General features: G+C 33.0%; 1 pseudogene; it reads right to left on the reverse strand.

Annotated features, from left to right (window-relative positions):
* Positions 1 to 24,124: 24,124 nt before the first annotated feature.
* On the reverse strand, positions 24,125 to 110,483 carry LOC149562575 (floricaula/leafy-like protein; annotated as a pseudogene).
* Positions 110,484 to 144,179: the final 33,696 nt, after the last annotated feature.

Consider the following 144,179-nt stretch of genomic DNA (forward strand, 5'->3'; position numbering starts at 1 on the left):
GATGTGCAAAGATTCTCATGATATTAACAAGATTACAATCAAGTATAGATTTCTATTACAAAGGATGGATGATATTATGGACTGTTTGAGTGGAGCTATGTATTTTACAAAGATAGATCTAAAGAGTGGATACCATTAGATCCACAATAGAGAAGGTGATGAGTGGAAGACTACTTTCAATACAAGGGAAGGATTGTATGAGTGGGTAGTCATGCCTTTTGGGCTAACCAATGCATCGAGATCTTTCATGAGGCTCATGAATGAGGTACTAAAGGAGTTTTTGGGTAAGTTTATCAATGTTTACCTCTATTATATTTTCATCTTTAATAGGACATTAAAGAAGCATTTGATGCATATCTCGAAGGTGTTTGCTAAGTTTAGGGAAGAGAAGTTGCTAATAAAGTTGAAGAATTGCAATTTTTTGAATGAGTTGGTGTACCTAGGATTTGTAGTCTCAGTAGAAGGTTTGAAAATAGACCTGGAGAAAGTGAAGGCTATCCTTGAATGGCCTACTCCAAAGAGTGCTAAAAAAGTAAAATCTTTTCAAAAATTGGCTAGTTTTTACACAAATTTTATAAGAGGTTTTAGCAATATTTGTGGGCCCTTGATTGAAACAATGAGAGTGGATAGGAAAGAATTTAAGTGGACTATAGGAGCATATAAGAGTTTTAATCTATTGAAATAGAAAGTTATAGAGCAGTCTATTTTAGCACTTCCATATTTTAACAAAATGTTTCAAGAAGATTGTGATGCTAGTGGTACTGCAATAGGAGCTTTTTTGAGCCAAGAAGGTAGACCCATTGCTTATTCTAATGAGAAATTAAATGATGCTAAGAGAAAAAGAAATTATGATTAGAAATTTTATGTTATAGTTTAGGCATTCAAGAAGTGGAGACACTATCTTCTTCCTAAGGATTTTGTATTGTATACTAATCATCAAGATTTGAAATATTTTAATAAGCAAGGAAAATTAAACCAAAGGCATTTGAAGTGGGTTGAGTTTTTTTAGAGTTATATATTTATTTTGAAGCACAGGAGTGGGAAGTGTAACAAAGTTTTAGATGCTCTTAGTAAAAGAAATTTTTTGCTAACAAAAATATAGATTGAGGTGGTTGGGTTCAAGGAACTCAATAATTTACATCCAAAGGATCTTAATTTTAGTGAAGCATGGAAAGCTTACATAACTTGTTACTCTTGACAAGAATAAAGTGGGTGGATTTCATAATCCAAGATGGAATGTTGTTCAAAGGAAGTCAAGTGTGCATTCCAAGAATTTCAATGAGAGAGAATCTCATCAAGGAGAAGCTTAGTGGAGGATTGGCTGGACATTTTGGTAGGGATGAAATGATTTCTTTGGTTGCTAAGAGCTATTATTGGCCATAGTTGCAACAAGATGTCGAGAAATGTTTGCAAAGTTGTAGAGTATGTCAAATGGCAAAAGGGGTGAAGCAAAATATGAGGTTATATCAGCCATTACTTGTACTAGAGAAGTTGTGAGAGGATGTCATCATAGATTTTGTTCTTAGATTACCAAGGACTCAATGAGAGATAGAAGTTGTGAATCACACTTTGGGAAACTTGCTAAGATGTTTGGTTGGAGATAAACCAAAATGATGGGATATGATTTTACCACAGACATAATTTTCATATAATAATTTTTTCAGCATAACTACTAGTAAATCAACATTCTAGATTGTATATGGGAGAAATCCCAGAAATGCTTTTGAATTGAGGCAGTTAGATAAAGGAGAAATAAGTAGTGCTAAAGTAAACTAATTTGTTGAACATTTGAAGAACATCAATGAGGAGATGAGGAAGCACGTTAAAAAGATGAATACATAGTATAAAGCTAATGTAGACATGAAAAAGTAGGTAAAAGGAATTTCAAATTGGAGATGAAGTCATGGTTCATTTGAGAAAGGAGAGTTTTCCAGTGGGTACATATAATAAGTTGAAGACAAAGAAGTTTGGACCATGCAAGATAGTGAAAAGGCATGATTCTGGAAATTCCTATGAAGTGGAGTTGCTTGATGAATTGAATATTTCACCAGTATTTAACATTTTAGATTTGACAAAATATTATGAAGGAAGTGATGGAGATGAAGTTATAGAAGCACAGTGGAGTATTCCAGCAATTAGTTTGGCTATAAAGGATATTTAGGAGATACTGGACAATCATGTTGGCAAAAGTACAAGGAACAAAACTTATGAAGAATACCTGGTCAAATGGAAAGGGAGGCTAGTAGATGGTCCCCTTATATTTTTTAAATCATTATCCACATAATAGATAGAGGATACTCTCACCATATGTCTAGTGACATGAGCATGTTGTACATGGTTGAGACCTATGATAGAGGAATGGTGAAGTTCAAAAATAACTCGCCCTATACGGTGATAAGTAAGGGTATTGTATACCTAAATAAATCCATTACTTATGAAGATGTGTATCTAGTGGAAGGATTAAAGTATAACATATTGAGTGTGGCTCAACTAATAGAAAAAGGTTATAAGTTCAAGTTTAACAAAGGGTTTTGAGGAATATTTGTCAAGATAGACAAGTTGCTAACTACAAGAGATAAAATTAGAGGTAACCTCTTTTACCTTAATATTTATGGTAATACTTGTATGGTATCTATAAATAATAATAGCTATTATTGTCATAAGAGGTTGTGTTATGTAAATTTTGAGAGAATTATCAAATTAGGAAGGAAGAAATTTGTTAAGGGTATGCCCCCTATTACTAGACTTGATAATTATGTGTAAAGATGGTCAATTAAGAAAGTTGAAAATTTCAAGTTTCTCTAGCAAGTCATTTATGTTAGAATGTGTATTAGATCTAGTTCATATTGCCTTTCTTTATACCATGAGGACAAAGAGTTTATCAAGGAAAAAATATTTTATGTTGTTTATTGATAATTTTTTCTAGAATTATGTGGACTATTTACTTGAAAAAAAAGTTAGAAGCCTTCCACATGTTCAAATTATATGAAGAAAGGTGGAAAGGGAGACCAGTAGAGAATTGAAGTGCTTTAGATCAAACTGAGAAGGTGAGATCACCTAACAAGAATTTGAAAGTTATTGTGAGAAGAGTGGAATTAGAAATAAAATATCAACTCCTAGGACACCTCAATAGAATAGTGTCATTGAAAGAAGGAATATAACTATCATAGATTTTTCTATAACAATTATGATCCAAAATAATGTTGCATATATCTACTAGAGAGAGGTTGTAACCATGGAAATGAACACATTGAATAGGGTACAAGTGAAGAAGGGGAAAAAGATGTTAGCCCCAATTGATGATGTAACTAAGAATGCTATGAATGTATATAAAATAGTCATATCAATCGTTATATTGTCATTGATTTCAAAGTCTTATTTGGCTAACCATTATGGTAACTTAGTAGAGTATTATATTATTTAATTGATGCAGATAATTTGATTGAGGAAGTGGATTTAAAGAAATTAAGTTGACGATAGAGTTGATATGTATGGTATTAGTGGGAAGTTGAATGAGTTGGAAAAGGATAATGTAATGTTGGTTTAATTATTTTACAATCATGTAATATTTTAATGTTCTACACAAGTTACACTGAGTGATAAGGTGAAAGAAGCAAGATAGTGTTCATCAAAGTGTTGGCAAAGAAAAGTTGAAATTTCAGTTTTACTCAAAAAAATTTAGTATCAATTGAATGATGCATTACCAAAGTAAAATTTTATGGTCACTTAGTAACAACAAGAACAAAAAGTTTCAAAAGATGGAATTTAAGGCTGAATTTTGGTAGAAATATAGAATTCTCAAGAAGTTAAAAGGCACGAGTCAAAATTTGTTACAAGATCTACGAATGAGAAAATGCAATTAAGATGCAATGTTTAAGATTAAAGAAGGATAAGGATGAGCACAAAGTTCTATGAAAGTTCTATTTTGTAAGTGACTAAATGCAATGCATCTGAGATCAATGATTGTAATCAAGTAGAAATAATTGGAATAATCTAGTAGCACAAAGACTACTATTTAAGGAGGAGTTGAATCCAAAAAAAAATTGGTGATGTTGTTGGTTGTATGTTGATTGAATGTTAAAGAAGGAGATCAAAGTTCAAAGTTGTCGAAGAAGAAAGAAGATTCAGGTAAAGTGAGAAGAGAGAAGTGAGAAGTTTAAAGAAGAGTCAAGTGAAAAGTGAAAGAGAGAAGGAGTGAATCAGTTAGTGAAGGATAACGATTAGAAAGAGATCAAACATAAAGGATGTCTAAACAAGAAAGGTAGTCCTGAACCTAATAGATCAACTTATATTGTTACTTTCTAATCATTATAGTAGAAAAATCTCATAAATAAATTGGACCTAACAAGTTTGTGAAATCATATATGGTAACATCAATTAGCAATTTTTATAAGTCCTTTGGAGGAGGGAACTCTTTAGAAAGGATCAAAGAGTGATAAGGTCTAGATGATATTTTTGTTGGAATAGTTTAGAATAACAGAAGGTCTCTGTGTGTGTGTGTGTGTGTGTGTGGGGGTGGGGGTGTGGGTGATGAATTAGTTATCCAAGGTCCAAAACTCCCAATTAAACTTTTTAGTGCTTAACAAAACTCATACACATATCTCCTTATCATGTATCTTGCATGCCTCCATTATATCATTAAAAAATTAAACTTATAGGTTATTTCCCTAGGTAAAAATCACTTCATAGAAATGTAAACATAAAACATAATAGAATCATTCACACATATGACACAAGGATTTTACATGGAAACCCAATTTGGGAAAAACCACCAATAACATGTCACTAATTCTCACTCTTTTGAGGTGATGCCTTGTGAAAGCCCAACCCCATTAAAGGTTACATTTTTAAATTACTAAATGTAACCTAGTTAAAGGATTTTAACACCATGTTAGGAGTGACCCTTGTTAGAGGACTTTAGACAATTCCATTAAAATTTCACAGATTTAAAGGATTTACAAATGACTATTAGGTCAACCTTAATCCAAAGGATTTACACTAAATTGATAAAATGATTAAAAAGTAACAATAAGGATTTGATCTAATAAAAAATCACAACTCACTTGTAGATTACATATCTTTATTTTATCCTCCATTCTGCTTGGCTTCATTCACTTTAGCTTTGATAGCATTTTCACCCTTCAAGCATTCATCAACTTAATCCTTCTTTCTTTTCATGCCAATTGTGGACTCTATAATTTGACCACCATATGAAGCAAAACCCTAGACTCCTTGTCTTCCTTTGGTTCTCTCATGTGCCAACTCTTGCTTCAAGCCTTGTATCCCCTTATAAAGAGAATTTAGATATTTTCTAATTATTAAATATTTCATTCTAGGGTTAGGTTAGATTCATTAAATCTTCCCTCTTTTCCATTTTTCTCCCTCTAGAAACTTCTTTCTCAATCCTCCTTGAATTTGCCTCAAAATGCTCTACCTTGAATTTTGTGCCTCCAACTCATCAAGCTTATCTTCCACATGCTTCACACAATCCAAGAAATAAACTTTGTCAGCATAAATTAGTAAATTCTTGGTCTAACTCATAATGTTGTCACTTGACATTAACTACCCTCTGATGCTCGGCACGCACTATGTTGCTTGACATCCACTACAAGTTCACTCGACACATACTCAAATTTACTAATGCTTGACACCAACTAAAATTTACTCGAGAACACTAAGTTCTCTCGACATACACTAGATCATCACTTTTCTTGGCACTAACTAATTCTTTGTTCGACTTGTACTAACATTACTTGACACCAACTGTTCACTCAGTCAAGCTTAGCAAACACAATTTCCTTTCTATGTTCTTCCAAAATTAGCTAGTGTATCCATTGACTGCATCTTTAAGTAGATAAATAATACATCATATTATCCATGTCTCACTTGGTCTTAGTACTCCTTTTCTATATTAAATAACTCAACCTTTCCTCTAGTTGCTCTTGTTATTACATTTGATCAAATCATCTTCATCAATCAAACAAGTGATAACATTCAGACCAAACAAGCATTTATCTCACTAGCAAGTAGTAGGTTTGACATCATTAACAATAGAATGATTGCTTCCAAATTCCATACAAACAATCTTGTTTTCAAAAATATCCCTCTTTGTCATTGATGGAAAACCAAAACCAACATTGATACCAAAAGGAATTGTATACATGATATTTGTCTATATATATGTTTACTTCCTCTGTGCAAGGTAATATATCTTTATCAATCTCCTTATTTCATATCTCCCTCATAATGTTTCACTGATCTCTTTCTTACTGTCTCCCTCTAACTTTTTGACTTTCTATGATTACTCCCTCTAAAGTAATTCTTCATCTTTCTATTATTTAGGTATCTATCCTTCTTTTTGCTTATATCTCCCTCAAGAGTATATCTCCCTCTTTCTCACTTTGTTCGGTATTCTTCAAAATATCTCCCTCTTTGACAACAATGCCAAAGACTTTTCATCTAACCATGTAGATGTAATCAATTCAGGTTCTCCCTCTGTCACCTTACTTGTGACTAATCTTCTATTCCAACTCTTTGATTATTTTAGGAAGCTTCTAAAGTAATATCCACTATCATCAATGTGTAACATATGTCATTCAACTTAGTTGATGTAGGGTACTTCTCATGCTTCTTAAACAACTTTGGGTAGGGGTATCACCCCTAGTTTGCCTCTTCGATACTCATGAACATCCTTAGGTAAAACTTTTGTGAATATATCAGCTATGTGTTCTTTGGTATTCACATATTCCATCTTCACTTCATTGTCTTAAACCAACTCTCTCAAGTAATGATACTTGATAGCTATATGTTTAGTCTTTTTGTGCATCAAAGGGTTTCTAGATATGTTTATTGCACTTGTGTTATCATTGTAGAGTATAAGAAGTTTAGTAATTTCCTCCTTCATTTTGTTGAGTAGTTGTTTGATCCATACAATATTGGTACAATTTACTACAATAGTAACATATTCAAGTTCAATAGTAGGTTGAGAAATGCAATTTTATTTCTTACTAGTCCATCTAACTAGTCTCTTTCCCAAGAAAAATTCTCCACCACTTGTACTTTTTTTATCATCAATATTTCCAGCCCAATGAACATTTTTATAGACTCTCAATTCAAACTTTTCATTTTTATTATAGTATAGACCAAAGTCCTCTGTTCCTTTCATATATCTCATAATTCTCTTAACAACCATCAAATGATTCTCCTTAGGATTTGCAAAAAATCTTGCAACAATCCCCATAGCTAATGCAATCTCAAGTTTTCTATGAACAACATATTGAAATTTTCCAATCATAGACTTGTACAAAGTTTGGTTCACTTCAGCTAAATCATCATTCTTTGATAGTTTATGTCCTATGATTATAGGTGTGCATAAGGCTTTGTATCCTCCATACCAAAAAATTTCAATATTTCGTTCAATACTTAGATTGACTGATGTAAATACCATATAGCATTTGATACACTTGTAGGCCAACAAATAATTTAATTTCTCCAAACATGGACATCTCAAATTCTTGCATCATTACATTAGCAAATGTATTGCACAATATATTTTGTCCTCCAAATATGATATCATCAACAAAAATTTCAGCTAGTAAAATACCTTTACCACCTTCAATCTTCAAATACATATTATTGGTGTCATCAATTCTCTCAAAACCAATCTTCACAAGATAATTATGAAGTATCTCATACCATGATTTAGGTGGTTTCTTTAAACTATATAAAGATATATGTATTCTTCATACCATGTTCTTCTTGTTAGCATCAACAAATCCTTCAAGTTGTTCAATGTAAACCTCTTCTTCTAATATACCATTCAGAAATGGAGATTTCACATCCATTTGGTAAACTTTAAAACCTTTGTATTTAGAATAAGCAAGCAAAGTTCTTACTCCTTCCAATCTTGCAATAGGGAAAAAATTTTCTCCATAGTGTGTTCCTTCTTCTTGAGCATACCCCTTGCAAACTAATCTTTCTTTATTTCTTATGACTTCACCATTCTCATCCAACTTGTTTCCATACACCCACTTGGTTCCAATAATATTCTTGTTCTCCAATTTGGGTAAAAGTGACCAAGTTTTTTTCTTCTCAAATTTCTCAATCTCTTCTATCATGGCTTCACTCCAGTCATCACTTTCCAATGCATCCTATTGAGCTATCATTTTGCATGATGCTTAACGACAAGAATCCTTTCAAACTCCTCACTTTAAAAGCTAAGTGGAATCAACTCCAATGTTATAGGTGATCATGCGACCTAGTAGATTTTGCTTAGTAGAAGATAAATGCGAGTAATCTTGAGGAGGCCTTTTCTAGTTCTAACCAATTTTAGATAAGATTTTGAATCTTCTTTCTATCTCAAAAGAATAACAACACAAAAAGAAATATATTTTTGTATTTTTTATGAATAAAATCAAAAAATGGAACTATATAAATTCCTAATTTAACCAAGGGTTAGCAAAACAAATAATGAAAATAGGGTAACAAGAACTTGAAAAGTAAATTCGCAATAGACATAAGTCATAAAAAATAACACATCTGCAAATTAATCTTTGGAAAAGATTGGTAGGTAACCAATGAAAATAGGAGTAGTGCTTCCTTAATTCCACTGATGCAATCATCGATGGGAATTCAATAACCATTAAATGTTTCACTTTTCATTAGATCACAAGGCCATGGAAAGTACACTCATGTGAGAAAAAAAGCTATGCAAGAACAATAGGGTGATCTCTTCTCGAACTAAGTACGTTAGCAAAATTTGTAAAACTGTAGCAAACACCAAAATTAAAAGATCCCTCAATCAAAATAATGTAATAAAACTATTGGCTCTATTATACTCCATGGACATACATTCACAAAATATAACACACTTAGGCAAGAATAATTACACTCTAAATGAGAGCACCAAAAGCATATATTATTGCATCAAAATAACGGCCTTGAATACATATTACATTCCTAAATTTATAAGAAATCTTCTCTTGAATTTGCATTGAGAGTGAGAGATATTTTTATGCAAACATATCCTTCTAAACTAATAAAAAAAATCCATTTATGTACAAACTAAGTCTCTAACTGGTGCTATGTAGGACTCCATCCTTATTTATATCATTAAATGGATGCATGAGTCTTTACCTATCTTTAAAACAAAGAAAGCATGTGAAAATAAAAAGAAGAAAGCCATTAGATGATGTGGGAGTCTTTGGAGGTGCCAAAAATAGGAGCTCAATGTTCACTTGATGTTTGTAGGAGTTAAACTATTGTTAGAATGCATTTCTGGTGCATGGAAAGCTCTAAATTTAGAACTAGTAGTTAACTGTGGGTGCACCGATGACTTCTTAAAAAAAATTTAGCACACCTTCAGAGAAACACACCTTGGAAGTAGTGCATCTATGCACCTCAAAAGCTATCACACCTCGAAACTAGGTCTAAAAAATTCAAAATTTTACCATGTGTCAAAACTAAAATTCTAGCTTCTGGGTTTTTTTCCCTTGTATAGTAGAGCTATGTCTAGGTATTTTCTCTTGAATTTCTCAATAATTTCCATGACTTGGGTTGCATCAAAAAAATATAAACCTTCATATTTTTCCTTCACTTTTTTCCTAAAGTTGCCCACCTCAATGCGAGTCTCTTCAAAATCTCCCAATTCCACATCCAAATCTAGCAATGCTTATTTGGTCTTAAATTCCTATCTAATATCATCATTAGTGGAAGATTATTCAAAAGTCTTCTAAAAAAGTTCAACAACTACTTCTATAGTCATTAATTTCTCCCTTGAATCATCTTCAAAATTTTCTAAGCAAGCATCACTGTAATGCCTCTCTACCTCCAAAATTTGCTCTTGGGTTTGGTCCTTGAGCTTATGAATATCTGCATGTAATATTTCCATTACTTTATTGCCATCTACAATATTTTCTATCCAATCATCTATTTTATCTAACTCATCCACTATATATACATCCATCAACGTCCAATACCTTTGACCCTTTATGGATTGGAATGCTTGCAGGTCTTTACCCTAGGTATGCACTTTGTCCATTAACCCAAAATCTTGATTCAAAATTCTACACATGGTGTAGTAGTTTAAGATTTACTTGTATAATCTACATACCTTTTTCTTTAAAAAATTCTCATCATTATTGACAAGCTTTCAAAAATGAATCTAGTTGTGTAGTCTCCTTATCCCTCTTCTCAAGTGCCATATTTAGAATCTCCTCGGGATTTTTAGGATCTAATGGACCAAATACTTAGGTCAAATATCCCCTTGGGATATCATTGTGCTTCCAAAGGGTTATCAATTTAGTTTCATCCTATTCTAAGTGCCTAAACACTTCTTTGATTCTTGGTGTAACCATTAATTTGGCAATATCTATAGTGGGCTTTCCAAGTAGAACGTCCCTAATTTGATAATCTTTTGGAGTCCAGTCCTCAATGTCTACATGTGGAGTAGGGATAGCAACATGGAAAGCAAGTCTATATTCTGATCACTCATTACATAGGCTAGTGTTCATGCATCTCCTATAGGTGATTTAGGCTTTTTGAGAGATTCAATTAATTCTCTCATACCTTCTTCCTCAGTAGAATATTGTTACCTTTTGTTTCTAACCATCTCTTCTTTCCTCAACCATCTCAAAGTATTTACCATCAGATATTTTCCTTTAGAAGGAGTTTGTTCTACTATGTTCTTTCCCTTATTACTTCTCTCTAGAGTCTTCTCCTCTTGTGAGAGATCCACATTGAGCATCTTTGTGTCTATCAAATCCACAGTCCTCACCTCTATATCATGGGAAGTCTGTTGAGGCTCCTCACATATTTTCCCTTCCTTTGACACTTCATCGGTGGATATTTTTTGTGGCTCTATTTTTTTTATAGGTTTCACCTATTCTTTGTTACCTAGATGGAGAGGAGCAATTGAACCTTTATCTACACAAAATGAATCTAGATTTGGTGCTGGTGGAGCTATTTCAAGTCCTTGTGACTGAGGTGGCAATTGACTCCAATCCTCTTGTGGAGGTTGATTTTTTGGAGTATCTCTTATTTTGTCTTCCACCAACTCAATGCTTATTGGCATGAAATCAAAATCTGACATTTGAAAGATGTCAACCCCTTCATCCTCCTACTCATTAATCCATTGTTGTAGCTCATCCTCAAAAGTTGTAGATTGAGTAGGCTATGTTGGAATGGATGGTAGCATAATAGTGGAGCTTCTTATCCATTATAACTCTATATCCCTAGAAAAATGAGTCCTTTGAGTCAAGGGAAGGTTATCTTCTTCATCTTCATCATCCTTTTCTAGAATAACTTCTAGAACTGATGGAAAAGGAATAACCTGTCTTATTACCTTTTGTCTCCTTTTAATTAGAGTTTTCATCTTTCTTATTTTGGGAGCTAATGGGGAGGTTTGTACCTCTTGTTGAGGAGGAGATACTTCTTGTATTTCTACTTCAGCTCTTCCTTTCCCTTATTCTAGCAGTGACACTTGAGGATTATCTTGAGTCTATGCGACTTCTACATTCTCTACTACTTGTACATTCTCTACCCCATATTGTTTTGTTGCTTGAGTTGTTCCTTCTTCTATCTTAGCTTATTGGGGTGAATTTCTTTTCCTCTTGCCTTTACCCCTCTAAGCCCTATAGTATCTAATTTCTCTATCAAGTTGGTGTATTTTTTCTAGCATCACTAGGGACTAAGCCGTGAATGTGGGCACTATCACTTTTGCTCCTCTACCTTTGACTGGGAAGGCTATAGTTTGAGTAATTAGATCTAGCTTGAATGGTCTTTTCATCCAATCCTTGTTCAATTGGATGACATGCCTCACCCTATGATTAATATCTAAATTTTCCTATTTATTGATCAATGCATTCATGATAGGTCGATCAAAAATATTTTCTCTATTATACAATGGATCAAGGACCTCTTCAATATCTTGTTGCATTGCATGCCAAATATACTCATCCTATAATAATCCCTTATTTGGATTTTGTAGTCATCTATTGTATTCATCCAATGGTCCTCGATGGAATCTTTATGTTGGAATTGTTTTCCTAATAAGTCCTACACTCTTCCAATGTTATCAAAGAAAGGATGAGGAGATTTATATTCATCCAATGGATATTGATCCCACTTAGACTCAAAAGTTGGAATATCCTATTTTTGGACCACACTAAATAGTCCTATAATAATGGGTCATACCCAGGTTTTCTTGTGTTGCTTTCTTACTCTCTCATATATAGACAAGAGTTGTTGTGCAATCTCCAACAATATGAGCCTATCACATGGATACCTGGGGAGCTTCTTTGGATTGAAATTCATACCTACTACTCTCTAATAAGTGAATGTCTTATATTGGATGTAATAGGCACCAATTTCTATAATCTTTGTTGCTGCCTCATCTGACATCCTTTTAGCATAATCTCCTACAATGAATTGAATGATTTCAAAAATGAAGGCATTCATTCACTATTACATATTCTTTGTTGTGCTTTGAAAGCTTTTTCTTCACCAACTATATGTATACTATATAACGCCATGCGTTTACATCTTGAATTCAATGCCCCTTTTGAACAATCTCAGATAGTCTATTTCTCTTGTAGCTAACAAGTACACCAAATAGGATGTCATATACAAATTTTGATTGTTCTTGACTACCACCAGTTGCTCATCCAAATTCTCACTAAGAATCAAAGCCCAATTAATTGGCATCTTTGTTGTTCTAATGGTCTTAATGGAAATTACCATCCATATAGTCAGGATTCCTAATGTCGGTAACCTCATGACTCTACTCAAAAGTATTATAGAATATTTGATATCATCTTTCATGTAGCCTCTTATCATGTCTACCTTTCCTACTTTTCATCCAAGAGGAGCCTTCTCAATGAGATATGAGGATTGAATGATTTCAGATACTTACTCTCCATGCTCTCTATACCATATTTTTGTCTGATGATATGTCAATCTAATATATTGATCTTCTCTCAAAATATGGAATACTTTCTCTATGTTCTTAGGTCTCAAATCTAGCATGATCTCTCTAGTTATAATTTTCATGACCCTTTCTTCTAAGACATAGTTCTCCACCAATGCCATGATCAATTTTGAAGACTATACTGATACCAAGTGAGACACTATGTTCACTAGCCCTGATTTGATAAGAGTAGATATCATTGGACACCTCTAGGTTGGTTTGTTGCAAAGCACTAAGAAGGTGTTCCAATTGATATGGTTGAGCTCAGTTTCCTAGATCTTTGAATATTCATCATCGAAGCATGATTTTTCCAGAAGACCTTGATATTTAAAAACTACTAGTTTTGGGGCCATCTTTGTAGTGAGGTAAGATGAGGAGGAAGCCATTTGATCTACCAAAAATAAATGTGTATTAGTCTAGAAGATTAATAACTTAATTAAGATAAACCCTAATTATGACAAAAACACAACCTAGAAACCCTAACTCCCAAAACTATTAGAAACATCAAAAAACCCATTAAACACCTTAGGAAGACAAATTTTTGAACACCTTGTGCACCTCAAAGGTACACTAGGTGCACCATTTCCCTTTATCAACTCTTCAATACTAAGGCTAAACACCTAGTGCACCTTGTGGGGTGCGTTAGGTGTGCACCCTTACAACACAAAGGGAAGTCAATATAAAATAAAAGGGTGTGCATTTAGTTCACCTTACGTGGTGTGCTAAGTGTGCACCCTTTACTTCACTTAGGGATACTTGAGCTTTGTAAAGGTGTGCAAGTGTGCACCTTAGATAGGTGCACTCCTACACACATTTATCTTGGGTAAAGCTTTGCATTAGTATAAGTTTTTATCTTTTTAATTTTAATTTTTTTTTAAAGTTTAGTTTAATGGAAAAGGTTCACACCTTGCACATGTTGGGAGGTGCACAAGGTGTGCACCTTTACCTTAGGTGTTTTTTAAATGTGTGTTTTTTATGTGCAGGTGAGGGAGAGTGGGTGCAGTGGTGCACCTTGGGGGCTGCGGAGGTGCAGGAGTGGTAACTAGAAGAGAGAAGTGAAGTTGTTGAGGAAAGGGGTAGGAGGTCCTAGGATTTATAGGCTTGGGATCTAGTGCACCCCTTGGAGGTACATAGTTATGCACTTCCAAGTGGAATGTTCCTTTCTCAAAATGGTATCACACTAGCGCACCTAGTGAGGTGTGCTAGGTGTATTAGTGCACCTCTAAATTTGAAAAAATTGACTTTATCCCTCAGCAACATGGTTTCCAGAATCTGGGTTTTTAAGCAAAGACCTAGATTAGCTAAAAACACTAGGTGAAACCCCAAACAAGACTAAGACCCAGGACTAGGGATCTATAAAGCTAAAAAATAAATTAGGTTGTCCCCATTTCTCAACAAAATGGGGTGTGAATTGTGAAACCACAACACATCCCTAATTGATTTAGTTTCGTTCATGCTTAGTAGACATATATTACTTCTCAACTTCTTTCTTATCGTAGGTTTGGCCTCTTTATCTTAAATAATTTGTGTAGCAAGATTATGTCTCTTGACATACTTTGACACTCTTGGTTCTACTCTATTTTCTTCCATAGGTCTTTCAACTTCAAAATCAATGTGTGCTTCTCTATTAGGTAATTCAAGATTTCTATCATTTGCACTAATCTCATTATCAAAATGTACCTCAACTTCTTTTTGCAACTTGATACCTAAATGTAGCTCGATTCCTAAATATAGCTCGACATTCATTGTATGTGACTTAGAAGTCACTGAAACTTGTTTTTGTTGATTTTCAACTTGGTTCACAGCATCATCATTGGTCATATCATCATAGAAATAGGCAAAAGATTTTTAATCTTCAGGTTCCTTTGCAGGTTCAACTTTATGTACCTCTATATATTCATCAAACTTCACATTTGCACTTTCCAAAACTTTTTTAGTGTTAGTATTTAAACACTTATAAGGTTTACTTCTTGTGCAATAGCCTATGAATATACCTTCTTCACTTTTAGCATCAGATTTTCCATTCCTATTATCCATAAGAATATAGAACTTGCTTCCAAATACCTTAAAATATTTTACAATGGGTGAGTATCCATACCATAATTCAAAAGGTGTTAAATGAGTACCTTTCTTGACTTGTACACGATTTAGGGTATAGATAGATGTACTTACAACTTCTCTCTAGTATTTCAAAGCAACATTCTTTTCCATCATCAATTTTTTGGCATAGTCCATTAGAAATCTATTTCTCATTTCAACAAATCCCATTTTGTGGTGGGGTTCTAGGTGAAGAAGTCTATCTTATGATTCCTCTATCATTACAAAACATCTTAAACTCATTTGATGTAAATTCTCCACCTCTATCAAATCTTAGACATTTCAAGATTTTGCTAGTTTCCTTTTCCACTCTAGCCAAGTACCACTTAAACATTTCAAATAAATCAAATTTTTGCTTCAAAAAAATAACTATCATCATCCTAGAATAATCATCAACAAATAGGATAATGTACTTATCACCTTTGTAGCTTTTTACATTGATTGGTCCACATAAATTAGTATGAACTAATTCAAGAATTTCTTTTAAAGAGTGAGTCTTACTTTTAAAACTTGATTTAGCCATCTTGCCTAACTGACATTTTTTACATATTACATTATCTAGTTTCTTTAGTTTTGGAAAACCTCCAACTCTCTTCATCTTACTAATAATGACCAAATTATCAAAATTAACATGACGTAGTCTTCTGTGCCACAACCACACATCATCAAATTGTACAACTAGACAAGTAGCATCATTCATGTCAAGGTAGAATAGATTACCTCTAGTTTGATCACCATTTCCAATTAGATCTCGATTGGCATCACAAATCTTGGCTTTTCTATTTACAAATTTAACCTTACATCCAACACTATTCAATTGTGACACACTTAGAAAATTATAATTCAATCCTTCTACATAATAAGCATTATCACATATGATCTTATTTATCAATTTAATTTGATCATTTTCTTTTGATAATACATGGTGCATCATTTGCAAGTATAACACTATTACCATCATAATGCACAAGGGAATTGAACTTACTTGTATCTCAAATCATGTGATTGGAATAGTCACTATCAATAATCAATTTGTCACTCTTATTCACATTAGATACTAGTGCAGTTGTCTCATCTTCATTAGAATCATCCTTCATTGCAACATAGACAACTTCATCCTCATGATCATAAAATTCTTCATTAGATTCCTCTTCAACAATGCAACATAATTTCTTTCCTTTATCTTTGAAATATTTTTTGTTCTCATCTCTTTTTCTTATGAATGTTTTTCCACTTCTATTTTTCTTCTTCTTAGGACATCTAGTAGAAATATGACCAACCTCATTACAATTGAAACATATAATAGGCATCTTACCTTTTTAATTTCCTTTGCCTCTAAAATCTCCTTGCCAACAATGCTTCAATCTATTCTACATCCTCCTCATCTATATCACTATCACTAGAAACATGTTTTCTCTTTTTCTTTTTCTTTTCATTAGGTTCTTTCAGTCAAAAATTAGCTTTGAAAGTTGATTCAATATTCTCAAATTTGAAGTTATCAAAGTTAGAGAGTTCAAAGGAAGTAATCCTACCTACTAATCCTTCAAGGATAAGATTAGTGCTAAGTATACATCTTAGTTCTTGTATGTCAGAAACTCTAATAGCATAGATGAGCAAAAGTGTCCTCAATACTTTTCTCAGTATAGTATCATCATCAATCTTACTAGTTGCTCCTCTTATAACATTTACAACTTCTTTTATTCTGAAGAAGTATTGAACAATGTTCTCACCTTCTTGCATTCTTGTTTCATCAAACTTACCTCTTAGGCTTTCAGATTTGGCTCTAAAAAATTTTGAATCTCCTCCATAGATGGCGTGAAAAGAATACCACATTTTCCTTGCAGTATCAAAATCCTTGATGTCATCAAAATTAGAGTAACTTAGGGCAGATGCAATCTATAACATTTCTTGATTGTGCTCTCTCTTCTTTTTTAGATCCTCAGAAGTGAGGGCTCTAGTAGGGTCAACATGTTCAATAGTAATGGTCGTTTGTGCATGATCACCATGTCCTCCTAAATGTAGCTTCATCAAACCTTTCCATGCAAGAAATTTCTCCTTGCTAAGCTTTGTTACCCCTCTCTTACACATTTTGATCTTTGACTTATAGTACCTTTAGATTATCTCTCACAAGAAACCAATTATTTAATACCAATTGTTGGAATAGTTTACAATAACTAAGAGGAGGGGGGGAGGGGGGATCATTTATCTAAGGTCCAAAGCTCCCAATTAAACATTCTGGTGCTTAACAAAATTCATACATATATCTCCTTATCATGTATCTTACATGAATCCATTATGTCATTCAAAACTTAAACTTGTAGGTTATTGTCCTAGGTCAAAATCACTTTACAAAAATGTAAATATAAAACATAATAGAATCATTCACACATAAGAAACAAGGATTTTACAAGGAAACCCAATTTGGGAAAAACACTAGTGACATGATACTAATTCTCGATCTTCTAAAGTAATGCCCTATGAAAGGCCAACCCTATTAAAGGTTACAATATGCACTGTTAAATGTGACCTGGTTAAAGGATTTTATCACCCTATTAGGAGTGATCCTTATTAGAGGACTTTAGACCATTCCATTAGAATCTCACCAAGTTAGAGGATTTACAAATGACTGTTAGGTCAACCTTAATCTAAAGGATTTACCCTAAACTAATACAGTGATTAGAAAGTAACAATAAGGATTTGATCTAATAATTAATCACAACTCATTTGTAGATTACACATCTCTATTTAGTCCTTCATTCTACTTAGGTTAATTCACTTTAGCTTTAATAGCTTGTTCACCCTTTGAGAATTAATCCAATTAAGCCTTTTTTCTTTGCATGCCAATTATAGACTCTATAATTTGGCCACCATATGAAACAACACCCTAGACTCCTTGTCTTCCTTGGTTTCTCACAAATGAAAACTCTTGCTTCAAGCCTTGTATCACCTTATAAAGAAAATTTAGGTCTTTTGCCACTCAATAACAATCATCCATTTTATGGTTAGGTCAGATTCATTGAGTCTTCCCTTTTTTCTATTTTTCTCCCTCCAGAAACTTCCTTCTCAATCTTCCTTGAATTCACCTCAAAATGGTTTAACTTGAATTATATGCCTCTAGCTCATCAAGCTTACCTTCCACACACTTCACATAATCCAAGAAATCAACTTTGTTGGCTCATATTAATAAATTCTTGATCTAACTCATAATGTTGTCACTTAGCATTAACTAACCTTTGATGCTCAACACAGTATTTCTTGGCATCCACTAATAGTTCACTCAACAAATACTAAAGTTTAATAATGTTCAAAACCAACTAAAATTTACTTGGCATACACTAATTTCACTTGGTATATAATAGATCTTCACTTTTCTCGGCACTAACTAATTTTCTTCTCGCCTTGCACTAACATTGTTCAACACCAACTATTCACTCAGTCAAGCTTAGTAGACACAATTTGCTTTCTATGTTCTTCTAGACTTAGCTAGTGTATCCATCGACTTCATCTTTAAGTAGATAAATAATACAACATATTATCCATGTCCCACTTTGTCTTAGTACTCCTTTTCTATATTAAATAACTCAACCTTTCCTCTAGCACTAGTAAATTTTGACCCATCTTTCAACGAAAATTTGTTGAAATTTCAACCCATGTTGGTTGAATTTGTGACCAAGTTGCACATAGCTATTTTTGTCATTGAAATTTTGAGAAACCCTCCAATTAGTCAAAATTTTCACCAAGTGTTAGGTCAAAATAGGCTACATTATATTACTGGTGGCCATTGGTCAAAATTTCAACCAATCTTCATTGAAAGTTCCACCAGACAATGGTCAAGCTATTGGCCTATTTTTTGACCAATCTTGGTCCAAAAGGCCTTCAGAAAATGGTCCAAATATTGGTCAAAATTTTGGTCAATATTAGTTGAAATGGCCACCAAAGTATGGTCAAAAGTTTGACCAATTCTAGTCTATCATCAACTAGGATGCCAAACCCACAACCAATGGATTGGTCAAAATTTTGACCAACTCTGGTCTTTGATCAACCTCCATGCCATACTCATGACTAAATCATTGGTCAAAATTTTGACCAATATTTGGTGCAAATATCGACCAAGATTGGTCAAAGTTTTGACCAATCTGATTTCTTTAAAAAAAATTAGTGTGAGATAAATATCTATAGTAATCACCAGCCTGGTTAGTGATTAGTTTGGATATTTATCTTTAGGTCTTTGGTGGGTCTACCACCACCTTGAGATGAGATTTAATAGACCTATATTGATGGCACTACAAGTGGCTATAGATGGATGAGGTTCCAATATTGTCTGCATATACAAGTCCAAATGTGATTATACCTTGATCACTATCTGCTTATGGAGTTGGGGGCAGAGTTCTTAATCAAAGATGTGTGAGATTAGGAGTTTGCAATGAGGGTAGTCTCTAATAAGACAATCTTCCTTCTAAAAATATAAACAAGCATTAGAATTGTTGACATAAATTATCTATTGAATTGACCCAAAACTAGGGCTTAAAATCTTGATGGAGTCAAGAAGCAGTTCGATTAAACCCATTTCAATATATACTATGGGGTAAAATTTCATGAGGCATGACATATGAAAATTGTATTTAATCATTTCCTACTTTCATGAAGCACAACATTTTAGTCTTTTCTGATAAGATTTGTGGTTTTTGGCAATGAATGTTCTCATTTCATCCTAGTGTCTACAAGATGTTTGTATTTACAAAGATTCTTTTATAAAGGAACCTCCAGAGCAGTTTCTTAGAAGCTCCCTCTTTATTGCTTTTCCCCAAAATTGGTTTCTCCTACTGGTAATAAAATTCAATCAACACTTTAAAAATATCATTTATAATATAAACATTAACTTTTAATTACAAAGACTTAGTAACCAATCAATCGACTAATTACACCCATATTCTAAACTTAAAAAAAAAAGGATCTCAAATTAGACAATAAGTTTTGTAACACTTTTCATTTTACATTGTTTATGTGTGGGGCCTTCTCTCCATGTATCTTAATTGTAATCTAATTCTAACTCTAATTTAGTAGAACCTACCTACTCTCAAAATTTTCCTTCTTTAAAATTGTTTATATTTATATTTTTAATATTCAAAGTTAGTATAACACCATTGTACCTGATTTCTATGTAGTGACTACTAAGATCCATCATTTATAGTAATTTTCAAATAGATCTAATTTTTGACAAAATTCTTTAACTGATCTAGCAAGGAAGCCTTGATAAAAGTTTACTAATGACCAATGTGAAATTTTGATACCCTTAATTATCATCTGCAACACCAAATAGTAAGCCAAATATGAAATGAGTTACGTATAATAGAGCTCACTTATATGGGAAAAACCACAAATCAATACTAGAATCTAAACTAGAAAATACTTTTGTATCAAAAACACATTAAGAATATTGTAAATCAATGCATAATTTATAACTATAAAAGTGTAATCTTCCTCAACTTTAATGATATCAAAGTTAGATTCCCAAATTAGATTTTTCAAACTCAATTATAGATTTTCAAAATAGGTTGTCTTCACCTCTATTAGTTTTCTGCAATAATTATAAAGATTTATCACCCTCTATGATTGAACGTGCAAAACATGAAGACCTAAAAAATTATTTTCTAGGGTAAATATGTAAATACTCACAGAAAGTCAAAGTACATGTTGTGATATTTTCACTCTATTGCCCCATTGCAGATGGACAACCATGGAAAACCTTTTTCTTGGAAGTTTTGTGGTTTGCCTAGGTAGGTTTTGGCTTACCAATATTTTTTTCAAGTCTTAGGTAAGAAAACTCAAGAAACATAGAGGTTGGAGGGGGTAAGAAGTGAAGCATTTGAGCAATAAAAGAATGAAATTATAATGATGCTCTCAATCAACAAGTCAAACTCCTAGAACCTATGGAATATCAATCACCTTGTCTCCATCATTCTCACAACATGCAAACTTCAGACCTTCATCTTTAAAAATATACATGCAAGCTCATGTTCACAACCAATTCTTAGATGATAACTCTAAGAAACCATAGGTGGTTTAACATTAGATGGTGAGTGTGAATCTCAGTTACACATGGAAAGAATAAAGTGCTATACTGAGAAAGGGAATGAGGATTGGAATAAATGTGAAGAAGTGAATCACTCTCATGAAGTACAAAGATTAGAGAAGAAAAGTATTATTTTGAAAGAGTACCCCAAAAAAATCAATGAAACATGTGTTGTAGCCCTTTGGTATTTGATTTTAATCTAGAAAAAAATGTAGTAAGCTATTAAACCTATGGCATTGGAGAATATGAACTCATGTTAGAGGATGAAATAAAAGACATGGAGGAGTTCACAACTAAATTATATCATTGTGAGGGTGCGATAGAGAGAAGATCAAGGTATGATGATATGAAATTAGTTTAAGATAAGCTTCAAAAGGAATAATTCAATCCAATGAACAAGAAGACTGCCAATAGCTAGTTAAGTCTAAAAAAATTTAAGCATCTACCTAAAATAGAAGAACCATTTGAGCCTAAGAGAACAAATAGTCAAATGACCTATTGACTAAAGTATTTAATATCATGAGCATTTTCATATTAATCTATTACTAATAAACCTAATCATATAGAAGCCATAAAGTACCTAGAGCATACTACTGACAATGAAAGTCATAAAGCATGACAATTCCAAACTTAATTAGTATCTATGTGTGCAATAGTCATAGTGGATAAGTGAAGAATAAAGAGATAATCCTATGGTTGCTAGCAACTTTTTGAGGTGATGCATAAAAATGGTAGTAGAAGATCAAAAGGATATTGTTACATGAAATTAGTCTAAGGGAAGCTTCAAAAGAAAGAACTCAGTCCAATGAACAAGAAAACAATGTAAAAAGCTATTCAAAGCCTAATAGTTTAAGCATCTAACTAGAATGAATCACTGTTACAAATATATTAAGACCAAAATGGCATTAAGCATGATAGACTTAATTTACTATGATAGTTTACACATCTAGCTAAATGAGGGACTTGTTATAGATGACACGTTAAGAGCATAGACAGTGAATGGAGTTTTGCATGAAATATTTAATACTATGACCATTTTCTGATTAATCTATTCATACTATTGGATCTAAAAAGTTCTTAAAGAAATTAGAGCATGTCAGCAAGAGCAGTCATTAAGCATGATAGAATTAATTTTAATGTGTGTGCTATAAAAGTCATAGTTGATAAATAAAGAGATAGTCCTATGATTGTCAACAAATTTATTAAGTTATGCATAATAGTGGTAGTCAAAGATCAAAAGGGAGGGCAACTTGAAAAGGAATAGTTTAATCCAATGTAGAAGAAGACTACCAGAAGACAATCAAACTCATCATTTAAAAATCTCCCTATAATAAAAGCACTACTATAGATATATTAAGACCAAAATTGTAAATGACCTTTAACCTAAAACATGTAATACCATGACATTTTTCTTCTTAATACATTCAAAATCTAATAACCTACTTAACCTTATGCAACTACTACAAGAATTATTCAATCGTAGTGAATAAGTAAAGAGTAAAGTAATAGTCCTATGGATGTTGATAACTTTTTCAAGTGATGCATAACAACAGTGTTAGAAGATAAAAAAGTTATGATTATATGAAATTAGTTTAAGGGAATCTTCCAAAAGAAGAATTCAATCCAATGAACAAGAAGACTGCCAAAAGCTAGTTATGTCTAACAAAATTTAAGAATATACCTAAAACAAAAGAACCATTTGAGAGTAAGAGCAAAAATAGTGAAATGATCTCTATGAAAACTCATTTTCTCTAACAAATTATATTGTGTTTGATTCATTTATTGTGAGAGTCATCTTTTTTAACATCTATATATGACTTGCATTGATGTAGCTATTCAAGTTAAGTAATTTGTGAGGACGTATTGTAATGATCCAAATGGAATCATTTTAGTAATAGCTTTCCTTTATCATAGTTTGAAGTTCATGATATGTTAAGAAGAGTTTAAGAATTTCCCTTCATTTTATTAAAGTAATTGAGCTTAATTATTAGGTTTTGTAAGCAAATTGTAATAGGTCTTCCATGTAATACTTGAGAAGGTCTCTCAACTCTTGGATATATGCATGTATTGGTAGATAATATTTTGATTTCTCATGAAATATCTAACAATATTTTTCTATCATGTTTAAATGTTGTCCAAAATAGGTCCACATACCACTTGGAATGGTAAGTGTATGGAAGTAAGCTAGTTTTCAAACAATCTATCACAAACAATTAGCTAAAATAAATCACAAATATTTTTTTTGGCATAGTTATAAACAAAGCATGTGGTTTAAATTTTTTGTAGTAATAAATACCTTGTATGGTGCTTTTCTTGTGCTCACTACATCATTTTCATTGAAAATTAAAACTACACACAGCTCTACCAAAGAACCTATAGTTTTGCTCAATTGTTTTTTGAATTCTAAATTCATTATCAGTTACAAGAAGTTTGGATGATGCAACATCTAGCTGCATGATAGCAAGACATACTTTAATTTGTGTAATGTATTGAAATAAATTATAGAAATATTACAATCATAAATAAGATTAAAGCTATTGTAAACTAGCTAAATAGACTATCATATAGAGCCATGAGACCACTTTTCCCAACAATAGCACATGGTTTTCCATCAAGTTACACCTATGGTTTTTGGAGATCTACATAACTATTCAATATTATAGACATCAATGTCAATATGATATAGTATTGTCAAGTCATGGATAATAGGGATGCCAAAACAACCACATTAAATATAAATATGAGTATTATACATGAAAGTAAAGCATGTTGAACAAGGTCAACCATGCATTTCAACACACATTCAAATATTTTTCTGAACATGTAAGAAGAGTTATTGCACTATTGATTGAAACACTGCTTCAACCTAGTAAATACACTTTGATCCATGTCACAAACAATATCACTCTTTCTTGATAAGTTATCTAATCTTATTTGATAAAAGAAACAAGATTTGGTTTTAAATTATATGCACTATCTTTTTGAGGTGATTATAGAGCATTATAAACAAATAACTTTTTAGGACATTTCTCCTCTCTTTCCATAGTGATGTGCTAAACATCCAACATAAACTTACTACCTTGCTTGTTGAGATCAAAAATCTAGTCAAGCACATTCTTTTTTCCTCTTGCAAGTTCTCTTGGTTTAGTTACAATATAAGGGTGTTCTCTTTTCCTATCTTTGCCATCTTCTCTAGACTCTTTTGAGTGCCTTCTCCTTTGCTTTTTTCTAGCTTTGAGCTATTGATCACTGTAATAGTTATTATTCACTGCAGTGCTTAAATGACCACTATTTTGGAGTAGCAACACATGATCATTATCTATATTTAGGTTCAATGGATAGCTATGTTGTGAAAGAATCATGTTGTTATCTCCATTAGGCTCTTCCATTGATTGACCTATATCACCAATCCAACTAAGTTATCATCATATGATCTAATAGACCCTTATAATCCATATAATCCATATATATTCCTTCTCTTCACCAAATATTAGAAAGAACTAATAAATCAAAGAATATATTTCATATAGAAATGATGAATCTGAGAAGCTATTGAATCTCACCCCCTTCACCACTAATCATTGTTCATGTCACATATGTATCAGATTTAATTACGAAAGTGTATCAAATTTACACAATCTATACTAGATAATTATTTTCTCTTCTTGAATAGACTTTGAGATAGTTTTTAGTATCAATGGTAATCATAGTACATGATTCACAATAAGAATTCCTTTGCTGATGATATATACGACATCTTGAAGTATGATCCAAAAAATCAATGCTAAAAACTATTAGAAAACTAATCCCAAAAGAGAAAATTACCATAATTGACACTATCAAAGAAGACAAGTTTTAAAACCCATTAAAGAGTTGGATCATAACAAATAATTGCATCTTTACAAATGATGTTGTTGGAAATCTAATTGAAAAGATCATTGTAAGAAGAAGATTGATTGCAAAGAAGAACATTGTTGATAGAGAATGTTTTCAATCATCATTTTGTCACTAATGTCAACCTTGTTATTTGATGGAATGACAATTTCTTATAAGATCCAAGTACTATCACTTAGTTGATTGATGATGAGGATTTAATCAATAAGATGTAACAAAAGTACCTAAGGGAAAGGTTGAGTTATGGTTTTTTAATGAAGTGCAAGGATCAGTTAAGAAATTGATAACATAATGTATTGATAATATACTTGAAGATAAAGAGTTTGGCCACACTTAGAAACTTTAGAAGTATAAATTGTAACAAGGTTGATTGCAAAGCTTAACTAAGTTCATTTGTGAGTGTTGAGCAAGCTAGCTGGAGCTGAGAAAATTTGTAGTTGGAGCCGAGCAAATGGAGAATCTAGTGTGTGTCGGGTAAAATAGAAGGAGCTGAGTAAAGATCAAATTCTGAGTAAGATGTAGATCCAAAGAAAGCAACAAGTGCTGAGTACTAGTAAAACATAGTGAATGCCAAGTAAATTCACAGTGGATGCCGAGTAACATAGTATGTGCCGAGTGCCAATTTTTCAATAGCACCGAGCTGTTGCATTATTGGAAAAGTTGAAGATTTGTGGAATCTAAGTCGAACATGCTATTACCTAGAATTTTGTGAACCAGATGCAGGATAACGATGATGAGCTAGTGGTACAAACTTTTATGTAAACTATTTTTGAGCAAATTCAAGTCGATTCTTCAAGATGTTTCTAGAAGGAAAAAAATATGGGTTAGATTCAATGAATCCTACCTAATCCATCCAAACTAAAATTGAATGAGGGAAGAATCAAGTGGGAAAGAGGACTCTAGATTAATATTTAAGGAATCACAACCCAAGAAGCTAGAGTTGCTAGAGTGCTAAATTGCAAAGTGGTTGAAGGGTTTCAAGGAGAAGGAAGAATAGAGTACAGAGACTAAGCTTCAATAAGTGGTTAAAGAGAGATGATTGCACTGGTATATTGATCATGATGACTCAAGGAGACAAAGCTTGAAGAGGAAGACAAGATATCAGAACTACAGAGACCAAAGCTAGGAAAATTGTGATGAGTTGAAAAGTGATCCAAAATCTACAAGATATGTTATGAATTGTAATTAGGTCAAAGCCCCTTATTATTACTCTCTAGAAATTGTATCAGTTAGGGTTAAATCCTATGGACTTAGGTTGGTTTAATATCCATTTTTAAATTCCTTTTAATAGGGTGACACTCCAAGTGAATGTTCTAAAGTCCTTTGACTAGGCCTACTTCTAATAAGGTGGTTAAATCCTTTAACTAGGTCACATTTAACAGTGTGTTGTAGGCTTTAACAAGGAAGGCCTTTCATAGGGCATCACTTCAGAAGAGTGAGAATTGAGTAGCATGTTACTAGTGGTTTTTCTCAAATTGGGTTTCCATGTAAATCACTATGTTATGTGTTGATTATTCATGTGTTATGATTGCATGTTGATTTATAGTAACTTGCTAAATAGGAAAAGTTTAAGCATGGATGAATGAATAGTTTGATGGGCACACTTTACTTGAAAAAAAAATTTGATTGGACATTTAGACCTTGAATAACTAATTCAAATTCCCTCTCAATTATTTGAAAGCATTTCCAACAATTGGTATTAGAGCCATCTGTTGATTTAGTTTGAAGGTACTAGAAGCAGGAAGATCAAGATGTCCAATAGAGAAGTTCCCAAGCTCAAAAAAGATAACTTCATTGCATAGCAAAGCCTAATGAAGCTACAACTTGGATCAATAGGAGATTATGGAAAAACCTTAACTGAAGAGGAACATGTAGATCTAGCTGTACCCCTTTCTGCAAATGACTTGAGCAAAAGGAAGGAGCACAATCAGGCAATGTTGGAGATTGCCTCTACATTTAACTATGCTGAATTTGATGACATCAAGGGATGTGACAGTACATTCAAGATGTGGAGAGCCCTATCAGATATCTATGGAACAGATTAGAATTTCCAAAGAGAAAAAAAATAAAGCCTTAGAGGAAAGTTTGATGACATGAAATTGGAGGAAGGTGAGAATGTTGCTAAATATGCTACTAGAATGAAAGAAGTGGTAAGTGCTATAAGCAGTTTGGGTAGTCAATTGGAGGATGAAACTATTAATAGAAAATACTTAAGAACCCTACTCCCTATCTATGCTATTAGAGTTTCATCCATCCTAGAGTTGAGATGTGTACTAAGAAATGCACTAACTTTTGAAGGGATAGTAGGAAGACTCACTGCATTTGAATTGTCCAACTTTGACAACTACAGACCTAAGAATATTGAATCTACTTTCAAAGCCAAGTTAACATTGAAAGACACTAAGGAAGCAAAATCAAAGAAGAAGAATAAAGGAAAATATGCATCCAATGACAACAACATAGATGAGGAAGATGTGGAAGAATTGGAAGCATTATTGGCTAGAAAATTTCATAGAGGTAAAGGTAAATTCAAAGGTAAGCTACCTATCATTTATTTTAACTGTAATGAAGTAGATCATATTGTTGCAAGATGTACATAGAAGAAGAACTACAAAGAAGGAAACAAGTACAAGAACAAAAGAGAATATGATAGTAGAGATTACAAGGACAAAGGAAAAAGATGTTATATTATTGAAGAGGATTCTAATGAGAATGATGATGAAGTAGTCTATGTAGCCATGAAGGATGAATAAGATGAAGATGAGGCAATAACACTAGTAACCTATGTGAATAGAAATGAAAAGTGGATCATAGATAGTGGATGCTCACATCACATGATAGGAGATAGAAATTTATTATCTTTACTCAGTACAATGGAAACAATGTTAGATTTGGTAATGATGCTACATGTCAAATAAAAGTAAAAGGTTCTATCAAACTTACAAAGAAAATCTCATGTGATAATGCATACTATGTTGAAGGATTGAGCTACAATTTACTCAGTGTATCAGAGTTAGGTAATGTAGGTTGCAAAGTAGAATTTGGAAACAAAACTGCCAAAATATATGACACTGATAGAAATCTAATAGGAAAAGGTGAACAAACTAGGAGTGATTTGTTTTACCTAGATATGGAAGATGCAACCTAGCTTATTGTTAAATTTGATGATGTGTGGTTATGGCATAAAAGGTTGTGTCATGTCAAGTTTGATAATCTGATTAGTATTAGCAAAATGAAGAAAGTCAAGGATTTTTCAAAATTGAAGAAGCCTAAAAACACAATGTGCAAACAATGTCAACTAGGAAAGATGACCAAGTCAAGTTTCAAAAGCAAAACCTATAATTCTAAATAAGTATTAGAGCTAGTCCATACAGACTTATGTGGCCCAATAGAAGTTCAAAGCTACCAAGGAGACATATATATAATGTTGTTTGTAGATGACTATTCTAGGATGATGACTACTATGTTCTTGAAAAAAAAATTGATGCATTACAAATGTTTAAGTGGTATTTGGCCAGATTGGAGAAAGAAACAAGAAAGAATCTAAAGTGCCTAAGATCAGACAGAGGAGGAGAGTTTACATCAAAAGAATTTGAGACATTTGGCAATGAAAAAGGTATTAAAAGAGAAACATTAGCACCAAGAACTCCACCACAGAATGGCATTACAAAGAGAAGAAATATATCAGTAATAAACTATGCAAGAACTTTAATGATGGAAGAAAATATTGCTCTGAAGTACTAGAGAGAAGTTGTAAGTAGTATTGTTTACACCTTGAATCGATTCCAAGTCAAGAAAGGTACAAATGCAACACCTTTTGAATTGTAGTATGGTCACTCACCTAATGTAAAACATTTCAAAGTATTTGGTTGTAAATAATATATTCTTAAAGATACTAGAAATGGAAAGTTTGATGCAAAGAGTGGTGAAGGCATATTCCTTGGATACTCCACTAGAAGCAAAGCATATAAGTGTTTGAATGCTAACACTAATAAGATTGTGGAGAGTGCAAATGTAAATTTGTATGAGCACATAGAAGTCCAAGTTGATGAATCTAAAGAACCAGAAGAGTATAGATCCTTTGTATACTTCTATGAAGGAATACATATTGAAGATGAAGTTGCCAATCAAATTGGAAATCAGCAACAAGTTTCAATATCAGCTGAGTCACAAGCAGTGAATGCCAAGTTGCATTCAGAAGTCAAGTTATAGAATGAAAACAATACTCATTCTAACTCTAAAAATAGCACACATGGAAGAGATGGTCAAATACTTGAGAATGATGTGCATAGTGATTTTAAAGTTGAAGGACCAAACATGGAAAGAAGGACATAACCAAGACTATCCAAATATGTGAAAAGACATCACCCTATAGAACAAATAATTTTTGATAAGGATGTCAAACCAATGACAAGGAATAGATTAAGAAATGAATCATGCATGATGAGCAAGATTGAACCTAAGATAGTGAACGATGCACTACAAGATGATGACTGGTATAAAGCCATGAAAGAGGAGATAGAATAGATTGAGAAGAACCAAACCTAGACTCTAGTTCTTGGACTAGCTAGTGAGAATGTAATTGGTTCAAAGTGGGTATTTAGGAAAAAACTTGATGATAATGGAAAGATCACAAGAAATAAGGCTAGATTAGTCTACAAAGGTTATGTACAACAAGAAGTACTAGATTATGGGGAAACATTTGCCCTAGTTGCAAGAATGGAAGGAGTAAGAACATTACTTGCATATGCTACCTACAAAAGTTTCAAAGTCTATCAGATGGATGTAAAGTCTGCTTTTCTAAATGGTATACTAGAAGAGGAAGTCTACATTGAACAACTAGAGGGATTTGTTGATGACAACAAGGAAATGGTTTGCAAATTGCATAAAGCTCTCTATGGTTTGAAGCAAGCACCTAGAGCATGGTATGAGAGACTTCATAAATATCTTGTGAAGATAGGATTTGTGAAAATAGATGACAACAACAACCTGTATATCAAGGAAGAAAAAGGTAAAGATATTTTGATATTTGCAATCTTTGTTGATGATATAATATTTGGAGGAAAAGAGATTCTATGCAAAGATTTTGCTGACTAGATGAAACATGAGTTTGAGATGTCAATGTTTGGAGAAATCAAATTCTTTGTTGGATTGCAAGTACATCAACTAAAGCATGGCATATTTGTGACCCAATAAAAATATATCAAGGAGATACTCAAGACATTTGGTTTAGAAGATTCAAAACTAGTCAACACACAATGGTAACAGGACATAAGCTATCGAAGAATGATGAATTTGCTGAAGTGAATTAGACACTGTATAGATTAATGATTGTAAAGCTGCAATATGTTGTGTATATTAGACCAAAAAATGCATTATTTGCTGGGATAGTGGCAAGATTTTCTTCAAATCCAAGATAAAATCATCTAATGGAAATAAAAAGGATATTGAGATACTTAAAAGGAATTGATGACTTTGGCTTATATTACAAAAGAAGTGAAAAGTTTTAGTTGAGAACCTACACTAATGCCGACTGGGGAGGCAATATTGATGATAGAAAAAGCACCAATGGAGGAGCACTTTTCTTAGGGAAAAGATTGATTACATGGACTAGGAAAAAGCAAAGTTGCACCTCACAGTCCACAACAGAAGCTGAGTATGTTGTAGCTGCTATCAATTGCACCAATATTCTATGAATCAAACATTTGTTGCAAGGTATGAACAAAAAGGTAATTGAACCTATAATACTCTATTGTGATAACACATATGCTATCAACATATCAAGGAACCCTATGATGCATGCCAAAACAAAGCATATTGCAATTAAGTATCACTATGTAAGAGAATTAGTTGAAGATAAGCAAGTGAAAATGGAATATGTTAGTTCAAAGGAAAAAATTGCTAACATTTTCACAAAATAACTACCTAAAGATGCATTTGAATATCTTAGAAGTAAGTTAGGGTTGATACCCCTAGCTACAACTACTTAAGTAATAGCAAGGATTTCCCTATATCAAATGAGTTGATTGTTAAACTATTACATTGATGTAGAGGATACTTACTTTAGGATTTTTTCTTGAAGTAATCAAAGTGTTGAAGTTCCAAATAAATCGCAAAGCAAGGTGACAGAGGGAGAAATTGAAGTACTTGTAAATGATATATTTGCATGTTAAGATGCTGAGATAATATGTCTTTGGCATTGTTGTCAATGAGGGAGAAGTGAAACTAAACAAGAGGGAGAAAGAGCTAGAAATTGATTAACAACATTTGAGGATAAAGAGAGAGAGCCAAAATAGAGTGAGAAAGAATGAAAAAGGGTACAATAGCTAAGAGGGAGAAATAGAAGTAAAGAAATTAGGATTGCAGATTAGAGAGGGAGAAGTGAAAATTGAGGATAGCATATTTCTTTTTGGTATTTGACTTACTATTCTAACCTAGTTAGCATTCTATTAACATGGTTAAATAGTTTGGTCTGATGGTTAATCAATTTGGTTTTCCATCAATGTCAAAGAGGGAGATTGTTGGAAATCTGATTGAAAGGATCATTGTAAGAAAAACATTGATTGCAAAGAAGGATAATTTTGATAGAGAATGTTTTCAATCATTGTTTTGTCACTGATGTCAAACTTGTTATTTGTTGGAATGTCAATTTTTTATATGATCCAAGTACTACCACTAAATTTATTGATGAAGAGGATTTAATCAATAAGATGTAACAAAAGTACCTAAGGGAAAGGTTGAGTTATGGTTTTGTAGTGAAGTGCAAGGATCAGTTAAGACATTGATAAAATGATGTATTGATAATATACTTGAAGATACAAAGGTTGGCCACACTTAGAAACTTTAGAAGTATAATTTGTAACAAGGTTGACTGCAAAGCTTAACTAAGTTCATTAGTGAGTACCGAGCAAGCTAGTCGCAACTTAGTAAATTTTTAGTTGGAGCGGAGAAAATGGAGAGTCTAGTGTGTGCCGAGTAAAATAGAAGGATCCAAGTAAAGATTAGATGTTGAGTAAGATGTAGATGCCAAGCAAGAAACAACTGCCGAGTGCCAGTAAAACTTAGTGAATGCCGAGTGACTTCATAGTGGATGCTAAGTAACATAGTATGTGCCCAGCATCAGTTTTTCAATAGTTTTGAGCTGCTACATTATTGGAAAAGTCAAAGATTCACCAAATCTAATCTGACAAGGTTGTTACCTACAATTTTGTGAACTAGATGGAGGATAAGAATGATGAGCTAGTGGCATAGACTTCTATGTAAACCATTTTTGAGTGAATTCAAGTGGATTCTTCAAGATGTTTCTAGAAGGAACAAAATATGGGTTAGATTCAATGAATCCTACCTAATCCATCCAAAGTGAAATTGAAGGAGGGAAGAATTGAGCAAGATAGAAGACTCCAAATTTTTATTTAAGAAGTCATAGGCCTAGAAGCTAGAGTTTCTAGAGTGCAAAATTGTGAAGTGGTTGAAGGGTTTCAAGGAGAAGGAAGAACAGAGTATAGAGACTCTACTTTAATAAGTGGTTAGAGAGAGATGATTGCACTGGTATATTGAGCATGATGACTTAAGGAGACAAAGCTTAAAGAGGAGGAAAATTTGTCAGAACTATAGAGACTGAGGCCAAGCAAACTGTGATGAGTTGAAAAGTTATCTGAAATCTACAAGATAAGTTGTTAATTGTAATTAGGTCAAAGCCCATTATTGTTACTCTCTAGAAATTTTTAGTTAGGGTTAAATCCTATGGACTTAGGTTGGTTTAATAGCCATTTATAAATCCTTTAATAGGGTGACATTCCAAGTGAATTTTCTAAAGTCCTTTGACCAAGACCACTTCTAAGGGGGTGGTTAAATCCTTTAACCAGGTCATATTTAATAGTGTTTTGTAGCCTTTAATAGGGCAAGCCTTTCACAGGGCATCACTTCAAAAGAGTGAGAATTGAGTAGCATGTTATTGGTGTTTTTTTCCCAAAATTGGGTTTCCACATAAATCACTATGTTATGTGTTGATTCTTTATGTGTTATGATTGCATGTTGATTTATAGTAACTTGCTAAGTAGAAAAATTTTAAGCATGGATGAATGAATAGTTTGATGGGCTCACTTTTCTTGAAGAAAAAGTTTGATTCGACATTTAGACCTTGAATAAATGATTCACCCCCTCCCCCCCCCCCCCCAACCCCCCCAACTAAGTTATTCTAAAGAATTTCTAATAGATGCAACACTATTACTTAGAATAATATGAATATTGAAAAAATTCTCAGTTCTCATTTTAGTGGAAGAGTGATTACAAGAAACTATTTCTACACAAAGGTATATATAATACTACAAGTATTTACTATTTTTATAGCTTTAGAGACTACCTACTAATATGATCTAAATTATGTGACTTTGTGAGGATAATATCTAGAAACAAACATGAGGAAAATGTGGACACCGGAGTATGAAATAGTGTTCTTAGAAGAACAAACTACAACTATCATGTACAACTGTATAATTGATTAATTTTGCAAGAATATATATGTCCCCCAAAGGAAAACAAGCATAAAATAGAGTAAGAAGGCATCTATATGTGCATGCAAAAACCAAGTATAATGATAGCTCTTCCATTCAAACATATGTAGCAATGGATAGGCACAAATTATCTTCCTGAGACAATGTGTCTAAAGCATTCTCATCACTCTTGTGTTGTTTTCCATCCATGAGAGAAAAGAGTTCCATATGCTTCTTCCTCTTTGCTTTGTCAAGCCTTCTCCTTTTTTCCCTAATTATAAATTTAATTCCATATTTCTCTCCAAAAATAAGATCAAGGTTGTATATTTTAGCCATGATCCTAACAACATCATCCATCTCTTGTTCAATCAAATTGACCAATGTGTTGGTAGTGAAATATATCTCAACCATCTTGCTTAGCATTATGCATCTCAATCAATCAACTTTCCCCAAGGACTCAATGATAACTTGTTGTTAATCAATTGTTGAGATAATGGGTGTTGCACACATTGCATAATATTGTTATTTTATTATTTTATTTTATTATGTAATGTTGTGCCTAGATGGACGTGCAACATGTAAAGATTCCCATGGAATATTCTTGATGAGTTGTATTGTAACATTGTGAAAATATTTTATGTAATTATTTAATATTGGGGAAAAGAATTAAATGCCCAATATTAAATGTGGGGTCAGTGGGTTAGGTAGCACATGGTTTTAGCACATGGTTTATGTAATACCACTTAGTGGTTTTGTGGGACTTGCTACTATATAAGCAGCCACAAGGGTAGTTGTTGTAGAGTAAGAGAAAGAGTGACAAGGAGAAGACAAAAGGCAAGAGTCGAGCAGGACAAGGCTTGACAGGTTAGCCAAGGGAGCATTTGTGAAGGTTGAAAGCATGGCATGGGATGTGTGGATTCATGCTTGTTCACATAGTTTTCTCGGTTGTGGCTATGGCCATGAAGGCTTCCATGGTTGTATGGCAATGGTTATTTTGCTGAATAATACATGGTGATGGATGCTTTTGGAGGCTGGGTTTTTCCCTCAATGAGGGTTTCCCAGGGTATATCTTGTGTCACATTTTGTGGGTATGTTGTCTTTTCTCTTGCATGTGGATTTTAATTCCGTGTTTATTTCAGATCTATGATGGGTTATGTGGAAACGGTTATATTCTTTATTGCCAAGTTTCCTTACAAGTGGTATCAGAGCTATGGTTTTATTATTGTAACCCTAGATTGAATCCATGGGAATGCATGAGAGGATAAAAGAAAAGGGCAAGATATATGAATGATTTATTGCAGATCTGAGGGTTTTGGATTTGCTGTTATGATGAGATGTTAAAAGATTTGGGCATGTGAAATTGTTAGACAAAAGAATTTTTTCAGATGTTTCATTTAAATGAGAGTTTTAAGGGGTAGCATGTAGAAATGACCTCTTGGGTAAAAACAGACTTCACCATTGGATCCGGGTCGACATTTTCATAAATTTTGATATATAATATGCCCTAGTTTGGCCATGTTTAGAGGAAATGAAAGAGTTTTTTAGTTTCAGCCCATGATGGCCGTCAAATTTAATCCTGTCGGAATTTTCGTCACTGAAAAAAAATAAAAAATGAAAAATCGTACTAAAAATGGTAAAAAGACTGTCTTAGTAAAACGGCCATAACTTTCTCTCAGAATATCGGATTTTAGAGTTCTTATAGGCGTTGGAAAGCTAATTCAGAGCACTACAAGATGGTGTAGGTTTGGTTTTGTGATTTTAAAATTTTGTCGAGTTTTAAGAGCCCTAAAGTTAGATGTTTTTTATTTTGAGCACGGATTAGGGCATAACTTGGGCATACGGAGTCGGATTTTGGACTTTGAGTAGTCAACGAAAAGCTCTTGGAGAGCTCTACACATTGGTTCAGATTTGGTGCAGGTTTGGCATGATTTATTTGTTGATATATTTATCTGAACAGTTTATAGGTATATTTTGACTATGGTAACATTGTGAGTTTATGGCATTGGAGATTTAAGATTTGATGTCATTGTATACTCAGTTCATATTTCAGATTGGTCTCATGATGATATGGTTATCAGTGTTTGGTTTGGATATGCATGATGACTTGTTAGATCTACAAGTTGTGCATTGTTGTAAGCGGTCTATACTTACAGGTTGCATTTATAGCTTGGTTATGGGTTGTCTTTGCCCATTGATCTTTCATTATTGATGTGTATTCAAATTGGTGGCTTGGATTTGGGTTGTCTATGCCTTAAGTCACATGATTTGCTGATTTTATCTTCATGTAGAAGGGATGAGATGTTGTTATCAGGTACAGTCATGGTGGAGAATTGTGCTTGACTATGCTGACAGGTTGGACACTTTGAGAGCCAGATGCTCGGTTCATGGATGTGATCATGGTGTCATGGATTTTGGCATGACATGATTGGTTATACAGTTACATCCTTGATGTTCATTAGCTTGGATTTTCTGATTTGGTTATGGTGGTATATCTTCTTGGTTGAGGATCATGGTTATTTGGTTTCTTTTAAGGAGCTCATGATGTGCATTTTGAGTTCTTTGACAATTTGATGCCTTGGTTGATTCTCATGGTTAGAGGATGGTTTTTTCATCATGATGTCATGGATAGCTTGGATACACGGTTTAGTGGGAGCTTGCGACAGTGATGGGGTGACAGTGCAGGATTAGTTCCTGGTTTGGTTTGGATCTTCATATAGAAGATGGATTTTATGATGCCAGAGGTGACTTGGTACCATGGTTGACTGGGAGTTTTGTTGGCATTGATATATTTATTGAGTGTTTACAGATGTTGGAGGTTTGTCTTAGATCTTGTTACTGCAGAAGCGTCTTTGACATTTGCATGGTGCACTTGTTATCTTCATGGTGTGTGAAGATGGATAGATCTTGAGGACTCATGGAGTTCTTGGTTATCTTCATGGTATGTGGAGATGGTTTTCTTCATGGTGTGTGGAGATGGTTGCATCTTGAGGACTCACAGGGTTCTTGGCAAAGGTGTGGTTTATGCTTTTATTTGACATGTTATCCTTGGTATGAGGATGGTTTCATTATTATGTCATGGTATACTCTTGATACGCGTTTATAGTTGTGACATGTTATGGTGTGTTCATATGGAGCATGTTATCTCTTTAGTTGAGATGGTAAGATCATGTTGTCATGTTTATGTTCCTGAGGCCATGGTTGGAACTTGGACATTGATCTTGGTTTAGTTTCTTGGTATTGAGTACACTGATCATAAGCTAGATACTTCATGATATTGCTATGTTGCATTTGGAGTTGGCATGGATTGATTGGTTATAGGTGCTCATGGATACTTAGAGACGGTGGTGATGCTGATTTCTCTTAGATTAGAGAAGTATTTGTTGGGACGGTTGATGGTTTCAGCAGGAAGTCCGAGGGGCAGTCACCTAATATGGACTTGAGAGGAGATTGTTCTTAGATGAGTCTTGGTTGGAGACTTGGGTATCTTGATGAGAATTCTCATTCCCCACTCTTAGTCTACTCGGCGGTTTGCTACTTGAGAGGTATAGCCCATTGTTTTCTCTCAGTTGCATTATATTTATGCTTGTCTTTCATGGATATGGATCTTGAGCTATGGTACATGAGTTAGTTCTGGAGGGTTCATTTGAGAGATGGTTTAGCATTGGTTATCTCCATGTGCATATGTTGTTATGCTGGTTGAATTTGGGAGATGGTTTTATATTTGGGCATATTCCTTGGATTAGGAATATGAGTTTGATCTTCTTGTGAGAGGCTTACATCCATGATATGCTATATGGTATGGTTTGGGTGTTGTTGAGACTTCTTGTTGGGGTTTTATGGAGGAGATCATACTTGCACAGTTTACATCTAGAGGTGTGTGTAGAAGGACATGATACAGGTTATGATTTGCATGGTTTCTCTTGGTCTTGGTTATCTTCCTGGATGTTCAGTTTTGCTTACATTGGATTTGAGATTGGTTGGAGATTGTGATCACTGGTTTGTGCTCATGTATGTCATGTGAGAGATGACATGGTTATTACTTTATCTCTTTCCTCTATTGGTTGTGGTAAACTTGGGAGTGCATTGGAGACTTGTTATGAGAGTTGTTCTTGCAGGATATCAGTTTATGTATTGTGGATGTCCTTGATGGATTCACTTCTTTGAGATGTGTTGAGTGGATTGGTTATAGATTTGACATTATCTTTTGCAGTGGGAGCTTCTTGGTATATATGTGGCAGGTATTGCTCTTGAAGCTTGTGATTGCAGGTTATAGATTGGATATGTCAGTGATATGAGATTCACTTGTTATACCTTTGAGGTATGGATAGTTGGATGGGTTTGGCACTTTGCTGTGGGTGCTATTTCAGCTATGGATATTTTGACAACTACAGATACATGTGATTACCTTTGGATCAGGTTATTGGTGCTCAAAAATTTTAGTCGGTACAGGATTTTATGATCTTCTAATGTGACAGATTTGGTGGTTTTCTCTTTGGATGGCTTCTATGTATGTCTAGTGGGAGTGGCATAATAGGAGGTGAGATCATTCATGTTCAAGATGCTGGATACTTTGATTTTGTTGCGGGTACCAGGATGGAGCACTTGGTGTATTTTGATCCATGATGGTGGATGTGCTAGGAGGGATTGTTCCCTTGTTCATTTATGTGGCTACAGATTGACCCTATGCAATGTATACAACAAGTGGGAGATTGTTGAGATAATGGGTGTTGCACACATTGCATAATATTGTTATTTTATTATTTTATTTTATTATGTAATGTTGTGCCTAGATGGACGTGCAACATGTAAAGATTCCCATGGAATATTCTTGATGAGTTGTATTGTAACATTGTGAAAATATTTTATGTAATTATTTAATATTGGGGAAAAGAATTAAATGCCCAATATTAAATGTGGGGTCAGTGGGTTAGGTAGCACATGGTTTTAGCACATGGTTTATGTAATACCACTTAGTGGTTTTGTGGGACTTGCTACTATATAAGCAGCCACAAGGGTAGTTGTTGTAGAGTAAGAGAAAGAGTGACAAGGAGAAGACAAAAGGCAAGAGTCGAGCGGGACAAGGCTTGACAGGTTAGCCAAGGGAGCATTTGTGAAGGTTGAAAGCATGGCATGGGATGTGTGGATTCATGCTTGTTCACATAGTTTTCTCGGTTGTGGCTATGGCCATGAAGGCTTCCATGGTTGTATGGCAATGGTTATTTTGCTGAATAATACATGGTGATGGATGCTTTTGGAGGCTGGGTTTTTCCCTCAATGATGGTTTCCCAGGGTATATCTTGTGTCACATTTTGTGGGTATGTTGTCTTTTCTCTTGCATGTGGATTTTAATTCCGTGTTTATTTCAGATCTATGATGGGTTATGTGGAAACGGTTATATTCTTTATTGCCAAGTTTCCTTACATCAATCTCTACTAGAGTTGAGAGATGATCAAAAACTATAAATGTAATTTCTATTGATAATAGAGGGGTCGAAAAATTTTGGTGTGAAATGTTCTTTCATTATAGAGACAAGAATAGAAGCATTTGAAGTCATTTATTTACAATTCCATGCATATGTTAATCAATGTATTTCTTATGGGTTAGATTAGAAATTTGAAGACAAATGGAGCTTTGTTTAACTTTTTGATTTAATGAATTGACAAAGTAATTAGAGAATTACTAAAGTTAGAAGAAATATCTCTATTGTGACTTCATATTATTTCATCCTACATTTTATTCATACTAAAAGTTATCATAACTACATAGTCAATTACATGTATTCATAAGATGTGTGGATTTTTGGAGTTGATCTGATTTCAAGAGCAACCCATTGCTTGAGTTATTCCTATCTAGGTCTAACTTGGTTTACCTCTTCTATTTATTGGTCAAGAACACACCATACAAGGATTAGAAGCAAAAAAATTCATTGAAAATCACCTACAATGGAGCTATACCTATAATTCAGATAGAAATTAGTTATCAAATAACATTTTCCAACTATTGTATTCAATTGTTCTTCAAACATTTGGGCATTTTAAGAGTTATTAAAGAAAGAACAATCTATTTACCAACATAATGGTAATATGTTTGGTAGGTTTCGAAGTAGCCTAGTTATAGAGTTTGGTAATAATAATGTATTAACACCTCCTTGCATCAAATGTCAAGGCAGGTTAAAAAGTGGTTACCAAAATAAAGTTTCTTTTATAAAAAAAAAAACTGTCTCTTTAAGATTTTATAACTTTACTTTCCAACTCTCAAGTCTACAAAATTTTGGGGTCACAATCTCCAAGAGTGTAATACAAGACATTGTCACTAAGTTCCTTAATACAATTGATTGAAAGAAAGAATTGTATTTGCAATGCTTATTAGTTAGTTTCCCAGCTCTCACAAACATTAGAATATTCAACTTATGTGCTTCGAAAAAAAGGGATTTCTCAATAGAAATAAAAATCTTACTAGATTTTTCTTGTATGTATGAATCTGGTATAGAAGCTAATACATGTTAGAGAAATAATATATTGCATTATTAATTAAATCAATTTAATTTAATTATTAAGTCACTTATTATCTCCAATTTACTTAAGCTAAACTTTAGACGTATAATAATTAATTATGTTATTAATTATTATCGTGCAACCTAGGTTAGACTTTTTTAGTGTTTTGATCTCCTTTTATATGGACTGATCTCTTTGTATTTTTATTCATTCACTTTTGATTATAGGAATCTCTCTTTTTTCTCATCAAGAATGTCTCATATATAGATTTGGGAATTCCAACTTCCATATTTTCTCTTTTCTCTTTTTACCATAGGTGTTTTCATATAGGTGATTTTTGGGATCTGTAGAGTTGATCTTTCATCAACTTCAACATGGTATGAGAGCTCCAGATCTTCATGCCCCTTTCTTTTTCTAAGAGATCTAGCTTGGATTTTAGATTTGTACCTTTTCTTTTAGAGGATTTCATTTCTCATAATAATTTTGTATTAAATCTAGGGGTCACTTATTTTTGGTGAACTTTGAGCCCAAACGAACATCACCATTGAGCTCAAAGTGACCCAAATCCCCTATTTTCATATAAAATTTGTCAAATTTGGAATTTGAGGCTAAAAATTTTCTCCTAGATTAGGAATGTTTCTCAAGGAAGCAATTTTCTAATTTTTTTCACATTTCTCGAGATAATTATGTTCAAAAAAATGGCACACAAATCAAGATTTTCCAAAAATTGCGATTGTCACATTTCCTAAGGCGATGATTTTTGATTTGTGCTACAAAAATTGGGATTTTTGGGCAGACAAATTAAGACAATTTTGGTATAAAACTGACACACTTCTTGAGAAAATTTTGGGTACTAATGGGCACACTTTTTTATGCATTTTTACATGAATCTGCTTTTCTAGCACTTTTTGGACTTGCATGTGGTTTTTTGGCCATAACTTGCTCATCCAAACTTTATTTATTGATCCAAAGGAGCACCAGAAAGCTTATTCTAGGCCCATCATGATGGTGTAGTTTATTTGGATTTTTTATGCTATTTGGTGGCCTATTTTAGCTATGAAATTCAAAAGTTCTATTTTGCACTCTAAGAGACATATTTTTGAGACTTTCTATTTTCCAAATTTTGCTCTAGGTACATCCCATTCAGTTTTTTTCTTTTCTACATTTTGATGGATATCTTGGTTGTTCCAGGTATGGGGATTGATTTTATTGTTTCAAAGGATTTTTCATGGGTTGTACTATCTCTTGTATGATCCTTATGTCTCTTTTCATCTTTTTTGACATCCTTTTGTAGGTTTTTTATAAATGCACTAAGATAAAGTACCACTCTATTGCATTTCAAGATCTTGCACATCTTTGTGTTTTATTGTACGTGTACTACATTATAAATTTCCTTGAGGGGTTTCATGTTGACCATATTCACCATCTTCCTTTTTCAAGTGAGTGTTCTTTCCAAGATATTAGCCTCCTGACGTATCGATGACACATGCCTTTATAGGTATTTATACTTCTTTTGCAGACTCAATATTCCTAGTTCTTCTTTTTGCAAGAGATATTGCATTATGCTTTAGTGTTCATGTCTTACCTCTCAGCATTATGAGGGGGGGGTTATGTTGGTTCTATTTCTTTCTTGGTTCAATGTATTGAGCTATGTATTCAGTATTTGATCCTATGTACTAGGCGATTGCAGTGGCTAGATACCTATGCATTTCAGTGAGATGGATCATTTACCATATATATATTCTTTCATTACTATTTTTGGAGACCATGAAGATACCTTCCATCTTTGATTGATCAACTCTTTAGACTTAGTCTTCTCTACTTGGTCATGTTTTATATAGTCAAGGTTCTTTAGATCAGTAGTTTTTTAGTGTTTGTAGCTTCATGCTTTAGTGGTGTTCTTCATGATCATGTTTTGTTCCTATCTTCTAGAACATTATTTTCATCTCTTTTTGGAGTAGGATTTTTTGCATGTGGTTTTCTCTATTTCTCCTCTTTACAGAGATGTAGTTGTGCTTGGGTACCTCATCAAGCCTTATTGTTGAGACCCAATTTGCTTTCAGCAATAGCTTCTATATTTTTAGCAACTCCCTAAGTTTATCTTAAGGGGGGGGGGGGGGGAGGAGGAGGAGGGGGGTGACATTAGAGTAATAAGATATTGCCTTATTAATTAAATCAATTTGATTTAATTATTAAGTCACTTATTATCTCTTGTTTACTTAAGCTAAAATTTAGGCATATAATAATTAATTATTTTATTAATTATTATCATACAACCTAAGGTAGACCTTTTTAGGGTTTTGGTCTCCTTTTATATGGATTGATCTCTTTGTATTTTTATTCATTCACTTTTTATCATAGCAATCTCTCTTTTTGCTCATCAAGAATGTCTCATTTACGGATCTAAGAATTCCAGCCGCCATAGTTTTTTCTTCTCTCTTTCTGTGATAGGTGTTTGCATGTAGGTGATTCTTGGGATTTGTGGGGTTGATATGTCATCAACTTCAACAATACATTGTATAGAAATCCTCAATCCACCAGCACAAAATGCTTGCCTAGTTCCCTATAGGAAGGCTGGTGTAAGCATATGTTGCACATGATTTTATTTTATTTTTTAAATATTGTGAGTTTTAAACTTAATGCTATAATTAATTCATATTTGTGGAGAATCACCAAAGAATCTCAATAACAATTGATTTCAATATACTATCTCATCCCATATCCTCCCTTATTCTAGTTCAAAACACTTTTTAGCTTAGTTGAATATCATTGAGGAGTCACTCCCAAAATAATGTCATTTCAGGTTTGAAAAAATGTGGGTGAGGGATGAAAACCTGATGAATACTATAGAACAATAGTTGAAGGAAGCAAAGGTATAGGGATCAAAATTATATTGCTTGGTAACTATGCTAAAGATGATCAAGAATAAATTGCTACTTTGGTAATATTTTTGAAGTAGAAGAAAGAATAGAGTAGGAAATTGAGGAGCCTAAAAGCATAGTGATTGACATAGGAATGGACATAGAACTCTATCTCAAAGAAAAGAAGCTATTAGCTGGTTAGGAAGATACCATTGGTATGTTAGTTTGAGCTTCATTTGGTTTCGAGAATACTTTAATATTCTCTACTTAACAAGGCCAACCATGTTAAGGTGGAAGCTCATCTAGCCCCACCCACCCTCCCCCTAACATCAATCTAAATTTCCTATTATTATCTAATTACATACTTTATTCATTCATTCATCCATTTATGAACTATACCATGCAATCAATACAATCACATAAAATTCATTAATATGATATAAAATTCATTAATACGCAATACTAATCAAGACTTCATTAACACATAACAAGATTCATTAACATGAAATAAAAATCAATATTAATATGCAACATTCATAGATAATTACTTAAAACAATGTTCTTTCATTATCCAATGAATTTTATCAAAGAGTGTTTTTTAAAAATCATTTCTTCTATTTGTTTTTCTTAGTTCTCTTAAGAAAAAGGTTAAAAAGAGCATCAATATCTTCCTCATTTTCCTCCTCTTGTGGAAAATGTAATGTCAAATTATGATGCCTCCTCCTATTTTGAGGAGTAGGAGGCTACTGCACTAAAGGGGGCTCTATTGCAAAAACAAGTTAATGGGGTAAATTGGCATACTCTTTTTCTTTTTATAACTATTACAAGTATTTAATTAACTAGTACAACATAACATACATTTTTCTTACCTAACAATGCCACATCATGTACACTAACATTTTGATCCATCACCATGTCAACATGTTGAACACTTAGAACATGCTCCACTCCTTCACCATGGTGTTCAACATGCTCTAAAATATTCAAAAAAGGTTACACATCAAATTGTAATTGAAGATGTTAAATTATATTCATAATTTCATGATTAATTTCCAATAGCAAATTAATACCTCCACCACTATGATGAACATCATGGCCTTCATCATGCCCAGGTTCTATGATAGGCTAGGAAGGTTGCAGTGAAATGTTATGCACATTGTTATATAGTCAATTTATGTTTGAAACTAACACCAAAAAAGAAATTTCTCAACTATTCAATTTGATTTACTTTTCATTTGACCAATTTACTTGTGTCTCATTTGGGGCACCAGATTCTTGGGTATGGATTTCAAATTATTGGTGTAGGTGTATAGCCATGACTTTATAGCCTTCCTTCAAAGCAATATTTTTATCCTCATTAGTGTGCTCTACATTGAATTTTGTGTCCTATATTTTTTTCTTAATATTGTCAATTTTTCATGTGTTATTTGATAAAACAATTTTTTTTGTAACATTATATTAAAAAATTATATGAAATTCTATTGCCACTACTTACAAATCAAGATTGAAGATTCATATAGCCACCAGAGCCAAGTTTGTCTTGGCCAACCTTTTCTACTCTCACTTTTGTAGCCACTGATGTGTTCTACAGTTTATGAATAGTTTGAAACATTTTAGATTATATATTTATAAAGATCACTAATTAGTGCATGCTTACATTCTACTTAATAATATCATGACATACCTTCTTTTTCCCTCTTCTAGTTCATTTTCTTTATCATGCAACCTTTTCTCTTTTGCATATTCTATTATTTCATTCCACTCCATCGGTGGAATCACAGGATAGTCATAATTTTTGGAGTTGATGAAAGCCAACTCTAAAGATGTCCAAGATCACCTGCATGCGAGAACCTATCAAAGAGAAGCCAAGGAGAGGAAGAGCATGGAGCAAGGGAAAAATCCTAAATGGACATGAGAGACCACAAGATATTGAAACACAAGAAAATATGTATTTACAATATGCAAGAAGTAGTATGTGATGTAAAAATACAAAGAGGAAGCCTTCTTATAAAGAGCTCTAGGAATCTTCTAGAACAAGCTAGAAGGTGCTAGGAGATAAGTGTGACAACTAAGCATACATCTACTTAAGGTGGAAAGTCCTTGAACAATGTGAGAGAATAAGTATGACTTAGGAGAGAACAAACTCCCGTATTGTCAACAACTTATAACTAACTCCTAGACTACAACTAATTAATAAATGCATTTACCTAAGTAAGCTTAAGTAAATAGAATAAATAATTAATAATTAATTATTTACTCTAACACCCCCCCTTAAGTGCAACTTAGGAAAATGCCTTAAGCTCACAAAACTAAGATGAAATGTAGAATGGGTCCGAGCAATGAGGCCATGTTAGGTACCCATGAACAATGCAACAAAATGGAAACTTTGAAAATGGGGAAAGAAAGAAAACCACGTGGGAAAAACCCTCCCCCAAAAAGAGGTAACCTAGTGAAGAACTAAAGAAGCCTCTAACTAGGGAAATGTCCCCTAAAACAGGAACAAGAAGTGATCATGACGAAGCATCACTGAAGCATGAAGAAGCTGCAAATTTGTCAAACTGTTGATCTAAAGAACCTCCATGGAAGAAGAAGGTACGAACTGAGCATGTCTATATGGTAGATGATCCATCTCACTGAAATGCATAGGTAGCCATCCACTGCAATCGCCTTGTACATAGGATCAACCACTAAATACATAGTTCACACTATCAAACCATCAAACCAAAAATGCATTAGAACAATAGCATAACCCCCCCTTAATGTAGATGGGGTGTGATGAGAGGAAACTAAGAAGGTGGGCTGAAGCCTCCTGTAAACAAACCAAGAACGATGAAAGAGGGAAAGAGGTACAGACACCTATAAAGACATAGTCAAACTGACTCTGCATGGGCTAATGTCATCGAAGGGACACTCACTTGACAAAGGGAGAATTCTAAAATAGCAAACAACTATCCCCCCCATGGTGCTTTATGAAAATAGTGCATGTACAACTAACTCTAAAACAACGTTCATGACCCTTAAAATGCAAGAGTGGAACTTTATCTCAGTGAGATACATAAAAGTGCTTCAAATGATAGCTATAATGATCAAAACTAAAAACAAGCTATGACAAGACAAAGTACAACAAAAAACAAGAGAATCCATGCCAGGAAAATGATCCTTAGGCCTAAAATACTCAAGATATCCACCATATTCACCAAGAACTAACATGCAAATGATTAGAAGTAGCATGCAACCAAAAATTTTGACATGCAGCTGATTAGAAGCAACATGCAACCACCAAATTTACCAAGAACTAACATGCAAATGATTAGAAGTAGCATGCAACCATAAATTTTGACATGTAGTTGATTAGAAGAGACATGCAACCACCAAATTCACCAAGAACTCACATGCAAATGATTAGAGGTAGCATGCAACCATAAATTTTGACATGCAATTGATTAGAAACAACATGCAACCATAAATTATGACATGCAAGATTTGGGTAGTTGTCAAAACTGACATGCAAACTCACTAAACTGACATGCAACACTGAAATCTCAATAGGCTGGCAAGATCACAGAAATGTAACATTAATATTCATCCAATGATCATGGCTTCAAGAATCTTCAGACGAGGAAGCATCAGGGAGGCTCTGATACCATGTTGGAGTTGATGAAAGCCAACTCCGAAGACGCCCAAGATCACATGCATTCGAGAACCTATCAAAGAGAAGCCAAGGAGAGGAAGAGCATGGAGCAAGGGAAAAACCCCAAACAAACATGAGAGACAAAAAGATATTGAAACACAAGAAAATATGTATTTACAATATCCAAAAAGTGATATGTGATGTGAAAATACAAAGAGGGAGCCTGCTTATAAAGAGCTCCAGGAATCTTCTAGAACAAGCTAGAAGGTGCTAGGAGATAAGTGTGACAACTAAGCATACATCGACTTAAGGTGGAAAGTCCTCGAACAATGTGAGAGGATAAGTATGACCTAGGAGAGAACAAACTCTTGTATTGTCAACAACTTATAACTAACTCCTAGACTACAACTAATTAATAAATGCATTTACCTAAGTAAGCTTAAGTAAATAGAATAAATAATTAATTATTAATTATTTACTCTAACAATACTTTGAGTTCTCCTTTAGACCCCTTCTATATTGGTCCCTCACAATCTTTATATGTTTTGATGGTCTTTTGAGAAGTAGGGCAGTGTCATAAATGTTTTTTTCCAAAAGGGTCCTCAAAAGATGTAATAAGCTGATTTTTTAATTCAAGACCTTGGTCATTCCACCTTTAAAAAAAAAATAAATTGTTAGATTGATAAATTTAATATTGTACAATAAATGGAAGAAAAGAAAAATATTGTAGAAATGATATGAAACTATGTACCTTTTACTTATGGTGGGTTCAAATAGACTCAATGTTATATCAAAAAGATGATCAAAGGAAACATTATTTCCAACAAAAACACCATGGGATTATCAGTCCAAAATGAGTTATGGATAAGTAAACTATAGTTACACTATAAGTTATAACAATTTTAAAGCACTTGGAAGCTTTCATAATTTTAATGAAAACATAGTTTTCTTGTTCAACAACAATATCCCCAAAAATGAACCAATACTAGTCACAGAGGCTACTCTAGGAAATGGATTAGCTTCATAGTACTAGTCTCTATTTATCTAGCAACTGAAGGTCTATCTATTAGTGCACAAAATAGGTACATGAGTATAAAATCCACCCAACAAGAAAATAATGCATGATTAGCACATTACAAAATATAGCAAAAGAAGGCTTTACCAATTGTACTTGGCATAGTCAAGGATGTTTGCATGCTTCTTGTTGCCGACAATGCACTCGAAAAAATTGTAGTGATGAAAAAAGGAGGCGTCCTTATTTCATCATGAGCTAAAGAATATAATATTATTAGCAAAGACATTTGTAATGGATAAATATCAAATGGGATAATAGCTAGAAGCATCTAAAAATAAAAGTTAAATGTTATAATTTTGATTAAAACAAATAATGTTGAACTAGTGTCACTTTCAACATTAGATTTCCTATTTCAATATTGAGTAGGACAGGCTTAAAAATCAAATAAATATACCAATAATAGTCATAAGGTTACTAACACAAACACAAGGACTAGGTTAGGTAAGATGGCCAAGTGAAATCAAAGTCATTCTTCTCTACATACCTTTCATTTTTGGCATGGCTGTAAATTTCATAAACACTCAATTTAAACATTTCTTGTATGTACTTAGTACATAAAAAATTCTTAAGTGAATGATAAATTAATAATTACCCAATATTATAAGGTTCACTTTTAACAATCATATTTCATTTCAATATAGTAAGCATAGAATAATCATTTATTTAAACATGATGGAGAAGGAAAAATAGGTTAACCTGTAGTATAATCTTGTTGTTAATCTATCAAAAAAAGCACCGAATTTAATAGCTAGTAGTAGAGGAAACATAAAATTAGCATCAATTTGTTTTCCACTACATTCAAAATTGTCCACCTATTGATGCCAACACACATAGTCGACCTTGCTTGTGTACCTAACTTTTGAAATACATTAGTGCATTATATAATTTTTGTTGAACTTAATATATTATTGGTACCTACCTCTAATGTTACTTTTATATTAGAATTTTAGAATTTTATGAGACATCTTATACCTCTAATATTACTTCTATATTATAATTAGAAAGTTTTATGAGACATCTTAAATCTTTGTTTTTTTACTTATGGTCACTTAAAATATTGCTAAAAGCATATTAGATATATTCAAATTCTAAGGAATTCAAATTTAGCTCACTTGGTTTACTTTATTAATTTTAACTCTAAATGAATTATTTTATTAAAATTAATAGAATAGGTGAAATGGTATGTTTCAAAAAGAAAACATTGATTGTTCTTGCAACAACAATCTAGATGTATCTACAATTGGTTAATATGTGTACATTATTCTTGTGACTTTTGAAGAATATTCTAAAGAGGGTTGAAAGAAAATAATATGTGACATGATATGAATTTCACTAGTCTAATATCTTTTTTAAAGTAGTGGGAATTTTCAATTAGTGAATTCTAAATTATGATAATTGTGTTCTTTCAAAAAAGGAGGACTCGGATAGTGATGCTTTAATCCTCTTTTCATCCCATGTGAATCGTGTGTTGCCACATTTTAAGAAATCAAACGTACCATGAATCAATAGCCATGAATGTCTAATTAAATACCAAACTTTGCTAAGGAACTAGAATGTGCAAGGCATATTATAATATTTGGAAACCCTATGTCTAGTTTACTATACTACCATTCATTTAACTAGTGCAATCTTGTTGTTACATGGATTTGTTAATAGTAAATAAGTTCTTAGTTGAACTTCATGGTCGTAACACTCTCACCTTTCATAGTCAAGCACAACCTAAACTAGTTCAAATAGATACCCAAGTATGGAATAGTACTCAGTTATAACTAAATTTGCCTTAAATAAATTCAACAATGTAATAATACTATAATTTTTAGTAATTTTGTAAAGAGAAAGTGTTGCTTACATGAAGGTTGTGCACTACAACCCTCACCATGTTCACCACATGATCTTGCAGGTGTCAAAAATTGTTGTAGAAGAACACATAATATTTTAGATCATGATCCATAAGATACTATAAAATATAAACATCTATTAAACTTCTATTATTGCTTGAGATTAATTACTACTTACCTTCAAAGATTTGACTCTACATATTAATTCTTCTTTCAGTGCCTTTGTCTCCTTGCTTATGTCACTCTCGAAAATAATGTTAAGAATTTCATCATTGTATCTTTGTATGAGTTGGTAGGCCATGAATATGGGGTTAGCACTAAGGACAATACCATTTAGAAATGACATCCATATTTTAGATTGCATTTGATCTACTATCATTTTAGCTTTTCCCTATCAATAAGTATCAAGTTGTGACATCAATATGAGTAAAATTTCATCAAAATAACTTCAAAGCTATAATGAAAAGAACATAATAATATGACATTTGTTTTTAAATAATTTGAATAATTACAATAATTAAGGTTTATCTTCTCTAAAGAAGGTGTGTGAGATGGTGCATCCCTGCCTATGGGTGGTGGTCTATTTGTGTCACCCTATGAAAAGGATTACTAATTCTTGGGTAAAAGTACAAAGTTGTGTCACCTTTCAGGTTGACTTATCAAAGTGACTAAATTTGATTATTTCTATCTAAAAGTCTATTTTTTTAAAACATGTGATCTAAATAAATTCATTCTAGCTAAGTTATATATGGTCTCACACTTTTCCATTTGGAAATGTCTATTACATGCATGTTTTATACTAGTTTGTATCCAATTACTAAAGAAATAAAATTATTTCATAAAAGTGGTGTTTCAATAACTCTAACAATTTTTTATTATTTTTTTTAGTAATATGTAAACACCATTTTATAGTGCTTAGATTCAAGAATATTCTCATATAGATTTTAAGTATCTTAATTAGATATAGTATATTGTAATTAAAAAATCCTTCAACCATGTCACTTTAACACTTGAAAAGATGTCATTTTTGAGAAAGAAAAAAATATTAGATCATATCAAAAAAATCTAAAAATTATATGACATTCCAGAGGAGAGAGTCCTTTTCTAGAATGTATAATTTTTCTCTTCGTTAGAATAGATTTTTTTTGAGAAATGTGGTGAGAGATGAAAACTATTGATTTATGCTAAGTTGAGATTTCAATCCTCATAGAAGAGAAAATATAGGTGTAAAGCGAATTTCTATTTTTTATTGTTCTAAATATATATGTTATCTATAACATAGTCTAAGATCAAAGGGTAAAAAGTTTATTTCCATATAGTTTTGTGGTGGGATCTAGATCCCTAATTTTTAACATTTTTGAGCACCTAAAAAATTATCTATAAAAATTAGGATAATATATCAATTCTTATTCCAAATTATTATTAAAAATTATAATCCTAAACTTCATACATTTCTACACATTTCATTAGTTTACTTCATTTCAAAATTTAAAATAATAATACCAATTTTATGTCATTATAGGTAAACATTTATACTTTTGTTAGCCTTTTCCTTTACAAAAGGGTGACACAGGTTTGTGCTTTTGCCCTTTTAGCAATCAACAGTGAAATGAAAGTAATAGACTTACCAAAAAAAATAGTAATAAAACAATAGATTTTATATTGGAATCAATATTAATTGGAGGCAATTGGTTTAAATTTTATACATACCAATCCCATGATAGAGAACCTTTTTTGTATCTACACGATTCAAATTGCAATCTATTAGGAGCTCTTCCCCATGCACTTATTGATTTTATTGTATATACAAAAACATGATTTCCTTTGTGTGCCTTGAATATATAATTTGACCACTTATTAGTTGACATAGGTTGAGAACTATTTATAAATCCTACAATATTCCCTATTTCTTTTGGCCTTCCATCAATATACATAGCAAAACTTTTACTTTGATTAGTTTCTTCACATTATATATGATTTGGTGATAATGCATACCTATGCATACTTTTTTTATATTGCACAACCCACATCCAATTGTTGTAATTGTAACAAGGCTCTATATACTCCATGACTTCAACAACTTTACTGTAATAGACCTTTATGTCATCCATGGAAAAGAGGCCCAAACCATGTAATGAAGATGGAGCTATGCAATATATCCTTTCATTAACATAAAAATCACTGTTGACTCAATGTAGTTCCTTGGGTACCCATTCTTTCTGAAGATGTATATACCTTAAGGGAACTTTCCTATCATGTTCACTCTTATTATTATAATAACATGACCCCCCCCCCCCCCCCCTCACCCCAGCAAGAAAACAATGTATTAGTTTATTGAATTTTCTTCTAGTCTTTTGAGCTCTTTTTGATCTCCCTATTGTAAACCTACTACATGTCTCATTTTTGTCTTCTATTCCCACATTTTCTTCACTCAAGGAAGACAAATTAGATAAATACCTATTTGGTGATACCTACAATCCATAAAATGAGAGATACTAGGACTAAAGTTGATGTTGACTATAAAGAGAAGATATGCAAATAAAAAAGTGTATCTATAGGGTTTATTGACTTATACCTGTTAATCCATGTAACTATGCAAGATCCTCATCAAAAGTGTTTAATAGCCTACATATGTAAATCATTTATCTTAAGTTAGCCAAAAATTTGGTCTAATTAATGTGTATATCTCAAAAATATTGGACATGTTGTACTTAATATTTATATTTACACATATGGTTTTCAAAGAAAAAATTGGTCACCTTGCTCTTCAAATTCACCCATATTATAGTGAATGAAAAGTTGTTCACTTAAAATGCTCTATATACTACAAATTAAGTAGAAGACAAAAATTACATGATGCATTCATTGAAATCATTGTATATTTTATAATTTCTTACCTCTACTTTATGTTTGGTAGCTATGCAATGTCATTTTATATACTCCATAACAGTAGAGTTCAACACATAATAACTTAATTATAAAAACATACATGTCAAAAAAAATTCTATAAGTAAATCACGACCCTGTTATACTTGACATTGATCATATGTTGATGGGCATTTCATTGATCATGTCATTGGTCATCATCTTCATCCATTCCATCATTATCATCACCATCATCATAATTCTCACTTTGATGATTTTTGTCACCACCATCATCTTCATCACCATCATCATCATCTTCATCACCATTATCATGACCATAATCATCATGACCATCATCACTTTAATCATCACCATCTTCATCAGCATGATCATCATCATCATCATCATCATCATCATAATCGTCATCATCATCATCATCATCAGCATCACCAAAATCATCATCATCTTCTTCTTCTTCATTGTGTAATAGTCATTCATGATTATCATTTGCTTCATCTTCTAATTCTTTAGTATCTTCTTCTTCCATCACATTATAATTTAACAACCTTCCTCTTGGATCATGTCTAACAAAAAATGACCAACCCTATTTGTGTGGAATGCCAAAGTAAAACACTTGCTCACATTATCTTGGAAGAACATAGGGCTCACCTCCAACTTGTTGGAAATACAAATGGGAAATGTATACTTCTGAGAGGGGGTGAATCAGAAGCACTAATCTCTAACCAATAAAAATTTTAACTTTAACACAATGCATACATAAAAATATTGAAATAACATGTAAAGTAAATGCATCCACATAAACACTTGACACTAGATATGATTACCTTGAAACCCTCCAATGAGAAGGAAAAATTGAGGTGGGGATGACACTCAAAATTCTTCACTATTATATCAATAAAGTTCACCTATCAAGGTTACATGATTTGACCATTCTCATGATTTTCCCTATGAAAGGCCCACTCTATTAAAGGCTTACAAAGGATTGTTAGATCCCACCGTATTAAAGAATTTTAACACCCTATTAAAATTGTGTCTAGCTAATAGAATTTAGAACATTCACTTAGAATGTCACACTATTAAAGGATTTCACAATGTTTGTTAAGTTAGCCTTAATAAAGATGATTTCATCCTGCTCATATAGTTGATAGAAAGTACAATAGAATGTTTGATTTGATACTCTTACAATCTAGTATTGCTAATTTTAGATCTCAATTCAGTCCTTCTTGATCCTTTCTAATCTAATATTAAATTATTGTATCCTTGATCCTTTGTTTTCATAACTGATTCTGCAATTTTGTCCTCCTTCTAAGTCATCTTGAATGTATACTAATCAATTCACCAATTTTCACTTCCTTCAAATCTTTGCTAGCATCACCTTCTCACATGCATTCTCTAATGCTCTCTCTCATATACTCTAAATTATGGGGCTTTGTCTCCATTTAAAAAGACTTTGGTTGCTTAGGGTTAGGTATGAATCTATGATTGAGATTCATCCATTTTTCTCACTCAATTCCTTCCATTTTTCTAATTGGTTGCATGTTGATCACATAGGGAATCCAAAATGATTTGATCTTATCTTCAAAGCTTTGAGATCTATCCATATGTCAGCTCAAAAATGGTTTAGATAGTTATTCGTGCCATCAAAAATAACTAGGCCAATTCTATGTTACTCGACACTTGATAATATTGATGCTTAGCACATACTATAATTATGTCTGGCTTGGCACTTAAACTTGCTTAGCATCTACTATTCACTAAGCACTTGAACTTTCCTTGGCTCTATCTATTTTCTTGGCACTTGAGCTACTTGGCACATGAGTGACTAGGCACTCATTGCAACTCAACATCTCTACATATTATACTCAGCATATATTATTAGCTTGGTATGAACTTAGTAAAAAAATTTAAGTGTGTTGACACTCAATCGTCAAAACCAATCCGAATCAACAATCTCCCCCTTTGACATGAGTGGAAAAAACACTTCACTATACATGATGAATCTAATCTCCTCGAGTATAATGTACATCTAGTTTGGCATATATAAAAAAATTCAAAATTGTTCAAAATTTTGTAATGTACCATATACCTCAAAATTTTATAACTCATCTAGTTTGGCATATATACAAAACTTCAAAATTGTTCAAAATTTTGTAATGCACCATATTCCTCAAAATTTTATAACTCCGCCTGAGTTAATGTGTCTTTTCTGTATCGAAAATCTCTCTGAGTAGATTTGCCTCTGCTGTAACTCTTTGTCTTCAAACATTCTAATAATCTTTATCTAATATGTTCTGATATGCCCTATTTCTACTTTCTTGATGTTTACTCCCCCTTTCTTCTCTCTATTTATTTTGTAGCTCCCCCTTTCACATGTGTCCCCCTTGCATATATCTCCCCCTTTAATATTTCTCCTCCTTTTTGACACTAATGTCAAAGGGTCTATACACTAACTATGTATTTATCCAAGAAGTTCTTATTAACTTCCATTACAATCTTGAGAGTAGCATCCTAATTGTCTATTGCAACATCTAATGATTTTATTTGGATGGCTATTTCTACTGCAAGGTGAACTAAGCCATCCAATGTTGAAATATTGGGATCTTTCCTAAGTACTATTTTAGCATAGGCTAGTTACTTTTGTAGTATTTCCATGTGAGGGCTCAAGGAGGCTTGAATTTGGATTAGCTTGGCTCTTGTATTAGCCTCTTCTACTATTAATATAGCTAGTTCCTTTTGTGTGTAAAGAATAGAATGGAAGTGCTTCTCACTTTAAGCTAAATTTTGTGGTAATTTCATACTAGATATTTGCAAATTTCTTTCCAGATTCAGAATCCTCTAGCTTATTTCTTATGTGAAGACTGTGGGGTCATATAATTTAGTGTATTGTGAGAATATATTCTCAAGTACCTTCTTCACTTTTTCAATCTTTGTAGCCAGCTCCACTTGTGATAGTGCTATTTCACTAGATATTTTCTCATTTACCTTTCCTTGAAACTTCTTTTAGACCATTCCATGAGTTTTGCATTGGTTTCCTAGTCTTCATTTGTCACCTATTCAACAATTTTTGACAATTGTTCCAATATTGGCTTGGTTTCATCAGGTGCTTGAAAGCTGAATGCATTTAAAAGATGTCTTTAATCTCATGTAATGCTTGCTTTTGTTTATACTCCTTTCTAAATATCTCTTGTTTCTTCTTCCCTCCCAATGCCTCTCGCACGTCATTGATCTATTCAAGGTTCATGGTTGCATAGTCATACTTTGGTATGACTATTTCCTCATCTAATGTTGGGTCTCCATAGTGATTTACCCTTGTAACCTTTGTTGAGATTGAGCCTGGTGCTAAAATTTTAAGTGGTATTGCACCAATGCTTAACTTCTAAAGGACTTTGGTAGGAGTGCCAGTTGTTGGCAAATTAACCAATGTCTAAATGGCTTCCTAGTCCTTTTCCTTCAAAATTTCCTTATCTTCTTTTGATCCTCCTTGATCAATCACAATTATCTATGGTGCACCTTACATTTGTGTAGTAGGTATAGATACCTTTTTCTGTCATGTTTGTTCCTTCATAGGCTCCTCTATAGTCTTAGTCTGTTGTTCAGTCATAACAATTTTGACTATAGTATCAACCTTTTTTGATGTCTCCTCTAATGTTTACACTTGAGGTTGACCACTAGTAGTTGTAGGGATGGAAGAAGGTGGTTCTTGTGTATTCACCTTTTCCCTAATTATACCAGCTACTGCTTTCTATAACTCATCCAGACTTACCAACACTGGATTATCACACAATTTTTCTTGTAATATGGATTGGTCAAGGATCTTCTTTAGATCTTCTACAATTAGTGGATTGATGTTCTAAGCTAAGTTGTTAGGAACATCTTTTACTTTTATTATTTCTGTAGGTGTGGTTGTGCCATGTGGAGGGCTTAATGGTGGCAGTTGTGTTTCTTGCACACTTTGATCTATTTCCTACTCCATAGCTATTGCCATTTCATCTCCCTTTTTTTGTATCTCCTCCATTATGTCACCTTCCTTTTCTTTGTCAATTTCACATTCCTTATCATTATCCTCATCTTCTCCATTGTTTCTTCCCTCAAAGGGATCCTCTTCTCCTTCCTTAATAGTATCAACCCATATATTAACTTCTACATTTGAGTGGACTTCTTTACAACATCTTTAATCTTGTTTTGAATAATGTTGAATGTACTATACTTAGGTACAAAATTGCTACCATGTTTCTTGTTTTCCTTTGTTATTTTCACTTTTGACAATTTTGGCATCACTTGTGACAATGTAGACTCTCTTATTTCCTTCTTCATGTTTAGGCAATAATGCCATTTATTTTTAATAATGGAATATAAGTCTTTGGGCATTGTAGTGTTGAATTCAAGAGGGGTATTCTTGAATTTTTCCATCATGGCATACACTAATTCTTCAACCTTATTTTGATCTTATCTACTTCATTTATTGAAATCAATAATTTTCAAACCAGTTAAGTCTGCATTATCCTTAATATTATCACAAATGTTTTCAATATCAGACTTGGGAGCATGACATAGCACTCTAAACTGGCTCGTATCTTCTGACTCAGTCCTTTCATCATTAGATTTAGGTTGTGCAACATATTTTCTCCTTAACTTCTTCTACACTAGACCTTGTTGTTCAGCAACCTTCTTCTTCTCTTTTATTTTCTCCTTAGCCTTTTGAGTGGTGGCCCTTGTGGTTGCTCTTGTGGCTAAAGAATTAGGCTTTGTAGGGCTTGATTTGGTAATTTTCTTACCCTTTAGCTAAGTTGCAGGCTGTATCTTATCCTTTCTCTTGTTTAGTTCTTATTTTGCTAGTGCTTCCTTGACATGTTCCTCCTCAACACCTTCTTCTTCATCATCTTCACCCATAACTTGGGTTAGGGTAGGAGGTTCTTGTCCCTACTATTGTTCTTCCTCTTCTTCTTCATCATCATCATCATCATTTCCTTCAACTCCCTCACCAAATTTGGCTTTAAGCTTCTTTACCATTTTATCCTTCTTCTTTAGAGTTGAGGCAGTTTTCAACTCCATTTCAACCTTAGATTTGACAACATCATAATTACCAAATATTTTTGTTGACTTATCAACTTCCTGTACAAGTAGTGTAGTGATGGCAGTTGATGTCTCATCTATGTGTATTTCATAACCCAAAGGCATTAGCCATCTCACTTTGGGTACTACAACCCAGATAAAGGTGCAATCAATATCTACCAAGAAAAATATGTCATTGTAGTACTTCTCCATTGGGAAATAGGAATTATTAGCCTCTATTTCATTGACTTCTTGAAAGCTTCAAAATAACTAGTCATCACATACTCAAAATTATCCCTCCTTTGTTCAATGTACTCATTTATTTATACAGCCACAAACCTATTGGTCTTCCATCCTACCTTACCAAAAGAGGGAAACTCATTTTGAACATAAAAGAATATACATATCAATATGGAACCAAACTTACACTGAGCACTTCTAGATATCCTTATTGCTCCTAGGTTCTCATTGATTTGTTGCAACTGTAGCTCTGCAAGATTATAAGTATGATCTTTCTTCACATTCTTGTATCCTACATCAACTGCTATACATGGCACACTATTCAATTAGCTTGATTGATAGAATTTTTGAGATATGACCCTCACTACAAATTCAAGAAGTGGATCCTTGATGGTATTAATTGTCATTCCTCTCTTGTTCCACTTTGCCTTAGTATTTTTCTTCATTGCTTTTTTTGACTCACTCCTTAGGGTCTTGGGCCATTCTAGGGTTGGATATCCTATAACCCTATGCACAATCCTCTTTGATAGTTTGATAGGTCCTCCTTCTAGCCATATGCATCCATTATGGATTCTACTCAAGACAATTCTTATCCATTCTGTTTTGAGGACAGTGGAGAAATCTAGGGTACGGGTTAAGCCCTTCCTCTCTATGATTTGGTACTCTTCTTTTAATACTCTTTTTTCACATATTTTATCATACGCTTGATAATTTTCATGTCTTATATTCCTCCAACCTTGTAATTATAACACTTTCTTGCATCCTGAACCATTACGACCTTGGGTGGAATGATTGATAATGTGCTTGCTAGGTCATTTTTGTATGCAACCTCTGGAATAGTCCTCAATTATGGTTGTTTTACCTCATTACTAACCAACTAAACTTCAAAAGTTTCCTTATCCTTAGGATTCCTAGAGCTAGAGGCCATTTTGCAAACTAGGGTTCCAACAAGTATAAAACTACATAACTGCATAACTTGCAACGTGAAAAATACCTTTAAATCAATGGAATGATGCTTTATCTTTACTAGAATTCATGAAAATGCTTCAATCTATGCTTTTCAATTGCTTCTTCACTATGCTCACTCTTTCTTTGTGTTCGTAATAAAGAAAAATGAGCAAAAATCTACCTTATACCCTTTCAAAACATTGCATTTAATGCATGGTGCTTATACAGCTGTAAACTTGACTTCTATGCAATTTTGTTTTCACTCATCATCCATTGGTTTTCAATAACTTGGTAGCTATTATTGACTTAACTTCAACTGGCTTTGGCTGACAACTTGGCATACATTAAAATTTTAATGAACAATTGAAGAGAAATTTTTACACTTGGTAGTAAGATGAAAACTTAAAGTTTGACCTTGGTTTTTCCTTGTTAACTTGCATCTTTATTCATGCTAATTTACCCTTTTCAATATTAACCTATCTTGGAATTAATGTATGATGAAGCATTTAAATGTCAGTCCCACATACCTCTTTTTGCTTAATTTGATGAGATGTGATCACTTGACCTTTTAAGTAAAGTGATCCCTTCATTTGATGTGCTACATCTATCTTTCTTCCTCCATTTTTTATTCATCTCTCCTTTGATGTGCTCAACATCTACCTTGCCTTTTCCATTGTTGAACTTTGAGTTAGGTGCCTTTTTCCTTGTTGGGAAATGCTTGCTGATATGACTAGTCTTCAAACAACTAAAGCATTTAGTTTGACGCAACCATTTGTTGTAACTACCACCAAAGTGTGTTCTCATGCAATTCTTAGGGATTTGTCCATACTCTTGACAATAATGAAAATTATATCTTGTATTGTAATCCCAATTATAGGAATTTTCATGGCTTCTTCCCTTGTTTGATGACCATGTGGACTTGGATCTACATTCAAAGGATTTGTGTCCAAATGTTTGACAATTGTAGCAATGTCCTTCAAATTTTTGTGCATACATGGTTTTGGTTCTACATTCATGTGCCTAATGACATTTTTTTTTGCACTTGTGATAATGAATCATGTTCTATGGCTTAGCATTCTAACTAGCATTATTGCTCCTACAAACATTAGTTGTGTGTCCTTTTTATCTACAATGATGACAAGCAAGTTTATAATTCTTGCCTATATTATTTCTTTCCTTGGTAGCTTTCGATGATTCTCCTTCTTCAGTGCTTTTGTAGCCCAATCATGATGTGTCTTTACTAGATCTAGGGGATTTCAATAGTTTCTCAAAGTACTTGATGGCCTCATTTGGCTTGTTGAAACTTTTAGAAAACTCCTTTTCTCTTTTTAGGTCATTCTACAATTGCTCATTCTGCAACTTCAATATAGTTATCTCAATGTCCTTGACATTCAACTTATGATGGGCATTCATCATTTGACTTAGGGTGTCAAATTGCATGTTTGAGATCCTAGATAGCTCTATTGATTTTTCTTCCAATTTGTTTGACAAAATTCTTTTGTTTTCTTCAATCATGGCCTTGTCTTCTATAGCTTTCTTCTTTTTTTCAGTCACCTCATATAGCAATATAGCTTGTGATTCTTGTTCAAACTTGAGATTTTTGATCTCCTCATCTTGTACTCTATTCTTGTCATCAAATTCATAGGAGTTACCATCTACAAATAATTTTGTGGTGTCAATATTTTTGTACTGAGTGTCATTTTCTACCATAGCAATCTCTTTCCTTCTCAAGGCATCTCTGGCTTCATTCAGTTGTTGTAGTAAGAGATGTATCTCAATCTCCTAATTCTCAATGGTCTTTCCCAACTTTTAAACTTCCATCTCAAGATCTTTTCTCCAAGTTGTAAGTCTTCTCCTAATGAGAACTTAACTCTGATACTAATTGTTGGAAATAAAAATTGGAAATGTATACTTCTAAGAGAAGGGGTGAATCAGAAGTACTAATCTCTAACCAATAAAACTTTTAACTTTAAAACAATGCATGCATAAACATATTGAAATAAAATGTAAAGTAAATACATCCACATAAACACTTGACACCAAATATGATTACCCAAAAACCCTCCAATAAGAAGGTAAAACTAGGGTGGGGATGACACCCACAATTCTTCATTACTGTAGCAATAAAGTTCACTTATTAAGGTTACATGATTTGACCATTCTCATCATCTAGCCTATGAAAGACCTGCCCTATTAAAAGCTTACAAAGGATTGTTAGATCCCACCCTATTAAAGGATTTTAACACCCTATTAAAGATGTTCCTGGCTAAAGGACTTTAGAACATTCACTTGGAATGTCACCCTATTAAAGGATTTCACAATGATTGTTAAGTCAACCTTAATACAAAGGATTTCATCCTATTGATACAATTGTTAGAAAGTATACTAGAATGTTTGATCTAATACTCTTACAATCTGGTATCGCTGATTTTAGATCTCAATTTAGTCCTTCTTGATCCTTTCTAATCTAATATGAAATTATTGTATCCTCGATCCTCTATTTTGATAACTAATTCTACAATTCTATCCTCCTTCTAAGTCACCTTGAATGTATATTGATCAATTCACCCCTTTTAACTTCTTTCAAATCTTTTCTAGCATCACCTTCTCACATGCATTCTCTATTGCTCTCTCTCATGTACTCTAAATTATGGGGCTTCATCTCCCTTTAAAAAGACTTTGATGGCTTAGGGTTAGGTATGAATCTACAATTGAGATTAATCCATTTTTCCCTCTCAATTCCTTCCATTTTTCTAATTGGTTGCATGTTTATTTCATAGCGAATCCAAATAGATTTGATCTTATCTTCAAAGCTTTGAGATCTATCCATATGTTGGCTCAAAAATAGTTTACATAGTTGTTTGTGCCATCACAAATAACTAGGCCAATTCTGTGTTACTCAACACTTAATAATACTAATGCTCAGCATATACTATAATTCTATCTAGCTCGGCACTTGAACTTGCTCAACATCTACTATTCACTTGACACTTGAACATTGCTTGGCTCTCTCTATTTTCTCAGCACTTGAATTGCTCAACACATGAGTGACTTGACACTCATTGTAACTTGGCATCTATACATATTATACTTGGCATATGTTACTAGCTTGGCATGAACTTAGTAAAAAGGCTTAAGTGTGTTGAATCTGAATTGTCAAAACTAATTTGAGATCAACATAACTAACTCAAATGATCTTATATTAATCATTATAAATCCACTATCATGTTCAATAACATTCCTATCAAGATTGTTTTGATTCAACCATAGCTTGTACCATTTGAAAAGAAATAGAACTAATTTGAATGAATTAAAGTCACAATCAAGTATATCATCCAAAATTTCATAGAATCATTCTTGATATTGTTGAGGATGTATGTCATTTCTAGATCAAATATTTGTGACCTCAAAGACTACACTCATCCTAGAATCACAAGTTTTCTTTATTTTGTCTGACTTTTTAATGCAAAATTTATGGCCACGGTAGTACATAGATTTGTGGTGTTTAATCAACAATTATTCAAATATGTCAAGATTATCTGCATTGATCTATGAGTTGATATTAAACTTATGGGTCATGATTAGTAATATACTACATAACTTTCTATCTCTTAAGCCATATGCTAGATCAAGTACCATTCGCATGACATTGGGATCTCCATTACAATGAGCTTCTCTAACAAATGATGCAACACCATCCCATGTTAAGTGAGAAGCAATTTTCTTGAGGTTGTTGAATCCATCCTATCATCCAATCAAGATTATTTTCAATATACAAATGTAGTGCATCCCACTCATGACCAACTATAAAGAAAAAATAGACTAGTTAGAAACAGTTTATATTGATGATGGATAATAATTAATTAACTATAATAAATATCTTATAATTACCTCTCACTCTGCTTAATCTACCTTTCCCTGTCAAGTAATCCCTTTCAAATTTGTTAATAAAGTTGGGATCCCAAATCTAAACTACATGGATATTTTCTATAAACTTTGGAAGATTTTCACTAATGTACACCATGGTCTGGTATACCATATATCCCTCTACCATAAAATTCTCGATGTGCTCTTTGTGAAACAAAGCCATTCATAAATTTCAGGTGCCTCTCAACCATCCACATTGACCTAGTTTGTAGAGGTTCACACAATTCAATCTCCTTAACTTGATGTATGAGGTAGTGTTCTTAAGCATTGGAAAAAGTTGAAGGTAGACACTTTTTCATTTCACACATAAGCTATGAAATTTTTCTCTTCCAATATTTTATATCTTTTTTATTAATTTCTTTACATGATAACCACATAAAAGAGATTCAACATGCAAGACCATATAAACGAGATCGTTACATAAAAAGTAAAAAAAGTCATAAATATAATATATGTGCAACAAATCTAAGAAATAACACTTCTACCTCATGTATTTTTCAAGATCATATATAATTTTTTTAATACTATTATCAAACTAGTGTGTGAGGGATAGAGGTAGGACATACTTCAATTATTAAAAAAATTATCATTTCAATATGTTATGATATAATACAATAGGTAGTACATGCAATTTTATAAATGTACTATAAATAGAGAACATGAATTACCTTGATGAAGATATGCCAATCATGTGTTTTCAACCCTAGTCCAAAATCACCTTTCATTGATTTAAGAGTGCTTATATTTGCACTAAATTCTGTGGGAAATTTTGTTTTTTTTTATGACTTCTTTTAATGCATCACTTTGTTGCTCCATTAATAACCAAGGAAGGGCACTTGTATTTATGTAGTCTCCAATGCTATTTGATTCAATGAAATCTTCCAGTTCATGATTGGATTCATGAATATCAATATAAATTTTAGCAATTTTCCTCTATCACTCCTTTCATCCAATATTTTCCATAGTGTCTCAGTTACATTCTTTCCAATATACATAGCATCAAACAAATGCATGATTGGAAGATCCTTGTAGTATGGTAACCTGCTAAATTTAGTAGGATAACATTTTATTCATCTAAGAAGTTGGTCATTGATGCTTTGACAACCTTCACAAGCATCAATTACATCATTACTAAATAAAATACAATATCAAAATATAAATTTTAAACTTCAAAATACAAACTCGACATTACCCCAGTAATTTAGTCGATCATATTCCAACTTCCATAGATCAGGTGTCATTCTTCATAGCCTTGATGTTGTCTCTTCTTTACTACTAAAAAGATTTTTTTCAATAATTCGATACTTATGATTATTGTAGAGAAAGTGTCTAAACTCATTGAACACCTACTTTCCTAAACTTCATGAATGATGGGATTTCATCTTCAGACCACATACTAGATATGTGAATTTTCCCTTTGTCTGAAGACCTAAAAGACCATGTGTAATTATCATGCATAACTTCAACGACTTGTCAATAAGGGGCTCAATATAAATTTTCATATCTTTAACTTTGTACTTACCTAGTAATTGAATGCATAGAAACATTACATAATTATTATGATCATTTTCATGCACTATTTATAAATTGATTTATATAATTATTAAATAAAAAAATAGTTGGTACAATAATTGACAATATTATGTGCTCCCACTTTATGGACATCCAAGGAAGAATGTTATTGTTAATAACAAAAGCAAGCCACACTGAGTAAACATATCTCATATCTCCAAATGGATTGAAACCATCTGCGACCATTTAAAGCTTGATATTATGAGGATCTTCTTCAAAGTGTGGCCATGTTTCTTCTATCTCTTTAAATGCAGAACCATATGTAGGCATTCTCATAATGTCAACTTGACTTCTATTGCATACATAGTAATCCATAAATTGTGTCAAGCTAGTGCACTTGAATAATCATTAAAGACATGGAATAATGGGAATGTATCAAAGAACCTTGTGAGGCACTTTTTTTGTTATTTGATTTGAAGAATATCCACTAATATGATAATCAAGGTGTTCTATTATGTCGTGGTTTTACAATGCATACCCCACTTTGAGTCACAAAATGGGGACCCCCTAGTTAAAAAATTTCCTATGAGGCATCTAGTCTGAATCCTCAGTCATTTTGGACCCTCCCTTGGGTCTAGGTCAAACCCTAGCCTCTAATTGGGTACGATAGGGAAATCAGGTAAAGAAAAAATGTCAAGTTTAAGACTTCATGTGCTTAAAGTGCATAGATGTGCACTTCACCCCTACTCTATGTATGCACACATGTACATGCATGCACTCATGAAGGTACACACCTTCATAAGGTGTGATCCTATGGAGGTGTGCACTCTAGTCCCCTCCTCCACACTTGCATAATACCAGAATATGTAGTTGTTCAGTTGCACACATGGGCACCATGCACACTTTGTCAAGGTGCGCATGTGCACTAGTTTGCAACTACACATTTTATTATATCCAAGGAAAATTTGTGCACCTAGTGCACTTTCCATGGTGTGCTAGTGCACAAAACTAGCTTTTGGCAGGGGGGGGAGGAATCCACTGTCTTATTTGTTTTGACTAGTTTTGACCCAATTTTTGACAGTATGAGTCTTGTGGAGTCCTCTTTTGCATTTTTCAACATGAGATAACTAATGGTTTCTTCTTTGTGCATATAAAAAAGCATCCTTAATTGTTGGGGTCATAACTTTTGACCTAGAGCTCATAATTCAAAACCGTTTACACCGTTGGACCAATGAAAGTTTCAACTTGAAATTTTGACTAGAAGACCACCAAAAAATCCAATTTAAAAATTCTTGAAAATTCTTGTTAAAAAAATATGAAAAAGTTTCAAACATTTGATTTTTTGGGATAATCTAGATCACCTAGTCTCTAATGGAGAAGGATTGGGTAGACAAAGAGAAGAAAAAATCAAGGGATAGACTTCATAGTAAATGAATTGTGCATAACATGAAGGTTTGGTGCATAACATTTATGTGCATAGTGTTGGAAATAATCAAGACTAGCTAGGTTACTGAGAGGGGAGGGGTGAATATATAACCTCAAAACTTTTGACAAATTCAACACTAAATAACATAATCCAATTATCATTAATAGATCTAATCTACTATATGATGAGAAACTAAAAGCATATAACACTTTGAACACAATATTTGGTGACCCAGAAACCTTCCAAATAGAAAGTAAAATTGAGGTGAGGATGATACTCACAAAACTTCAATACTATAGTATAAAGTTGGCCTATTAAGGCTTACAATCATCACATCTGATGATCTGCCCTGTTAGGAGAAATTAGGACTACTAGGTCCAACTTTTTAGAAGTTTTACAAACATACAAAGAAGTATGCACTCTATAAAGATATTTATAGAAAAGAATGTTAAGTCTACCCTATTAAAGGATTTCAAGTTGATTCACCTATTAGGATGAAACAATAGATCTCTTACTTACAATTGAATTGCTGATTGAGATCCTTGAAATACTAATCACCTCTTTGTGATAAATGTAACTTTGTTGCTCCTGATATGGCCTTGCAATACACTTTTCTCTACTATTGATTCACTTTCACATGCTTTTCATTTCATTTGCATTCTTTTACATCAAAAAAAATACACTTGGGTATGATACAATACATTACATATATACCAACCCAATTCACATAATTACAAGGTTGGCCAATACACAAGTTAACACCAACATTACAAAGTTGGCCTAAATGTAGAAACTCAGGTTCTAAAAACTGACTTGGTGACTTTCTAATACATGGCATCCACTGTCATTACTTGGCATTTTCATGCACTCAGTAGAAGTGGAGGCTCAGTCCATATTGATCACTTCAACATAGTTTTGAACTCGGTATACAGTGGTGACTTAGTAGATACAATGTCACTCAGTAGAAACTGAATTCCACATTTACCATGCCTGCACTTGGAGCAATAAAAAAAAATTTGTTGTAGCTGGTACTAATTTTGTATGTAGCTCTTATTGTATATAGATTCGGCATGCTAGAAAAGAGAGTTGTCATGTTCCTATCTTTGATATGGTAGTCTTAGGGTTTGGAAAGGGTATACACTCTTACACCAAAAGAAGCCTCTTTCTTTTACTAAAGGAATCCCCAAATATTAGATGTTAGAGATGATTCAAGTTTTGTCATTTCTGATCCTTCCTAAGGCTATTATTTGAACTATGTTTTTGGATATTCTTGTGTTTTTCTCATAACTTGAAGCTTTTTTGAGCAACTACGTTTTTGCAATTTCCTAAATTTTGTGTTAAAATGTCTATTCCTATAACGTTATATGTTATGCCCATATGTTATGTGAAACTATATATTTGTAGCTTAAAATTGAATACCTAATAAATTAATTCTTATTCCATTCAAACCTTTGAACAACCAATAAAGAATGATTTTGATTTTAATCAAGCCATTTAATAGTTCCAAGAATTATTTTTAGAGCCATCCCAAAAAAAATCTAAGGTTGCGCTATGCTATAATACAAGACCCAACAAACCAAAATTTTCATATTTCTACCACTTAGCAATATCACTTGAAAGGGCCAAAATTTTAATCCCAAGAAAGTCTTTCAATTGAAAAATGAAGGAATCAACTCAAACCTATCAAATGTCTACAATGGAAACTCAAACTGTAAACCATATAAGAAATTTCATATAGATATAAATTCCTTTTAAATGTGGACACCAAATCTCCAATGGCAACTCAAAATGCAAACATAAACAATCATATGAGGAATTTACTAATGGAAAATACCACTTCTAACCTCAAATTGCTCCCGTGCATGCATAGCACATCCAACCAACTCCTCAAGCCAAAAAAGAAAATGTGATGCCATTATTTTTCTTTTTTTCTATTGATCCCAATTTGCTTAGAATTTTGACTAAATTGGGAAACCCTAATTTGGTCAAATTTTTCACCAAATTGAGCCAAAGAAAAAGGACTTAATAGGCCAATATGTTCTTTGGTTAAAAATTTAGGTCAAAAAATTTGTGGAAATGTACTATGTAGGCTCTCTTGTTATTACATTCGATCAAATTGTCTTCATCAATCAAACAAAAGATAACATTTAGACCAAACATGCAATTGTCTCACCAACAAGTAGCAAGTTTGACATTATTGACAATATAATATTTTTTTCCAATTTCCATACAAAAAATCTTGTTTTCAAAAATTTCCCTCTTTGGCATTGATGGCAAATCAATACCAACAAAAATACCAAAAAGACTTGTATACATGTTCTTTGTCTATATGAATGTGTCCTTCCTTTGTGTAGGGTAATATATCTTTACAATCTCCATCTTTCTTATCTCCCTCATAATGCTTCACTGGTCTCTTTCTTACTATGTCCCTCTAACTTTCTAACTTTCTATGATTACCCCCTCTAAAGTAATTCTTCATCTTTTTTATACTCAGATATCTATCATTCTCTGTACTTATATCTCCCTCAAGCGTATATCTCCCTCTTTCTCACTTTGAATGGTATTATTCTAAATATCTCCCTCTTTGACAATAATATGATGCAAGGAACACCTTTTGAAAACTTATTTTGCAATTAAAACTCAAGAGACTTATGTTGGAATTAAAATAGGGAAGGTAAACTTTTGAGAGGGGGGGTGAATCAATAGTTTGAACTTGGACCCATAAAAACATTCACTACACATCCATCTCATACATTCAATGAGTAAACTGAAATAACATGTAAAGCATATACATCTAAATCATGTAAACACATAAGAAATCATACACATATGACACCATATATGATTACCCAGAAACCCTCCAATGAGAAGGTAAAACTGGGGTAGGGATGACACTCACAAATCTTCACTGCTATAGTAATAAAGTGTATCCAATTAAGGTTACAATGTTTTGACCATAAAACATGATCTACCATGTGAAAGGTCTATCCTATTAAAGGCTTATAAATACTATTAGGTCTCACCTTGTTAGAGGATTTCAACACCCTGTTAGAAGTGTGCCTTAATAAAGGAATTTAACTTACAACTAAGTAAGAACCTCATTAAATGATTTCATACAACATGTTAGGACTACTCTATTAAGAGATTTTGATTGAAATCACCTGTTAGAATATCTTAGCTTTGATCTTGTGTTTAGCAATGCTTTCTTGATAATAGATCACCTCTAAACAATGTCTTCTTGATCCTTCTCAATCATATGTCTCTTTGTTGTATCCTTTTCCTTTCCTCTATTTTGCTCTAACTAATTCTACAATGTTGTTTCACTTCATAATTTCTAAGTCACCATGAATGCTCTGTTTGAGCATGCAAACTTCTCTCTTCACTCCTTCAATTCCTTATACACACACTTATTCACTCTCTAAAGAGTTCAGGGTTTGTCCTCCTTAAGAAGACTTAGTGACTTAGGGTTGGATGTGAATCTATGACTGAGATTCATCCATTTTTCCAGTTAATCCTTCCCATTTTCTAATTAGCTACATGTAATTGCATAGGGAATCCAACTAGAGATTTGTATTTATCTCAAAATATTGAAATTCAATCTTAAGTCAGCTCAAAAATGGTTTACATAGTTGTTTGTGCCTTTACAAACAAATATGTCAAGACTGTCTTACTTGACATCCACTATTACTCAACTCTTGTGTCACTCAACATATACTATCTACTCAACACTTGAGTGAATCAACACATGAGTAGATCAGCACTCACTATGACTTGGCATGGTCTAATATATGTTATGCTCAGTATGTACTACTAGTTTGGCATGAATTAAGTAAATAACTTAAGGGTTTTGACGCTCACTTGTCAAAACCAATCTGAGATGAACAATCTCCCCCTTTGACATGAGTGTCAAAAATACTTGAATATACGTTAATATCCTTGATCTCATGAGCATAACATATCTTAACTCGTTTAATATACAAAACTTCAAAATGTCAAAATTTTGTAATCACTTAGATACCTCAAAATTTGATAACTCCCCCTAAGTTGATATGTTTGTTTTGTATCCAAAATTATGTGCTCCTACTAAGTAAATGTGTCTTTGTGTCTCTACTAATACACTTTGACTTCATGCTCTATTTTGTTGATACTCTTTCATCTGATACTTCTGATATGTTTTGATGTTTGCTCTCCCTTAGTTGATTCTAGATTTTTTTTGTTCCTCTTATTTCTTACTCTCCTTTTATCTCCCCAAAATTCTTCTTTCATTCTCCCCCTTTTCTCTATTTCTCCCCCAAAAATATGTCTCCCCTTTTTTGACACTTATGTCAAAGGGCTATACACTTATTGTGTGTTTGTCTAGAAAAGATTTATGGACATCCAATATCATCTTAAGAGTTGCATCCCAGTTCTCACATGCTATATCCAATGACTTGATTTGGATTGCTAGGTCAGTAGCAAGGTGGACTAGACCATCTAAGTTAAAAATATTTGGGTCTTTTTTCATTAGGGTTTTGGCATAGCCTAGCTCCTTGTGCAAAATTTTCATATCAGGGGTGGGAGTTACTTGGATGCTAATCAGTTTAGCCCTTATGTTGGCCTCATCTACTATCAATAAAAATAACTAAACCTATGTTCGAAGCAATGTCCTAAAATGCTTCTCACTCTAAGCTAGATTCATTGGTAGTTTTTCATTTGATGTAGTAATTTGGCTCTCTAGACTCAAAATGTGACTTCTAGTCTCTTGGGTGAAGAGTGAGGGATTGCACAATTTGGTGTACAATGAGAATATGTTCTCAACTACAATCTCCACATCCTCAACCTTAGTTGCCAATGCGAGTTGTGTTAGTTCTTTATCACTTGATATTGTCTCATTCACTTTGTTTTGGAACTTCTCTTCAGACCATTCTAACAATTTTGCATTAGTATCTAGGTCTTCATTATTGACCTTCTCCACTATATCTTTTAGTTTTTCCATTAGTGTCTTGGTCTCATTTGGAGTTGGCAAACTAAATGCATTTAAAAAGATGTCTTTAATATCTTGTAGTACCTACTTTTTCCTGTGCTCCCTTCTAAGCACTACTGATGCTTTTTCCTTGATATGGCTTGTTGCAATATGCCCATTTGTTCTATAGTCATGGTGTCATAATCATATTTGGGAAAAATCATATCTTAATCAAGGCTCACATCTCCAAATTGAATTATTTCTTTAGCCTTTTATGAACTCAGGCTTGACACTAAGATTTTTAGTGGTGTAGCATCTGTGCTTGGCTTTTGAAGAGTATGATTTGATTGAGTGCCAAATACTAATAAGGTTACTAGGGCTTGGATGGTAGTTTACTCCTTTAGTTGTGGTGTCATCTCACTCTCTTCAAGCTTGCCTTGTTTTACCACAATGACTTGACTTGCACCTTTTCCTTGTGTTGTAGGTGCGAATAAGTCTATCTGACCTATTCTATAGTAGCAACTTGTGTTTCCACTCTACTCTTCTCTACAATATCAATCTTGGCAATTCTATCAACCTTGTTAGATGTATCTTTTGGAATTTGGACCAAAGGTTGTACATTAGTGACTCAAGGAATAATAGAAGGTGGTTCTTATGGATTCTCCTTTTACCTTGCAACATAAGTCAATGAGTTTTGTAGCTCATCCACACTTAACAAAATAGGATTATCACAAAGTTTGTCCTGCAGTGTAGACTAATCTAATATATTCTCCAAATCATCTTCAATAAGGGGATTGATGTTCTGAGCTAATAGATCAAAAAAATCCTCCATAATTATTGTTTTAGTAGTCTCACTTGTGACATGTAGAGTACTGACACTTGGAAATTATGTGTCTTAAACACTCTGTTCTTCTAGCTACTCTGGCTCAAATGTTGCCTTGTCATTTACTTTCATTTCTATTCCTTCTCAAACAATGTTAGCTTTTTCATAATCTTCTTCATCATCTATCACTTCAATGGGTACTTGTTCTCCTTCCTTAACTATAGTCAACCCATAAGTGAACTTCCACATCTGTGTGGACTTCTTAACAACATCCTCAATATTGTTTTGCAAGATGCTAAAGGCTCTATATTTAGGTGTGAACCTAACTTCATATTTCTTTATAGCCTTAGTACTCTATTCCTTAGTTGGTTCAGGCATCACTTGGGCTAGAGATGTTTCTCTAATTTCTTTCTCCAAGTCTACACAATAGTGCCATTTCTGATCAACTCTGACATATAGGCTCCTAGGCATTGAGTTGGCAATCTTTAGTGTAGTTGTCTTGAATTTTTCCATCATGGCAAAGATGGCCTCCTTCACTTGATTTTTATCTACTTTACCCAAATTATCAAAATATATATGTGCAAATCATAATAGGTCTACACTATTCTTAACATTTTTACATAAATTTTCAAGATCTAAAAAAGGATTATGACTCACCACCTTAAATTGGTTGTTGTCATCTAATTTTGTTTTCTCTTCATTAGAATCTACTTGTGCCACATACTTTCTTCTTGGCCTTTTGTGCTCTTGGCCTTCTTTTTTTTTTTTTTTTGTCTGATCCTTGGCCTTTTGGGCTATTGCACATATACTAACTCTTTTAGTAGATACAGTAGGCTTGGGCTAACTCGGCTTAGCTACCTTCTTGGATTTAGTCACTAGTTGAGTTTTAGCCTTCCTCATCTTTGGCTTGACAGGAGTATGTGCTTCCTCAACTTATTTTCCCTCAGTACCTTCAATCTCCTCCTCTTCTTGGTCTTCTCCCATACCTTCAGTCAATGCAAGTGGTGCTTGTTCTTGGGTTTCATCTTCCTCTTCATCATCTTCTTCTTCTTCTTCCTCCTCCTCTACACCCTCTCCAAACTTAGCTTTTAGTTTCTTCTCTATCTTCTCCTTTTTCTTCATAGTAGAGGTAGTCTTCAATTCCATGGTAATTTTGGACTTTACCATCTCATAATTTCCAAATACCTTTGCATTTTTATCTACCTCTTCTACTAGTAAAGCTATGCCAAATGAGGAAAATATGTTTTCATTTTCCATCCCAAAGTTCCAAATGAGGAAAATGTGTTTTTCACATAAAATAATATACAAACCAATATAGAACCAAATTTACATTGCAATCTTTGTCTTTCTAATTGTTCCAAGGTTCTCCATCAATTGTTGCAATTATAACTCTGCTAGATCATATGTGTGATCTTTCTTTACAATTTTGTATCACATATCCATAGCTATATAAGACACACTATTCAATCTACTAGATTGGTAAAACTTGTGTGAAATCACCCTTACAACAAAGTTTATTAGAGGATTAGTGATTGTGTCAATTTTCATGCCTCTCTTGTTCTAGACAACTCTAGTATTTTTCTCAATCACTTCCTTCAAATCACTTCTCAGTGTCTTAGGCTAATCTAGGGTTGGGTAATGTCATGCTCAAAATCTTATGAAAAAACACAACTACAATTTTTTATTTTTTTTCTTAAATATTAATAGTAATCACTAAGTGGTCTAACTACTAAGATGACAAAAGATAATGTTTATATTTCTTGAGTCTTGAGGTTGCACAATTTGGTCACAAGTGCTTAGGGTTTAATATTCAATACTACCCTATCATTCAAGGTGATAGTAATTAGGTGAAGTTAAGGTACATATGAGAAGTTTGTTCTTACTTCTAGGCCAAACATACAAATGTATTCAATAACATTTGAGTATGATGTCAAGTTGTTAGTGGGGGCATAGTTTGTTAGTTCAAAAAAGCATAATGCATGGGAGAATGCCTGATCTCCTAGGTTAACTTTTGAAAGATTATGTTCATATCAACTTACAACTATTTTAGTCATAAAATGTTGTAGAGAGTCTGATTCATAAAGATAATTTAAAAGGCATTAAACCATGGCTATAAAACTATAATTCCCTAAGAGTCCTTATGACATTTTCTTAATATACAACAAATTTACTATAATAATAATCAATTAAACTCCCAAAGGAACTAAACATATAAGAAGAGATTACATTACACTACTTAACCATTAACTTATATATATATATATATATATATATATATATATATATATATATATATATATATATATATATATATATATATATATATATATATGTATGTATGTATGTATGTATGTATGTATGTATGTATGTATGTATGTATGTATGTATATATATGTATATATATATATATATGTATATATATATATATATATGTATATATATATATATATGTATACATATATATATATATATATGTATATATATATATATATATATATATGTATATATATATATATATATATATATGTATTTATATATATATGTATGTATATATATATATATATGTATATATATATATATATGTATATATGTATATATATATATATGAAACTATTCTTAATTATGATAAAGGAATTTTAACTTTGATTTACCTATATTTCTCAAACAAAACATATAGAGAGAAAGTAAATAGAAGTGACCTTATCAACACTATCTTAACTAATATCTTTCACTGAAGAATGCTTTCTACTTGATCTATAGTACATTAAACTAAATTACATTTACAAATCATTATATCCTATTGACTATGGCTATCTAACATTTAAAATCCCTAAATTCAACTAACCATGTTTATCATATCAACTTACTAATTATATTTCAATGTAGCTAGAGAAAAATTAATTTATATTAACTTCCAACTAACCCCAACTAACATATTTTAACTACAATAATACTATCCCACCCAATTGATTATAAATCTATTAAATATTCTACCACATACACATGTTTATCCATCCACTAAACAACATTTCCAATCCTACCTTAACACCTGTTCTAATCCCATATATTATTATATTACTTTTTATATACACTAAATATATATAATATATACCAACTAAATAATATATTACTACTAAACTAATCTAAGAAGCACCCTACTCATCCTAACACCAAGGTTCATACTATCAACTAGTCCCAACATTACTAACTATTCTATTGTAAGGTCCCTCCTCGCATGTACTTATTAAATATGAGTTTCTCTGTTGAATATATTATAGGAGATTTGAATAGATATGAAGTAATGTTTTATGTTGTGAATGTCCTAATGAAATTGAGAGTATTTGATACATCCATGTTTTAATACTCAGTGATTCGAGAACTACTACATTATCTCAACTGTTTAAACATTGAAATTTCACTAACAATGGTATGAGGTATTTTCACCTGATGATAAGAGTGTTGATTTTGGAACCTCAATGATTAGGTTTTGTGCTTTTAGATAGTTCAATATTCCTTAATTGGTGATGTTTATCATGTTAGGTATATGCATGTCTAATGATGATTATTCTAGTATTTTAATCTAAATTAATAAATAAGTTATGTTATATTGATTATGTGATTACTGATGATTAAATGTGAGTAGAAATGAATTAAATAGTTAATTATATGAAAGGTTCATGTTTTTATTTATGTAACTATCTAGATAAGTTTTGAATATATGTATTGTCAGGATAAACCACAGACAGAAATAAAAACTACATGCAAATATAACCAATAACAAAAAAATAATAGATCACACAGAAATGAACACAAGGCACCAAGATTTAATGTGGTTCAACCAATCCTTGGGCTACGTCCACCAAATAGCAAGTCTGATCTTATTACAATCCAGTGATTACAACCTGATTACAAGCTGTAATCCCTTATAGCTCAATACCGCCACAAGAACCAATTTCACATCACAACATAATGAAAAATACCGAACCCTAAACCCTTTTATACAAGTATTAAACTGCTTTAGGGTTATAACATGTCGGCCATATGTCGGCCACAATATGTCAGCTACCATGTACAGTATTTTCCTGATCAATCACCATAATCTAACAATCTCCCACTTGGGGACTGATCAGGCTCCACACTAAACAATAATCTCCCACTTGAAGACTGATCCTGTAGAATTACCACTACCACATGGGGCTCCCACTAGATCAAACCACCCTAGATTCTATTGTTCTCTTATTCATGTTCAGTCTAAAAGACCAACTGAAGCTGAAGAGGAGTTCAACTTCTCTCGTGTTACAACCTTTGTCAACATATCTGTTGGATTGTCATTGGTATGTATCTTCTCCATCTTTAACTGTCCATCCTCCAAAACTGACTGAATGAAATGGTACTGCAACTGTATGTGTTTGGTCTTAGAATGTAGAGCTAAATTCTTTGCAAGATGAATGGCACTCTAACTATCGGTGAACAAATAATTATCCTTCTGAGGATGTCCCAATTCTTCGAAGAAGAATTGAAGCCATATCATCTCCTTGGTTGCCTCTGTAGCAGCAACATACTCTGCCTCTGTAGTGGATAGAGCATTAATCTTCTGTAACCTAGAAACCCAACTCATGGCTGCCCCACCAACAGTAAAGACATAACCTGTAGTACTCTGCCTGGTATCAATATCCCCAGACAAATCTGAGTCAACATAGCTCTGTAAATCAGTAGTAGAGTCCCCAAAGTGTAAACTCTTATTGGATGTTCCTCTCAAATATCTGAGAATCCACTTGACAGCATTCCAATGCTCAAATCCTAGATGACTCATATCATCTATAGTCTCATCATCTATCTTACCAATAGATCCTCTTATTGCATTAACAACATCTTTTATCCTAAAGCAATATTGAGCAACATTCTCACCTTCTTGCATTATCATATCATCTAAGTTACCTCTAAGAATTTCAGATTTGGCTCTCAATACATTTGTGTCACCTTCATAGATGGTGTGAAGTTCATCCCACATTTTATTTGCACTGTCACAACCATTGATATCATCAAACTCGACATAGCTTAGGGTAAAGGCAATCTCCAACATTGCCTGGTTATGTTCTTTCTTCTTTTTCAAATTTTCAACAGTTAGGGCTCCAACAAGATAGACATGCTCAGTGATCATGGTAGATTATTCATGATCTCTAAGACCCCCTAGGTGTAGCTTCATCAAACTTTTCCATGTAGGAAAGTTATCTCTATTAAGCTTAGGTACCTCTCTTTTTGACATCTTGATCCTTTTGTTACAAGTTCCTTCAAACTAGTCCTCTTAAGAAGATAGCTCTCATACCAATTGTTGGAATTCTATAGAATAACTGAGAGAGGGGGTGAATCAATTATCCAATGTACAAATGTACAAATAAAACTTTTCAAAGCTCAGTGAACCCATATCCATAAAATATATTAAACTTGTAGGTTACTGTCAAATCAACTTTGCAAAAATGTAAGCATGAAACATAACAGATTCAGGGTAAAAGTACAAAGCTATGTCACCTTTTAGGATGACTTATCAAAATGATAGAATTGAGTACTTCTATCTAAAAAATAATTTTATTCAAACATATGGTCTAGATAAATTCATTCTAGCTAAGTTATATATGGTCTGACACTTTTCCAATTGGAAATGTCTACTAAATGCATGTTTTATACTAGTTTGTATCCAATTACTAAAGAAATAAAATTATTTTAGAAAACTAAAGTTTCAATAACTCTTAGTATTTTTTATGATATTTTTTTTGTAACCTATAAACACCATTTTATAGAGCTAAAAGTCAAGAATATTCTCATAGAGTTTATAGTATTTTAATTGGAAATAGTATATTGTGAGTAAAAAAATCTACAAGCATGTATTTTAACACTAAAAAAGATGTCAATTTTGTGAAAGAAAAAAATATTAAATCATGTTAAAAAATTAAAAAATATATGACATTCTAGAGAAGAGAGTCCTCTTCAAGAATGTATATTTTTCTTTTGGTTAGAATAAAAAAAATTCAAAAATGTGGTGGGAGATGAAAACTATCAATTTCAGGCGAGTTGAAATTTGAATCATTATAAAAGAGAAAATATAGCTCTAAAGTCAACTTTTATATCTAATTGTTCTAGCTATATATGTTATATATAACATAGTCTAAGCTCAAATGGAAATAAGTTTATTTCCATATAGTTTTGTGGTGGGAACTAAACCCCTATTTTTCACTATTTTTCAGTAACTAAAAATCATCAATAAAAATTAGGAAAATATATCAATTCTTATTCCAAATAATTATTAAAAATTATAATCCTAAACTTCATCCATTTCTACACATTTGACTAGTTTATTTCATTTTCAAATTCTAAATAATAATACCAGTTTTATGTCATTGAAGGTGAACAGCTATACTTGTGTTAGCCTTTTCCTTTACAAAAGGGTGACACAGTTTTGTGCTTTTACCCTTCAATAAAACATTTGACACAATAATTATACATGAAAATTGAATTTGGGAAAAATCATCAACAACATGCTACTCATTCTCACTCTTTTGAAGTGATGCCCTATGAAAGGCCAACCCTATTAAAGGTTACAATGCACGTTGTTAAATGTGACCTAGTTAGAGGATTTCAATCACCCTATTAGGAGTGAGCCTTGTTAGAGGACTTTAGATCATTGAGTTGGAATGTCACTTGGTTAAAGGATTTACAAATGACTGTTAGGTCAACCTTAATCCAAAGGATTTATCCTAGACTGGTACAATGATTAGAAAGTAACAGTAAGGCTTGATCTAATAACAACTTACTATTCACTTTGCAAATTACAGATCTTTGTTTTAGTCCTCCATTCTCATTGGCTTCCACACACTTCAGCTCTAATAGCTTGTTCACCCTTCAAGCATCTATACCCTTAAGCCTTATTTCTTTGCTTGTCAATAATAATATCCTATGTTCGATCTTTGAATGAAGAAATAACCTAGACTCCTTGTCTTCCTTAAGTTATCAAACATGACAACCTTTGCTTCTAACCAGCCATCTCTATAAATAGAAAATTAAGATCTTTTGGCATTCATCCTCTATAGGGTTAGGTACGATTAGTTAGGATTCAATGAATCTACCCATCTTTTCATTTTAGTCCCTTCTAGAAACTTCTCCTTCAATCCTATTTGAATTCACCTCAAAATAGTTTACCAAGAATTATGTGTCACCAACTCATCAAGCTTATCTTCCAATGGTTCACACAATCCAAAAAATCAAACTTGTCAGCTCAGATTCATCAAATTTGTGATCTTTCTCATAATGTTGTCACTCAACATTAACTTGTTTCTTATGCTCATCACACACTGCATTTCTTGGCATCCACTATCAAATCACTTAGCATGAACTAAAGTTTATTGATGCTCCACATCAATTAAACTTTACTCAGCTTACACTGTGTCACTCAGCATACACTAAATTTTGACTTTTTTCAGCTCTAACTGATTTTTTTCTCAACTTGCACTAACTTTTCTTAGCACCTATTGTCAACTCAGTTAAGCTTGGTAGACTCAATTATTCTAGACTTAATCAGTGTATCCATCCTTTGCAACCTTAAGTAGATAATCAATGCATTGTAACATCATTTTCTTAACTGGTCTTTGTAGATTTTTATACCATAGCTCAACCTTTTCTTCTAGGTGTTAGTATTATCTAATTTGATCAAAAACTCCTCATCGATCAAACAAATAATGGTACTCAAATCAACTAAGTAGTTGTCCTACCAGTAAGTAGAAGTTTTGACATCAGTGACAAAATAATGATTGAAATACATTCTCGTACTTGTATCAATCGATTTTCAACAACCAACAAGCTTTAGTACTATAGTATAAATTTGGCCTATTAAGGCTTATAATTGATCACTTCTGGTGATCTATCTTATTAGGAGCAATAAAGCTTGTTAGGTCCACCTTGTAAAAGGATTTACAACATAAAATGAAGTATGCACTTGATTAGGAGATTTAACATAAGACTGTTAAGTCCACCTTGTTAGAGGATTTGACTAATGCACTTGTTAGGATCAATTAGTAGTTGATCTATGATTTGCAACTCAGTTTACTAAATGAGATTCCTTTGAAAAAAAATGATCACCTTGATGTGATAGATAAGACTTTTCTTTTCCTTATATTTCTTGTAGCCTTCTTCTAATTTTCACTCATGCTTCTTCTTTCTTCATACATGTACTCATTTGGATATGATAAGATGTATTATACATATACCAGTCCAATTAATTACCTTCTAGAGTTGGCTTCAATACCAAATTCAATAATCTTCACTAAGTCATCTCACTCCTAGAACTCAAGTTCTAAAGACCACTTGGCTGAGGTTTTGACACTCAAAAAAACTTGTCAATACTTAGAAAGCTCTAGCACTCAGTTAACATTGGTGCACAAGTCACATTTATAACTCAGGAGTAGTAGGAACTTAGTTAGTACTTGATGACTCATTGAATATTGAAGAACTTGGTAGACACTGATTGACTCAATTGACCTGCATGGCTCGGTCAACCCTACCTTCATTCACTTCGTTAACATTTTCATCTCGTTAGATATTGATAATCTTGGTAGACACCGATAATCTTGGTTAACACTATAGAGCTTAGTTAACACTACATCCTATATGGTTTGCACTGATAAGCTTGGTAGACTCTATGAAGCTCAACAAACATGACTTTTTGAATATGAAGCTCGATAGCAACTAAAACGCTCGGTATACACTACATGTTGTATGAATAGCTCAGTAGCAACTATAGAGCTCAATAGTATTGTAACCAAATTGATTAAATGTTTAGTCACTAATTTATAAATGATTTGACCATAAGGTCAATAGTAGGTCCATGGAGTTTGTTGCCACTTGATACTAATATAGTTATGGCTCAGATGAAGATGAAAACTTTGATAATGTCCCTTTCATTTCTTCACATTATAATGATATCTCTGGACTAGTACGAATTGGTAAGTATTTTTAATTTTAAGAAATCGTTAAACTTTGTGTGTGTGTACATGTATGCTTTTCTTGTGTGTAAGGGAAGTCTTTGCAATTTTTGTTGAGCCTAGAAATGTAGAAAGAGTCAATTACTATTTATTGTGTTGCACTCCAGAAAGGATGAAGTTAACTGAACTTCAACAAAGTGATGGAATGATATTCCCTATAGGTTTATTTTTCAAATTTGATAAATATTACACATAACTTAAATATTATTTATAATAATTATTATTAATATATATGTACACATTAAAATATATTAACTTTTTAATGCATGGTGTGTGAGGGTTTAGTTGTTTTGGAGGGAACATATCTTAGAAAAACCATGCTTGTTTTTATACATAATCAGCTCAAGCCTTGATTATTTATCATTTATTTATAATTATTTATAAATACTAATTTATTATTATGTATTAAGGTTTAGTATTTTTGAACCCAAGACCTCCTCGATGAGACGATTAGGCAACTCATGTTAATGAAACATGGAATTCACTTTTTTTATTACAAACCTAACAATAAGGTGCTTTAGTATAGTCAACATGTTAATGTTACCTCTATTAATCTACATCAAGTTAAACATCGAAGTGGATGATGCAAGTGGAGACTAGATACTAAGGATCACAGAAGATTATTAAGTGTTCTCCATGAGCGTGTGGAACCATTAAGAACCACCTGATATATTTCATATTTAGGTCTTGCCTAGATATTTCATATTTATCCTCACTTAAGAGATATTTAAAATGTATGTCCATTTAACACAATTATGATTTATGTTCATTTCATGTTTAGTCCACTTATATATGCATGTGTTCATTTCATGTGCAACTTAGGAGTTATAAATGTGTGTATTTATGTCCATTTCATGTTTACTTCACTTATATATGCATGTTTTCATGTCATGTACCTGAGGATGTCTAAATGTGCATTCTTTTCATTTCATGTACAACTTAGGAGTTTTAAATATGTGTATTTATGCTCATTTCATGTTTATTCCACTTATATATACATGTACATGCATATGTATATTAATTTTGTGAATACATCTAAACACATTTCTAGGACTTATAGATGCATGTACATTTTATTTTCAATTATATATTTACTCCACTTTTATGTTTAGGCACATGTACATAAATATGAACATTTCATATTTAATGTCCTTGTATGTTTATGATTCTTTCATGAAGTTAGGACTTATAAATGTGTATGTTCATTTAATGATTATATTTTGAAAAAAAATGTATCTAGACTTACATATGCATGTGGATGATATGTGTATGTTTATTTTTATTTTAGCATTTAAATATAAATTATAACAAATTGAATCACCTAAATCAATCACATGTTCAATCACCTAGAAATTAAATCAATCACATGTAATTAAAATTGAAAGTATGTAATTGAATGTAGGTCACAAATGTTAATCAATCACACATGTAATAAATATCTAAACTATATAATTCAATCAATCACATATAATCATAAAATTAAAAATTAAATTAATCGCATGTAATTAATATCTATTTACTATGTAATTGAATCAAGATAAAAAAATGTAATCAATTAAACATGTCTAATCATAAACTACAAAGATATATCACATGGAGCATAAAGTAGAAATATATAAAAAATGTCTTATCATAAGAATCATATAAATATTTTTTATGTATCATAAATGGACCATAAACATGTTCAAACACATGTCAATACATATATAAATGTAAAATCATAAACATGTACATGTACATGTCTCACTCAAAAGATAAATGATAAACTAAAAATATCATGCAAAAATGGACCATAAACATGTCAATACATATATAAAAGTAAAATAAAAAACATGTACATGTTTGGATCAAAAGATAAATGATAAACTAAAAATATCATGAGTACATCCTAAACTAGAGAGTCATCCAAGCACATATGAATAGATCGACCCTCTAAGTGGGACTGATGAGCATCATGTGGTTCTGAAGTAGCAACTGACCCCTACAAATTTAGTGCACAAAATAATTTGTTAGACTTGTACATGTGTGTGTGTGTGTGTGTGTGTGTGTAAATTAAATCAATTTAAAAGTCTAAATTTAAATTTCACCTAAGCACTAGTAAGTTTCATATCCATCATATGTGTACTCCCACCAGTAGTAGGTGTCATATCAACAATGTCTCTTCTCTCTCCATGATCAGATCCCACACTAGAAGAAGTAGGCTCTGCTAGCTACACCTAGAAAAATATTATTGATTGACAAATATTAGTCGATGTATATGTACACTTGTGTATAGAATTGAAGTATTATACAAAAACAAATTAAAAAAGAGGCACATGTGTTTGAGGAGCAAGAGGATCATCCATGACACATGTTGTAGTGTCATCAATAGAAACATCATCTCTAGTCATGACAATCTTATGTAATAATGAAGAGTATAGAGGGGTGAACAACTAAGATGGAAGTGGAGTAGATTCATTGGTATCATGACCAAATATCATCTCCATATATGATCCCACCCTAGTCCCAACCTCAATCTAACTCAATTGTCATAGCTACTCATCCAAAATATCTAGTCCATCAAGAGTAATAGTAACATTAGCAACTCACATCCCCTTAATTGAATCTACAATAGGCTAAAGTGCATCTGAGTGTTGTGATGGGTGTTGAGTTGAGTGTTTATCACCAAAATCATGTGCATCTCTAATCCTATATGTAACCTCCTATAAAGGTACCCTCTAAATATCGACAATGTATGAATATGCATGTAATATATCATCTAAAAAATAAAATGCCATATCCAAATGTCTACTCTCCCCACTAAGGCCATTTATATCTCCCACATCAGGAAGAGATGAAACTTTGTAAACCTCATCACTTGATACAGTAGGTCCGATACTAGACAATGCCTCTAAAGATGATCTAGGTCAACTAGGTCTACTCATAATATATCTACCTAGAGTGTTAGATGTAATACTACAAGAAGTAGTTTCAATGTGTCCTATCCTATGATTGATTCCCTCTGGGAAACAATAACAACTATATATGCAGTAGTGGCCATCACTAGGGTCACATTTGGATTCCTCTAATCCACTAGCTGTCAAGGATCATGTTGAGGTCAACTAACCAAATGGTACTTATCACGATCTAAAAATCTACCACATCCCCATCCATAATATCCTTGAAGATCAAAATAGTTAACGTTGTGTCCCAAATCAAACTCCATGTATAACTACTAGGAAAAATTAAATCATATTTCATAGTTATTGGGATAGCAACCATGTGCTACAAGAAATTGAGGGTATATCATGCATGAAAATTGTGGCATAATGCATCTTGTAACTAGATAGGCCTTCACCTAAGCTCTACCCTCATAAAATAGGAAAACCTATCATTTGATAATCTCCTTAGGAACTAGGGTCTGAACCTGGGAAAAGGACATATCACCTAAGACCTCTACTTTGAGCTTTGAAAAAATCCTTCCAATAGAGTGTGATGTGAATGTAGTCTATGATCTCATTATATGCTTAAGATCTCAAAAAATCATAAAAATCTAGTAACAAAGACCTCTATATAAATGATTGACAGATTTATCAATTGACTGTCTAAGTCATGTCATCTCTATAGTCACAAAATGGAATATATTATCCATATCAGAAGTGCAAGGGTGAACATGTGATCCCTCCTCCTCTCCCTCTCCCTCTCCCTCTCCCTCTCCCTCTCCTTGCCCCTATCCTAGCCCTTGACCCTTAGGTTGCCCATGATCTTGAGGTTTCAAATGTCCTAGTCCCTAATCCTAAGGTTGCTCATGTCCTAGTCCCTTATCCTAATATTGTCCATGATCTAGTCCCTAATTCTCATCTCTATCATGTGATGTCATCTACATGGTAACATGTGAAAATTAAATGTTAAGTAGGTCTTATCAAATGCTAATTACTATCTTATATCGAAAACTTTGAAGGTGGACTATTAGGTGTTAATAGGTTATATAAGACATGTTAATATGTTATTTAAATTAAGATGTCCTATTAGGCCCTAAGATGTCTATCCTATTAAGAGATAATATGTATATTACATCTTAATCTATGTCTTACTATAAGTTAATAGGTCAAATTAGGTGTTGATGTGCATATAAAAATAAATTAAATGTCATCTACAAATGAGGAGAGAGTGAATGAGAAGAGAGATATAGGAGAGAGAATGAGAGGAGAGGAAAATTGAGAGGAGAGAGAGTGAGAGGAGAGCTCAATATATACTAAGGATAGAGAAAGTCAAAGAAGAGAGTGAGGAGAAGAGACAGTGAAGGTAGAGAGAGTAAAAAGGAGAGAGAGAGAGAGAGAGAGAGAGAGAGAGAGAGAGAGAGAGAGAGAGAGAGAGAGAGAGTAGAGGAGAGAGAAAATTTGAAGAGAGAGTGAGTGAGTTGAAAGAGAGTAAGGAGAGGAGAGCAGTTTACGGTTTACGGTTTAGGATTTAAGTATTAGGGTTTATAGCTTAGGTTTTCAGGATTAGTGTTTAGGGTTTACAATTTATAGATTAGGGTATAGGATTAACTATTTAGGGTTCATGGTTAAAGGATTAGGGTTTAGGGCTTGTGATAAATGTATGATATTGGTTTAGGGTATATGATTTACTATTTAGGGTTTAGGGTTTTAAGATTAGGGTTTAGGGCTTAGGGTTTAGGGATTAGGGTTTAGGCTTACTATTTAGGATTTAGGATTTGTGGTTTAGGGTATAAAATTTACAATTTAGGGTTTAGGATTTAAGGATTAGTGTTTAGGGCTTAGGGTTTAAGGATTAAAGCTTAGGGTTTAAGGATTAGGGTTTAGAGTTTAAGGTTTATAGTTTAAGGATTAGGGCTTAGGGCTTAGGGTTTAAGGATTATGTTTTAGGGTTTAAGATTTATGGTTTATGATTAAGGGATTAGGGTTTACAGTTTATGGTTTAGGGTATAGGATTAACTATTTGGGGTTTATGATTAAAGGATTAGTGCATGGGGCTTAGGGTTCATGGTATCAGTTTAGAGTATAGCATTTATAGTTTACAGTTTAGGGTATAAGATTTACTATTCTAGGTTTTGGGTTTAATAAGGATTAGGGTTTAGGGTTTATAGTTTATGGCTTATGGTATAGGATTTACTATTTAGGGTTTAGGGTAAAAGCTTTATTATTTAGGTTTTATGATTTACGGTTTGAGGTATATGATTTACTATTTAGGGTTTAGGATTTAAAGATTAAGGTTTAAGGATTAGTGTTTAGGTCTTACGCTTTAAGGATGAGGCTTTAGAACTTAGGGTTTAGGGTTTAAGGATTAGGCTTTAGGGTCTAGGGTTTAGGGTTTAAGGTATACGATTTAAGGATTAGGGTTTAGGGCTTAGGATTTAAGGATAAGAGATTAGGGTTTACAGTCTAAGGGTTAGGGTTAAGGATTTAAGATTTATGGGTTACGATTAAGGGTTTAGGGTTTATGATTTATGCTTTAGTGTATATGATTAGCTATTTGGGGTTTACCGTTAAAGTATTAGGGTTCAGGGCTGAGGGTTTACGATATCAGTTTAGGGTATAGGATTTAGGGTTTAGGGTTTACAATTTATGGTTTAAGGTATAAAATTTACTATTCTAGGTTTTGGGTTTAGGGCTTAGGGTTTAATGATTACCCAAGGTTTAGGGTTTAAGGATTAGGGTTTAGGGTTTAAGGTTTAAGGTTTAGGGTTTAGAGTTTAAGGATTAAGGTTTAGGGTTTAGGTTTTACAATTTATGGTTTAGGGTATAGGATTTACTATTTTAGGTTTAGGGTTTTAGGATTACAATTTATGGTTTATGGTTTAAGAAATAGGGTTTAGGGTTTAGGGTTTAAGGATTGGGGTCTAGGGTTTAGGGTTTAATATTTGGGGTTTAGGGTTTAAGCTTTAGTTTTTCCAACTATAGTTTTAACTACAATTTTTCAACTATAGTTTAGATAGCTATGTTTTTCCAACTATAGTTTAAATAACCATGTTTTTTCAACTATAGTTTAAAAAACTATGTCTTTTCAAGTCAAGTTTAAACATAAATATGTATTTTCAACTATATTTTATATTTTTCCAATATTTTCCATCCACCTAGTACTAGATTTTTGTTTTTTTATTTTCTATTGGCCTAGAGTTTTTCATTTTGAAACTTGTTATTTTTTCAACTATAGGATTCACTATGATTTTCCAATATTTTCTAACTATATTGTTATGTTTAAAACTATGCAACATAATAAAAAAATTACTAATTTAAATTAAACTAACTATAATTTAACATTTAAACATAAAACTAATTAAGAAACATTAAGTAAGTATATTTTTTCGAACTAAAGTTTAAACATAAATATGTTTTTTCAACTATACTTTATATTTTTCCAATATTTTCTAACACCTCGTACTAGATTTTTTATTTTCATTTTCTATCAACCTAGAGTTTTTTTTTTCCATTTTCAATCAAGATCTGGAGTTTTCCATTTTTTTAACTTATTATTTTTTCCAACTATAGGTTTCACTATGTTTAAAACTATGCACCATAGTAAAAATGTACCAATTTACATAAAACTAACTACAATTTAATATTTAAACATAAAACTAATTAAGAAACATTTAAAACAACTAATATTTTATTAAAAATAACTAAAAATTCATTTAAAAAATATATATTCTTTAAAAAATATTATTAAAAAAATACATATTGAAATTCTTGAAAGAAGTAAAAAAATGCAGATGGTGATGTTGTTTCCACTGTCAACATCACTAGCTATGCTCTAAGCCCTTGGGTCCATAAGAAAGTAGTAGAAAATGATAAATAAATTGGTTGTTTTAAATTTACATTGTTAGTAGCTACAAGGCTTTGATCGAATGTTGTTTTTGATGTGCCACGCGGTGCTATGATCGAAACATGTATTGTTTGGGCTTCATTTGAAGCCCTTTAATGTGGGAAATCCCACTTTCCATCTAATTTCTTGGTGATGGAAAGTGGGAAGCATTATTGTGGCTTCACCCCTCCATTTTCTTTACATATTTGAGGTCCTCCTTATTGTCCTACAAAAGGTGAATGGTGGTGGACACAAAATGCATGCCATGCACTGAGAAATTTTCCACCTGATCAAACTTATCCTCTAGGTCTACATTCTTCTTAACTAAGAAAGTGATAGTCTCCTTTAGTCTAGCACTATCTTGTTTGATAGGGGGATTCTTTTGAATAGTTTCTTGGGGTTTAGGGTTCACTTCCTTCTATGGGATCCTTCTTTGGATTGTCAATAGGATTTCTAGTTTTCTTATTATGAGGTTGCATGTTTTTAAGTTCCTAATTAGGAAGGTGATTGTCCCTTGATCTACCATCTCATGCCCCACCTTTGAAACTAAGGTTTTTCTTCAGTCTTAAAGGTATTTGACACATGGGATGACATAGAAATTTATTGACCAGTAGTACTAGTATCCTTGCATTTTTCTTCACTAGCACTCTCCTCATCATCATGTTCCCCATAATTCATCTTGGTACTTTCCTCTTTGGCCTAGGCTATTTATTCCTCCTAGTATTATTAGTTGAGTTAGAGCTAAGCAATATCCTCTAACTTGGGGGTAGAGGGATTCTTATCAATTAATCTCTTGCTAGTCTTAGGGATTTTCTTTCTACCCATAGATCTAACATTATCAACATCAAGAACCTCATTTTTTCCATTTTAATATTCTTCACAGTAGAAGAGGGATTCTTATTTCCTATGGACTGACTAGGAGGGGAGGAGGTTTAAGGGGCATCATATATTTTAGGTGGGGATGGGCTATGGTTTTCACTTGAGGGTTAAGACCCTTATGAAACTAAAGAGGAAAAATATTAGGGCTTGGTGGTAAATGGATTAACTCTTTCCCTCATCCCTCTTGTTACCCACATTTTAGATAGATTTCTCTATGGAGTTTAAGTTATAGGAAAGGAAAAGAAATAATCTCTCTATTCGTAAAGTGTTTGAGAATAGGAAAATGATAATAGTATAAACCTATTTTCAAGCATAAAGGACCTCATTATGGCATAGAAAATGACATCCCATTGGTCTTTCCAAGAATCAACAAACTAATTGGAAGCCCTTTCATCATTACCCTCTATGTATTCCATAAAAGTAATCAACCTACCTTCACACATGTAAGTCCTAGAAACTTTATCCTTTCTAATAACTTCCTCAATCCTTGGTGGCTCAATATGAGTAGCACTACTCTACATAGTCACTTCATCTCCAAACTCCATCCTCAAATCCTCAGAGACTTCTAACATACTCACAAGTAAACAATCTCAACAACCAAAGGTAAGAAAATTGAATGGAAAACTTTTTCTCGGCTGATACCAAATCACAATAGTATTAAAATCTTTAACAATGTAATAACACTTGGTTTTATCACATGTAAAAGAGGAATACATTATATTCCCAAGATGCCACTTCCCACCCTCTCCATAACTATTCAATTAATGATGCTTAAAAGTCGTTCGAGAATTAGAAAGTCTCAAACTTTGGGATTGTCAGAATTTCCTCCATGTCTTTTTTTGGGTATAGAACATGGCTTCCTTACAATGTATAATAAATAGCATACTAACTAAAAATATAGCCCAAATTAAGAACATCATTATAAAGCCATCATTTGTACAAGGTGCCAACTAAACTTTGTTCACCGTCCCCCACAAATTTGAAAAGGTTATCATGGAAACACATGTTTTTCTTTTTTTAAAAGAGATAGAATCACCATTGGAAGATCACATTCCCTTTCCCAAGTGCATTTATTTATGACTTCATTCCTGTATAATGAAAGGTTGTCTACCACTTCGTTACCTTCATGGTACACATGTTGAATAGTCATATTGATAAGCCTATTGAGAAAAATTTGAGCATCCTTAATTATTTTCATTTCATGCCAATTCATCCTTCTATCCCCTTTAATGGCCTTAATAAAAAGAAGAGAGTCTCCCCAAAACACTAATTTAGGAATACCTAGACTAACAGTTATCTCCAACCCTCCCAAAAGGCCCATAGCCTCTATCACATTGCTTGACATTATACCACAGTTCCTCGAGCAACCCTTGATATAATTTCCATGATCATCCCTTATAACATGCCCAATAGCTATAGTATCATTCCTTCTAGATTTGTCAAAATCAATTTTCCACCAACTTGTGCGAGGTAACTTCCATTTCATGCCTTTCCTTTATAAAGTCCTTATGTGATCCATTTTTTACACTAACTAGGAATTATTGCAAACCTCTAGCCATTTCTTTTTAGGTTGTGCTAGAGTAAAATAGGGAGTTTTCTATTTCCAATTGAGAGAACATCACCTAATAAAAGCCATAGTTATGCAAGTAACAACCTTTGGGGTGGATTTCTTCTCTAAAAATGTGGTTATTATGTTCCTTCCATATATTTCAATGGATATAGGGGGGAATTGATTTCCAGATGATTAATGATAGGATGGTGGGAGGGACACTTCTAGTTGAAAATGACTTGTTGGATGTTAGTGTTAAACATCCCAGAATTCCCCACCTAGTTGAAAACAATCAACCAAACAACAAAGGTATAAGAGCAATGGATTGGAAGATAGGGGATAGTATCTTCCTCAAAATTACATAGAGTACACCATTTAACTAGTTGAAACCCACATCTTTGGAGATTATTGATCATGAGAATACTGTTATGCATGACTAACCACCCAAAAAAAATCCTTAGGAAGGAAGTAACAATTCTGAATATACCCTCAGCTTTCTAAGGAGCATCCTGAGCTAATGATGATGTAGTAGGCCGATCTCACACTAAAATCTCCTCAAGAATTCTTGTGCCAAATAAGCTCATCTCTATTTAAGAGGGAAGGGATACAAATTTCACTCAGGATATTCCCCATCTCATCATGCAATTCTCTCTCCATGGAATTGAGATTACCTAGATTTGGGCTTTCCCATTTATCATTGTCAATATAACTATCCCCCTTGAGACCATAGTTAGACACACTTTGATCCTTCAATGAGGAGAACTTGATCTAAATAAGAGGGGATTCCCCAGTCCACCTATCTTCCCAAAATCTAACTATATTCCCATCTCCAATGTTTCATCTCACTGCTCCAATGTGTTCACCAACCCAATCTATGGAGTGGGGGAGGGATTTGTATTCACTAAATTCCAAATAGCCACCAAAGGGGTTGCCTCACCTTCCATTTTGGAGGCCCTAGTTTCATCCTTGGGGGCCTCAACATATCTAAAGGGATCTTCCCCTTTTCTAGAAAACCATTGGTATTTTCCATCCTCTTGGGCTTTTCAGGAGAAGAAATTAGCTTCTCAATATTCTCCATAAAAGGGTAACCCTCTAGATTTTTTTTTCCTAATCCTCCATCTCCCCCAAGGGAACAAAGGAGATTTTAGGGCCTCTCTAAAGGAGCATCATAGGTCAATCTTACTCAGAATACTCTCATTAGCTAAGGAAAATTTTCCTGCCCTTTTCTCCTTCTCATTACTACTAGGTTTGTCATCAGTAACAACATGACCATACTTCTTGCACTTCTGGCAATACAAATATGCATTCTCGTAGATGAGAGCTTGTGTCCAAGTGTACCATTTAGATTCTAAAGCAATGTTGTAAGGGTGGGGTTTATTTATAACCACATTGACACTAAACTTGGCAAATCCAAGTTGGGATTTGTAAAGGGTTATAATATCTTCTTTAATGTAGTGTCTAAAGGAATCTGCAATCCATCTAAATACATTCTCGTCCCAGTACTCTAAGGGTAGACCAAGAAGTCTAACCCAAACTCGGGTCGTTGTGCATAGATCAACACTAGGAAAAAAGCATGGCTTTCATTTGGTGAAAACCAAAGAATACTTTTTGAAACTCCATGTTCCGGCCAAAACATGTTTACAATTAATACCATCAATATAAATAATAAAAATACAAATTTTTTTTAATAAAATATCATAATAACTTATTAAATAAAAAATTTAAAGAATTAAAAACTATTTATTAACATCTCTAATATAATAATTTTAAAAATTAATAATATAACTCATATTTTAGGAAAAATTATAAAATTAATTCTAATGACTAAACAAATCATTTGAAAACCTTTATACCTCAAAAATTGCACTACAAACAAGGCATACATACCCTACCCCCTAGTGGGATTTGAACTTATGACCTCTCTTTTTAAGAGTAACAAGTTCTCCACTAGTAGGCCAACTCAACCTATACATTCAAAGTTTGTGGACATGATAGTTGTAGAAGAGTTTGTGATTATCCTTTGGTTGTCCTTAAATAAACAAAGTTAATTCATCTTTATCCACAATTATCCTTTTTTATTTCATTTATTAAACCTCTCAACTCCTTAAAAATAGCTAGTGTCCTTGCACTCAGCAAGACTTGATCCCTAGTGGGATCTGGTGGGCTCTTTGTAAGCCATTCAACTTCAGCAATAGACCAAGGGCCCATTGACAAAAAAATATTTTTTATATAAATGGATATTGAAGTTTATAGTTTTAGAATTTTTTGATTCCCAAAAAAAGAACATAAGTTTCCTGAGTAATAATACTTTAAAATATTAAATGATTTCCTATTTGAAACCAAACAGCGGTAAAAATTATTACTCCATCTCGAATTTCATTCCAATCGACAATTAATCAATAACAATTTTGAACCGTATCAGTAGCACCAAATTTGAGCTTTAACTATGGAATGGGTGGAATTCCTTTGAAAAATATCTCAACGAAACATAGCAAAGAATCTCTCGATTGGAATTTCGACCTTTGCAAAATACATTTATTTAACAATATAGAAACAAATAGCTTTCCCCCATAGAAGTTGCAGAGGAAACACAAGAAACATTCATCTTTCCCTAAAGAATGGGGGGCAACCAACAGAAATCCAAGAAATTGTTTTTTTTTCTCTCGAGAGAAAGATACGTAAAGTAAACATGTGGGCCACAAAAATAAAAAATAAAAATTGCCAAACCTTTGTTAACGTCCGCCAACAGAATACCTCGGAAGAGAAATGAACTCAGAGAGCGGCGTGGGGAGAGGAGTGACTGATGGAGACAGTAACAAAGAAGAGGCTCTACAGACGGGACAAGACGGTGAAAGATACGGAGATCGAACAACACGTGTCCTGCGGGCGGGATAGCTACTGCAGCTGGTAAAACACCAGCTTCACATACAAATCTATGACACTCTGGTTCACTAGCCTCATGACTCCTTCAATGCAGTTAATAATAATGTTCGCTGCCGCACTATTGTTAGTATTATTCCATTCTATGCCACCGTTTTCTATAGAGTGAGTGCCAGTAGCTACCTATATGGTGTTTTTGCGCTTTTTTTAAAAGGTTATAAGGGGTACGCTGATGAGGAGATAACAAGAACAAAGCTTATAATAGGCTCAATATTGGATGGAAAGAAGAAATAAATAAATAAACTACAGGGAAACACCAAATATGAACAACACCTTACACGTTACATTTGTTCATTCATGGCAAGCACATAGGGATGCTGTCTTACCAAACACATGTTTCTTCAAACTGTAGCCCATTCCTGCAAATGGCCATGCAGAAAGTAATATACATTCCTCCTACCCGCTCTCCACCACACTCAGGCCACTTCACATGGTGATTATGCGAGCAAGAGGTATTTTTGCCCAAATAAACTTCCAGAGATTCTAATGTGATTCTGGCTTCCTGTAGCAATAACTTCTACAGAAAGAAAACAATGCTACTACTACTATTTTATTTAGAAAACAATAGATATGATATGCATCCCTAATCGATTTGCAGTGTGAATAAAATAAAACCAAAACTCAAGTAGCAAGAAAGCACTACAATTTTATTCATTTCATCTATTCATCTCAGTCTTTCTTCACATAGAGAAAAAAATCTCAAATCATACTCTCCCAAAAGATTTCGGAGAGGATTTATAAACGAAGCCAAACAGTTAAGAACTGATTTTGGCAACCACCAGACCCGTAAAGGTTTGTTTAAACTTTTACTAAAGTTATAACAAAATATTAATTAAACCCTAAAATTAAACACCACCCCAAATGCAATTCAAACCCTAAAATTTAATAATAACAAAAAAACATTTAAACACCATCACAATTGCAAACCAAAAATTTATTCATGTGCCCAGCACTTGCTCCTGGAGCATATGACCATTTGTCTCTTTCCTTATTTTAGATCCTTTTTGTAATGGTTGTATAGTCTATCTGATTGTGTCATAATAATCTTATTCATGTTCAGCTTCTGCTTGTAGGACCTCAGCACCATAGTTCTCCCAGTTTTGTTTATATATGTTTATCCTAGCCTATATTCATATACTATACATTAATGCAATATATAAAAAGTAAATTTATATAAAATTGAATGTCTCTGAGTTCCAACTTTGTAGGTCTTAAATTAAAAATTCAACATGAGAATGAGTATTCCAACTATAATGAATCACAATAAATAGAAGGCACATTACGGGATAGGACGGTTCATAGTTGGAGTATTTAAAACCTAGATTCAACTATTTTAAAATAAAAAATACATGTAACATGACAAATGACAAGGGAAGTGAATCCCAGTAGCAATTCAAAAGGATATGTTATTTGCTGATAGAAATGGTATCTTAACTAGTACAGATTTGGAATGTAATGTATTACATCCATTTTGCATATAGTTTCAAAGTAGATTTTTTATACGGTGAAAGAAGTCATGAGTACATTGTCTTATTAGCTACTTTTTTTCTTTTTCGATAGAGGGAAATTACAGATAGCCAATAACAACAAAAAGATAGACCAGCGTGAACCACATTTTTATCAGCAGCATTAACCCTTTTTTTACTTTAAATGATCACATCCACAGCGGTGCAAACAATGAAGTTCAAGTTTCAACCTTTGCTTTATTAAATTGGATCTTGGGTGAATGTGAGGATTACAGCCTTACGGTAACAAAAGGACACATCTGGTATACTATACTTTAATTGGCATTCGAGCCAATATCAATTTATGTCTACTCCTGTTAAAGAGCAGATTCTCTTACCTTTAAATTTAATCATGCTGTGCTTTAATAATAATAATAGTGAACTTGTTCGCAACTTGGCTGTGCGTTTGAAAGACGCTGATAAATTGACCCTTAATTTAGCCTCGTCAAAAAAAATAATTATTTATTGCTTTTAAAACAATTTCTTGGATTGGGCGGTCCGTCTGGTAATTTCTTAGATATTTTTGTTTGGCTCTAGTTCATTTTTTCTGATCTATTAAGGGCTTAAAACCTTCTTCATTTAAAATAAAATTTTGAAGTGAAAATGTTGAGGTTCATATTTTATTATAAAAATAAGTTATAATTATTTATGATTATTTTTGAGATTTGACAATAAAATTTATTTAAAGTATTTTTATTCATAAAATTTAAAGTTGTAATATTTTGTTTGAAAAGTTATATTTAAAAAAAAAAGATTATTATTTTAAATTTATAGAAACCTTATTTGCTTATTGAAAATTATGGGTCTCTTCTTTCTAAAAATACAACATCAATAGATTATTTTAAAATGATATTCATATTATAATTATAGTGTACTATATGTTGGAATATTAATTGCATTTAATTGTTTGTCCTTGGAGCCAAATGCCCACCTACCACCTCTAACAACCTGCACAACGTTTAAAACATTTAATACGGGTAAGTGAGTTTTTCAAATTTGAAAATGAGGGGTAAAATATTTGGCAGAAGACAAAAAGAATGACTCACTCTCATTCGATTAGTTGAAGTTGAAGAGATTAGAAGTTGCAGAGAGAAGAGAAGTGATCAGTAGGTCCAATCATCAGAGTGCAGAGATAGAAGGAAGTTCATTTCATGCTTGCAGATGCACGTGTTTCTTCTCTGGTCATTCTGTAAGTTATTGTTTGTTGAGTTCAAATAGTGATTGCTCCAAGCGTTATTGTATGCAACCATTAGAGCTGCAAGTTCAAAATTTTAAGTTGTTTATTAGTTTGAAGTTTTAGGGCTATTTTAGGATTTTTCTAGTTGTAGTCGAATGCTCCCAGATTTTGTAATAGTTTCAATCAAATTTGAATACCAAGCAAGCAGGCATACATGAATCCATTACTATTTATTCATTCCATTTGTGAAGTTTATTGTTGAATATTTTAAGCCTAGGGATCTTTGGTTTTAATGGTGGTAACATTCACATTGGAAGTGTGTCACTCAGTTTGGTCTTTATTTGAGTTTTAACTTTACAGTCATTGTCGAGTTCACTCGACATCTACTTCTACCAAGCTCCACCCTGTATTGGTGACCGAGCTCACTCGACATCCATTGTTGCCAAGTTTCCCTTCACATGCCGAGTTCACTAGGCTCCTTCTTATGCCGAGCTCACTCAGCACACTCCTGCCACTTAGATTATTAAGGTGCCGAGTAAAAATGGCACTCGACAATAGTTAGTGCCGAGTGAAAATATTAAATTTTTAAATTTATTTTAATATTTCTCACATGGCATTAGAGCCTTGAGGCCCCACATCAATAGTGAGTTAGGGCATTTTTTTCTTGGGATATTTGACATGGCAGGAGATGCAGGAAAGATATGGCAACAACCACCACCCTTCAATGGACAAAATTATGATACATGGGCAAAGAAGATGAAGACCATAATGGTCGCAAATTATTTATGGGAGTTTGTGATTAATGGTTTCAATGATGTGACAGACCCAACTTAGTATGTTGCTCTCACAAATGCACATAAGACTCAATTGAAAGAGTTAAGGAGAAGGGATGCTAAGGCATTAAGTTTGATTGAAGCAGCAATGATAGAGATAGATTTTCCCAAAGTTGTAGCAGTAAATTATGCAATGGAAGCTTGGGATATCCTTGAGATGAACTTCAAGGGGACTGATAAAGTTCGTATAGTAAAGCTACATAATATAAGGAGGGAGTTTGAGAACCTTTAGATGAAGGAAAATGAATTAGTTGATGATTTCAATTCAAGAACCTCCAATGTGATTAACCAACTGAAGTCAAAAGGAGAAGACTATCAAGAGCAGAGGATGGTGGAAAAGATATTAAGTTTACCTCATAAATATGACAATTTGGTCATGACCACAGAAGAGGCAAAAGACCTCACTGTTTTGACGATGGATGAGTTGATGGATATTCTTCAAACCCATGAGGATAGGATCAAGAGATCTACTTTTTTTTCTTTCCAAGAGCAAGCATTCAAGGCTCAGTCAAATCCAAGAGGAATGGGGAGAGGAAGAAATGGCTCAGGCAGAAACTCTAGAGGTAGAGGCCAAGGTAATGGAGGACAAAGAAATGTTGCAGCAAAAAGTTCAGGAAGAGCAGATGGAGCAAGTAGCTCACAAAATACTTCAAGAGGAGGTAAGAAAAACTAAAACTCAAATAGAAGTAATGTAGAATGCTATTATTGTCATAAATATGGGCATTATGCAAGTGAATGCTGGAAGAAGCAAAATGATCAGTCAGGACAAGCAAATGTGGCTGATGTGAACATGGGAAGTGGAAACAATGCCACTGCCTTCATCATGCATAATGTTGGTGAAGAAGGAAGCCCTAAAGTTTGGTACCTCAATAGTGGATGTAGCAACCACATGTGTGGTAATGAAACTTTGTTTTCATTTATTGACAAGAGTTTCAATTTTGAGATTAAAATAAGTAACAATGGAACCCTACCAGTAGTACACAAAGGATTTATTATGGTCCACACCAAGCAAGGTGAGAAGAAGGAAATACAAAATGTGTATTTTTCCTTTAGTATGAAGCACAATCTGATGAGCATTGGTCAGCTCATTCAAAATGGATACAAAGTGCTGATGAAGAATGACAATTGTGTCATTCATGAAAAGGATGGGAGCAAGAACTTTCTTGCAATAGTTCAAATGATAAAGAACAGAATGTTTCCCTTGAGGATAGAGACATGTTTCTCATCTCAAGTTGGTGCCACAACTCCCACACAATCAGCTCTAAGGAGTGTGATTGAAGACCCTTCATAGCTATGGCACCTCAGGTATGATCATCTTGGCTATGCTAGTCTAAATTTGTTGTCAAATAAAAGAATGGTAGAAGGTTTGCCACGAATAGAAGATTCATGTGGCAAGTGTGAGGCTTGTATTTTGGGTAAGCAACATAGGCTTCCCTTTAATTCTAGAAGTTCTAGGAGGGCTAGATATCCATTAGAATTAGTGCATACTGACCTAGTCGGTCGTATGCAAATTACTTCCATTGGGGCAAGTACTTATTTCATGAAATTTATTGATGATCTCAGTCATAGGACATGGGTTTATTTTTTGAAATTTAAATATAAAGCATTTGATAAGTTTCTTGAGTTCAAAGCCCATGCTGAAAGAGAATGTGGACACTATATCAAGGTCCTAAGATTAGATAGAGGAGGGGAGTATACTTTCAATTCTTTTGTAAATTTTTGCAAAAAACATGGCATAAAGAAAGAGCTCACAGCCAACTATACACCACAACAGAATGGAGTGGCTGAAAGAAAGAATAGGATCATTCTTGAAATGGCAAAGAGCATGATGAAAGAGAAAGGTCTCCCAACTAAATTTTGGGGAGAGGCTGTGGCAACAATAAGTTACTTAATTAATAGGTGTCCTACAAAGGTAGTTCATGATAGAATTCCAATGGAAGCATCCAGTCATAAGGAAGATGGATAGTTAAACACCTAAGGGTGTTTGGATGTGTTGCATATGCACATGTGCCTAAAGAGAAAAGGCAAAAATTGAATGAAAAAGGTCTAGAGTGCACTTTCACAGGGTACAACTCAGAATCAAAGGCATACAGATTGTATGACCCATTGAACAACAAGATGATTTTCTCAAGAGATTTGAAATTTTTTGAAAATCGGTCATGGTATGGACCAGCTGATGAATCACCGAGCATGTTAAGTAAAGTGTCAATTATGAGTGAAGAGGAAGTTGATGAACAACAAGAAGAAGGAGCAAATAGAAGAAAAGGAAAGAAGCCTCAGTCATTGCCGAGCTCCTCTAGGGATGATTGAGTGTCAGCGCCAAGTAATAGTGAAGACAAAGCTAGTCGGCAAAGCAACAACAATGAAGATTATGATCCCACACTCTCCTCCATGTTACCAAGAAAGACCAAGAGTCTTAGGGAGATATACCAAGATGAAAGGTATGAAGATTATGATGAGAGTGTTAATTTTGCATTATTTTCTCATAGTGATCCACTATTTTTTGAAGAAGTTGTTAAGGAGAAGAAATGGTGTAAAGCCATGGATGAGGAGATAGATGCTATAGAAAGGAATGAGACATGGAAGCCAATTGAATTGCCTCACAAAAAGAAAGTAATTGGAGTGAAATGGGTCTACAAGACCAAATGTAATGCCGAAGGCAAGATTGATAAGCATAAGGCAAGGCTTTTAGTCAAGGTCTACAAACAGTAGTATGGCAGGGATTATGATGAGACATATGCCCCAGTTGCAAGAATGGAAACCGTGTGTGCTATCATAGCAATTGCAGCTCAGCACAAATGGAAAGTATTTCAAATGGATGTCAAGCCTACTTTCTTGAATGGTGTATTGAAAGAAGAAGTCTATGTGGAGCAGCCACATGGTTATGAAATTGTAGGTGAAGAACACATAGTATATAGAATTAAGAGAGCTCTTTATGGGCTCAAGCAAGCTCCAAGCACATAGTACAGTAGGATTGACTCATATTTGATGAGCAATGGCTTTATCAAGAGCAATGGTGAGCCTACTCTCTACATCAAGGAAGCAAATGGAAATGTATTTATTGTTGTCTTGTATGTAGATGATTTAATTTTTACTAGTAATGACAATGCTCTAATTGGTGAGTTCAAAGAAGCCATGAAAAATGAATTTGAGATGACGGACCTTGGTCTCTTGAAGTATTTTCTATGCATAGAAGTAAAACAAATGCATGATGGCATCTTCATCTCTCAATAAAAATATGCAAGGTAGATCTTGGAGAGATTCAAAATGCAGAATAGTAAGCTAGCCCCCACACCAATAGCTATAGGTCTGAAGTTAAGAAAGGAAGACTCTAGCAAGAGAATGGATCCAACACTATACAAGAGTATGGTTGGAAGTTTGATGTATTTGACTGCAACTCAGCCAGACTTGATGCATGTAGTAAGCTTGATTTCTAGATGTATGTGAAAGGTACCAAGGGATTTGGAATTTTGTATATTGTAGAAAATGAATTCAAGTTGGTAGGTTATGCAGATAGTGTTTGGCTAGAAGTATAGATGATAGGAAGAGCACTTCCAAATACATGTTTCATATGGGATCAAGTACAATTTTATGGGCATCCAAGAAGTAACCTATTGTTACTCAATCTAAAGCAGAGGTTGAATACTTAGTAGAAAATGCAGTAGCATGTCAAGCTATTTGGTTAAGAAGAATCTTGACAGATTTGAATGAAAGGCAATAGGATGGAACCACAATTTATTGTGACAAAATTTCTTCAATTGCATTATCCAAGAATCTAGTCTCCCATGGTAGAAGTAAGCATATTGAAATCAGATATCACTTCATCAGAGAGTTGGTGGAGAATGGGGATATCAAGATCGAATTTTGTAAGTCTAAGCAATAGCTAGCAAGTATTTTTACCAAGCCATTAGGCATTGGAAGTTTTGTACACCTAAGAGAGTGTCTTGGTGTAGTTGATTTGGATCAGTAGTGATCCTTGTTAGTTTGGCTTGGGACAAAGGGGGAGTGCTGGAATATTAATTGCATTTAGTTCTTTGTCCCTAGAGCCAAATTCCCACCTACCACCTCTGACGACTTGCACAATGTTTAAAAGATTTAATATGGGTAGGTGAGTTTTTCAAATTTGGAAATGAGGGGGAAAATATTTGGCAAAAGACAAAAGGAATGACTCAATCTCTCATTCAATTAGTTGAAGTTGAAGAGATTAGAAGTTGCAGAGAGAAGAGAAGTGATCAGTAGGTCCAGTCATCAGAGTGCAAAGACATAAGGAAGTTCATTTCGTGCCTACAGATGCATGTGTTTCTTCTCTGGTCATTCTGTAAGTTTATTGTTTGTTGAGTTTGTCCTGTTGAAGTAGTGATTGCTCCAAGCATTATTGTATGTAGCCATTAGAGCTTGAACTTCAAAATTTTAAGTTGTTTATCAATTTAAAGTTTTAAGGTTATTTTAGGATTTTTCTGGTTGTAGCTGAATGCTCCTAGATTTTGTAATAGTTTCAATCAAAGTTGAATACCAAGCAAGCAGACATACGTGAATACATTGCTCTTTATTCATTCCATTTTTCAAGTTTATTGTTGAATATTTTCAGCCTTGGGCTCTCTAGTTTTAATGGTGGTAACATTCATGTTGGAAGTCTGTCACTCAATTCGGTCTTTATTTGAGTTTTCACTTTACAGTTATTGCCTAGTTCACTCGGCATCTACTTCTACTGAGCTCCACCTTGTAGTGGTGACTGAGCTCACTTGGCATCCATTATTGCCAAGTTTACCTTCAAGTCTCGAGTTCACTCGGCTCCTTCTTGTGCCGAGCTCACTCGGCACACTCCTGCCACTCGGCTTATTAAGGTGCCGAGTAAAACTGGCACTCAACAATAGTTAGTGCTGAGTGAAAATATTAAAGTTGTAAATTTATTTTAATATTTCTCACACTATAGATATCTTGATTATGGAGAAAGTAAACAAGGAAAGATATAGGAAAATATAGAAGGAAGAAAATTTCAAACTATAGAAATGAAACAAAGAATATAAAAATACTTCTTAAAAAATACAAGACATTCAAATTTTAAAATAGTAATACTATAAAAGAAATAAGAATTTAAAATATAATCCACACAATAATTGAAATCAATATAATGATAATTTTAAAAAAATATCTTATAAATAAACTATATAAATAAAAAGTACTTAAACCAATCTTCATTATTCAATAATTCTCAAACTTATTTATTAATTTAAAAAATATTAAATATCACAATTTACATTTCTTCATTAAAAAACTATATTAATCTAGGTACAACTTTTTGAACGTAAATAAACAAAACATAAATTTTAAAAGAAAGTTGAATGTGGGCCTCATGGGAGAATAAGAAACACAACGATGTCTCTTAAAAGAAAATAGCAAAATGCATACGAGAAGTCATGCTATTGATAATTCTTTTATTGAGGGTCTGCATATTCATCATCAAACATCCTCCTCTAGATTGATATTTGCCTTTCTTTGTGGAATTGTATATAATGCATATATTAATAATGGAATATTTTTACCATAGAAACATAATTTAATCTCAAAGAACTAAACTTTGTTAAAAGAAAGCACTGTATTCTACATATAGAATTTACACTCTCCTCTATCATGTTTTCTTAGAAATATTCTTGATTTGTGGTCTGGCTCTTAAAAATTATCTATAAATATAGGCCATGCAGTTGTGTAATCAAAGCAAGTTCTTGAAGGTGGGGAGGGACTACTACTAATATGTTGATGGGATTACTATAGAATAGATATTAGATGTGATTTAGAAAGAAACAATGCAGGATTTTTTTCCCACATAATCATTGAATTGATGATCCATAACTTGGAACCCGAAACAAATTACTACTATGTTCTTTCACCAATGAATCGAAATTAAATGCATAGGGAAAATAACAGGGTAAAAACACAAACCTGTGTCACCCTTTTACAATGGAAAAGGCTAATTAAAGTATAAATGTTCACTTCAATGACATAAAACTAGTATTATTATTTAGTATTTAAAAATGAAATAAACTAGTGAATTGTGTAGAAATGGATGACGTTTAGGATTATAATTTTTAATAATTATTTGGAATAAGAAATGATATATTTTCCTATTTTTAAAGATAACTTTTTAGTCACTAAAAAATGCTAGAAATTAGGGGTCTAGTTCCCACCACAAAATGACATGGAAGTAAACTTATTTCCCTTTGATCTCAGACTATGTGATAGATAACATATGTAGCTAGAACAATCAAACAAAAAAATTGGCTTTAGACGTATATTTTCTCTTTTATAATGATGCAAATTTCAACTTATTCAAATCAATAGTTTTCATCTCCCACCACATTTTTCAAAATAAATGTATTGCAACAAAAAGAAACATTACTGATTCTAGATGAGGACTCTCTCCTCTATAACATCATATAATTTTAAAAAAAAATTGATATGATTTAATATTTTTTTCTTTCTCAAAACTATCATCTTCTCGAGTGTTAAAATACATACTTGTAGAATTTTTTAATTACAATATACTATATCTAATTAAAACACTGTAAAATCTATATGAGAATATTCATGACTTTGAGCTCTATGAAATGGTGTTTATACATTATTAAAGAAATACAATAAAAAATAGTAAGAGTTATTGAAACATCAGTATTCTAAAATAATTTTATTTCTTTAGTAATTGGATAGTAACTAGTATAACACATGCATTTAATAGACATTTCCAATTGGAAAAGTCCGAGACCATATATAAATTAGCTAGAATAAATTTATCAAGATCGTGTGATTCAATAAAATTAATTTTTAGATACAAATACTCAAATTTAGTCGTTTTGACAAGTCAACCTAAAAGTTGCCATAGCTTTGTACTTTTACCCAAAAAAAATGATAAAGACATGACTTTAGCAAAAATGAAACACAATTAATGATAAACAAGTACTTCAATTAACATACTATCTATAGATTACAAAAGTATGGCTCTATCGTAGCCACTAGAGAGCCATTTGGATTTTCTCTCTATTCACTCTCTCCCAAACTATTCTTTTTCAAGTCATTACCAAATCTCTTCCTCTATTACATTATGAGATGTTTATTTAAAGACCATCTTAATAATTGTCAACTCATCATTCAGATTCACATTTGGTTACATTATAATATAGTTTGAGATGACTTAATGTCAAAATTATGAAAATGTAGTGAGATGTCGGGGTGTCGCTACACCACCCATCAGTTCCTATAGTTATCCCTCTCTTTGGAAAGGGTTTTGGTGTTCTTTTAGTGGACCAAAATGTTCTTGTGACTAAGAGTGCACATGGGCTCACACTGAATGAGGCTTTGAATTAAAATCTTCAGATTGTAGGGAAGTTTTTTGGTGAAGGTTCTAAGAATACTGACGATATGGAGGCATATCCAAAGAAATGGGTTGGATTATTTGGATTTAACCCCAAAGGTAAGCACTCTTTTTCTGATGCTCTAATTAGGGTTTGGTGTAAGAATTGGGATTATTTTATCTTTAGTCCTAGCCCTATTATGGATATCTTGATTGCATCCCTAGAGTTCACTCATATTAGATGCAACTGATATGTCTTGGAAAGTGGGGGTTTAGTACCCTATATGGAAAGAATTAAAGATTCTAAGGGGGATATTAAGGACATGTTCCTCAAGGGATGGAATGTAGGTATGGTTAGTGTGGGAGGTAGAAATTTGTAGCTAATGATTCATATTATGGCTAGCATTATAAGTCTGAGCCCTAAAGGTAAACATTTCTACTTGGATAAGAAAGTTTTTGATCTTGTCAAAAAAAAAGATGATGGGAAAGTGGTTAAGGATAAGGGGAGGCATATTTTTTTTCATCAATTGCACTTTTTTGGAAAAAAGTACTAGTGTCGATTATAGAATATTTGACTCTAGATGGGTGTTATGATATGTTACATAATAATCACTTTGTTTTACGTAATCACTTTAGATACAAAAAAAGAAATCTTCCCTTTCTACTTCCTCCATTATCTCTCTCAAAGAGTCAATGCATGCAGAGAGAAACCAAATAAATTGATTCATCATGAGGGGCTAATGTGGTTGGTTTGTAGTTACATCATGAATAATGACATAGTGCAAGGCAAGAGAATCCCCAAAGCAGATGTTCTAGCCCCCAGCTATAAAACCACACAGTGCAAACACAACAACAGGGAGCAATAATGCAAGATCTAATACCAAACTATAGTAATTTATTCATAAAAGATAATTGATTACGTGCAATATGCTCAACTATAAGGCCTTCCGAGTTAGGGTCAGATACAAATAGAAAATTACAAAATCAGTTCTACAAGATCTAACTTACAACCAATCTCAGCTAGTCCAGATAAACAACTGGATAAGAACACCAAGATGAATCCACACTTGCACCCATAGGTCCACCAAGCAATCCTCTAGTTCTCAAGCCATAGTCCTAGCTCTTCAGAATTCACATATACTTCTTTCCTAAAAACTTCCTCACCAAAAGACTCAAAAAGACCTTTATTTATACTTGCCAAAACGGCTTACAAAACATTCTAGAACATACAAAATAGGAAGGCCGACCCAACAACGGTCAGGACACATCCTAGGAAAAGATCTTAAAATAAATATCATGATCAAAATAAATCCTATAAGTCAGCTTGCAGAAATCACGTCCAAATGCTGACACTCGGCATAAACTAGAAAACTCGGTAGCAACTGGAACTTGGTAGAAACTAGAACTCGGTAACAACTAGATATAGTGAGACATAAAGATACATGAGATAGGGAGAGTAAGCAATGACAACATGAGGGGACATGTGAGAGAGAGAGAGAGAGAGAGAGAGAGAGAGAGAGAGAGAGAGAGAGAGATGATACTTTGTAATAGAGTAATTGTCATGTGACACATATGAGGAAGAAAGAGAGAGGAGAGGGCCCAAAGGGTGAGAGAAATGGGCTAGCGATATATGGTAATCAGGAGAAATAGATGGTGAGAGGGGGAGGGATATAAGAGAAAGAAGAAATAGGAGAGAGAATAGGGTAGGGATGGGATTAATATAATAATTAGGGCATAGCATTGATGGACATGGTAATGAAGGAAGGAAGAGAGGATAATACCAATAAGTGGTGGTTAAGTAGGAGAACACATGCTAAGAGGAAGGTCGGGAGAGAGGGAAAGAGAGTAATTATGCGGGGAGATATATGTATGTATATGTTTAGGAAACAAAGATGTGAGAGAGAGAGAGAGTAAGAGACATGATGTAAAGATATATAAGGTATTTAAGGGGAAGCAATGGCTAGAGGCAAAGGGAGATGGAAGAAAGGTAGAAGGGGGAGTGGGGAGAGATAAAGGTAAATATAGAAGGAGGAAAATCTAGGCCCAAAATAGAGGGGGAGAGAAAGTGATAAGGGGATGCCGGTAAGGCATGAGGTAGGCATAGTGTGAAGGATGAGGGACAAAAAAATGTGAGAGAGTTGTTGAGACTTTAATTTAATGATTAATAAAAAAAATATGTATTATAAAAGTTGAAGCCTTAATAACTCTCTAACTCTTGATTCCCTTAAAGAAGTTTCACTATGACCTTTGCTCTATTGTAAATAATTATCTAGGTTTAAGTATAAAATTTATGCTAACACTGATGCAAATGAAAACTCTAATTTCAATCCAACATGCAATTCTAATTACTTGAATAAAAAAGATACATTTTGTTCATATTAATTATTATATATGTGGTGATTTTTATTTTTTATTTTTTTTCAAAGGGAAACTATTACATTAAGCATATTTTTGAAGAGAACATATAAATTATATAATTTATTATAAAATATGATATATTTAGTAATTATTATTTATTCCAGTAGACTAATAACAATAATGCCTTTCATTCTTCCGTTGCGAGTGCTACTAGCTTATATATAAAAAATAAGCTGAGAGATATCCTTCTCAAGGCGCCTATTTTCATAATTTGCTTCAGTGCAATAGGCACCTTAGAAGGATATCTCTTGGCTTATTATTATTATATATATATATATATATATATATATATATATATAAGCTAGTATAGGCACATGAACATTTTAATATATTCTGATGTTGCATTTAATGATTGATTTGTCAATTCTTCTTTTTTAATATATATTTTTAATTATCTAAGTCATCATTAACAATAACAAAGAGAGAAAGAGGATAAAAATTGTTCAAAAATATTAACATTAAAACAACAAGATATTAAATAACTACCACGGCTACCATAATAAACTAACTTAAATGTTGAATCTTTCCTCTATGAGGGATTTTTTTCTAGCACAACTCATATTGGTCAACCCCATGGAGATTACAATGAAATCGCTCTAGTCCCTTTCACTTTTTAGAATAGTTAGGTTGGGATCTCAAGAGCACCCACTTCCTTAAAAGTAGTCCTTAAGAATAGAATGGGTGCACTGAGATTTACAGGCATATTTAAAAAGAGAAGTTGTCCAATGGATATTATATGTGAATCCACTTTAAAAATTGGCTCCTAAATTCAAGAAAATGATCCTGTCATGAATTTTGAAAATAAAAAATTATATTTCTCATTCTTCTCTCCCTCTCTCTTTCTCCCTAATTACACTCTTTAACTCCCTCCCCTTACTCCTCTCACAATGTCAGCCCCCTAACATACTCACTCTCTCTCACTCACATGGCACTTTACCTCTCATAATTTATCTATTTATGTCAACATTGTGTCTCTTGCCCTATATCCTCTTTTCTGACTCTCTCACACGTATGACCCCTCTCTCTCTCTCTCTCTCTCTCTCTCTCTCTCTCTCTCTCTCTCTCTCTCTCTCTCTCCCTCTCTCTCTATCTCATGTTAGTATTGTCTACTCTATCTATCTCGTGTATGTTTATATCATACCCTCTCTCACAATGTCTACTTCATGTATCATCCACATCCCTCTCTCTCTCTCTCTCCTTATCACATATAAATCTTTTTTGTTTGGAATCTAGTTACCTCATCTTTCCCCACCCCTTTTTCCATCAACCCCCCAACCCCCCACCTCTCTCTCTCTCTCTCTCACACACACATCATATCTCCATATCCTTTGGACCCTAATTATCATCCATCCCTACTTGCCACATCTCTCTCTCTCTCTAATCCTTCCCCTCATCATTATCTCAAAAATTCCTCCCCCATCATCATTTCCATCCATTTGATGCCCTAATTATTCTCCTTCTCTCTATCTCATCTCTCTCCCCTTTGATGTTGTCTCTTTCTACCTTATAACTCCCCTCATTTCACCCTTTCTTCTATTTCCACCCATATTTACCATATCCTATCCTTTATTACCATTTATCTTTACGTCATCTCACTCCCTCTCTACATCATTAATCTCTTTAAGTTTCTCCTTTGCCTCCTCTCACAATCTCTTCCCCCTATTTACCCTCTATATCTACCCCATAGCTCTCTCACTCATGTATCTTTATCTCACAATATCTCTTGCACATGTTTCTCACCATATTTACTCTTATCTCACTCTCATGTCCCCTCCTCATGTCTCTTTATCTCTCACATTCTTTCTATGTCTACCTCATTTCTCTCATGCCCCCCTCCACACTGCCCCCAACACACACACTCTCTACCGTGTCCCCTCTTATTATTACTATATGCTCTCTCTATCTCTTGTATCTTTATCTCTCACATAGTGTTTACTTCATGCCTCACCCTCATAATGTACCCACCCTCTCTCTCTCTCTCTCTCTCTCTCTCTCTCTCTCTCTCTCTCTCTCTCTCTCTCTACCTCTACATAAATACATCTCTCCCTCCATAATTAATCTCATTATCCATCATTCTCCATCATACTCTTGCTCTCCCCACCATTGTATACATCTATTTTGGGCCTTATTTATTCTTTTTCTTAGTTAGCTCATCTCTCCCTGCTCCCCTTCTACATATCTGCATCTCCTGCCCCCCCCTCTCTCTCTCTCACACACATGCTTGATTTTGTTTCAAAGTTTTGACTTCACTTGTTAAATTTGACTTCATTTGTAAAGTTTGTCCCAATTTATTAATTTCATTTATATATCTATATTATAAAATCAAGTACATTTAATAGAACTTACTTTTCTTTAATAGTTTCTTTAATAGCTCTCTCTCTCTCTCTCTCTCTCTCTCTCTCTCTCTCACACACACACACACACACACACACACACACACACACACACACACCCTCCCTCTCCCCCTTATCTAACCTCTCTCTCATATTTGTCTATTTATATTATATAAAATTTCTAATTAAAATTTTAAAATAGATTAAATATTTATATCAAAATCAAAATCAATGATCATTTTAGTTTTTAATTATTTATTACAAAATTGAATTTTATTTTTTTTAAATTAAGCCAAGAGATATCTAATTCAAAATATGTAAAGTTTAGAAATAAAAATAGATCATCATAGAAACACTATATTTTAAATAATATAAATAATTGAAATAATCATAACTAAGATAGAGATAAAAATAATAATTGTATATGATTTTTTAAAACTTATTTTAAATAATAAAATAATAGAAATATCATAGAATTAATAATTCAATATAATCATAACAAATTAATAATAATAAATTAATTTGAAATTAAATTTTTAAAAAGTTAACAACTTATCAATTATTGATATTTAAAGAAACAACACAATCTTCAAATCTAAGAAACATCATGTAGTTGAAAAATATAGAAACATTGGATTTTTTTAGAAATATCTTATTTTGCTATAAGCTTTTTTAGATCTTCTCTAAACTTTCTAAAAATGAGATACACAAAAATAATATAAAGTTGTTATTATATTTTTTAATTACATGATATTTTTCTAATATTGTAATTGAAAAAAGAAAAAGTTTCTCACTTCTTTAGAAACATCTTCAATTTCAATTAGAAAAGTAAAAAGTTTTACTATATCTATATATCTTTCTAATATTCTATTTGTTCAATTGAAAGAAGAAAAAAATCTTATAAAAAAATATAAGAGAAATATATAGAATCAGTATAGAAAGTGGACGTTTAATATTACAACATATATTTGTTGTAACTCATTCCTTTACTATGGTACATAAAACTCAAATGTAGATGCCGTGTTATGCTTCGAAAAAAATTAATAGAAAATTTGTGAATTGTACTCTCATTGAATATCTATTACATGTTAGAATATACTATTATTATTGTAGAGCTTCAAAACTTGATTATGTACCATCAACCTACAAACTGTTGATTGTTTTCTTCTTTGACAAAATTAATTAAAATTTACATCACCTTCAACTCCACTCATAGTTGACATATCACAAATAAGAATACCAAAACGAATCTATACAAAACCACTACCTTTTTGAGCTCCACAACAATTTTAAACAACTATCGGATTGGCTCGATCATTGGGGGAAAATTTCCTTACCTTGTAAATGATCACAATGTAACCAAATTTTGCACTGGGAACAAATTTTGCTCCGTAGCTCACCTCTCAGCTAGATACAATGAAATGCTCGTTCTGCAACAAAAACCAATTATAGAGGCACATAAATGAGTGGATTTTCTTACCCTACCAATCTGTTTGGAATCTCTAAAATGAGCTCTGCTCCTGACTTGACGATCTGCTCAGAAACGCCACTCTCAATAGCAATGAATTCATCATCATTCTATTGGTTGAACCCTCCATACTTGGACAATATGTACCTATGAGAAAAATCAATACAAGGATTGAGAAAAATCAATACAAGATTTATAAGTCCTGACAGTTGTACAATACAAATGAAGAGAAAATCTAAAAAAGAAAAATCATAAAAGGGCTAGTTTATATTCTTGAACAGGGTCTCCTACACCTTGACTACCTTGGCGACAACAAATTTTCTCTTTGTCCGTTGTGTAAGAAAGGGTGAGACCATGGTTTTGAATGCCAAATACCACTGTTGATAAGTTGTAGCACATAGGGCGCCCTTCTTTGTTGATTTTGTGCATGCAAGCTACATTGTTAAATTCGTTGTTGAGATCCTCTTCCGAAATAGATTACGCCCCAAACTTCTTGCACTAGAAGATTGTTCTTTAGCATGGTGAAAGCATGCGCAACCTTCAATTCCCTAGTGTGGAGAAATTTCAGAAGCACATATATGTGCTCATGATCGCCCTTTTTAGACAGTGAAGGGGCACCTCAAAGGGCCAGTTTATATATCTCTTTTCTTCCCACTTTACTCTGTCCATTCGGTTAATGTTCGCACTGTCCATTCGGTAACGTTCGCACCATCTGCAAGCATAATGGCGTTTCAGAATGATCCCTGTGCGTACATCGCATTTGTTTAGGCTGGAATATCATAGAGTAATAACCTATGTGGCAGACAAGTCACATAGCCTTGCAAGTTGAACGACCGTCAATTTTTTAAAAAATTCTTAAAAGTTTACATTGAAATTTGCTTCCACTATAGGAAAGCCTCTTGGCTTAATTAGTCATAAAAATTTAAAAGTTGATAAAAAGCCTGTATTTGCTAACTTGAGGTCTTATGTAATTGTTTGAGGTTTAAGTCTACAGTTTTGGATGCATTTGGTTACCGTTTGTCCATTAACGTCTGATCTGTATGGACTGTCCACTAGCTATCTTGGACATTTCAAAGAGGTAAAAGTTGACTTGCCTATTTTAAAGACAGAGAACTCTATTTTCATAGTTATTGTTTCTTCTGCGAATAGTGTTTAATTATATTTTAATGGAATCGGGTACCTTATCAACAATCTCATTGTTTATTTATGTATGCACGCGTCATTGGTTGTCTAAAATTATAAGCTATACAAACAGGAATTCAATGCATTTAACTTTCTCTGGAAGTTCAACAGATGTAATGTGATTATTTTTTAATTTCCTGTCCAGTGTTGCATAAATCTTGTGGTATAATGACTGACCCTACTTTCCTGTTTTTACGTGATCATTCTTTTGGCCATTCTAAAAGCTTGAGCAAGCAAGTGTTTGGGATAAAATTCTGCCTCGGCTGTATATCATGGAGTCGTCTTCTCTGATAGTACCGATCTGTTGGTCTCTTTTTTAAGTTGTCCTTCTCCTTGTAAGTATTTGTTAAATTTGTCGGTCTCTAATTCTTTTAGTTGTATATTTGTTAAATTTAATATCCTTTTAATTTTAATTATAATCATTGTTAGATTGTTATCAAATTTTTTTAAGTTCTTATTTTGTTTTCTAATAAGTAATTTGATTTCTTTTATTTGTTAAATATAGTATTTTTTTTACTTGCAATTGTTATTAGTTTGTTAAATAAAATTGTTGATCATAGTAACATAACAGCTATTAAGAAAGTGGAAAATTATCTGTTTGATAGAATAAAACAAGGAATAATTAAAATGTCACACTTATGAGTGTAAGTTAGTCATTCTATTTTATTGAAAATCTTATTTTATATATAAGAGTTAGCTATTCTATTTTATTGAGATTCTCTTAAAATAATATATTTTTAAGAATTCTTTGAGTCCACAATTGATTCAATAGAACCTCTACTCCTCACATGATAGGTGCTAAAAAAAATTCTTTTTGAACCATACAATAAAAGTTTAATTGATTGCTATTTCAAAGATTGGGCTATTTTAAAGATCAAAATATCCAAAACAATAATATTTCAACCTTAAATTTATTCAATAAAGGCCTATATAAGAGACTGGAGTGATTCATTATCATAATTACATTCACAATTCACCTTCTATAATGAACACATAAATGGTTCTAATTAAAATTTAATATAAAAGTTAATGAAATGATGAAATCAAGTACATCGGAATTCTTGAACTTTACTAACAAAACTAGTGTCTTGTGTCCCTCAAATTTAGGGATGAATGCCATAGGAAAACGAGACAATCGTTAAACTTCTCAAATGAAAAAGGCTTGCGTGTGAGTGAAGGTATGTCTTAAAAGAAATTAAGAATGTAATACTATTTAAACAAAGTAACACTATTAAAAGAAGGTTGTACAAATTATTCAAAATTTTATTAGATAACTAAAACACCTTTAGCATACAAGTTAATTTTAATATTATGACCATGCAAAGGATAATAATTTGAGTGTAAAAATTTTTAAATCTACCAATAAATTCAGTAACTTTCTCTTTAACATTCTACTTACAATGCATTAAATCAGTGAAAGAAATTCAAGGACCAATGTTATTTTGAAACTATTGAGTGAAAGCATTAGCAAGAGTGAAAAGAATCATTATAATAGGGAGGTAGAGGGAAATACCATTGCAAGGCTCTATCCCTAAAAGTACATAGGAATAGCTTATCCATAAGGCTATAGTCATGATAAAAATCACTACATATAGCTTGGAAAGTTCTAACATTTATTACGGGATCTCCCTTACCATTATAAGTGTCAAGATGAGGTACCTCAACATGTTGTGGAATAACAATACAAAGAATATGTAAGGAAAGAGAATTAGCAACATCACATGTAGGAATATTGTACTTAGATTGAGTTAATTGAGCATGTTGTTGTTGTAAAGTAGTGACGATTTAATCCAATGTACTAATGGTAGGATTGAAAGAAACATTACTAGTAATAGGTATGCTAGATGGATTAAGAAAATTAAAATAAGAATTTAAGGAATATTTAAAGATGTTGGCAAGGGATTAGAAGGAATGGGTAAAGGGTTTGAATATGTAAAAGGAGTGGACACTTAGGTAGAATTAGTCATAAGAAGTGGAGCATATGTAGGTAGGCTAGAAAGATTGCAATAAATTGGGATGGAAGGTTCAATGGTTGTGGAAGGAGGGGGATATCCTATCTCATGAGAACATTCTATCAAAGACTTAGCACAAGTATTAATAAGGTGAGATATATTGCGTAAGATAGAAAGATCATTGTCATCATTATTAATAAGCTTCTTAAGAGCTTCAACAACAACAATGCTATCGGAGTACTATAGGTTGGCTATGGGAGTACTATAGGTTGGACTTTGTGTAATTAAGATTATAAAAGAGGATATAACAAGAGGAAGCCCCAATGAGATCTAACTATGCAAATGTAGTAAAGAGCATAAAAGATAGATATAACCACAAGATAGCCAAATCTTACTCTATGAAAGGCAATAAAATACCTCAAAAGAAACTATCCAACTCCACGAAGAAGGGGGACTCATCAAGTTCACCAAAAGAAGGCAAGCACCCAATACAAATAATTTAATTCCAAAAAGAAAAGGGGCACAAGTTGAGTTCACCAAAATATTTAGTGGTGAAATAGAAGCACTTTAAATAAGATGTAGACTTCCTCTTTACATGGGTCACTAAGCCACTCAAAAATGTATGTCAGGGAAAAAGGGAATTTTCCAAGTATGATTCTACTAATGATCCAAATTAGATTAGCTAGGACACAAAAGACCAAGGGAACTAATACTAAATACAAATTATAAGGAGGAATATAGTACAAGGAAATGTACTCTCTTCAGCCCTTAATAAGATAATGTGAATGTGGAATTGAACTAATTGTATAATAATGTAAATCTAGATGCTACGTAAAGACAACTAGCTTGATTAAGATGTAAATATAGGGTAATGGTATGGAAGAAAACAAAATATAAATGACTCACCTTGAAATGTGTAGAGGAAGATGTGTTTTTTGCTCTAAAGCTCACAGAACTAAATTGAATTTGAATATCTATTTGCAGATTATATAGTGAAACTACAAAAGGAACAAAACCTAGAAATCTTGTGAAGATGGGAAGATATCCTACATCCAGGTCGACGTAGTTTAACCATTTGCAACTGATGACAATAGAAAGCTTGCAAACTTTAGTTTCTAGATTTGTAATCTTTTGTTCTCCCAACCTACAAATTAACAAAAAAAATAAAAATTGTTTGGGGGTTGGGGTTTGATGAGGGCTTGATCAATTGGACTTACCTTGATCAAGCCCTAGGTTAAGGAATTAGCCATAATTGAGAAATGCAAATGTAAATAATTGGAAGACATGATAAATGTTAGAATTCACCTTCCTTGTATGTGTTTATATGTATTGTTTAGATCTTGAATTAGGGATGTAAGGTATTTCCACTCTTTGTAATAGATCTACCATAATCCCATCATTGTGCCATGGATATAAGTGTGCACCAATGAAGAAGATGATGAATGCATCAATATAGATCTCCTCCCTTGATGGCCAACAATATGCTATATCTTGAAGAGGAAATTCTTACAAAGGCAATAGAAATATCATTTCTTGAATGCTTGAAAAACTTGAATACATGAACTCTTTGAATGAGAAAGGGAGAAATATTCACTTGAGACAAAGAGCTTGAGTGCATGAATGAATTGTAGATATAACTTATGAAAATGAATCCTCCAAGTCTTCTTATATATGAGATTTTTGGTGGTAAAACAACACAAGCTAATTGGGTAATGGTCAAAAACTAATTAAACCCTTGAGGCCTTTTAGGCCCTAAGCTTTAGAACTGTCAAAGACTAGGTCAACCCGATATAAGACTAGGTCAACCTGGTCTAAGACTAGGTCAACTTGTGCAGACTAGGTTGATCTAGTCAACCTAGTCTAGACTATATGGACCATAGTCAACATGGTCCTAAAGGTCCAATTGCGAGTGCCAAAGAAAGGAGAGGTAGGTGCCAAAAAGATATGGGTAGAAAGAGGAAGAAGATAGGAGAGAAAGGAGATGGAGCACAGGAATATCCATGGTCCGAAGAGGGAATTATGAAGAGGGATCTCAAAGGTCTTAATGTTGTTTAGTGTAGAGCCTGATCAGTCCCCAAGTGGGAGATTGTTAGATTATGGTGATTGATCAGGAAAGTACTATACATACTTCATAAATAGTGGGGGGGGAATTTTTTGGGCCGTGGCCGACATGGTAGCTGACATATTATGGCCAACATATGGCCGACATGTTGTAACCTAAAATGAATAAAATACTGTATAAAAGGGTTTAGGGTTAGGTATTTTCATTATGTTGTGATGCGAAATTGGTTCTTGCGGTGGTATTGAGCTGTAAGGGATTACGGATTGTAATCAGGTTGTAATCACTGGATTTTAATAAGATTGGACTTGCTATTTGGTGGACGTAGCCCAGGGATTGGGTGAACCATGTTAAATCTTGGTGCCTTGTGTTCATTTTTGTGTGATCTATTATTTTCTGTTATTGGTTATATTTGCATGTAGTTTTTAATTTCTGTCTGTGGTTTATCCTAACACTTAAAATGCAAGTACTTCCATTTTAAGATGGTGCAATAGCAAGAGTGTAAGTGTTATGATCTGCCTTAATGTTATAAGCCTCCCTTACATATACTTAACCCTTAAGGGTAGTGTTATCAACAAACTATTTATGAGTGGAAGAATGAGGATGTGAAGAGGGTTACAACCCATGAGTTATCCCACTAAAATTAAGGTAACTCAAAAGTCCACCCATACAATCAGCCATGATGGCAAACAAGATGGGCAAGATGGGGTCCCACAATCTCAAGCTCGTGAAGCATTTAAGGAATTTAGAGGACAATCCATTAACAAGGACAACAAAGGTTGGAGTGGAAGTGAATTGATAAATTAGTTGAATGAAAGAATACCAAAACCAAAGGTTTCAAGAATCTTTAAGAGGAAATCCCATTCCACTCCATCATAAGATTTAGAAAGATCGATTTTCATAAGAAAACCCTATTTCTGAGATTTAACTAAGGAATGAACTTTCTTATGAACAAGATTAGTGGAATAAAAAAATTTCCTACCTGGAAAAAAATCATTCTGGTGGAGAGAGGGATAAGACTGGGCAACAATTTTAAGATGCGTAAAGTGAGCACTTTTCAGATAATTTTTTAAAAAGAGTTAAATAGGCTGAAGGGGCTAAACCTATCAATAAAATAAACTCCCACTATTTTAGGTATGAGTGCCAAAAAGGTTGTGTTAGTCTCCTTCAACAAGTTTCTAAACCCATAGAACTCCTTAATAGCATTTGAAACGTCCTCGCTAATGACATGCCAAATTTCTCAAAAATGAGCATAGGAAAGCTATTCAGACCAAGTACTTTATTCCCTTTTTAAAAAAGATTACAACACTATGGACTTCATTTGATAAAACAATTTCCTCTATGAATTTATTATGTTCTTAAGTACCAACTTAGAAATAATGGATATTAAAGTCTCTTGGTTTGTCAAACTTAGTTGATTATCAAGAATGGAGAAGAAATGTTTCACCATTTCTTTGGAGATGCCTTCATCATTACAGAAAATACCATTAGAAGTCTTAAGATTAGTCATACAGTTGGAAGCCTGGTGCTTGAGAGTAGTCAAATGGAAATATTTAGGTATTCTTATAACCTTCCTTCAACCAATTAGATCTAGATCTTTGTCTCCATAAGGTGACCTTTGGAATGATATCATGAAAATTCACAAGGGGATAATTTTCCTTATCCTAAAGATGGCAAGAATACACAAAGTTCTAGTTGGATTTTATTTGGATAATCTTTAAGGTCAATTTGGATATTGGGTTTAGAATTCAATATATTCATAAAGGAATACCTATTAAATTTACTAATACAATTATTCACATTTTAGAATTTTTAAACCACCCTAAACATGATAGTTCCACTGACCTTGATACTTCACCAGGATTTAAAGAGATTTTCAAAATTCAGATGAACTGTCCACATTTTTCAAATTTGAAATAAAAATTTTTCTTCCCAAAGATACATTCCACTAAGAAAATAATAGAAAAATGATTAGAACCAATTTTGAGAAGGATATGAGAGAGCATTGATACCTATGAAGCTACTCCTATGAGACAAAGGCGCAACCCAACCTAACCTTAATCAGATCCTTCATTGGTCTCCTATTAGATCAAGTAAACTTATTGCACTTAGCTCAACATTAGAAAAAGCTTGTTGATTGATGAAATCCATTTAATCAAATCTTTCATCATTTTGATTCAGACTTCCACCAAATTTCTCCTCATCATTAAGAGACATTGAAGTTGTCCATAACCAGCCAATAGAGATCATTCAAAATATTCCTGGACACAAACAAATTAATCCAAAAAAAAACTCTGACATTTGTTATTGGGAGCATAAATATTTGAGGCCACCCTACAAAAATTTTCACTAATATTATGCAACTTAACAATAATGATGTTACTCTCCAAAATCTAAAGATGCCAAAATATAGTATTCTAATTCCAATACATGAGTGCCACTACATGCTCCTTTAGAGGTTCTACCAATCACTCCACAATTCTTAATAAACTTCAATTTTTTCAACTTTCTCTTTATCAATCTTTTGTTTCTTGGATCATAAAAAAATTTATTTTATGATCCCTAACCATATTCCTCATAATGTCTTTCTTATGAGAGCTCTTCAAACCCCTAATGTTCCTCTAGATTATCTTCATTTCCTTGGGGTATAATTTTAAATGGTCGCTTGACTTCCATCCACAATATTATGTGTTTGTTAATAGTTTGTCCCTCTTGCTAACTTGGCTTTAACTTGACTCTAGATGCCTAGAATGTGAGAAAACAAAAGGATGTTACAAAAAAATTGTTTAGTGTATGTATTATATCATTTCCCTTTGAATTGTAAGGTACAACTCCCTTATATGCAATATATGCAATGAATTGTGTTTTTAATACATCATTGGGATGGGGGTAATGCTCTTAACCTGAGCATAAGAGGATAAACCAAGATGCTCATAACTACAAAAACCCTAGGCAAAAATAGATTCAGGAAAGCTATAATACCTAGTGGAATGGATATCAAAAGCTACCTTGAAGTTCTTCTAAAATCTACTCTTACTTCTAAGTGTAGATTAGTCCTGCTGAAATGCAATTTAGAGATAGGGTAGAGATGCATATGAAAGATGAAATGGAATCCACCTTCACTGATAATTATTCACTAAAATGGAATCTAGTAAGATATCACCAGCTTCAAATACATCTTTCCTACAATCCCATGGAAACTATTCTAAAATGCAAGGTTAGCTTGGTTGAAAGAGACAATAAAATAAACTTTAGGTATGCTAGTCCTAAATGGAATCAAAACATCACATTGCCTAGCTACAAACATCATACAAATCCTTCATTCTATTTAACTCTTTGATTCTCACTCAACATCTGGAAATGTAGGTGGAAAAGTTGGACAAAATTGTTGATTCCTTCAATTAACTTAGAAAATTGCATATATAGGCCCTCTCTTAGGGTTCTTAGCCAGTTAGAAATTCATCACTTACATTAATAGAACACATGAATCTAATACATTAGAGAAAGAAAATATAAATGGTTAGAAACCCTCAAAATAGTTCATATTCCTCTCTAATTTGCAATAGTCACCTTGGTGCTAAAACCATATAATTCGTATCTCAACAGTCACAACAGGTTTCAATTCTGGCCATGGATCTTGAAGCAACGATCACGATTAATACATAATAATCCTCTTTATGACTTCTTTCAACACCTTTACTCTATACTATAATATGATTCAATTTAATCATTTTCATTGGGTCGCAACTTAACATGTCTTTATCTTACTTACCATAGTGACTTGGTGACAACCACACATTAACTGTGATCATGATTTCACAACATCAAACTTAACTATTAGTTCTAACATGTGACTATGTGATGACCATTTGAGATTGACTATTACTATAGTCACTAGGTTGCAACTTAATATTACTTGAATGTCTTCTAACCTGCAATCATGCAACCTTCATTTTGCTACAATGCAACCTTAACCTCCTATGATGATGCAATTCCTTTGTTTTCTCTTAGTCACTACCTTAACCACAGTCATCATTAACCGATTGTGAAGATGCGATAAATGACTTTTCCCTCTGTCATTGTCTTAACTGTAGGTTACCTCTAACCACTAGCGACCATGCGATTGTTTGCTATTTTTTTAAAGGTTTAGTTTTTAATGCTTTTGCTAAGTCACGACTAAAAATATTTTGAATGCTTCTTAAGTGGTAACCTTGTGAAATCTGTTTACCTTAACCATTGTTGTCTTTCCCTCTATCACTGTCTTAACTCTTGGTTAGCTTTAACTGCCCCGGACCTTGTGATCTTTAGTTTTTCATTGCTTTGCAGCTTTGACTTGTGATTAACTTAACCTATCTACAATCTTGGGATCATGTGATTTATACTCTTTTGCTCTATTGTTGCCTTAACTCTGGGCTAGATTTAATCACAAGCGAACATGCGATGAACGTTGATCTTAATGATTTGAAGATTAAGATTAGAAGACCTTAACTATTTGTCTTGCTCTGTGATGTGGGTCCATCTTCCAGCTATTTACATCGTGGTAGACAGGTAGCACTATTTCATTGCTTGGAGAAACTGACATTGGATTACTTTACTTTGTGGCACTTCATGACTAGGTTCTGACTGTATCTCATGGAATATGATGGGCCCAATAGGACATGTGTTGCTATTTCATTATGTCACATAGATTAATGATCCAACAACTTTTTATAATGATATAGTGATGACCATCAATTGATCCGAAGATCAACTGTGAAAATAAATTCTTAAGAACTTGGCTCTATTTCGTATAAAACCAATTGAATAAAGACACTTATCATTTTGTTTGACAACTGTATTAGCCACAAAAGGAAATGGCCGACAAGGTCATGTGTTGTTCTTTCGTAATATCACTATGGTTAACAAGTGAAAAACTTTGGAAAGCAACATAGCAACAAGCATAGATCTTTTAAAATATGATGATTGAGGAGATGCATTGTTGAATACTTATATTTCCATCATAAAACACAATCCATTGATTTGGTCTTCATCTAATAATCTGGATTTAGTCTCTGAGCCATTTGACTTGTCAACTTTGCAATGTATACATGCAGATTAAATATTAACCATCGATTTCATTTCAAAAAGATTCATACCACCTTTGACTTGGTTCTTTCACCATCTTTGCATCTTTCAATGCTCACTCTATATTGAGTTCAATGGTTCCTGCTTCAAGCTTGTTGTCACAATCGGCATAACAACTTTAAGCCTCTGTCCTCGATGTTCTCTACCATCATTTGCTCTGAATATGCTCATGATTTCTCTGTTCTTGTATTATTACTTCAATGGAACACTTTGATCATAGAATTAGGTTTTAGAACAACTTCCCTCTCATCTAGGAAATGCATAACCTTGCCCTCCCTTTTATAATCACCTAATATGAACCAATGCATTACATTACTCTTGAATACCCACCTAGGTGCACACAAAGGAATAGATGAGAATAAAATTTCCTCAAAGGTAATCTAGACATAGAAATGACATTTCATTGACTCAGTCCTAATCCTAGAAGTTAGAAAAATATAGGGGACTGAAATCATAGCAACAATTGGTTCTGATTGAGGAAGTTGGCATGTTAGTACCTAGGTAGGAACCTAGCAATCTCTGGTTTTGCAAAAAGGTCAGAAAAAACACACGCAAAACAACATGCTACCTACTTCCTTCATTACAAAAAAACACCAAATAACAAAGATCAATGCCTTAGTCCATTAGGGTGTAGAATCTAAAGTAGTACAGGGTGATGTTGTGCATTTTGGTGGTTGGGAAATAGGGTTAGATGATATAGGGTTTTCTCACAAAGTTCTCATACTTCTAGTGGATCCATGATAAGTTGTCCAAACTATAATATTCCCTCTCCTCTGGATGAGCCTCTCATTGTAAAATTGTGTCGAATTGTTCAAGGTTTTTGTAAGTGATTCCACATTATTTATGCAGCTCCTCTTGTACTCAGTTCCAATTGCTTAGATTAGACTATTTGAAGGCATGGAGATATATCTTCTAGCCATGATTTTCTATTTACCACAAGGCAATGATTTGAATATGGGAGGCCAATATTTTTCGGTACACTTTGAGCCCAAACAAACCTCATTGTTGACCTTAGAGTGCCCAAAAACCCCTATTTTTGTAAAAATAATGTCCAATTTGGACACAGTCAGAATTTGAGGCCAAAAATTTTTCTCCTAGTTTGGGCATGTTTCTTGAGGTGACAACTTTTTTAAAAAAAATTTGACACATTTTTTGAGGCAATGATTTTTTGATTTTTGCATGCAAATTGAGATTTTTTTTAAAAATACAGATTTTGGTCACATCTCCTGAGGTGGAATTTTTTTCGATTTTGCACACAAATTGAGATTTTTTGAAAATCAATGTTGACACATTTCTTGAGGTGATGATTTTATGATTTTTGGCACACAAATCATGATTTTGGTCATGTAAATTGAGATAGATTTGGTATTGAATTAGCACACTTCTCAATGCAATTTTGGTACTGGTGAGCACACATTTGTGCCATTTTGGCATGGATCCCGAGGTGTGTTTTTTCTTTTCTAGTGTTTTTTGACCTTCATGTGGTTTTTTGACCATAACTTACTCATCTAGACTCCCTTTTTTATTTGAAATGATTCTCAGCCTGTCGTGATGGTGTAGTTTATTTGGATTTTTGATGATGTTTGGTAGCCTATTTTGGCTTTCAAATTCAGAAGTTCTATTTTGCACTCTGAGAGACATATTTTGAGACATTCTATTTTCTAGAGTCTACTCCAGGTATATCCCATTCAGTTTTTTGTTTTTCTGCATTTTGATGGCTATCTTGGTTGTTTTAGGTCTGGGGATTGATTTTATTGTTTTAGAAGATTTTTCATGGGTTATACTATCTATTGTATCAGCCTTATGTTTCTTTTTTATCTTTTTTGACATCCTTTTGTAGTATTTTTGCAAACACACTGAGATAAACTGTCACTCTATTGTATTTCAGGAGCTTGGAGATCTTTGTGTTTTGTTATATTCACACTAAATTATAAAGTGCCTTGGGGGATTTTATGTTGGCCATATTCTCCATCTTCATTTTTGAAGTGAGTGTTCCTTCCACAATATTAGCCTCATGATGTGTTGATGACATGTGCCAGTATAGGTTTTGTACTTCTTTTACACTTTTGATGTTTCTAGTTCTTCTTTCTATATGAGATATTGTATTTAGTTTTAGTGTTCATGTCTTACCTCTTAGCATTAGAGGGGGTTATTTTGGTTCTATTTCCTTCTTGGTTTGATGGAGTGAGATGTGTATTCAATATTTGATCCTATGTACTAGGCGATTGTAGTGGCTGGATATCTATGCATTTCAGTGAGATGGATCATTTACCATATAGACATTCTTTCATTCCTATTTTTGGAGGACATGAAGATACCTTCCATCTTTAATTGATCAACTCTTTAGACTTAGTCTTCTCTACTTGGTCATGTTCTATACAGTAGAGGTTCTTCAGATCAATAGTTTGGCAGTGTTTGTAGCTTTATGCTTTAGTGGTGTTCTTCATGATCATCTTTTATTCCTATCTTTTGGAACATTCTTTCCATCTCTTTTTGGAGTAGGGTTCTTCCCATGTGGCTTTCTCTCTTTGTGCTCTTTATAGAGATTTGGCTGTGCTTGGGTACCTCATCAAGCTTTGTTGTTGGGACCCAATTTTCTTTTAGCAATAGTTTCTAGGTTTTTAGCTATTCCCTAAGGGACCATTTGGTTGTCGGAATACAACATGAATAGAAATGGAAAATTAGAATTCATTTTGTATTCTCTATTTGGTGCATCAAATCAAAATTGGGAATAGGAATATCTATTCCTATTTTGACCCCAAAATGAGCATTTATCCATTCTCAAAAATACTTGTAATTGGAATAGCTATTCCTATTCCCAATCTCATTCCTCCAAATTGTATAATCTTTTTGAATCCTTGGTTAAGTAGGTCACGAGATAAATCATATTGGCACTGCTTGATATCTGTTCCATCTTCCAATTGCTCGACAAATAGATGAAGATTGAACCAGATGATCTAGAGGTACTCAAGGCAATGGCCCTGAAAGATGACATCGATCTAAAACATGTCAAATTCTTTAGAGATCTCTTGATAGCATAAATTGATATGGCAACATGTCTTCTAGTATAAAATTTGACATGCCCACAAGCAATACATTTCTGTTCTTAAGAATAGAATCTCTAAGGTGGAGGGATGTCAATCATTTGCCACCACTTGTTTTAGATCTGAAGGTAACATGATTTCACACAACCATTTTTACAGAGATCTATATTGCATCTCTGGCCATCAAGGCAATAATGTCAGTGCATGACACAACCCCTGGGCATTTCTTTTCTATGGCAGTCTTGGCATCATCAATAAGACTAAACTCCCTCAGTGTTAGATTTGGAGGTGCATTCTTTTCCACAGTGCTATTCATTGAATTCAATAGTATAGATCCATTGCAAATGAAAAAAATAGTGAGAAGTTGTGTGTATAACAAGTGTTGGTATTATAGGAAGTAGAAATCAAGTGTTACATGAGTGATAAACAAAGTAAGCTGGGTGATAAACGCAGCAGCTCTCAGTGCCCTAAACACTAGATTAGCATATTCTAGATTTTCAGTTTTGTATAACCAAACATGGAAGTAACATAGTCCCACTCAGATTTTTGATTCCCATTCTCAATCTACATTGTCATTCTGATTCTCAATTCTAATTTCTCAATTCCTATGTCAGCAACCAAACGGGCCCTAAGTTTATCTCAAGGGGGAGTGTTAGAGAAATAAGATATTGCCTTATTAATTAAATCCTTTTGATTTAATTATTAAGTCACTTATTATCTTTAGTTTAGTTAAACTTTAGGCATATAGCAATTAATTCTTTTACAAATTATTATCATGCAACCTAGGTTTTACCCTATTAGGGTTTTTATCTCCTTTTACAAGGATTGATCTCTTTGTAATTTATTTATTCACTTTTGATAATAGCAATCTTTTTTTTTCTTATCAAAATTGCCTCATCTATGAATGTAGCAATTCTAGCCTCCATAGATTTTTGATTCTCTCTTCTATGATAGGTGTTTGCATGCAGGTGATTCTTGGGAGTTATGGGTTGATATTTCATCAGCTTCAATAGAAATTTCGTAGTTAAGCATGCTGGAGCTAGAGTAGTACTAGGATGGGTGGCCTCCCAGGAAGTCCCAGTGCTTTACCTCTGTGAGCATCACCTAGATCCAATGAGTGCTAAGTGTTCTATTTATTCTCATGAGAGATGGATTGATCTGTGGATCGCTATACATGATATATGGGTCAATGACTTTGACTCAAAAACTATACAGTTAAATCCTGATAGTAATATCACAATTTGACTTGTGGGTAATATCTCCTACTTAATAATCTTTAACCTTAAGGGATTTCTAATGAATGGCTCATAAAGCACAACTCTTGATGAAGGTTTTGCAAATGGGGTTGGAAGAAGAGTGGGTTTAACCATGGAGGAAACTCTATAGTTAAGCACACTTGAGCTGGAGTAGTACATGGATGGTTGACCTCCTGGGAAGTCCCAATGCTTCACCTTGTGAGCATCACCTAGATCTAATGTGTGCTAAGTTATTCCATTTATTCTCATGGGAGATGGATTCATGTGTGAATCACTACTCATGATATAAATGAGTTTGCATGAAAAATCATACAGTTAAAATCCTAATAGCAATATCACAATTTGACTTGTGGAAAATATCTCCTACTTAAGAATCAATGACCTTAATGAGATTTCTAATGAATGGTTCATAAGGCACACCACTTGGTGAAAGTTTTACAAATGAGATTGCAAGTAGACTAGGTTTAACCATGGAGGAAACTCTGTGGATAAGCGTGCTTGAGCTAGAGTAGTACTAGGATGGGTGATCTCCCAACAAGTCCCAGTGCTTCAACTTGTGAGCATCACCTAAATCCAATGTGTGCTAAGTGTTCCATTTCTTCTCATGAGACATGGATTCATGTGTGAACCACTACTCATGATATATGGATCAATGAGTTTGACTCAAAAATTACACAGTTAAATCTTGATAGCAATATCACAATTTGACTTGCTGTGGAAAATATCTCCTACTTAACAATCGATGAGCTTAAGGGGATTTCTAATGAATGGTTCATAAGGCATAGTAGTTGGTGAAGGTTTTGCAAATGGGGTTTTAGGTAGAGTGGGTTTAATCATCGAGGAAACTCTGAGTTAAGTGCACTTGAGATGGAGTAGTACTAGCATGGGTGACCTCTTGGGAAGTCCCAATGCTTCACCTCTGTGAGTATCACCTAGATCAATGAGTTCTAAGTGTTCCATTTATTCTCATGAGATAACGATTCATGTGTAAATCACTACTTATGATATATGGGTCAATGAGTTTGTTTCAAAAACTACACAGTTAAATCCTGATAGCAATATGACAATTTGACTTCTTGTGGAAAAAATATCCTACTTAACAATCAATGAGGTCTATGGGCTTTCTAATGAATGGTTCATAAGGCTTGACACTTCGTGAAGGTTTTGCAAGTGGAGTGGGTTTGATTATGGAGGAGACTTTGCAGTTAAGTATGCTCTAGCTGGAGTGACCTCCCGAGAAGTCCTAGTGCTTCACCTCTCTGAGCATCAGTTAGATCCAATGAGTGTGCAACATTGATGTGGTAATTGAGTTGTAGAATTTGAATGGATTTTCTATCCATCTAATTCACCTATATCCTCAATAAATCTTGTTGGAAAGAGGTTGGATAGTTTTTTGATGTGGAGATTTTTAAAGCATGAAAGGAAAATGAATTGGTTGACCTCATGAAGAAGCACCCACAAAAGACATGAACAAGGCAATATTGTAATAGGATTCATGTGTTTAGATGGATTCCTTGATAGAATCCAGAACTATTTAAGTGTTTGTAAATTATTATTTCTATTATTTTCTTGAAATTATCATTAAGTTTAGAATTAAGAACTATTTTAAGTGTTTGTAAACTATTATTTCTATTGTTTTCTTGAAATCATCATTAAGCATATAGGCATTGTGTTTTGTACTAAAAGTATCAAGTAGTGATAGAAGTATGATTTTTTGAGTACTTGCTTACCTTAAAAAAAAAGACATTTTCCTAGGGCCTGTGCTATGTTATACTTGAATGTGAATTTTTGTTACATTGGTTGTCTACTTGAGTTTCACATTAGTTTTGGGTGGTAACACTTTGTCTCTATCTACCTTGACTTACCTTGACTTGCAAAATTTGAATAGGGAACACCATATGAGTAAAGTTGGAGTCATGGCCAAATTACTTTTGTAGAATATATATCTTTAATTCATGGATCTTAATTAAATGATTTTGAGCCTAAGTATTGTGCTCCTATATCATGCAAACAATCCTTTAAATAAAAGAAAATGCAACTCTTTATAAAATTGATTATTTTATTATTGAGAACAAGAATATCCCCATTACAAATAAATGTTAATTAAATTTAATTGATGTAATATTAATTTCAAACACTTTAGCCATAATCAGATATTGTTATGAACACTAATAAAAATTTAAAATGTTAAAAGTTTTCAATAAGAAATAAAAATAAATAAACATGCCTTTAGTTAAATCTTGTTAATGATGAGGCCGAATTAATAATATCAATATGAACAAGAATAAAATATAATCTTTTTTTTAAATTCAATTAGTAATGCATTTTTACATTGGAACTTAAAATAAATCAGATCTGATAATAATTTCACTGTATTTTACTATAAAAATCATGTTTGACTTGTTTTTTTCTTTAGCACATTCTCTCGGGAGATAAACCAGTACCATAATTAAAGCATTGTCCAAGTCCAACAGTAACATCTGAACTAAAAAAAATTGAGCCATAGAAGGTTGCCAATTTTTTCCAAAACTCATTAATGAATGTACTGGTGAATGTGGATTTCGTGGGATCGATTGTTGTCATTTGCAATAAAATTCTGGGAAAAGTTAAATGTCTATCTAGAGTGAAAACTTCGCTCATCGATAAGTGGCACATTCACGAAAGAAGTGTTCCTCAAGTAGTCATGATAGTTGATGTATTCGCTTTTTTCTCTATCTACTTTCATTATTTATTATATATCAGACACTCCAACTACGTGTCATAAATCATGTTAGAAGCAGAGCACACAGACATAAAAAGAACTAAGAAGGTACTGGAAGATTTGGAAGATTATGCCTAAAACATATTAGGGGAGAGGACCCAGTACTTGAACATCCTAACTTTGCGCTTATCAAAATCTTACGTAAAAATTTCTAAATGCTCCAAGTTTTTTATAGCAACTTACTTGACCAGTCATCTACTTATAACTAAGGTTTCAAGTCCACATCACGCGTTATGATGCCACATCAGCATACTTTTTGCCAAGTTGTCCAAAATAGCCTAAAAAAAAAGTGAGACCAATGGTCATGCATAAAGGGTACCCATAGTTAAACAGCTGATGTGGCATCACATCATTGGTAATTTTTATAACTAAGGGTACATTTTATTCAATTTTGGGTAGTTAACATTGTACTAACAACTTTATAGTCACACGTATTGGTACAATGTTGTCAAAAAAATTGGACATTAAGTCAGTAAGTGTAGGTATTAAGTGAACAACTCCATTCACAACTGCCGGAACACGTTCAAGTACTGGGTCCTCTCCCCTAGAGAACCAGTCAGCTTCAAATTCATTGCCGCCCTGGTTTGAGTGTGATTAGGATAGTGGAAGTTTCAGGGTACTGTAATTCTGGTTATAATAATGACAATAATTATTTCTATGTTAATTTATTTTTTTAAAGTTCTTTCACAAAGTATGGTATTATGAGTTCATTGAGCTAAAATCGCCCTTATACATAAAATTATCCTTGTGCAATTTATTTATTATAAAAATTATAAAGATTTCAGTTTTCTATTAAGAATTAATTTTTATTTTAGGTGATTAAATTTATTTAATAGAATTTAAGTTACTTTTGTCTATTGGTAGTTAAAATAAATTGACTTTACTATGATTAAAATGAGTTGAGTTTTTTACTATAAATTTAATTGTAAAAAATAATTTTGTTTTTCTTTCTTTTAAAGATTTATGTCTATTTTATTTATCTATTTTTAAATCATATTTAGTTTCATTAGTTACTACAATTATTTAATGATAAGATATTAATGAACATATAAAAAATAATAAAACTATAAGACAAATACAAAATTAAAAGGAACTATAATCATATAATCACATATAGTTAGTTGACTCTTTTCTTAATTACCTAAACTTGTGGAAGGTAACATAAGGAAGATCAAATATTTAGAATTAAACTATTTATAAATAAAAACTTCCATTATTTTATCTTTACTCAAATCCTCACTTACCCCTCACTTAAGGTAAGGACTCTAGCTCAACCAGAGCTCTTGTTATTATTATTATTAAAATAACTAATATTTTCAGTAGACTGCGGCAATTAATTTTTCTAGAAAAAAGTATCTAATATTCTAAATTTTAGATTGATTTATTTTTACTATATATATATTTATGTATGCTAAGTGTTAAATTTTTTTCTGGGTACTGCCAATTATTCTAAAGGTTAAAATTATTTTGGGACTCAGAAAGTAGCAAAAATAAACGTCGGCTTCATTGGCAAAGCTTCTCCTGAGTTGTATTGTTTCCAAGCTGTATCGCTCGAGTAGAACGTTGCAGGATGGCTGAAAAGCCATGGAAATGAGGGTTTCGAAGAGCGAAAGAAGGCTGTGCAGGTTGTAATTAACCCTATTTCCATACAGTCCTTTGAGGGCGCCGCTCTGACATCGCTTTGTTTATCGCTGATGGCGCTCAAACCCCTGGCCATGCCATCGTCAAAGTACTGTTACAGTTTCTGTTCCCGTTTCCCGTTCAGGTTCATATTATCACATTGTCCTCGACAGAGCTCATTTAAACAAACAGGTCTCCAATTTGGGGCTATCAAGAGAAGCCCAAGAGTTCGAGTCTCATGCCTGGCAGTCCTTTTTTGGTTTTTGTTTGCGGGGAGGTTTAGTAAGTTTTTGGTTTCAAGCAAACTGTGTGCTTTTGGTTGGGAACCAACATGCAGGAAAACGATCCAGTAGCCGTCTACACTCTATAGTCCGCATGTCAAAATTTTCCCATTTTCCTCCTGAGCTAATTTTTGAGTTTGGAGCTCTCTAAAACTCTTAAGTGTGTCATGTGGTTATAAGTGACATTTTAAAACATTTGTCCAAATCCCACCACTAAGATCTTCCAATAGTCTCGCATTCAAAAAAAATGGTACTTTTTGAACAAATGGACCAATCAGCAACCAAGAAAATACAACTATTAGTTTATGTTGTATTTCTATATATATATTTTTAAATTAAAGAAAATTATAGCTGGGTTGAGCATGGAACATGTTGTAACTGGTGGGCAACAACTATCTAGTGACGAAATTCGTCTGCTGGATGGCAGGCCATACTATGATGCATCATGCATCTTATTAATGTGAAATTCTTAGGAAGTATGTTTATTGTGCATAAATGTCAAGATGTCATAGTAGTGATATCCGATGCTCTTTCCTTAGCATTAATATCTTAAATAAATTTATTGCTTATAAAAATTCATTGCTTTTAAGTTTTTAATTAAAATTTTATAAAATTGTAGATAATTTTACTTTGAATTTATATGTTTGTCACTATAGTCAAAACCTTGTCCTGGCCAAGCCCATTCCAGTAGGGAATCAATCCCTACAATCAAGTGTGTTGGGAACAACATCTTCATCACCCGTTCGACCTCCCCCACCAGAAAAGCTAACTCTAGGCCCCCAACCGTCACCATTGCTGCTATGTGAACATTGATTTACCAATGATGGGAAGAGTTTTGAAACAATCTCCTACTGTTTCCTTCACCGCATCTACAACTCCTTGCTTCGAGCACTTCAGCAACAATTTCAACCTCATATTCTGAACCAGGCCAAACAAAGCTCTTCGCTACCTATTCATTTTAAAAGTAAAGGTAGCTTCCATCCTTTCTAACTTTTCTATCACTTTCAGCACTAATTTGATTTACTATTTAGAATGTTGAAAAAAGACCCTTTTAACTCCTCTATTTAAAGTCTGTCAATGGTTTCCTTTCTTGTAAATCTTCCCGTCGCCACTCAAATTAATCATACTTTTTTATGTTTTTTTATGACTTCATTTATTATAGATCTCCTAAATTTGTTCTTTTTTCTTTTATTGACAGTCCTTTATGACGTTAGTCTCCTTGCATTCACACACCATCAAAAAACACAATAACTTATAAAAGCATTATTCCTTTTCATCTAATCCATCCCAATGGCTACACTATTCGAAACTTAACATTCCTTCCTTGACAAAACCTGCCACCCATTTTGAAAGGGTAATCGGTTCTCTATTAGCTTCTCATAAAGTGGCAATCGTTGTATAAAGTTTTAGAATGTTTAGATAGGACGTGTTTAAGTGATGTGTATAGGAGAATGTAAGGCTAACCATGGGAGCCTATTTTGAAATGATGTAAAAACTCTTATATTAATAAAATAAAAAAACTATTACCAACAAAAAAAATCACATTTTATTTTTTATTATTTAATAATTGTTTTTAATATTTTTTCAAATATTTATGATTTTAATGAAAATCTATGCATGTCTAATCCTTAAATAAATTGAAAAGTTATTAACTAGCATTTTTCTATTTTAAATTTCAAATCAAAAACATATTTCTACTTGATTTAAATAATTTATTAGTATTTTTCTAGTTAAATTTTCTATATAATTTTAAAAATACTCTAATATATATTTTTAAATAAAATAAAATTTTAGATTGTTATTTTTAATTAAATTAAAATTTCAATTTATATATTCAATTGATTAAAATTTAGATTTTATTTATATATCATTTTATTAATAATAAAAATAGTTATGATAGACTGTTAAAAATATTTTATATTTTTATAGTAATAAAATGATAAATTTTGAATATAAAAAAATTGTGTGAAAAGTGATTGTATATTTAGAACTCTAATTAGAGTAAAAATAATTGTAAAAAAGATAAATGAGATGTTTTCATTATATCTTTCAAGTGCAAAAATTATATGCATAAACATAATCTTAAGGATGAAAAGTAATGGCATGTTGTTTGGGATTTATATCCACTGATTTGAGTACTCTTTATATTAGCTGTTGTCTAACTATTGGTTAGCATATGATCACTATGTGGTAGCTATCTTTTTTCAATTTAAGTTTTTTCTTTATAATCTATTTTTTCCCAATCAAAATCATTAGGTGTACAAATATGGATCTCAATTTTACAATGTCATTCTTACTTATTTTAGACTATTTTGAACACTGTATAAAGCTAAAAAAATGATGATATGGTGCTAAAGCCTTGATTATTAATAGACAATTAGCCATATAAACTACTGTAAGAGGTTAAATGATTTAAAACATAAATCTAGAAAATATTGTAATATGAATTAACAGACAATTGGCCATATAAACTACTATAAAAGATTAAATGATTTAAAATTTCTAAGTGTGATTTAAGTATTATGAAAATAAGATTCTTAACTGAATCCCTCGCTCTTTATCTAAAAAATATAACAAATAAAAGATAATCTACTTTTAGACATTAGTTTTTTACAACTCATATTAATTGTAATATTTATTTCAATATTAAACCCATATATATGAGTGTTTTTTCTAGATTCAATTGAGCCCAACTTGGATTATGTGTTGAAATATTACACAATTGAATTGAAAAAAAAACAATCAAATATTATACTTTTAACTTTTGGAAATAAACACACAAAAATAACACTAGACTTGAGAGAAACTCTGATGAAGTGTGTTCCCTTTAATACCATAAATAGATAACATAAACAAAGAAACAACAACAATTGCAAGAACAAAATAGGGGCTTCTTATTACTACCACAAACACATAATTATAGAATTCACAAGTACAATACGCTAATCCACATGGGTGCCTTCATTATAGTAATCTGCAAGACAATGCTGAGAATTAATACCCAAAGTTGTCCTAGAAACTGTTCAGGCCTTTCTTAAATAGGTAATTTTATGTTGCCAAGGAAGGTTCTAAACATTCAAACTTAATACCTAGGGCCGACAGACCCTAAAAATACAAAGAGTCAACCAAATACATCTTTGACATTTATTTTAAAAATTTCGGGTAACCCAACTTTGGAAGGCCATAACTCTCAAATTTGTGCTTTGATTGGCTATTATAACCACTTTTCGAAAACACTAGCTCCTAATCTACATACTTGGAATGATGCAAACATTTTTCTATCAAGTTTTTGGACCTCATCCGGGCCCTCTAAAGTCTTGAAAATTGAGTTCAAAGTTTTTTCTTCAAAATGTTTCACTAAAAATCCACAATAAGTTCTCTGATACTTATGCTAAACCAATGATATTTTTATGGTAGGCTTATAATTCTAAAATGAACCTTCATGTAGAAAATCAGAACATTCGAAGCTCATATGAAAAACTTACTAAAAATAGTAAGCTCCTAGAAATAGTAATTCCCTTGTCTACTAGTCTTGATGAAAATAAAAATATTTTTTGGGTGATGCAAGATTGCTCCAGACCCAGGATGCTCTTTCATCAGACACCTGGGGTAATTTGAGAAGTGACTCCGTCACATCTCAGGTGTTAAGAGGAAAACCAAGATGGTTAACCTCCTCCCTTGCTATCCATGATGAATCCTCTACTGGCCTCCCTTTCCATTTGACCAGGTATTCTTCATAAGTTTTGTTCATTGTACTTTGATCAATACAACTGTCCAATATCTCCTCAATCTCCTTTGTAGCCAAACTAGTTGCTAGAATACTCCACTGCACTTTTTCGACTTCATCTCCATCTCATCCTTCGTAATATTCTATCAAATCTAAAATATTAAATAATGATGAAATATTCAATTCAGTTGGCAACTTAGCTTCATAGGCATTTCGAAAATCATGTCTTTTCATTCTCTTGCATGGCCCAAACTTCTTCATTTTCAACTTATTATATATACCCACTAGAAAATGCTCATTTCTCAAATGAACCATGACTTCATCCCTAGTATAAAATTTCTTATACCTCATTTTCATATCTGCCTTAGCCTTGTACTATGTATTTATCTTTATAATGTGTTTCCTCACCTCCTTATGGATGTTCTTAAAATGTTCAGCAAATTCTTTTGCTTCAGCACTACTTATCTCTCCTTTATCCAATTACCTCAATTCAGAAGCATTTTTGGGACTACTCCCATATACAATCTTGAATGGTGATTTACCAGTACTCCTATTGATAGAATTATTATATGCAAATTCTGCCTGTGGTAAAATCAAATTCCAGCCCTTTGGCTTGTCTCCAACCAAACTTCTCAGTAAATTTCCCAAACTCCTATTCACCACTTCTATTTTGTTCATTAATATGTGGATGATACGATGAACTAAACTTTAAATTTGTCTTCAAATTCTTCCACAATGTACACCATAAATACTCAACAAATTTGGTATCTTGATTTAAAACTATACTCTTTGGTAGACCATGTAGTCTCACCACTTCTCTAAAAAATAACTCTACCACATGAACAGCATCACTAGTATTCTTGCAAGAAATGAAATGTGTCATCTTTGAAAACCTGTCAACCACTACAAAAATAGAATCTTGCCCTCATTGATTCCCTGGTAATCCAAGAACAAAATCCATATTGACATCCTCCTACAACTTCTCTGGTATAGTAATGATTGATACAACTATAACACCCCACCAAGGGATCCAAAAGAATTAACCTAGAGTTTCACTAAGTTTTCTAAACATTTTTTTTTTATTTTAAAGTAAGAATGTATATCATACACATCAAACACATAGTAGCAGAAGCAATAACATGTAATCATCAATAAACATATATCACAAGTTACATTCCTTAAGGATCCCAAGACGTTGAGTCACATTTAAATTTAATTAATTCTAAGTCTAACAACTACCACATCCACATGAAAGAATAATAAGAAAGTCCAATGTCCATAATATACATTTGTTCCAAATGCCTCTTGGCAATTTAATTTAGAATGCTCAATCATCCACTGTACATGTCACAGGGTATGAAAGGCTTAAAAGAATATACATATGTAAAGATAAAGATACATCATCCTCAAGTCCATGATACAAAGTACAATAAAATAAATGAAACTAATAAGATACCTGATACATCCATACATCCATAATGATAAAACATCTATCATAAAATCTAACCATCCATCATAATAATCCAAGAACATAGTGAAGGTAAATGCCAACCAAGAAAGCTCCAGCCACGGTGACCACGGACGGATCTCAATAGTAAGAGTAAAAAGCACTACCACCCGACCACATGGAACCTAAATGGTCCACTCCCACCGCGCTGAGGAGATAGTCTCAAGTCCCAAACAAGGTATCAAAACACAAAACACAAGTACTCTCTAAGTATGGGAAATCCTAAAAGTACGCTAACGCAAAGGTTCCAACATAGATAGACATCTAGACCCAGAGGCACCACAAAGACACGTAGGAAACCTGCTATGCAAGCGGGAAAGTGTCATCACAAAAGTCACGTAGAAGTTACCCGAGCAATCCCTTAGGAATCTCGGGTCCCTAGTGATCCCTGCGGTGACTAGTATCCTCTCGTACTGATGAGGCATACTACGGAATGCAAGGTCGTAACCAAGCATTCTCTCTACCCCATCCTAGCCTGTACTAGCACTCAAGGCATGGGAGAGAATATACAATTATCTTATTAGGTTCATTTAAGTCAGTATTTAGGTGAGATGTTTTCACTTGTTAAAACAACTTACAATGGGTTACTCCAGGAAGCCTCTTAGGGCCCCGATCCCCATTGCAAGCCACTTCTCGACACTACACATAGATAACCTACCCTAGGCTCATGAAATCACAAATCAAAGAATCATAATAAAATCACCTCAGTCCTATACAAGCAACTGAAAAACATCATAAAAGATAAGCCACAAAAATTACATCAGTTCTTCATGAGCAACAGATAAGCATCAAATAATAATCATATGGTCACAATAGTTCTCTATCAGCAACTGAAGGCATCAATGATAAATCACAAAATCCAATGGTTCTCCAATGAGCAACCAGAAAGTATCCCAATAATAAATCACAATACTAATCAAAGACTCCAAAATGGTCAAGTCAACACATGACATCATCAAGAACATAGAAAACACTTCAATCCTCTCAAGCGACCGAAAAGCAATCCAAGTATAACTGATCGATGACTCAAAAATGGTTATCAAATATAACTGATCGAGACTCAAAAATGGTTAAGTCAGGTATCTCATAAACATACACCTCAGCTTCATCCAAGAAGACTGAAAGCAGTAACAACTAGTAAATACAATCATATCATAGAGCACTCCATCACATTACCATGGTCGGCTTAAGAAAGATTGAGACCAAATCATCATGACATCACATTCACAACCCCGAGCCTCTGGTAACAACCTAAACTGGTCAATACTAGAACAAACCCCAAAACCTCAAAACATAGACAACAAAATAATCTTATAGAAAACAAAGTCATCACACAATTGGATCTGAATGATAATATACTGTTGAGTTAAGGTAAGATTTAAGTTCCAGTTTAACATCTATTTCAAGTAACTGAGTTTTCGCAACTACCCCTTACAATTAACCCATTTCTATAATAACCTCCATTAAATCAATAATCTAAATCTACAATTTAATCAAATAATATCTATTAATAATAACTTTAATTCAACTGATTCTAATTATGTTAATAATTAAATTTTAAACGATATCAATAATATTTAATTAATTATTAATATATATTAATAAAATTTATTAACAATATTAATAATTAATAATTTTAATTCATTATAAACTAACTTTAATAGCATTACTAATTTATTTCTAAAAATTAAATACAATTTATTAATAATACAATTTTTAATAAATTGTATTAATTATAATCTATTTTTAATAAATAAATAAAAATTAAAAATCATATTACAAAAAAAACTAACCCCTAAATATCTTTTTTTTTTAAAAAAACGTATTATATAAAACAAAACGTTTTAGGCCCGCCGGCCGGCAGACTTCGGTTTGCCGCAGCAAGGTACTGCTGCATCAGCAGTACCTGCTGCCACAGCAGTACTGCTGTCGCGGCAGTACTTGCTGCGACGCGGCATCATAGGAAGGGGCGGTGGGGGGTGATGGCCCCGCCTCCCCAAACAATTAATTAAAAAAAAAAATTTATAAATTTTTTAATTTAGACTTTAAAATATATATATATTTGCTTAAAAGATTTTGTTTTTATATATACAAATTTTTGCTTAAAGATTAATATTAAATAAATTAAATAAAAACTATATATATATATGATTATTATTTATTTATTTATTTTATTTTTTTAATTTTTTATTTAAACATTAACAATTGCAATCTAATAGAGAAAATAATTTCAACCCTACGAATTTTCTTTTTAATCTCAAAACTCTCCCCAAATCAATTCTCTCTTTTCTCTATTTTAATACAATCCTAAATCCCAATTTAATTTTGTTGAAGGATGTTCCTAAACAATTTTTCAATCTAGATTTACAAATGAAAATGAATAGCAAAAGATCCAGAACGAAGAAATGATACACTCAAGAAGACAAGATTCTTACAATCACAAAGTAGACAGAACATATTAAATTTCTTAAATCATTTAAGCGTCAAAACACCAGACCCTACCTGAACCCATGCTAATATGCAATCCCCAAAATCTGTAAGAGAACTCACTCCTCTTCAATAACTTTCTTCTAAAAATCTTTCCTAGAATTCTCCTTCTGAAATTTCCCTCCAAAATCTCTCTCCAAAATTCCTGTCTCCAAAATTCACGGTCCCCCCTCGTGTCCAATATCTGCCGTTTTTTTAAAAATGAACCCCCAAGTTGTGATAAAGAGTTTTCTCCTCAAATCAGGGCACTAATTGTGCGTTCTCCTGAGAAGACTCTTTGCTCAACTGAGTTAACTCAAAATTCACTCTTATTAATCTTTGCTTTATCTTTTTAATGCATATTAAATGAATCATTAAATAACTTTATTTAATTTTTCCACTTCACTTCTATTTTTAATCTTTATTACATTTAAATGCATGCGCACTTTATGAAATTAAAATAACATTATAATTTCCTCTTATTTTATCTTTTTAATTAATTTCTTTATTTTCAACACATGCTCGCATCATGCAATCTTACAACTTTTAATAATTAATATATTTTCATTTTTTACTTTATTTTAGAACTTTAATTGATATAATATTTAATTAACTTAAATAACAATAATATTTAGCATTTATGAACTCTAAATATATTATTATTAAATTAAATAAATATTATAATGTTCTAAATTATCCTTAAACTTTTATCTCCAAATTTAATTCTTTTTATTTAATTAATTTCTCAATTAATTAAATATAATTAAATATTAAAATATCATAATAATTTTCTATTAAATTAAATCATTAATTAATCCTTTTAATTAAACTTAATTAATAGAAAATACATCAAGGACTCATAAAGCAACATACAAAAACCCATCATAGAAAAATACATACTAAATCAAACAAAAGGGTTATAATCACGAAATAACATCATTTGATGCATTCAGAGGGTACTTAACTCAGATACTTGCCCTAATTATCAATTAGGACAATTGGCTAAAGGGTTTAGGAATTGGATTTAAGAGTTTATCTCCCCTCTCTTACCATTGAGATAATGCGATAGGGTACGCTCATCCTGGCAATTCAGGGAAGTCGATACCCGGTACCTGCAACCTGCATAAAATCCATGCATGTACAGACACAATATTCTAAGCTAAATAGACAATGGCAGGAAGTGGTGCATCGTGTAGATCCCGACTAGCAGGTGACTACGACTCCCTTCCTTAACCACATCAGAAACACCATACATAAAGAAAACAAACACGCACACCATACACATGCAGTATGGGGTAAGTATCTATAAGAAAGCACATGTGATAATAAACCATATAACTGATCATCATCGATAATTGAAAACATTGAATAATCATCATACATGCATGAAATATAGAGTACCAAGTCATCTCATCATATAATAAATTGAGTGTAAAACAACATCTGATAATCTGAAAGTAATGCTACTAAACATCAAGTATAAAACTGGCCTAAAAGAGTTTGGCAATTAAAACAAAATGTGAACTAGGGGTAGGCACTACATCCACCCCCCCTAGACTTAAGCTTACTCCTGGAAGCATACATGAATGATAAAACTAAGGGTCTCATTGTGTGGGTCCAATGGGAACCTTTCCCCTGCAGGAGGATATGTCTCCACTGAGAACACTCTTTGGGATCTATCCATATCACCAACCGTAGGTTCTGAAGTTACGGGTCTCTGATCCAAGGGTTGAGGTTTCCTTTGAGGAAAATGAGACACCTTGTGTCCACGTTGTCCACATATGAAACACTCTCCCTCGAAGCTCCTCTGAACTTTAGGTGCACTAGACTGCAAGAAACTACCCCCACTAGGATAAGGCTGAACACTCTGAGATGGTCGATCATACTGGTTGGGCTTGTTGCGATGAACCTTGTGATAGTTCCTAGCATTGGAACCATCGCCACCACACTGTGCTGGAGGATAAGTACCTTCCTTCCGTTGGTTACCCCCAGAAGGAGGTTTTCTATTACCACCTACACCTTGATTACCCAGATATGGCTGGTAATGCTGGTGGCGCTTATTACGCCATGCATTACGAGCTTGACGAGAGTTCATGCTCTTAGGTCTATGCTCAGGTCCTGCCCGAGGTGCTCTATCATGGTCATGAATAGGAGGTAGGCGATCAATGATGGTCTGCAACATTTGCCTCAGATCATCCTCCTCAGAGACAACTTGTTGCTCTCTACAGTACTCTTCCTGATGCTCACTGACATGCTTTTCCCTATTCCCATCTTGGATAGGTTCTTCATGGATAGACTCATGGACACTGATAGCTCTGTCTCGTCCATGGCCTTCACCATGGTCTGGGCTATGGCTTATAACAGAAGATCTCGCCCTAGATATCATCCTACAATAATATCCAGATACAAGATGGTATCATAAGCATACATATATAACTTTAAATCACTTAGAGCAATATAATTCTGGTTTAATAATAAACCGAAAACCATATTGATCCAAAATGCATCCTTCCTAACAAATATTGAAATTGATCACCTAAACTCTCTAAACAAAATCAACATAATACTCCCAAGGATAATCAAAAGCACACTACTTTAAAACATAGACAACAGATACATGTTTTACAAACAAGCTAGTTTTCAATTTTTAGTTTGCCTATAATTTTGGTTTAAGTATAACTTTAGTTTTGAAGTCTAAGTGTTGAAGTATGAAAAATATGCAACTAATAGTTTACATCATGTTTCAGTTCAACTAGTTTCAAGTTTCAGTTTGAAAGAGATACACATAATGGTTTAAAGTTTTCATTTTTGTTCAACTAGTTAACACTAGTGGCGTTCCAATATACCCAGAGCTTCCAATGTAGAAACTGGGCTCTGATAACAACCCTATATTCTGCTTCACTCCTTTCTCCATCTGACATACTCTGCATCTTTGTATAAACTCCTTCACATCTTGCTAGAACTGTGACCAATAATAATTCTTAGCAAACAAAGCTATGGTTTTATTAATGCCAAAATGTTCATCCAATCCTCCACTATACTTCTCCTTGATGAGATTCTCTCTTATTGAACTTCTAGGAATGTACAATTGGCTTCCTTTGAACAACATACTATCATGGATCATGAAATCCAACCATTTTTTTCCTGTCAACTGTAATAGGTTTTGTACAAGCCTTCCATGCTTTACCAAAATCAATATCATTTGGATAAAAAATACTGAGTTCTTTGAACCCAACCGCCTCTATTTGCATTATTGTTAGTAAAATTTGTCTTATACTAAGAGAATTTGCAACTCTGTTAGACTTCTCACTCCTATGTTTCAAAACAAATGTATAACTCTAAAAAACTCAACCCACTTCAAATGTCTTTGGTTTAATTTTCCTTGACTATTCAAATATTGCAAATCTTGATGATCAATATACAAAAGAACTCCTTAGGGAGAAGATAGTGTCTCCACTTCTTCAATGCTTGAACTATAGCATTAAATTTTTGATCATAAACAAAATATTTTCTTTTTGCATAATTCAACTTCTCGCTGAAATAAGCAACAGGTCTACCTTCTTTGTTCAAAACAACTCCTATTATAGTACCACTAGCATCACAGTCTACTTGAAACACCTTGTTAAAATAAGGTAGTGCTAAAACAGGCTTCTCAATAACTTTCTATTGCAACAGATTAAAACTCTTATATGCTCCTACAGTCCACTTAAATTCTTTCCTATCACCTCTCATTGTTTCAGTTAAGGGTCCACAACTACTACTAAAACCTCTTATCAACTTTTTGTAAAAACTAGCCAGTGCTTAAAAAGATCTTACCTTTCTAGCACTCTTTGGATTAGGCCAATCAAGTATAGCCTTCACTTTCTTCAGGTTCATTTTCAAACCTTCTGCTGAGACTACAAATCCTAGGTACACCGACTCCTTTACAAATCTGCACTTCTTCAAGTTTATTAACAACTTTTTTTTGTCAACTTTTCAAGTACCTTTCATATATGAATCAAATGCTCCTGCAATGTCTTACTAAAGATTAAAATATCTTCTAGGTAAACAATGACAAACTTAACCAGAAACTCCTTCAATACCTCATTCATGAACCTCATGAAAGTTCTTGGTGCATTGGTTAGCCCAAAAGGCATGACTAACCACTAGTACAATACTTCCCTTGCCTTGAAAGCAATCTTCCACTCATCACCTTCTCTTATACCAATTTGATGGTACCCACTCTTCAATCTATCTTTGTGAAATACTTAGCCCCACTCAAACAATCCATAATATCATCCATCATTGGCAATGGAAATTTTTACTTGATTGTGATCTTGTTGATAGCATAAGATTCTGTGCACATCCTCCATCCTCCATTCTTCTTTGGTGCTAATATGGCTTGAACAATACATGGACTAAGACTCTCTCAAGTCAACCCCTTCTGTAACAACTTATGAACTTGTATGTTTAACTCTTCACTTTTTGTAGGTGTTATTCTATGTACTACCTTGTTTGGAAAACTACCTCCTGGAATCAAATCAATCTAGTGACTAATCTTCCAATTCTCTCTCTCTCTCTCTCTCTCTCTCTCTCTCTCTCTCTCTCTCTCTCTCTAGAAAACATGTCTCTTGGTCTAAATAAATGGAAGATATGTGTAAGCATAAATTTTTTTCTTAGAATTAATCACAATTCTTCTATTTATTAAGTTGGTATTTTTTAGATTAAGGTAAAAATAGGTTTTATAAGTACCCAAACCCCACAAAGTATCAAATTACAAAATTTAAGCAATAATGTCTAAAAGAACTATGCTGGAAAAATAAATAAGCCTACATAACACCCATCGAGCCAACAATTGGAGACAACGCAAAATCAAAACAAAAAAGAATAGAGAACTCAAATGTAAGCCAACTCCTTAAGAACTTTGGCAACCTGAATCTCCCTCAAATCAAGAGTATCTTCAAGATTCTTCTGAGCCACGGTCATCATCTTTCTATTGAGTTTTCTCCTTCTTCTTCTTTGAGGACCATCAATATCATCCTTTTTCTCTTTGTCTTTGCTGTCCAAGTTAACTTAAAGCTCAATGCCCTCCAAATTCATCTCACCTATACCATTCATAATCCTTAGGATGGAAAAATGGACCCTATTGTACCTATCCTTTAGGTTTTGATTAATTCTTCCCTTAATATCCTTTAATTGGTCTTGGATATTATAATAGTTACCTTCTATCCTTTTTCTTTTCTCCACTTTGTTTTGGAAACTTTTCTCCAAGGTTACCACCTTCTTTCTAATGGAAAGAGTTTTGTTAGAAGCCCAATTATCCAAAGCCAAAGTAAACTAATCTTTATCCTTAACTTTGATGAGAATATCAAAGGTATTCATAGAAACACTTATGTCTTGTTCACTAGAGCTAGCTCTTCATGTCCTTCATGGGATGTACATCCTTGAATCATAGGTAGAGTACCCAACTATATTAATGGAGGGATCCTCTTTTTGTTATCATTCTTCTTACCCTTTTGCCAATAGCATACATTTTTTCTTTCCAAACTTGGGAGTGGAGGGAGAAGTTTTATGTTAGAAGTAAGATGCTCCTTATTCTAATCTTGTGTTTCCATTCCATCAGCATTTCCTTCCTCAAGGTCCATAGATTCCTTCTCATCTTAGGAATCAATTGAAATGGCATCATCTATACCATCCATGTCCATCCCAAAGTCATCACTTTTCACAAGTTTTCCCCTTTTACAGACCTAAGGGTTTTCCTCTTATTCTGAGTACCCCCCCTCCTTTTTTATTTTAAAGCCAACCTTAGGAATTTTGGCCTTGCAATAATCTATGAAGAGGAGAATAAGCCTTTCATGAAGGATGGGATGAGAAGATTTTTTCTCATGTTTAGCTACACTTCGGCTTAGAGACTTCATAATATAATAAGTGAAAACAAATTTTCCCCCTTACCCAAAATGATTAAGCAAGACAAAATTGAAACAATGGGCTCTTCTTCCTACCATCTAAAACAAAATAAGCCTAAACACATCTCATAAATTTCCTCCAAATAGGTTTAATTTTCTTGTTGGAAAAGTAATTATGCATGTTGACTAGCACTTTCCCTTCTTCATCTCCTGGGGAATTTCTCTATAGCCTCTTCAGTGATTTATGTTTCCTTGAACATTTGAAACCCTCGTAAGGATAACTAGTGATCTTTTCAAAATGAAGTAAATGTTGAGTAGAAAAGAAACCCCATATGATGATACATTATACTCCTTCAAACCTCTACATAATTCCAATGTAGCTTCAAGATCAAAACATTGAAGCCTTTTGAGGTAAGTGGTGACCCCTCCATTCCCAATCTATTCCCAAACCCACGACATGTCTCTTCATTCCTTCGAGGATCTCAACTCTTGCCTTTTACATTCTCCTACCATGTTTCTACACTTGCTTTGAGAATATTTCACTACTTTTAAATAAGATCACTCTAAACACTTCTAATGCTTATGAGGAGGAGGGCCAAAATAACCCAAAAAACATGTTGCTCATCACTACTCTTTACAACCAAACTCATCTACACTGATTTGTAATGATCACGATACATATTTGAAATATTCATCATAATTGTTGCAATTTTCAATGAGACATGTCATGTCCTAATTAACTTCCCCCTTTAATGTAATAACTATTTCAAGATTGGCATGCCAAAAAAAAATCTGCTCAGCCCAAGTTGGCAATGTAATCAGCAATTGAATTTGCCTCATAGTACGTTGTGATATCCCACGTTTGATAAGTATGTTTTCATAAATAAATAATTAAGTATTATATATATATATGTGTGTTTAAATATGAGTAAATCAATAAGATATCAATTTAATCATTAGCTATATTATCTAATAATTATCCTAATATAAATAAGTAAATGATTCATATGTAAATCAATAAATGATAGTAGCTAATCCATAATAAAAGTTAAATTAATAACCAAATATTATTTTATACATACTCTAAATGATAACTAAACATATTATAGTTAATAACTAATAAACTAAATAAACTAACAACTATTGGCATGAATTGTCATGTCTCTTGAGATGGGTACATGCAATATAAAATCTACATCATCCCAACCAATCAACGGGCAAGAAAGAGGAGGAATAAGATGGAAGGAGTAACAATAATTAATTTTCTCCATCTCTAATGTGGAGACCACCAAAGTGAAGTCTTGCATGCCATGGTATGAATCAAATAATATGCTTCTAACCTATTGGTAAACAGATTTGTCACTGTAAAATTTGATTTAGAAATGACTTTGTTGACTTTGTGAACAGTGACAACTGTGCTAATAGATGGAGAGATTGAAAATGATCACTATCATATTACAACCTTCCTTTGTGTTTGAGGGGGCAAGCTCCCTCATAAAATATGGGTATTTGTGATTTTTCAATGAAATTTAATCAAACTAAGAGGATCAGAGGAAAGCTATTGATGATAAATGCACCACATGACTTCAAAGATTCCCTAAAATAACTTAAATCACTAATAAGAATGATCAAGAAATACACTTGAAGGCTAGCATTAGCTAAGTGATGATTCAATGGTCTAAGTGATGATTCAATGGTTTACTAACATCTACACCATACTGTGAAAATATTAATTACAACAAGAATCAACACCCAAACAATTCAGGCTTTGTAGAAAAGAGAACACAAAATGCACTTCCTTTTATTTCTTAACACCAAGAACATAAGAAAAATTTTGATTACAAGAACTAGAATTAT

This window comes from Cupressus sempervirens, chromosome 4, assembly GCF_028749045.1.
Source record: "Cupressus sempervirens isolate cs-2001-9-10 chromosome 4, ASM2874904v1, whole genome shotgun sequence".
In the NCBI taxonomy this organism is placed as follows: Eukaryota; Viridiplantae; Streptophyta; class Pinopsida; order Cupressales; family Cupressaceae; genus Cupressus; species Cupressus sempervirens.